The sequence below is a fragment of the Uloborus diversus genome, chromosome 2 (assembly GCF_026930045.1).
Source record: "Uloborus diversus isolate 005 chromosome 2, Udiv.v.3.1, whole genome shotgun sequence".
Taxonomy (NCBI): domain Eukaryota; kingdom Metazoa; phylum Arthropoda; class Arachnida; order Araneae; family Uloboridae; genus Uloborus; species Uloborus diversus.
Genome location: NC_072732.1, coordinates 152633945 through 152778123, shown reverse-complemented (window position 1 = coordinate 152778123; position 144179 = coordinate 152633945). Strand labels below are relative to the sequence as shown.

The 144179-nt window shown below is 32.9% G+C and overlaps 1 protein-coding gene across 1 annotated transcript; it reads left to right on the top strand.

Annotated features, from left to right (window-relative positions):
* Nucleotides 1-75622: 75622 nt before the first annotated feature.
* Nucleotides 75623-127764, top strand: LOC129217430 (uncharacterized). The gene is made up of 2 exons (XM_054851727.1): nucleotides 75623-75822; nucleotides 126596-127764. Exons 1-2 carry the CDS (start codon nucleotides 75817-75819, stop codon nucleotides 127100-127102), a joined length of 513 nt encoding a protein of 170 aa, XP_054707702.1. The 5' UTR covers nucleotides 75623-75816; the 3' UTR covers nucleotides 127103-127764.
* The last annotated feature ends 16415 nt before the right edge of the window (nucleotides 127765-144179 follow it).

Genomic DNA, 144179 nt, shown 5'->3' with positions numbered 1-144179 from the left:
CCATAACCTGACAACGCGGTTGACAGCAAAGCGTAAACATTTAGGGCGACAATGGAGTAGCGCGCCAAAGTACATCAATTGTGACGTCATAAGGACCACGCCTTGTTTCTAAAATCGGACATGAAAAAAAAATAAGAAAAAAAAATAATTGTTGGAAAAATAAAAGTATTTTCTGGCTCCATGTTTTTTTTTTTTTTGCTTATTCTATCAATTTCAACTACTAAAAGTAGTACTTTTGACTGAAGATAACAGCCGCATTGGAACTGTACACATTTCTGTTGAATATTTAAAAAAATTGTTTTGTGGAGTGATGCCTTTTGGAGCGTTTCAAACTAAGTAAATTTAGTTACTTTTTCTCTCGGTTTTTATGTGGTGTAAAATATACTGCGATTTTTCAAAACCGTTTTTGTTTCGTTTGCAGTGCATTAAGAAAAAATTGAGAAAAAAAAAAGCTTCTTTCATCAGTAACTTTTGCATATTAAGTTTGATATTTCTCTCTCTTTTGGTTTCATTAATTCTCTTTCATAGATGTTTTCTTTGAAAATACAACTAAAACTTTCGAATTAATGAAATCTAATCAAAAAAGAATAGTCTTAAGGCATTTTCAGTACAAATAACTGCCTTTTCTCCCGTTTTCTGATGGAAAATCGATCTACATTCCTTCCAAAAAGACAGGTATGGAAATAAATTATTAGGATGCGTAAATATCATTAAATTTAACATTATTGGGCATAAATTTTCAATCAAAGATGCATATACCGGTTTCGAAGTGTCAAGAAAATCCTTAAGTATGCTAGGAAACGAGTTGTGTTAGTCAATAAGAAAATGACTTTACTATTTTGCACAGAAAGTGTTCCTTTTAATTCCAAAAAATGTAGACTTATTTTTTTTTTATCGCAAATACCTAGAAATGTTTTCGCAAATGTTTGGCACAAAATAAAGGCTAAATCCTTTGTAAGTTTTAATTAGAATGTTTATAATTATAAATAAATCTAAATAACTAATTTCAAACAATATTACAAGAAAATAATTATGTACAATTATTTTGGAGTTTGACATTGTAAAAAGGGTAACGTAAAAAGAAAAGACAGACAAACCCTGTTTTAGAGAATAGTAACACAAATAATTTTTTGAAAATATTTCATCTCTGTACACTTGTTACCTAAGAGTCTGAATAACACCGAAAGAATGTGGATTACCTAGTGAAAACTTGATTGAAAGCAAGAAAATAATAATAGGGTTGTTTCAAAAAGTTTAAAAGTTTTTTTTTCTGAAAGAGCATGCTTAAAAACATAGGATCTGACCATTTTTAAAATAATTTGACAAAGTTTACTATTTTTTAAAAAATTACTTTAATCGGCGCGCTTTCATTGTTGACGCTTCTGCCGATGACGTCGCAAATGATGAAATGCCATTCAGTGCTGCCATTCGCAGAACGTAATATTTAATTCGCTTCTTTTCTCGCATGTACTGGCAACGATATGGTTGATAACAAGCGTCGAGTGTAATATTTCATTACGCTTCTTCGTTTTCATAACGTGGAATCGCGGCAGACAGATGCGCCAAAATGCATCATTTGTGACGTCATAAAGACCACGCCTTGTTTGAAAAATCGGACATTTAAAAAAAATAATTAAAAAAATAACTGTTGGGGAATTGAAAATATTTTCTGGGTCCATGTTATTTCTTTTTTTTTTTTTTTTTTGCTTATTCTATCAATTTCAGTGACTAAAAGTACTACTTTTGACTGAAGGAAACAACCCCATTGTGTAACTGATCTGAAATATTGGGATTTTATACAAGAGCTTGAATTAATTCAAAATAACAAATAGAAAGTTATTTTTGGCAGTAGAACACTTTTTACGCAACTACTATAATGCTGTCTTGTCAAGTTATCGCAGTCAAATTAATTGCAATTTTTAAAAATTACGCTTCTTTTTATTAAGTATTCTTCGTTCATTAAACACAATTTTTCTCGATGAAAATTCGCATTTTAAAATCATTATAATTAATTTTTTTAAACATTTTTTCACATCTGGCAGTTTAATTTTACCAATGCGTCGATTGCTGCACGAGACAGCTTACAGTCTCCAAATATGTTAAATTCTTGCTTCATTGTATGAATTTAATGAAGAATATAAATTCTACTTCAAAAAATACAATTAAGTTTTTAAAATTTCCAGAAACAATATTCAAGTAAGAATTTTTGGCCCAGTAATGGACGTATCTTCTGCGATGCTTCCGTTACTGAGGAAAACAAACTATGCTTAATATTGTTTCTGGAAATTTTTGAAATTTAATTGTATTTTTTGAAGTAGAGTTCATATTCTTCATTAAGTTCATGCGATGAAAACATGGATCTAACATTTTTCGAGTCTTCGTAGGCCGTTCCGTGTAACAAATGATACATCCGTACCGTGAAATTGCCAATCTATTGATTGTTACGAATCCCTTAAAAGTCGTAGAGAAAATTATACAAAAGCATTTCGATCTCAAAGTGTCTTACAAGAAATAATGAATCCTTACCAAAAATTTCATGATGAAAAGAATATGTTCTTTCACAAAAAAATATATTTTCAGCAGAAAATACAAACATTACATAAAATGTTCCCGGTCTTTATATAGCGTTTACCTAAACCTTGGTAAATTCATTTGATATTTAAATCAGGATGCAGGAAATAAAAAAAAACCCTTTGTTGACAAATACAGCGCAATCCTAAAACGCACTTTCGTACCAAGGTATATGAAGCATACAGCAATTCAAATTTTGGAGAGAAAGCTTTCTAGTACGTGTTCTATATGAATAACTAATTCAATTTCCCTGTAAAGGTTTGATCACATCACAGGACTTATGCAGCTGTAAGTGCGATAATGATCTAGATTTAAGACCACAGGAATTTTTAACCTTGGCTTCTGTTGCGAAGGAGCGAGTCTTTAATTGAAAAAGAAGCCATTCACATGTTTCTTGATGGTGTAGTGACCTTGTGGGAAATAAACAAGCTCGTGAGTTAATTATTAAATGTTTTTTGGAAGAAGTAAAATAAAGTATTTTACAGTGAATAAGTCGCTAATTTGCAAAGTCAAATGCCCACGGCATCGATACAACAATTGAATGTCACAATTATTGAAAAAAAAAAAAAAAAGATGCTAGTATAATAGTAGTCCCCTAAGGTGCTCTGCATGAAAAAAAAAAAAAAAAAAAAAACAGGAGTAAAACCTTAACATGGGATATGGTGTTAAAGAAAGTAGTTTCCAGAAAAAAGTTTCTCCCCGCAATGACTAGATGGAAATGTATATTTAAAGGTGATTTTATGCTCAATTTGTATAGATGTGACGTTTGCACTAATCTTAAACTTGGGCTATAATTTTTAAATAAATACAGTAAAACCTGTGAAGTTGACCACCCTTGTAAGTTGACTACCTGTCTGAGTTGACCGCTTTTTACAGGCACGGAATCAGCCCTTATCCAATAAATCAACCCCTGTAAGTTGACCACTAAAGTAGTGCACCGCAAGTGGTCAACTTACACAGGTTTCACTGTAGCATATCTTAAAATAAAGTATCAACTATCTAAAATAAAATTTGTCTTTTAAAAGTAATGATTTGCCCTCGTTTCGGGTTCCCTACAAATAGATTAAGCACTTAAATAACGTCAAGTTCAAGATCAAGTCCAATCGATTCTCATTTGTTCCGAAAAATACACATTTCCTTACCTTAACCATACAGTCTTTTTTTTTTTTTTAATTTTTTTTCTTTCTGAACAATCTAGAAGATTGGTTACTGATCTCACTCCGACCACATCAGGCGTCTATTTTTCGTGGTTAACAGATTCTCTGTTAATGTTAAAAAGTCGGTAATCCAACGTTATTAAGCACAAAACTTGCAAATGATTGCAGACACGTGTTTCGGTGTTACAAGGAACACCTTTTTCAATGCAAAGAAGTGTGAGCTTTTGGATGAAACATCCAAAAGCTCACACTTCTTTGCATTGAAAAAGGTGTTCCTTGTAACACCGAAACACGTGTCTGCAATCATTTGCAAGTTTTGTGCTTAATAACGTTGGATTACCGACTTTTTAATTTTTCAGCACAAAGGTATTTATTCTTTATCTCTGTTAATGGTCAGACAAGTCACATGACAATTTTTATCTTCCTTGAATAACTAATACGCGAATAGTCGCACAACCTTGATTTTCCTTCATCGGAAATTTAGCCCTATTTTTTGACATAGAAAGTTGAAAATTCTTTCAAAAACTCTAAGGTAAAAAAAAAAACTATGTTTCAAAATTTAACACAAGAAATTTCTTCATTTCCACTACGCCATTAAAACAAAGGTAAACGTATGTCAACAATATCTTTCCACCGTAAAGTCATCCAAGAATGCATGATAGGTCAAAAAATTTGTAAAAATTCTCTATATTGACTTATTCTGTTATAAGGAATTATCTGATAAGGGATTAGGTGGTAATGTTAATTGACATTGCTTTCTCTGTAGCTCGGTCAAACTGATGAAGTGCCGCAAGCAATGTTACTAAAAGCTCCAAAGAAATTAGTTTCACATTTTACTTATTTATTTACCAACCCATCTATCACATTAGATGTAATTTTTCACAATTTTATCTTGGCAATGCAAGGACGCTTCAACTGAATGATGCGTTTTAACTGAGGAGAATTTGAAAGAGAACAATTTTTAAGATAAATGAAAAAAAAAAAAAAAAAAAAAAACTTGCCACAACGAGGGAAAGAAAGAAAGAAAGAAATAAAAGGAAAAGGTGATAATCAAGTGAGCTCTAAACTGCATGGAAAATCTGCGAAATAGATAATTCTCACGCGGATAATCAAGATTTCAGTGCGTTCCTAGCACGGGGGTCACCAGAAGTGGCAATTTACGGTGACAGCCCCTCCCCCTCCATATCTGCAGAAAAAAAAACCTTCGGGTTATGTGTACACATGAAGTTTATACAATTTTTAGAAAAAACTCATGTTTATTTAAATGTGATATAGTGAAAGTTTAAGTCAGCTAATACACATTAAAAGACAAATATGAATTATGAACGCACTGTGTGATGAACTTACAGTTAAAGATAAAAAAAACATTGCGTTTGATTTAAAATACATTAGGGGAACATTTCAGAAAGGAAGTGCTTTTTTTTTTTTCAAACTCTTAAATCCGTTTGGGTGTCTTCCTTCGCCCTGTAATGACAATACGCGTTTTTTAAACTTTTTCAAAAAGATTTTTTTTTAAATATCATAGTTATAAAAATTGGTTCATTTTGCGCCAAAATGAACCAAGAATAAAAACTACAAGAAACAAAAAAAAAAAAAAAAAGTGAAATACGTATGACGAACCTTGATGAAATAGTTTCTTCATTACATGCAAGACAGGTCATAAGAAGAAAAAAAATGTTTTCCCAGTAAAAACGTAACACTTACAAATTTTTACTTCATTTTCAGAAATGATTTGAATAATAATCACATGTTCTTGTCTCAGCAAACAAGAATAGAATAATTTCATGACACTTTGTTTCATTTACATTTTTGAAAAATAGTGAGACTTTTAATTAATGATTTGTATTTGATGTGTATATCCTTTTCGCGTTCTTTCTTTTTTCTTTCGTTTTTTATAACTGGAAAGTAGTTTTTTTTATAATGCATGCAATTTATTTTATGACGACCTTTTATGTTGCTTTTTGACCATTGTTGCTTTTTAAAATGTGAAACTTGTTAGTCGCTTTTAACTACTCTACGTGGTGCTAGTTGAGGTAGTTGCAGAACATTTTGCACGCGTGCAACAAATATTTAAATCATAAAGAAGCCTTTGACATATGAGAAATCTAAGAAACGAGAAACAAAAATTCGTCTTAAAAGAAATTTACAAAAAAAAAGGGGGGGGGACGGGGAGGGAACGCTTTTAAATATTGTGATTTTTGTACCAGCGAAAAAAAAATAGCAGCTTCTGAAGATTAAAAACAGTTTTTTTTTCCGAAAAAAATTAAAGAAAAGAAAAAAAAGAACATTAATTCAGGAAACAACATTCATGAAATATTTAATAAGTTTTTAATGTTATATTGAATCATGGGGGAAAAAAACCTGACAATAAGTTGCAAAAGCTTTTTTTTTTTTTTCTTTTTTTGACGAGAGTAAGTTTTGTGTGGGAGGTATTTCTTTACGTCAAGAATATTCTGAAGTTCCAGTTGATATTTTGTTATTTAATAGAATAAATTGGGTAACGCCTATTTTGTTTTTAAATAAAATTATTTCAACCGATAGTGAAAAGCAGGAAAAGAAATTCTTTATGGAACTGATGTAAGTAAAAAATAGTTATGTGGTACCATCTTGTTCCATTTTAAATTGGAATAGCCTGCGAGGCGTTTTTTTCTTTTTTTCTTTTTTCCTTCCTTTTTTCTGTCTTTTTTCGGCCAATGAAAAAAGTCAATCAACTTTAACTCTGTATAATATCCATTCTGCAAAACTTTCAAAATTCAATGTTTATTTTAATATTTTTCTTTCGGAAAAAAGCCTGAGGGGGCGAGAGCAGAGAGGATAAACAAAGGGCCACCTTTGGGTTAGGTTCAGAAGTATTGAAATTTTTTCTATATTCATGATAACTTACAGTCAAATTATGTTACGGAATTGATTCGCAATGAGCATGAGTTTGCCAGAAACAAAAAGATAGTTCACTACTTCGACCTTGGAGAACAAAAAAAAAGTTCTCGACAGAAGTACTTTTCATAGACAAGTGCTGTTTTGCCATTTATCTCAAAAATTTGTTTAAAAACACGGAATTAAATCTTGCTCTAACGTTGTTTCAAACACTCTTTACTCAAAAGTTCCAGCACATTTTATTCCTTAACGTAAATTAAAAAAATATACAAAAATTACATTCTTAGAAAATATTGAATCCTAATAATAAACAAGTGTCAAGTGAAGAGAGATTGCAAAAACCGGTACGCCGGAATACCGAATACCAATATTTCGAGCTAGTTTTCAATTTCGTAATACCAGTATTGAGGTGCTGTTTCCCTCTCCTTATTCAGCTGTATACTTGGAAAGATAACACTTAGCAATTACATAGTACCTTAAAATTTTACATGGAGGAACGACATAATCAACTGGAGCATATTTTTGAATATTTACATAAGTAAAGAATTTTGAACAGAAAACAAAAAGAGAAATTAACAGAAAAGAAAAAAAAAAATCAAATTTAGTTAAATTAATTATAAATTTCAAACCAAATGGTTAATAAAACACAAACACAAGACTACCCTGATCAAGGGAAAATTGTTGAGGATGATGTTAATATTGGAAAAGAATTGTCTCTCGAAGAGAAATTACAATTGGCTATTTATATTTAAAAAAAAATGCATACAATTGAAAAGAAACACAAGCACACAAGGTGCGATTTCCAGCGAGAATTCAGAAAGAGTATTTTCAACTGCAGGAAATTGGTACACTAAAACGAGTTCCAGGCTTGGTGACAATTCCATACATGCATTATATTTATTATTATCATTGTTTTCTTATTACAAAATTGGTTCCCTCATTTTATCTTTGTTCAAAATTATTTTTCTTTAAATATTGCACTTTTTGCACAAAATTATGAAATATGGCAAGGAAACAAATTGTTTTTGAACATTTATTGAGAAATTTCTAATACCGGTATTGATACTGGTATTCCGGTATCACGTTTTAAAAATACCTAATACCGGTACTGCAATCCCTAGTGTTTGCTATTAAGGATAATTACAGTTCTTTTCCCGTCGGTTATAACTTTTTTAAGTGCTTGGAATTATTATTAAAAAAAATTCCGTCCAGAAATATGAAATCGAGCCAAACAACGCAATACTTCAGTTCTTTGCCAGAAATGTTAGAGCAAAAAACATGGCTTTGATGTTTAGTTCAAGGGCAAAGTAATAACGTAGGTTTTACGCTTATTCATATTCCATGGGTAGTCCAACTAGTTTCGCAAAAATGGCTAAGTTTAACTTTGATGAAAAACAAAATTGAATTTGTTTCTGAGAAATTTAAGCTTTTGCAATCAAGGATCGCTGTCAGGTGATTACTTCTTCTGCATAAATTCCGGTCTATCATTTTAGATTTTTCATTTGTACTAAATATCGAACAAAAAGAACACTCATGAATTTATATATGGTGTAAGAAAAGTATATGACAACATTTTAAAAATTCCTAGAAAAGCAACAAATTGTCGTGTCAATATGCAGTTTGCGCCATAATAAAGGGTCTCCCAAAATTAACGCAAGACTTGAATTTGCTGCCCTTTTTGCAGTAATTGTTGGCAACACTGAAAAAAGAACAATTTGACAGCTGAGAGTTTACGGTTAGTAAAAATAAAATATTATACGACTAAAATAGTGCTTTATCACGCGATCTAGGGGTCCAATTCTCATCGCTGAAACGAGAAAGTACACGACCAGCAAATGTCTCATGCAGAAAATGACTTGTTTCATTGGCTGTATGGCACGTCTTGTTCAATACATATATCACATATATGGACATACATATGTCACAATACGTATCACATATTGGATACACCAAAAGCATCCAAAATCGGCAGAAAGAACTGTTATCATGTCTCGATATGGAGCATTAGTAACAGTTACTGTTTGACCAGCCTTAACTTTCATCATTTTTGAAATAATTATTCAATAATGAAAACACGTTCTTGTATCGTATAACGCTCTATTTTTACTAACCCTAAAATCGCAATTTTTAAATTGTTCTTTTTTCAGGTTCGCCGACAATTTACTGCAAAAATAGAGGCAAATTCAAATCTTGTGTTAATTTTGGGACACTCTTACACTTTGGACTTTGGGACAACCCTGAACAATAATTATAGTAGCAATTCTTTTCCTTTTCTTTTTTCCTTTTTTTTTACGATGATATAACTAAATCTTGAACGTCTGAAGTATTATATGGCAAACCGCATATTGATACGATTTTTGCTTTTCTACGAATTTTCAAAATGTGCCAAGGAGTTTTCGGACACACTGTATATTTTAAATTATATTTAGTCACATCTTGATTCACGATTATACATTTCGATTATACATGAAGCAACAGTCAAAAAATTAACAACAAATGATTGCAATAAATTGTATTGTAACTATAACAAGAAATGTGAGCAATTGTAACATTCAATAAAAGATGCAATTGTGTTTTTTTGGAAGGCAAAAAAAAAAAAAAACTATTTATCTTAAAGCAGAAAAAAATAGAAATAAAAAACATCCTACTAACCGAATTCGTTGAATGTTTTTCTTCAGTTACAAGTTTTTACAATTTAAAAGTTTGAGGGCCTGTCATAATGCCCTTTTTTTTGGGGGGGGGGCTCTTTGTACATCCAGAACAAGGTAAAACATTAATTACATGCGATGCCTGCGGGCCCTTATGATCATGAGAGTCTCATGCAGTTGCGACGTTAGCGACATGGTAAATCTACCAGCAGTTAAAAAGGTGTTCTAAAAGCAGTTCTTAAGTTAGATATGTTTTAAGAATAAGTATTCATTCATATTTACTGTATCAAAAATTAAATGATAAAAAATAAAACACAATAATAACAATAATAATAATAATGCACAGTACAAAAGAAAAAAACCCAGCCACTATTTATATGCGTAAGATCCTGACTATATTTCCCGAGAATGAATTTCATTCGTCACGCCACAATGGATCACGAGGTGCATTATCTGCTTTACAACACACACATACATTTTTACGTCACATGGGTAACAACCTCAGTAATTGGCACTTTAAGAGTTTGTCCTTAACCTCTGTTTCCATTTTTTAGGAAAGAAATATTTACTTGTAAATATTTTTGTATCGAAGACTGCATATCTGTTCATATATTCAGTTACGAAAAGCAAACATATTTGAATAGACATTTTTATAAAAATATGTGTATAAAAAGTTACCAAAATCACCAGTAATTGGCACCTGATACTCCAGTGTATGACACCTTGTGATCCAGTGATTGGCACATGTTAACAGAACTTGAAAATCACTTTATTTTTCACTTTTAGATTACAGACAAATTTCATCATCATAAGAAACATAATTAACGTTAATTTAAAGTAGGTAATTTTGCATAAATTAATGTTAAATCACACATCTTGACGTTAAAAACGTATTTTAGATAAATAAAAATTTAGAATGTTACATGAAAAAAAATGTCAAAATTATTGCTGTTTCATCAGTCGGCATGCAGTTTTGATTTTAAGAATTATGGCTGTTTTCACATAAAAAGGAACATTAGACCGATGATTCAGAGGGACCACAAAAATGGAACAGTTCTCTACAGTCGCAATATCTGACTGTGATGGACAAACATAGTTGTTTTTTTATTTATTTTTTCTTAAATTTAATAGTAGATTCTAGAGGATTCAAATCAATAGTGAAACTCGTATAATATTTTTGCTGCAAAAGTATCAGAAATCAAACTAGTGAGACATTGTACAACAAATTAGGGACTATAAGCACACGTCAATTACAGGGCACTAGCAAAACTGAAGCACCACTAAATGGTATTCAAAAATCCAAAAAGAGACAAAAATGTACTTCTACCCACTCAAAGTAATATCTTTCAACTAAACAGAACTTCTGACAACCAAAGTTTAAAATAAATTTTAAGTCAGATTTTAATGGATTAATGTGCATGCTTCCCTTAAATCAGAGAAGAACCTTTTGCAACAAAAATGGCTGATTCGACACAAGCCGTAATTGTTTCTCATTCCTATGCACTGCTACCATTTAGTAACATGAATTGAAGTTATAATCTTTAAAGCAAATGTACATTCAGTTGGTATATAGCCTTCTACTTTTAAAAGTTTGGATATGAATCTTATTTTAGGACATTTTTGTTGGAAGTGCCAATCACTGGTGACCTGCCAAATACTGGAGGTGCTATTATAGGGTAACTTCCCTATAATATATTTGTTTTTCAGCATTTGTCAAATGTTTGATTATTAGCCGAGAAAATCCAAAACATTCTTCAAAAAAGTAAAATTAAATGAAATTACTTGTAGTTATCTGTTAGAAAATTTCCCATGATCACTCAGAGCTACTGTCCGTGTAGCGACGTTCCGACGCATTTCTGACTCTTTTCAGAGCTTTCTTCAAGATATAATGCTGGATGTCGTCCGTTTCAGACTTTTCATCTTCGGTTCGATTTTTTCCTTCGGAATGAGGCCTTTATTGGTTGAGGAAAAAAATACGTTACTACTTGTACTATAAAGATAAAAGTCAATTTTAATACGACAAATCGGGGGATGTGTTTTCTCTGATGCTGCTGCCAATTTAAGGCTACAATGGATCAGGGTCATTCTGGCGAAAAGAGTAAAAATGATATCCGCCATTCCATCAATCCATTCTTTTTTATTTAGTCTAATCAATTAATCATTTTGCTTTATTGATTCTCCATTTAGTTTTGTTTCTTTGACAGCGTTGGCAAGTTTTTGACACACGACGGTTTTAACGGGTTTATATCAAACTGTCATGCCGACAATCCCATTAAACTCAACCAAATTAAGTCATCTAATTAAACCATTATATTGGGAAATAATTCGTCAAAAGAGTAAACAAACCATGAAAGAGCATTAAAGCTAACTTAAATAATAAAATCTTTATCTTTACTAATAATTAAGCTGAAAGTCCCTCTATCTGTCAGGATCTCTTTGACGCGCATAGCGTCTAGACCGTTCGACCGATTTTTATGAAGTTTGGCACAAAACTAGTTTGTAACATGGGGGTGTGCACCTCGAAGCGGTTTTTTCGAAAATTCGATGTGGTTCTTCTTCTATTTCAATTTTAAGAACAAAACTATCATAAGATGGACGAGTAAATTACGAAATTATCATAACGTGGAACCGTAACATGGGCACAAGTCAATTGGCGAGATACGAAATTATCATAACGTGGAACCGTAACATGGGTACAAGCCGATTGGCGAGAAAATTCACCGTACATTATTTGTAAATATACAGGCGAACCAAAAGACCTTTTAATTTTCTATTACGGGCAAAGCCGTGCGAGTACCACTAGTAAATAATAAAATAGCCCTCTAGCAAAATTAAACAGTATCAGAAGCTCCATTTAATGTAAAATAGTTCTCCAAATAAGTACAGTCGAAGTCGCTTATAACGAGCGTAAAGGGACCGCGATATTTGCTCGTTATAACCGAATGCTCGTAAAAAGTTAACTCGCGAGTTTGAAAGAAATCATAAAAATTCACAATAGTTGCTTTTTTTCTTCTTCTTTTTAATCACTGTACACCAAATGAGTTTGTTACTTTGCTTTGAACTGTTTGAATGTCTCTTTCTTATGTCTTAGTTTTTGAGGAATACACATATGCACGCGTATATTCTTTTAAATGTTTCTTTCCTCCACAAATTACACAAAGTACTATCATCGCTTGTTCAAACGATTTATGACTTATCACTAATTTTGGTTGACTTCGAAATGCTAAAGGATCTTTTCCAAAAGAGGACGAGTTATGCTCCCATAGACTCAACATTGTACCAACCAAGTGTTTCTGATTTGCGTTAAATTTGCGGGTTCTCGTTAAATCGGGGTTCGTTATAAGCGAGTTCGACTGAACTTCATGTACTTAAACAACAATAAGAGTTCCATGGAAGAATAAGATGAGGACGAAACATAATGACGACAGAAATGATATTTTTCTGTTTTAGCTAAGCTAGAAAGTAAACAAACCGTCATGCATAAACGTACCTCTATTGTACTCTTGCAAACATTTCATATTTAACAGTGCATTATTTAAAGTGATTAAATCATCGACGATAATTCGGATAATACAGTAGTTTTTGGTATAAGAACTGCACTTTAGGAGCCTCTGATTGCAGTCAAAATGGAAGGTTCACTACTAAAGCATGTACAGATCCTATATTATATGCAAAACTTCAAACTTCTATAGCTAACCATTTTTGAGTTTTGTAAGTTAGGAACATATGTGCATATTCAGTAACAGACGTCACGAGAAACCTGGTTAGAATAAACTTAGGGATGGTCAAACTAGATTTTTTTAAAAGTTTTACATACATTCGTACGGAAATACCGGAGGGAAGAGAAAGAAAGGGAGGGGGGTGGGGGGGAGAGACTGAAAAATTTAGTTGAAATGAGAAGGAAAGCATTTTTGTGAATATAATATGTATTTTACTTCATGCGAGCAAGTACGAAGTAAAAGAAATAAGTTAAAAAAAATTATTAATTAACACAAAACTTTTTTAAAGAAAAGAAAATAAGCCTATGGCATTCAAAAATGCATATCTATCATTCGTTTTATCTACCTGCTGCCATCTCCTTCTAACTATTTTTAATGAAACTGATTTCAGTAGAACTTTTTTTTTTTTTTTTTTTCAGTTAGGAAGTTCTTGGCCAGTTTCCTATTCCATTTTTGAAAAATTTTGAACAGTTCAAAGAGAAAATCAATAAAAAACAAAAAAGGACTAAGAATCAAGGACCCAATTTCATCATTTATAACTTCAAACGGCACTGAAAGATGTAATTCGAATGAACTTCGTCAGAGTGACCACAAAGCTTAATTTGCTCATTAAACTTTAGTTTTTATTTTAAAAACTAGAAAATCGCCCGACAAGGTATGACGACTAATAATTGCTTTAACATTTGAACGAATAAATTGCCTGTTTGGTGATATTTTTATGGTTGAAATTTAACCCTAACTCCAGTGAATTAACCCTCAACTCCAGTAGGTAGCGTTCATTGTTGACTCCGTTTTCGTTTCTTCATTCTCCTACAATGACAGCCTTACCAGTAGAACAGTTAAGATACCGGATCCAGTTCAGGCTTGTCAAAATGAAGCATTTCCCTGCTTGTCAAACATTACCAAAACTTGTTATGAATTTATCATGCCGAGGAGCGAGTTTCATTGTTGATGACATCAGGAGCGTTACTCGATCATTCACTATCATATATATGAGGATGCTACATCTTGAAGTAATTTAAACATATTCCCTTATTTTCTGATATTTTAAATAATTAAATAAAAATTTAATACTGTTTTTTTCCTTTGCTAAAAATGATTTTTGGATATTATTTGTATTATACATATCTCACAATGCAAAAAAACAACTTTGTTAAGCTCAATTTGGAAGCAACAAAGCTAACAATATCAATCAGAGCATGTCTTGTCCAAACTATTTTTTTTTTTTTTTGTTATACAGCCTGACTTTGAGAAAATGTATTTCTTCACGAAGAGAACAAGTGAAAAGATGAGGAATTGTCATAGTTACAAAGAGTTGGTCAAATCTTCACCGAGGAAGAAAATTTATGACGAAGAAAATTTTTCCGCGAGTATTTTTTGTATTTTTGAATAGGGTATTTTTCCGGTTCACTTTGTCCACAAATGAAAAGTTATTCATTTTAAAGAAGGTAGGATACATTTAATTCGTTTTAAATGCTTTGCTTTTTGCTATTGACGGTTAATAGCTTTGTGCAAATAAACTAATTTCTCCTTCTTAACGCGAATGAGCTCGTCTAAGGTCAAGCATCTTGTTATCGGAACTATATAGTAGTCACCAAATGTGCAGTCCAACAATCCAAACATGTACATTTTCAAAACAGTTTTTCTACCCCCCAAATTTAAGTAATGGAATTGTTCAACCATCCGTTCATCGAAATGTACCTAAACTAATCATAAAATGCATAAAAAATAAAATGCAAGTTACCAGTGGATTATATCCCAGAACTCAAGAAATACAGTTCAACTCATCTTCGTTGAAATTTGACACTATTTTCTTTAAAAATTTTAGTTTTCTTTAACCTCAACTCAGAAATAGTCTGCAGCATTTCTCAAGAATTCGCGTTTTAAGTCGCTGCGTTGCGCTGCATCTGCTACCAGGATCGAAGCTGAACAATTTTCATTAATAATTTTTGAATTTCAACATTGTAAATTTTACTTACAGAAGTAACAATCGCATAGTTAGTCCAAGAAAAAAGAATAAAGAAGCGACAATTAAAATAATTATCCAAGACTCCATCCTCCAAAATGATCACATAGAAGGGCAGTGTCATTATAAGAACTGAAATCCGTAAATAAGCTCTAAAAGGCTAATTGGAATTACGATCAGCACAACAACATATTTATGCAATATCATTGCTCGAAAAGATATTTTCTAGGAAATGAGTAATGGTTTCGAACTATTTTTCGATGTCGATGAAAAGAGCAATGCAAATGATGATATTAAATTTTTTGATCGCAGCCAGTACCTCATTTTTTTTAAACGAGAATGCCATTACATTTTTCTTTTTTCTTTTTTTTTTGTCAGTTTCGATGAAATGTATTCTGTTATAAACAAACAAAATTGAAATTACTGTTCAAAAGCATGATTAGTTAATATCGCAATGCAAGAAAACTATTGCATAAGTAAGAAAAAATTTTATCTTTTTTTTTTTTAATTTCAAAAGGATTATAAAATAGAATTTTAACCGGTGGCACCGATTGAATAATCTACAAGTAGGACCCCACTTCATCACGCCACTTTTGACACAAATGACTTTTGTGTTAAATAATGCATTTTAAAATTTTGCTCCCATAGCTATTTATCTGCCATTTCTTATTGTGGGCCATAACATTTTGAAACATAAAATACAAATACCAATAAAACTGCAATAGATAAAAAAATACCTTAAATAGACGTAATAATATTTATTTTATCAAAAACATCTTTAAAAATGTAGCACCAGTGAGCATGAAATAAAAATGAGACATTTAAGAAGATTTATTCATATCATATTTTTCAGATTTCTACAGTTAACGTTACAGTTGACGTTAACTCAGAATTTACTTCAACAATAAAACAGCTTCTTTAACAGAAGATATTTTCAGTCCATTTCTTTCATGAATCAGTTCAGTATTCATCATTGAAAACACCTGTTAGATATTTTCGCATTAAATTTGGGTATATTGAAATGACATTTCTGATAATCAAGGGACGCCTCGATGGGAGGTCACTGTGACTTCCAAAAAATTCCTTTTCGGCAAATTTAGTCTAGGGATTCGGCAAATTTGGGGACATGGGACATAACCGTAATGTTTCATCCATACCCTAATGTCTATTTTCATTAGATTTACTTGTGTGTGCAAACGCGCATTTTATGATTCTGCAAAATTTCGAGTTCCATTCAGCAAATTGAGAATTTCTGCCCTCCCAAAAAATTTAAGTTCGGGCCGTCCCTACTGGTAATCATACTTTTACAGTGTACATAAACCTTTCGGTTTTTAAGAGGCAATTCGAGATATACTAGCAATTTTAATGGTTTCGGTCACCGGGAAGAATACTATTTTGCAACTGAAAGTGGGACAATCCCGTTTTCTCGGTTTTTGGGTTCTTAACTTCTATTATTGCTTTTGAAGTTACACTCTCTTTGCGTCAAAAGTATTAAAACTTCAAAAATATATTGAAGGCTTTGGTGGAAGAAAGAGCTTCATATAGTTTAATATGTTTTGTATTGAAATGTCTTAAGAAAAATATCATTTTTCATTGTGTACAAGAACGATGCATCTCCAACTAACGTTCCAAAAGTCATTTTTAAGAAGAAGCTATAACAGACTACGTTTCAGGAGGAAGGAAAAAAAGGTTTTTCCTTTTTATGTTGTATTATTTAAAAAAAAGTTTTCTTAATCTTTCAGAAGACATGTTTCACTGAGAAAGAGAGAATCTTCCTAATAGCTCCGAGAAATGATTTGTCTGATGAATAATATTATAGAATTTCTGCGTCGTTTTACATAGGTGAAATTGTATTTCACTAAAATATCGTTGAAATTGGTTTCATAGAGGCAACTCTGACATAATATTGAATATACAGACACAATCTTTAAAAATATGTGTTTTTAAACCTTTTTTGTGAAAGTTTTTATAAAGTGAAGCTGTCTCCTTGTACCAAGGTCTTCAACAAGTTTTTTTTTTACACTGAATTTTTTTTATTTTTTTTAAATTTTTTTTATTTTTTATTTATTATTATTATTATTATTATTTATTTTTTTTTTTTTTGCAGATTAAACATCAGGAAAATCACTTTCTTAGACCATCAACTGCTTGTGCAAATATGCAAAGAAACTCAAAAATATTGCCAAAGACAGGTTTTTCTTCATCGGCATCATGCCACCAGCACTAATAATCAAGAAATTTCGTTTCATCAACGCTTTTAGCGGTCTTCTCACTCGATAGATTTCTTCAGAATTGTAACTAAAAGTCAAATTTTCGTGAAATTTCTCAAAAATTGTCCGAATGTCTCTGCTTTCTTCAAACACTTTAGATCCCATAAAGATAATCACTATAGTAGTTAAAAAACAACTAAGTAGGGAAGCAATTTCGAACACTAGATTCAAACTAGATATATAATCCAATCGCTTCACAAGCTTAGAAGTATACAGCATGAAAGAGAACAATTGGGTGAAAATAAAAATAAGGAGAAAGTTGGAAATAGAATCCTGCAAAATGTCGACAGCCGAACATATATTTTGATATTGCTTCAGTTCTGACATCAGTGTGGCATGTCCACTGTTCTGTAGCTTATGAAACGTCTTCTTTTTCGAAAGCAATTTCTCAGAACAGCGCAAGAAGATGGCCGAAATTATTCCGCACAAAATTGTCAAAACAGACAAGCGCATGAAGAAATGAGTCATTAGGTATGTAGTTAGAATTAATTTTTCTTCAAGTTCGTACGCGTTGACGAGTACTAAAGAAAAAGTGATAATAAATGGGGATATTAGAGATGTGGTGATTACAGCTTTAAAGAATATATAATGCATCGAATTTCTTTTTATACCACCATCTGGTAAATTACCGAGTAGATATCTAAATTGTGACACATTTCTTTTTTCTCTGTGAAGACTGTACCAAGCTGAAGTTATTAAAACGTAAATTAGAAAGTCAATTAAACCGTTAATAAGCTCTATTGGAATGAAATTTTGAAATAACATGAAGACGCTCCAGGATATAGAAGCACATAATAAAAAAGGCATGCTACCAAGCAATATTTTCTGAAGCCCTTCTGAGAATTTTCTACTTCCATTTACTAAAGAAGTATCTATGCCCATTGTGTATAACACATTCCAAAATAATTCCAACTCATCGTCATATTTGTTCGACATTTTTTTTAACGTCAAATGAGCTGTAAATGCGTCTTATATCTAACTAAATTGAAAGCTTATTAAATGTTGATACATACAGCATCAAATATACACTAGCATTTTTTCTTTGAACACTTTTATGACATTTTCCCCACAAGCTGCTGCTGAATAAAATTTTCTACTATATCCATTTTTCTGATTAAATCATGTTTCTGTCAGTAATTTTCAAAATGAGAAATATTGACTTCAGTTAACATTCTCAGACGGACAGAAGACTTTATTGGAGGAAACTTTATTACATCGATTGGGTTTGATATTCATTCTTTGCTACATTTAATATTTGATTTAACACTTCCGATAATGCTTTTCATTATATTATGCAAATTGAAGTGGTTCGTTTCCTTGACTCAATTTCTTTAAGAGTTCTAGCTCGAATTTACTCATAAAAACAGGTATTAAATTAAATAAATAAACTGCTTATCAATCTGCGCTCTGCAAATAAAATGAAAGCCGAGAAATACTGACATGCAAAGATGTGAGTTACACGTCCTGTCAACTTGATAAGAGAATTATTGCATTAATAATCGATAATATAAAGCACAGTTTTATTTTCTACTGCAAATGGTACATCTTTACTGATAATAAAGCTGAAAGTCTGTTTTGATCTCTGTGATGCGCATACCACCTAGACCGTTCAGCCAATTTTCATGAAATTTGACACAAAGTTAGTTTGTAGCATGGGAATGTGCACCTCGAAGCGATTTTTCAAAAATTCGATTTTGTTCTTTTTCTATTCCAATTTTAAGAAAACTTTACCGAGCAAATTTCAGAGATAAATTATGAAATTATCATAACGTGGAACGGTAACATTGTCGAGCAAATGAATATAGCAAATTGGTGAGAAATTCGTCATCCTTTATTTGCAAATATACAGGCGAACCCAATGATCTTTTAATTTTCAACTACGGGCAAAGCCGTGCGGGTACCACTAGTTTCCAATAAAATGCTTTAAGGGTCACGCCCAAATGATGTCACTCTTAGAGGGGGAAAAGAGGATCGTGAAATTGCAACAGTTTGTGACAAGGGGGAGAAACATTGTTAAAACAAACCCCTAAAATTCTCAGGTAGTTTTCTGATTAAATTTAGCATAAAATTTCCGTACTGCTTAAAAAACTATGTTTTACTTCCAAAAATGGAAACATCACATGAACCAGCAAGTTGGAAATACGAAAACGTTGCAGAAACGTGTTTTTATTACGATTGAATTATTTTCTTTGAACTAATTTCATATGGGGCGTTTTGTGCACAGAAGGGAGGAGAGATTGTTCAATTTTAAAAATTCATTGTATGCAACAGTCGCCAGTACTACTGAATATTTTTACTTTCGCTTAACACTAACGATAATGTGCTAAAATCCTATTTTAAAAATAGTAGGGTAACACTCCCAGTAATTGGCAGGTCACCAGTGATTGGCACTTCCAATAAAAATGTCCTGAAATAATATTTATATCCAATCTTTTAAAAGTAGACTGCTGTATACCAACTGAATATACATTTACTTTAAAGATTATAACTTCAATTCATATTACTAAATGGTAGCAGTGCATAGGAAAAAGAAACAATTGTGGCTTTGGGTTTTTGAAGAAATGATGGATGCCATTCAGTGGTGCTTCAATTTTGCTAGTCTCCAGTAATTGACACTTATAGTCCCTAATGTGTTGGGCAATGTGTTACTAATTTGATTTCTGATACTTTTGCAGCACCAATATTATATGGGTTCTACTACTGATTTAAATCTTCAAGAATCTACTGTTCAATTTTTAAAAGAAACAATAGAAAACAAATATGCTTGGACATCACAGTCGGATATTGCGAATGTAGAGAACTATTCCATTTTTTATGGTCCCTTTGAATCATCGGCTTGATGTTCCTTTTTATGTGAAAATAGCTATAATTCGTAAAATCAAAACTGCTTGTCGAGTGTCGATTGATGAAACAGCAATAATCTCGATATTTTTCCATGCAAAACTCCAAATTTTTATTTCTCTAAAATATGTTTTTTACCCAAGATGTGTGATTTAACATTAATTTATGGAAAATTACCTACTTTAAATTAACATTAATTATGTTTCTTATGATGATAAAATTTGCATGTAATCTAAAAGTGAAAACTAAAGTGATTTTCCAGTTCTATTAACATGTGCCAATTACTGGATCACAAGGTGTCATACACTGGGGTATCAAGTGCTAATTACTGGTGATTTTAATAACTTTTTATACATAAATTTTTGTAAAAATATCTTTTCAAATATTTTTGTTTTTAGTGAACTAAATATATGCACACATGTGCATTCTTCGATACAAAAATATTTACAAGTAAATATTTCTTTTCTAAGAAATGAAAACAGAGGAAAGTTTAAGGACAAACCCTTAAAGTGCCAATTACCGGGGTTGTTACCCTACTATCGTCTTAAAATTTGAATTCTCAATCTTTCCTAATGTTTCACACTCTCAGTACAATGCAGTCATCTCGAACCATTTTTACTTTCTTATCTTCACATACTTATTCATCACCGCTCTAGAACTGTTAACATTTTCCAACATATTTGTTAATAATATTCTATGCTACTTGTTTTTTGGCTGATAACTAAATGTTTGTACTATCGACTTCCTATTCCACACTGTTTTAAATAACTTTCTCACGTTTTCTGTAGCTCTTAAACTATTTCTAAAAATGTCCTTTCATCTCATTTCTGGCAATCCTTTGGTTATCTACGATAGCCATCCGTATCATTTGGCTTCCGTTTTAACCGTTACTTGGCGACTTCTATGTCACAAATTTTACATACTGCAGACTGAAGTGTGGAATGAGAATAGCAGAAATTAAGAGTGTTTTAAGCAGGGATGTAAACAGAAATTTTGGGGCTCATCACAAATAACCTTTGCGGGCCCCTTCCATATTGTCTCTTTCGTCCTTACATATATTTCACCCCATTTGAAAAATCTCGGGCCCCCTTCAGGCTCGGACCCGGGTCAACAGGTGTCCCTAAGAAATAGCATAATGGGCCCCTTTTTTACCCTACATTTTCGATTTTGTGCATCGGAAGTTATTAAGATTTGATTTTAGTGGTTCTTCCTGTGGTATCTACCTTCAAGATACTTTTAGAAGCTGGAATCTCCCCCTAATATTTAGATAAATCTTTTTGTTCCAATTAAATTATCAAAAGGTGTCCATTATTTCAAATTCATTTTTATTACATTAGATGAATGTTTGGTAGGCTATATATTATTTTTCGTAATATTAGTGTGTTTAAGAGAAATGTTTAAATGTACTTCTATAAGTGTCTAACCAAATAAACCTCTTCATTTATATTTTATCTATTTATTACTTAGATCTATAAATCGTTTGTTTCATAATAAACAAAAAAAAAATTTTTTTTTCACTTACTGACTGTCCAACAAAACAAAAGTATCAATATTGCAGTTAGGAATTAAATAAAAGATTTGTAACTCCATGATCATTTTCATCAAGAATAAAACCGATCACTGCTCTTTCATTCTTTGAGTGAAAAATTATGTGTTTTAAATTTCTAGAATTTATTTACTGAATCAGATCGAGCTATCAATAAACAGCCTTCAATAATTGTTAAATGCGATTTTTTTTAAATCCGTTTTTACCGATAGAACAAAAAAAAAAAAAAAAAAGAGTATACTTAGAAACTTTGGGAGGCTTTTTATTTTTTGGCATAAACGGCAAACAGTTATTGCCGGTGTTACTGGTTCATTGGGAAAAACGTTTCAATTTCTCCAGTGGATACTGATGCTGAACACTTCTTATCTGATGAAAAGTAGCCTTAAAATATTTTAAACACTTTACTCAAAGTATCTCCAAAAGTTGTATTCAAAGCTATTTTCAATAAACTTCTCTCAAAAAATGAGCGAAATATTGTTAAAATCAAAAAGTGAAGCATGGAAAAGATGTTTCCTAGAAAAGATTCTTGAATCGGAATATTCTTTCAAATCTCACAAAGGGAAACACAGGCGAATATTTCCGACTGTCTCATCATTATACTTAAAAAAATACTTTATTTTATTTCTTCACTCATTTGTATTTTTAGCTATTATTTGTGAGATGTTAAAATTCAACGGGATCTTCCCTCATGTTCGTATTTTAACTTTTTCTGAAAAGCTTTTATGAGAAAACTGGCTAATAAAATCGATACGCATTGCCATAAATCTAAAACTATACTGATTTTGATTTTAAATAAATTTGGAGAATTATTGCAAAAAACAATACAATAATATAAGTTACTCGACCAATTTTAACCAATTTTTCTCTGAAACAAAGTTTTAACTAAATCACTTATTTTGCTCTTCTTTCTCTACGAGTCACTTGAGAAACTTTTCAGCAAAAATTACAGTAAATGCCCCTTTTTCAGGATTAATTAAAAATCTCTTTTGGCTCGTATTTCATTTCCTGAGATTCTAAATACTATGTCCGGGATTATTATGACAAATAATAGTAGTTAATATGCTTAATGTTGAAGCAAAACGAGCTGATGTGTGCCTCGCATGACTTCCTTTTACTCCAATGTAATGTCATTTTCCCATTATTGGCAATTTTAATGTGATTCAACAGTTTACTCTCTAAATATCACCAACAGTGGCCAAATTGAAACCAGATTTGAAAAAAAAAAAAAAAAAATCACCAAATTTGTCACCAAGTTGGCGACAAATCTTGGCGACCAAAAGACTGGCGATATATCGCCAAGTGTCCGCCAATGTAACACTACTTGCGTTTTCATCGAAATTAACAATGATTTCCCCCTCAAAAAGGGCAAAAGATCCCTTTAGAAACACCCGAATACAACCAAAAATGGAGGTGCACAACTAGACCCCACTAGGACTCTACGTACCAAATTTTAACTTTCTAGGACATTCCGTTCTTGAGTTTTGCGACGCACATACGCACATACATACATACGTACATGCAGACGTGACGAGAAAACTCGTTGTAATTAACACGGGAATCGTCAAAATGGATATTTCGCGTGTCTATACATTCTTAGGCACTTATCCACGTGTGGTCAAGTCGAAAAAAAAAAACTCAACATTCATTCGGGGGTGAGCAAAATGGAAATTAAGGTCGATTTTTGAGTGAAAATTATTTCGCTAATTCAATACTTCCTTTTTTGTAAAAGGAAGTACAAACTAACTCATGGGTTGTGCTTCGGTTTGTTCAAGATAAACGATTTATTTCTCTTTTATACGTGCAAAATAGATTTGTTAAAAGTTGGTAGAATATTTTCTCCATCATGTAAAAATTTTTTTCCTTTTAAATAATTTAACCGTGGCGCCCTTTGCAAGACTCGTGGCTCCCCTATTTTCATATGTTTTCCCTGTAGCTTCCTTGAAGCTAATTTATTTTTTCTGCAGTCCCCATTGTGAAATCCTAAACTACACAAGCGTTTCTAACATCTTTAATTAGTGGAACCTTTTTTAATGTCCACTTTTTTTAAACGGATTATTTATATTTTGAATGTAATACTTAAAAAAAATGCGCTTGCAAAAATAAATAAATAAATAAAATAAACAAATAAATTAGCTCAAATAATTATTGTTTCAAAAATTAGCACATAATGTTAATTATTTCTGCTAACAACATTTTAAAGTTTCAATTTGAAAAAGATGAATGGCATTTATTTTATGAAAGCTGAATTTTTCATATCATATTTCGCAAGTCTGTTGCAGAGTTTATGTTGTGTTGACACATAATTTGATGAGGATCCAGTTTTCTTACATGAAAGTAGTTGAAGAGTCACGGAGAAGAATGATCATAGTCCACCATGCACAAAGTTTCCTCTTTACGTTTTTAAGCTTGATGTCTCGTATCTTTTCCAAGTTTGCCTCATTCTTCCCTGTTAAAAGTCAGTCGCTATGATGTTTTTTGCCTGAATGATATTACTCTTAAATACTGTCTGTAATAATCTACGTGTTCCCATAGGTTAACAAAGTTTTTTTTAGAAAAATGAACTTTGATCGTTCTGCCCCGTAGCCCTTCAGTTGCAAATGGCGCTGCACTAGACATCAGATTACGGCATTAATTTAAAATTATGTTGCAAAGGTGCACCAGATGTCGTTTCGGTAAAGTAAGTACTCTTGTTCAGACATGTTTGAAGATCCATAAAATACACCACCATACATAAGTTATTCTATCCGAGGACTGCAATTTCGTGCTTTTTAGCACTCATCAGCCCGTAATACACTCTAAAAAAAATTCGGAAACGTTTCTGAGTATATCGTGCAGCTGCGGTTCATGAAATTTTCAAAAACGTTTCTGAGTATTTCGGAATTCTCTTTCTGTAATGTCCGGAAACGTGTCTGAGTATTTCGGAATCCTCTTTCTGTAATGTCCAGAAACGTGTCTGAGTATTTCGGAATCCTCTTTCTATAATTTCCAGAAATGTTTCTGAGTATTTTGGAATCCTCTTTCCGTAATTTTCAGAAACGTTTCTGAGTATTTCGGAATCCTCTTTCCGTAATTTCCAGAAATGTTTCTGAGTATTCTGTGCAGCTGTGGTTCATAAAAGTTTCGAAAACGTTTCCGAGTATTTCGGAATTCTCCAAGCAATTTTCAAAAACGTTTCTGAGAATTTCGGAATCCTTTTTCCGTGATTTTTTCTAAAAAATAATTCTTTACTATAGTATTGCATGCCATATCAGTTTCAATTCTTTCATATCTAAGAGCAATGAAACAAGCAATTTTAGAATCATTCGTGGATTTTTTTTTCTGAATTTCTAATGACAAATAGCATGGTTAACAGCATAACATATGCACAGTTATAAATTTTTGAAAATTAATGAAATAATATAGTAGTTTCATTCATAATCACAAAATCGTCGGGGGAGGGAAGGGGAGTACTTTCTCAAAAGTGGGATTGTTTGTTAAACAATATTAAACTTCAGTTTTTCTCTCAATATTTTCAAGACAAAATTATCAACATATTGTATTTTTAATGCAGAACTTAAAAACATATCTTGTATCAAACTTGATAACTTTTATTTTCGGATAAAATTTGACAGAACTTACCTACACTTTGCGTTCCGAAATTCGTTCACGTCAAGTCAATTTCTTTGATGAACAAAGTGTACCGAAAAGTACCAACAGAGAAATTGATGAATTTAAATAGTCCCCCTGCTGGAACCATTCGGGTTTATTCTTCTGCTCTTGCCCTTTTCCAGTTTATCACAAATATAGATACTTAATCAAAATAGGTTACTGATTTTATTTTTAGAGTGTGCGCAAAATGCATTATATATTTTATTTATTAAAACATTGAACTCTATTACATGATTATTCCATTTCATATATACGAGAGTCCCCCCCCCCCACACCATAAGAGTGATGGTGCACCCATAAAATGATATAAAGCGCCCCCCACCTTAAAAAAAGCAACCCTTTGAAAATGTCAATGGCACAGTCTCTCACCATACGTGCATTGCATATTAATAACATAGTATTTAAAAACTGATCACTTTTAAAACGATGACATGAAATAATATTACTTTTTATTTCAGCATGTAAATGCAGCTGTTCCATTTTTGCCACTGACTCATTCCTCCTGACTGTCCTACATTAAACTAGTATATCCACGAAAGAAATGTTATTTTCGGAACTAATGTCAAGGAATTTTTTTATTGTTAACCACATTTAACAAAATGAATAAGCAGATGAATTAATTTCATAACTATGTTCTTACTAATAGATAACATGGTCATTTTCTAATGGTATAAATATTTTTAAATGAATGAATAAATTATAATAAAAAAAGATAAATTATACCGGCACATTTTTTGTGAAGCATATTACAATACTAGAAAATATTTGCATTACCATATTTCTAATGAATTAAACAATTGATTTTTTCTTCTTTTTGAACCAAAATGTATGTACATCCAAGTATTTCGAAATAACTTTTCTGTGATTGCTTCTCAAATATAAATCTTACTTCTTTTGCATAATTAATCAGTTTCATTTGGTTACAACAAATAGTACACCGCGCACATAGGTATATGTAGGATAACTTTAAATTAATTTGATAAACAAAAAAACAGTTACAATTGGAGCCTCATCAAATGCAAATCAACAAAAATATAAATATATATAACAACATGTTTTAAAATATTCATTAATACTTACAAGTGAACATGAGCGGAAGAAAATCTAAGTACCACCATTACAACTGAATAAGTAATCCAAAGGGTTTCGTTTCATTAAGTATAAACACGGGTGTTGAAACTATTCACGCTTGAACACACAATATATATCTAATTATGGTCGCATTGGAAATTGTAAAGAAGCAAATGGTTATTAACTAACTTAATAGCTGCGTACATCGTCTAAAAAATCAAGGGCAGTCCAAAATGCAAAGGCGTAAAATTAGTTTCGACACATTTTACTACTCTCTAGTAATGAAATAACAAGCAATCCAATGCTAAACAGTTGCTGACTGCAGCAACCATAGATAAGAAAAAAAGAAGTTCTCGTTATTTCCGACTCATTGGCGCCTGGTTGGAAGGATGAAATAGGTTTCGAAGCGTTGCGTCATCACTTCCGCTTCTAGATATCTTGAAATAACAAAAAGCTTTCTGAATATTGAGGAGTTCGCTATTGGATGAAGGATTCCTACTATTTCGGAAACGTTTCCGATATATCCAGAAACGTTTCCGAAATTTGTTACAGTTTGCGGTTTGAATTTTAAAAGCGTTTTACTCAAAACTTTCAAATGGACCACTTACATTCCTTCGCTTCTCACTTTTTAAAAGGGGTACTGCTTCTAATCGAAGCTCATATCAGTTGTGTTACAGGAAACGTTTCCGAAATTTGTTACAGTGTAGGAATCACATGAGCTGGAGGCGAAAAACCTCTTAAGGGAGCCAAGAGAGCCAACAAACTGGTAGCTAATGTAGAAATAGCACACCAGATGAGTGACCGCAGCAATGGTGTGGTTCAACTCAAAGATTGACGGCAAAGCATGGTATTTTGTACTATTTTACCGCCCTAAAAGCACGGAAACTGCAGTCCGCGGATGGAATAACTGAACTGGTATTGTATTTTAAGTATTTCTGCCTTAGCCCTGGTTTAGGGCGGTAACTTACTACAAAATATGGTGGAATATCGTTCAGTGACAGTAAATAGTTTTTTTTTTTAATCCGCAATTCATTTTGGTATTTTCTCTGCTTCACATTCTCATTCGGAAAATACTAATTAAATGCTTCATTTAGACTTCATTTTTTAACGTTTTAAGTGACAATATAATTTTGAATGGGATGAAGGTTTCTGGGAACCCTTGAGCGATCGCTATGGAACCCTAAGGAGCCACGGAACAAAGTTTAAGAAACGCCGATTCTAAACCGAATCGACCTGCGTTTTATTGCGGCTCTAGTTCAGTGGTATACCCTTTTTTGTGCATCATTAATTATGCGTACCTAAACAAAGACTAGTTTCATTGAAATGAGTATATTATTTTATTTTTTACAATATGATGTATAAGAAAATGTAATGAAAGTTATAACGAGACATTTTATTTCAATGAACATTTTATTTCAAAAATATTATTAATAAGATAACAAATTGAAACAAATTCAAGATATAATACGTGGGAACGCTGCGCCTGATTTTGTTTGCGAAGTTCAATAGTTGTTGGCTCAAGCTTGGTCAAATACAGCTGCAGACCATCCTGACATTAAACTTGTTTCTTTGCTGCCCATCAGACCAGTTAAACTCGAAAAGTCTCCTTTCACACAAGTAAGTTGTAAACCTCGCAAAGCTCTTCACATCAATGTCATCTTACTCTTAACGTTCTTTTTTGATACCAGCCCAGAAGTTAATGGGGTGGTTTCCTTCAGCCAAAAATACTACTTTTAGTCATGTAAATGGATAGAATGAGCAAAAAAAAAAATTACATGGACCCAGAAAATACTTTCATTTTCCCAATAGGTTTTTTTTAAATGTCCGATTTTTCAAACAAAGTGTGGTCTTGATGACACATGATTTGTGGTCACAAATGATGCAATTTGGAGCATCTTTCTACTACGTTTCCCCGTTATAATAATCAAGCAGCAAATTTAACTGCGCTCTACGCTTGCTATCAACCTTATCGTTGCCAATACACGTGAGTAAAGATGCGAATTAAATATTTTGCACTGTGAATGGCAACAGGGAAGGGCATTTCGACATTTGTGATGCCATCGGCGAAAGCCGTAAACAATGAAAGCACACCGGTTTATGTAATTTTTTTAAATATTAAACTTAAACAAATTTTACAAAAAATGGTCAGATCCTATGTTTTTAAACATTCTCTTTCAGAATAAAATACTTTTAAAATTTTGGAAACGACCCCATTAAGAAAGTATAGCAATACGTTTTCTTCAATGATAGCAAACGTTTGCGCAATGATGCGATAATAATCCAATTTTTGTGAACAAGTTCATTTTAGCTTTACCAGTACAAATTGTATACGTTTGATAGCTAATTGCATACTCCTTATAAATTTTCGAATACCACGGATTGAGAACCATTGCTTAAGTCAAACTTCTGCATGCCTTATACGAAAAAAATGAGGTAATCAGCTAAAATCACAAGTGTAGCGTTGTAGTTGGTACTTCATGGTATGAACTGTGATCAGTGAGCAGTTTAATCTGCTGATGATTAAATTTATTTGCACAACAAAGCTCCATTTTTGGTAAATATTATTTGGGACACGCTCTATGACAACAGTATACTATAGTTTGAGTAAACCTAACCAGGCAGCATTGTGAAAGTTACACAGATCATATCATAATTACAGCAGTGCGACTCCACTAGATTAAGTTCGACCCAACTACAGAGTTACCTTTTTATTAAGTTTGTACAAAAGCGGATGATCAGCCATTTGCATTAAACTCTCTTAATAGAAACGTAAAAAAACTTAAAGCAATGACAAAACAAGCCCCTCTGTTAAACGGCAAGATACCAATAGCGGTAATAACCAATGCATTTCTCGCCAACAAGGCTTTCAATGGTTTCCGTATCAACTTCGACTGCTCAGTGTTGTAGTTAAAAGTTGAACTTTCATACACTTTCTGCAAGATCATGTTGATATCTCTATTCTCTTCAAAGATCTTAGACCCCATGAACACGAATATCATCATGGTCACAAAAAACATAAGCAGCAGTATGATTTCCAGCACAAGCTTTAACATATGTAATCTCTCTTGCTGTAGTAATATACTGGAGGAATATAGGAAACTAAAAAGCCAGGACACAATAAAAGCGAAATTTAATTCGGAAGTGACTGATTCCTGCAGAAAATCGATGCATTTGCTTATCTTCTGGTACCTTTGTAGCTCGTGCACCATACTTGCCCATTCCCGATCTCGAAACAGGTGTTTCATATTTATTTTTATCGAGTGTAATTCTTCCGAGAAACACAAAAATATGGCCGCAATTGCAACAGTTATATTCATTTGCAGTGTCAGAAGCATAAACGTCCTTGTCATTGTTTTCAGAATCAGCAATAACTTGTGGATAGATCCATAATTTAAGGTCCAGATAAAACTAAAACAGAAAGCTACAACACTTGAGACAAAATAATTAAATACAATAAGGAATCTGAAGAAAGTATGATATCTTGATTTACGTTTTTCTTCAGTACCAAATAGGCAGTCAGTATCCATTCTTAGTTTACATAGCTTGTTCCTATTTTTAAATACGAGGATCCAATCTAAAACTATTAAACAGTATACAAAGAGATCTCCCATGATTGCTGACTGGTCGATAGGAACAAAACTTTGTAGTGACAGGAACAAACTCCCGAAAACAGAAAAGCATATCAATAAACACGTAGAATAAGAGGATATTTTTATAACATATGTTAAGATGTGTAAATTTTCGTCTTTTGTGTAAGTATTTATTCCCAAGAGTGCTAATGCAATCCAAAAGAATTTTAGTTTTGAATAACTAACGTTCTGCCACATCGTTAGACTTTATATTTCGAAGATATCTCATACGTTTTACTTGCAGAATATGTTTTACTGCAAATTTATTATCTTCAGGGAAGCTCCAATGGGAGGTCGCTGTGACCTTCCAAAAATGTTCTTATTCTACAAATTTTGGCTGATGATTTTCGACAAAATTATCATCATTCGGAAAAACTTAACTATTGGGCAAAATTATCATCCATCGGCGAAATGTGGAGTTCCATTCGGCAAAATTTACAGCAAAATATTTTTACTAATTAATACGTAATCTGACTTGCATATCGCTTCAGACAAATCGCGTATTGAGACAAGACTATTTACTATAGATAAAAATAATTATTAATATACATAAATTCTCACAACATTTTCGTTTCACAACAATAATTATTATTTGAAATTCAATGATTTGCTATTTTCTTTTTGATCCGCTTTGACCGTTTTGCAGAAAAGGTGCTTCAGACAGATAGATCAAAAGCAAATTTTGATCTTTAACTTATGATAGGAGATCGTAGAGCTACTGAGTAACAAGATTGTAAACCAGCAATATCTTTGCTGGATTGAAATTACTTGAGAAAAGTATTTGTAGGTGAACCATTAAAGTAAACCTCATTGATTCAACTCGTCAAAAGGAAGAAACATCTTCAAAGATTTTTTTTCCAAAATATTTTGATTGATCGCTTTTTTCTTACGTTTCTTTTCGAATGCTTTGACCATTTTTTTAAAATTGGGCTCTAAACAAAATGTCACTTTAGGAAATTGAGTTTGGCAGAATAAATGCGCACCAATCCTTTTACTGCATTTCAATGGATTATAAATGTTATGCTCAAGTTTTAGATGAATATATTTTATTTAATTGACATACTGAGTGCAACTATAAGATTTAGATGAAGTGTTTCGTATTGACCGAATTTACATGCGTTAGTAAATTCTATAGAAGTAATTGAGTGCTCTATTAAGAATGCTTGTCAATACTGATTGTCGATTCTGCCTTGATTGATGACTTTTACAAAACTAGATTCAAATGTGATTTTTTTTTTCATGCTTGCAAAAGTTCTTGAATGTTATTTGAAAACAATTACTTGTCTAATTGAATCCACATCAGATGTGACTGGGTAATTACTTCAAAGCACATAAAAATTTTTCTTTTTTAATGTCAAATTTTAACACACAAGATTCGCTTCAACATTTCATTTGCTTTTTTTCCACAGTCTTATTCTTTTCTTTGATTTTATGTTTTGAAAATTCGGAAAATTTTTATCTAAGCAATAATTTTTGTTTTCTCTTTTATCGTTCACGATTCATTTTCTTTTATTAGTTCAGGGCTCTCCAACCTACAGCTCGTGGCCAAATACTTATATTGGCCTGCGAGGGACAATATATTATACAAATATTTATTATTTGGGGAAAGTAATTGTGACCTCTCTTTCCCTTAATTTGATTAGAATTGCCTGAAAATGCGACTTTTGATGTGAATTTTGAAAAATTTTCCTGGGGTACACAGGTGAGATGAAACTTATCATCCGATCCACCACCAAAAATTCACTAAAACTGAATTTTTCAGATTGCAATTGGTAAAAATTTCCGGATGATATGGCTCGATCCCCACATCACCCTCCGTCTTATTCAAAGACAGCATAAAACGTTTTGAGATCTTTGCTTCATAGCAATGTATATTTTATAAATTTATTTTATGACCTCAAAAACTGGCACTGGGCCGAAGGGGCAGCTAAAAACCATCATCTTTAGCCCAGTCAATAAAGGTTTCGTGTCGCAACTAATTTAGGGAAAGCTAAATTTTTGCAGGTTGTTAGTACATAAAGTATACACTAAAAAAATACAAAGTCCCGATCCTCACCCCTCTTGCTTTCTCCCCCACCCCCTCCGAAACATTGCGAGAGCAGTACTATGATTATACGCTTTTCGTGTCGCAACTAATTAGGGGAAAGCTGAATTTTGGCAGGATGTTAGGACATAAAGTACACATCAAAAAGCCACAAAGTCCCGACCCCACCCCTATTGCTTTCCCCCCATCCCCTCCGAAACATTACAATAGCGTTACTATGATTATACGCTTTTTGTGTCGCAACTAATTAGGGGAAATCTGAATTTTGGCTGGATGTTAGTATGTAATGTATTCTTTAAAAAGTACAAAGTCCCGACCCCCACCACTCTTTTTCCCCCCTCACCCCCTCCGAAATACAGCAAGAACAGTACTATGATTATACGCTTTTCGTGTCGCAACTATTTAAGAGAATGATGAATTTTGGCAGGATGCTAGTACGTAATGTATTCTGTAAAAAGTACAAAGCCCCGATCCCCACCCCTCTTGCTTTCCTCCCCACCCCCTCCGAAACACTGCAAGAGCAATACTATGATTATGCTCTTTCCGTGTCGCAACTAATTTGGGTAAAACGGATGTTTTTTAAGATGTTAGTACAAAAAGTATACACTAAAATAAGACAAAGTCCCGACCCCACCTCTCTTTCTCCCCCCTCCCCAGAAACATTGCAAGAGCAGTACTATGATTATACGCTTTTCGTGTCTCAACTAAATAGGGGAAAGCTGATTCTTTTTTTTTTTTCAAGATGTTGATATACTAAGTATACACTAAAAAAAAAAAACAAAGTCCCTACTGTCTGACCACGGATTTAATGGAAAGACAAACATCCGTCTTACAGCCGGAAATGGATGAATCTTATTTTTTAGCGATGCCAGCTTTTGCAGGAGCAGAGACTCATTCAAATAAGCGGAATAACAGCATCAAATTTTTACTTTTCCCCCTCTTTCAGATAGATTCGTCTTATCTGGACGTTTGAAAATTCCATACAATCCGTGGTTGGACAGTACCCCTATTGATTTCAACCCCCCCCCCCCCGCCCCGTCCGAAACAATGCAATAGCAGTATTATGATTATACGCTTACAGCTCGAAAACTAATGATGATACCGGAGTATTCCTTTTTCTATTTTACTTCTTAAAATATTATAAACCAGTGGTGCCCAACCTACTTCTCACAGGTCACATCCGGCCCATGAAACTGATCAGTGTGAACCGTTGTTTTGCGAAATGTTACAACTCGAGGACTATGTAGCAACTGGTTTCTGAAAAACAGGTTGCATTCAAAAAAAAAAAAAAAGGCATCAATTTATTATAACTACAATTTTTCTTTTATAAGGGGTCATTTAACAGTTTGTTGACTTGGTCTGAAGTATTGTTACAATGCATTGCACTACAGTGTCCACACATAGACGTACAATTGAACCCAGTTTTACGACAGCTACAGTTTGTAACACAATGTTCTACAGTTGCAAGATATTAGTAGGAGAATTTCACTTGGAGCAGAGAGGTAATTGTCATGATCTTAGGAATCAGTCTGTTGCTTGAAATATATTTCCAAACCCATTCTTCTGCTGGAAGTTTAAAACCTAACCAAGTTTGAATAAAAGTTTGTGAAAAGCAAGTAATCACAAAAATGTCCCTAAAGTCCACTTTTGATGTATCAAAACTTCCACCAACTTCAGACGTCACTCGTCAACATCTTTTTAAGGTTTCCTCCAGAGTTTTTAGGGTCAACACCAGATTCAAACTCGGTTAAGTTTTAAACTTCCCCCAAAATAGTGGGGTTGGCATTATACTTCATGCAACAGACTGATTCCTAAGTTCATGAAGATCACCTCTGCTTCAAGTGAACTTCTCCAATTAGTATCTTGCAATTGAAAAGATTATGTGTTTCAAACTGCATCTGTCGTAAAGCTAGGTTCGATTGCACGTCTATGTGTGGACACTGTAGTGGAATGCACTGTAACAATATTTCGGACCAAACCAACGAAATATTAGAAGATAGCCCCTTATTACATTGTTGATCCAGTTCAAGAAAATGACTATTATCATATTATTGTCTATAAATTTTATTCAAACATTTCATTCCAAGACGTAATGATAAAAAGCTATTAATTTGTTGATGTTACTTTTTGGTTTTTGTTGTGAGATTTCTGCATATGATTAAGTTAGTAAAATGGTGAAACTGAGCTATCTACAAAAAAAGTGTATGTTTCATAATTTGTGTATAACTGGTCCCCAACAATGTTTTCAGAAACCAATTTCTAAATATTTGGCTAACAGTTTGTAACATTGTCATTAATCGTGCTTTTCGAGTTGTAACATTTCACAAAACAACGGGCAACACGGATCAACTTCGCGGGCCGGATACGGCACCTGGGCCTTAGGTTCGGCACCACTGGTTTATAATATTGTTAGGAGTGAAATAAAAAAAAGGTACACCCCGGTAACATCATAAATTTTCAAGATGTACTCGTATAATCATAGTACTGAACTGATCAGTGTGCAATGTTTCGGATGGAGGGGGGGGGAGCAGCAAGAGGGGTTGGGGTCGGGACTGTGTAGGTTTTAGTGTACACTTTATGTACTAACACCGTGCAAAAGTCCAGCTTTCTCTTAATTAGCTGCGAAAAGAAAAGCGAATAGTCATAGTACTGCTGTTGATGGTTTAAGTGTATCGGAGAGAGTGGGGGGGGGGGGGTGAGCAGAAGGGTAGGGGTCGGGACTTTGCGTTTTTTTAGTGTTTTCTTTATTTACTAACGTCCTGCCAAAATTCAGCTTTCCCCTAATTAGTTGCGACACAAAAAGCGTATAATCATAGTACCGCTATTGCAATGTTTCGGAGGGGGTGGAGTTAATGTAAGAGGGGTGGGGTCGGGACTTTCTGGCTTTTTAGTGTATACTTTATGTACTAACATCCTGCCAAAATTCAGCTTTCCCCTAATCAGTTGCGACACGAAAAACGTATAATCATAGTACTGCTCTTGCAATGTTTCGGAGGGGGTGGGGGGAAAAAGCAAGAGGGGGGGTCGGAACTTTGTGGCTTTTTAGTGTGAACCTTATGTACAAACATCCTGCCAAAATTCAGCTTTCCCCTAATTAGTTGCGACACGAAAAATGTATAATCATAGTACTGCTCCTGCAATGTTTCGGAGGGGGGTGTGGGAGAAAGAAAGGGGGGTGGGGGTCGGGACTTTGTATTTTTTTAGTGTATACTTTATTTGCTAACATAATGCGAAAATTCAGCTTTCCCTAAATTAGTTGCGACAAAGCCTATTTTTTTACCTTCATTGACTGGGCTACTTGTTGTACCTTGGCTTGCCCGTTCCTAACGTGAATCCTGGCTTCATTCATGCAACTGAGCGCTCATTTAAAAAAAACACATGGGGGGGGGGCGACTAATGTAACCAAAATCCTCTGGTATGAAATATTGTTTGATTGCTGGGTCGCCTTGCCATCAAAAATTTACCATGTGCCCCCCATGAGCAAAAAAGTTTGGAGACCCATGCATTAATTCATTCAAAGATCTAGGGAGTGGGACGTGAAAGTCATTAAAACTGCATATTGGAGACAATGTCTAGAAATTAAAGGAGGAGTGTTCCAACCTACCCTATTCTTGCCCCACTATGTCACTAATGACGCCCTTCCGATTTATGTGCATTTCTTTCATTAATGAGTTCACTAGCTAAATAACTTAAGGAGTCTAATGACCTTTAACCATCAAAATTTTTGATTTTTAGGAAAAATTGTATGCTTAGCATAACTTAATTCTGAGCTATTTGATATCGTACTTCTTACTATATACTTAACACTTTTCTAGTTATCAACGCAAATTATCCACATCAAGATTACTATCTTAAGTAGCTGTTTGAAGCTCTTTTTCTGTAGTTTTTCACGCATGAAATATCAAAAAGTTTTCATATATCGTCGCCTCAGAGCAATACTAAAGACATCTTAGAGTTATTTCAGGGATTAGATACCTCACTGTTGCTCTAAGGCGACAATCTTCTTCTATACATATAATAAAATAAGATGTTTGTGTGTGTGTGTGTGTGGCGCGCTTCCCGGGAAAACGGCAAGGCCTAGAAAGATGAAATTTGGTATACAGGTGCTGTTTTTGCCGAAGATTTGCACCTCGGGCTTCGATTTTTGATATTTTAATTAGAAAAAAAGTTATTTAATGTTTTATGTGTTTTTTTGCACTTTTTACCTCACAGACCCCGAACCAATGGCACCACACAAATATTTTTTGCACTGTAGTGTAGGAAGTTTAATTTTAAACATGATGAATGAAAAAAATTTGAAAACAGAGCAATTTTTGTATTTTTTACGAATTTTTGAAAAAACCTTTAATTTGCAGTTTTTCCCGGGTTTTATGTTTTTTTAATATCATCCTGCGAGAAGTATCAAAGCCTCATGTCTAAAATTTAAGTTGGCAATAGTAAAAACATTTCGCCCTCTTCAAAAGAAAAAAGTTCTTAAGAATAAGCAATAGGTTTTTTTTTTACAATATTTTTAAGCTGAACACATCATGTCTTTCCACGCATCGGTCAAAAAAAAGGTTCTTCATTCCTTTATGCCTCTGACGTCACTACTTGGATTTCGATTCGATATTTACGATGTAATCTTAATCGCAAACAATGTTAATCTTTTTTTTTACTATATAGCTTACTTCTACATTTTATGACGTGATGACCACGTGTTTTTCCGGCAGCGCTTGCTTTTTTTTTCTTTCCTTTTTTGTTTTATTTAGGGATTGCATTTATTTCTTTTTCCATCCCCCACCCCCACCCCCAAGCTGGACGTTTTGTTGTATCTATAAAACGAAACATTTCATTGTTGTGCGCATTTAATTCAATAAAAACAGCGAGATTTTCTTTTCTTTGTCAAACGCTACTTTTTGCACACTACGGGGAATTTCGGAGATAACTTCTTTTTTGCTCAACTTAATAAAAAAATGCTTCAAATAAAAAAAGCTGTTTTTTGAGTGATCTTTGCTTCGATTATGAAATGGGCGGAGAGGTTAAAATAAATAGAGGTGGATCGTAAAGGTAGATAGCCGCCGAAGGCGGCAATCTTGGAATAAAAATGTGAATGGCACAAAAAAGATAGAGATGGATTGATTAATACTGCTGCCAAATTTATTTAAACAGCCGCCGAAGGCGGCGAACACTAAGTAAAAAGGTAAAGTTAGCCAAACAGCCGCCGTAGGCGGCTGCTTGCATAAAAGGCGAATGGCGTCAGAAGGCGAACCAGCTGGTCGCCGCAGGCGGCTAGTATTTTCATAAAACATTTCATGTGTGTGTGTATCTGGCTTCACCTGAAAATAAATTGTACTTAAAAATCAAACTTTCTTTGTTTTTAAATATTATTCTCAAAATTTTCGGTAAATTTTAAAATTATTCTTAAATTTTCAGAAAAAATAATCATGTATTTTTTTAAATTTAAATTTAGGTTTTAGGTTAGGTCTTGAGGGAAGAATATGGCAGTACTTTAAAGTGAACGTTATAATGCATTTACAATAAGAGAGAAAGCACGTGTTATTTTTCGAACTTGAGAAAAAATCAAATTTTATTGGTTTTTTTTCTTACTATAATATTGTAGGGTATACTGGGGCACGTTTACGCGGATTTCGTCAATGAAGTTTCTAATTTTTATGTTTTAATTTAGGAAATTTTAGAGATTGAGGTTTTATGAAGCAGTTAATGGAGTCCAAATTGGTATATTCAATTTTCAGCTTGTGTTTTTAACCGTTAAAAAATTATTTTTGCGTCCAAGTTGATTGCGTAAACTTGTCTCGGACACGAGGCGCGTTTACGCATATTTATTTTGACACCTAACGTGGTACTGTTAGTGTTTTGAACATAATGTTTTACCATCGCTCAAATGAAGAAAATTTATTACAGACTGAATAGTGTATAAAGTTTAAGCTGAAGGGGAATAAAGACAGTACTATATGATTGTAAGCTATAAGATACGAATGTGTAACTTAACTAAAAATTAAATGGCGATTTTCAAAACTAAATAGCCCGAAAAATATAAAAATGTTTGAGACAGTTTGGAGGAAAAAAAGTGTCAGGGGGACATATAAGTAAGGCACAGTGAGAACGATTTTAAAGGTGCCCGACGTACAACGCGTAAACTTGCCCCGTCTCCAAGTTTGGATTTATTTTTAACGTGCAAAAAATTTAATAACATTTCAGTTCATACAAATACAATTCTCAAAAAAGGATAAAATTTTGCTAATTCTTATATATTTGTTTCTTTTTAACTAAATATTATTTAATCAAAATAAGCTTCAAAACGTTCAACGCAAAATTTACTCAACTTCTTTCTACATGCTGGACCGAAGCTCGACTCGTGCTGAAAAACTTGAGAGAATATTTACTAGGGAGTAGCATCAAACTGTTATGAATGTTGGCTCTCCTGTTATAATTCGTTTTGATAAAAGGGCACTGCGTAAACGTGCCCCATGCGTAAATGTGCCCCGGTTTACTCTACTCATTAAATGTGTCATTTATTTTATTCTCAAATATTCAGCTTTCATTTCAAACTAAAATTTAACCATAGCTTGTATAGAAATTTAGTTACAAACTTTTAAAATACATAGATATTTGTCGTGTCGCGTTAACATTTTAAAAGTCCTGAGACCCCTTAATTATTCAAGCTTCATGTTATTTTCACAGATGACATTTTCAGTACTGAAAGAAATTGCTCCAGTTACATAATCAGGACTGAACCGCATCAATATTTTTTACTTTCTGGAGGGGGTTACTATTTATACGGGTTGAGGGAAAAACATGAATTTTTGAATTTCGTCACGCTTTCGGTCTAAAAATTGCTTTTATCATAAATAGATGATAAAACTTTAACATTAACATCAAATCTTAACATTAACATAAAACTTTAACAACTTAAAATATCTTTAAACCCTTAGGCTCATAGAACAATATCCTTAGGTTTTGAAACCGTCCCAAAACAGTCCAAAAGTGTAAAAGGTTGACATTTTTTGTATTTTTTTTTTACGGTGTATAGTTTTGAAAACGTTTGGAAGTGCAAATGTTAACTCTAGGTAACAAAGTTCAAATTGCTTGCTTAACCTATAGATGTAGTATTAACTAGATGCACAACGAGAAATCGGTTCCATGAGGGACCGGGCCCTCCTAGTTCACGGGCAAGCGTCCAAATACGCATGCGCGGAAACAGTGTTTTGCTGTAGCCAGATAGGATGCAAACAGCGTTGCATCCTTATTGGCTACACTCTTGCTCGTTTTCTTCAAGTTTCGTGCGTTTAATGGCAGTCAGTGGCTGTCGCCGCGCAGTTGTGCAACTAATACTACATCTGTGACTTAACCCTTTAGAACTCACGCCAAAATGACTTGCCAAAGAACTCGCTGTGTGAGAATTTTTCTCAAACCACCTATTTCCTTTAACACATGTTTAAAATGTTTTCAGTTGAAAATTTTGCATTTACTATTTATTCTAAACACCACATGCTATGCAAAATAACAATTCTTGTTGAAACAAATACAATATTTGACGAAACAAAATAAACCAAAAAGCTTTTTTCTTCTTGGTCTGAGTATTTTGCTCATAGCACGAGTTGTGGAATGGTTAATGAGTTAGTTGTCTGGTTTTATGTGCCAGTTTTTGCAATATTAGATGAAATAGAAGAATCATTTCGATAACATGGATTTTGTTTGTTTTTTACTAAATCAGCAACATCGAAATTGAAAACTATGTCCAGGAATTCTCTCAGGAATGATATAAAAGCAAACGTAACAATGAAAATGCCCTCCTTCGTCATCAGAAACATTTCACCAGCGGAAATAGGCACAATATTTCGTTCCATCACAGCTTTCAGTTGTTTCCTCAACAGAATTTCTTCTTTAGAAGAGAAAGTGAATGAAACTACCTCGTAAATCCTCTGCAAAACTTTCTTGATTTCTCTGTCCTTTCCAAAAATCATCCCTGCGTTTAGAGTAGTTAGGGAATAAATCAGTATATACGTCGCTACATAGAAGCTATCTCTGATGATTAAGAAAACGTCCAACGATGTAAGGTTTTCTATCAGGAGCAAGCTGTGATAGATTATATGAAATGCTATTGCAAGTAGGAAAATGAAGAAAGGAAATGAGGTGGTCTCTTGGAGGACTTCGGCAGCGTTCCTGGCTGTTTTGTACTGTTTTAACGCAAATAACAGCGGCAAGGTTTCGACATTTTCCGATATTTTTTGTAGTTTTTCTAAGAGAGACTGCAATGCTTCGGAGTAACAGCGAAAGAGGGTTGCCAGTATGGAACATACTAACATAAGGAATGTGAAATGTGCAAAATGTACTAGCGTCGTTTCTAACATCCAAAGAATAACTTCTGTGTCTATTTCTGTTGAAAAAATGGCTAGATTTCCGAGGAACCAAATGACAGGCATGGCAAGACTTAGAATTATCATTATCTTGAACGATTTGTAATTCTTTGTTCGACCCGTAACATTGCGATAAGTAGGTTTAGAAATAAATTTTCTAAGTTTAGAAAATCTTTTCCTGCTGCGAAATAAACTCCACCATGTTGCGAACGCTGAAGACGATGTAAGAAAATGAAATGCAAGTGTGGATTCTTCAGTAATTGTACCGCAAGCAACCAAGACGGTATGCAAAATGAAAGAAATTAGAATGAGAGATGGGAAAGCGAAGTTAGAAAACATTTTTAGTCTGACGGTTTTTTGTTTGTTCGGTTGCCAATCACGAATCCCCATGGCATTTAAGGTGCGCCATACGAAACTTAAATTATTGTCACTCTTAGATCTAGTATTCATTTTTTACGATTTAGTGTTTTTGCAAAACAAGAAACGTAGTGCATAAAATTGTCAAATAATTTTTTTAAAGTCAGTACTAAAGTAACTTCACGATCAGTATTAAGTATTGTAACGAATGTCGGCTGCTAAAAGCATTACGTTGATTTTTCAACCATTTCATCTGCATAATCTGCAAGTTCCTAAAGCTACACTCTATCTGTTTTTAAGCATTCAAATAGCACAATTTTTGCTGAAAAACTTTCGAATGTATCATTTACCAACACATTAAATGATAATATATATTTTACACTGTTTAATGTAATTTAGTTGAAAAAGCTTGATGCGATCATAAAATGCAAATATAAGTGTATGTATTTAATGAATGTCAGATATCACGTTAAATATAGCATTTCTTCTCGCACACATAAATATTTTATAAATTTCAGTCTTTGCAAATATTTTATCGTCAAAAACCATCGTCATACAAATAACATTTAAATCTGTATCAACAATTTTGAAGGCAAATTTTTAAGAAGTCATATTTTTTTTTTTTTTTTTTTTTGCACCATTAAAAAGCAAAAACGATTTATTCTGAGCATAATTCGGTTCAAGCAAAAAAAAAAAAAAAAGCGAGTTCTTGTAAGACTAATGAAGTGTTTTTTGTTCTTATCGAAAAAATCACAGTGCAGGAACTGTACAGTTTTTAAACCGTTGACAATTTTCTTAACATTCCATATGCATGCAAGATTAAAACAATTTCAAAAATGGAAATTGTTTCAAAAAAAAAAAAAAAAACACTTTAACATTCATTAATTACTGCACATTCCATTGGAAACAAAACAATACGCACATAAACACGTTCTTATCATTTCTTCTCAATTTTAAGGTGCAGCAATCTTAGAATCTTAATACAAATTTGACAGACGTTAATAGTGCATTCAATTGAAATTTTTTTGAAATTTTTTAAAGTTTTCGTATTATGTTAACTAAAGATTTTTAGAAATAATCTTCGTATATTTATCGGAAAAGTTCCACTTTATCTCATTCGAGTAACATTTTAAGTACTTTATATATCTACAGTTCACAGAACATGAAATCCTTTGTTCAGAAAATAAATCATCATGATTTTTCAAGTAGATTATGAATGATCTCCGTAAAACTCACGTAGCTTATGTAAACATTTCAGCAGTACAGATTCATTTCGTATTAAAATAACAAATTTAACATTAACATTAATTAAAACATGAACGAATTTTGTAGATTTTCAAGCATGTCTAAAGTCCTTCATTTTGATGACGATCGATAAACATCTTTCATACTTTTTACTAAGTTTTAGTTTTTTTTTTTTTTCTGAAGAACTTTATATGAAACTCAACAGCAACACCAATATGAATTTTTACTTTGAAATATTCTCAGCAAATAAATGAGACTCAAATCGTTCAAATGCAACTTACTTATATAACACACTACTCATAGTGCATAACCATGTACATTTTGTACATATTCGCAAAATCTATTTTTGAGCATGAGAAACAAGAGTTTTTCCAAAGGTTTTTTTTTTTTTTAAATAATTCTCATTTGTCAAACTTACGTCAGTTCAGAAAGAATTTCTTCTACGCAGGTTTACATATGTCAAGCAAATATATATATATATATTTCAATAAACATGTCATTCAGTATGAATTTTAATTTAAAATTCCTTCAGAGGAATATTACTAGTTACATTTTAGGAGCGTACAACCTTCTTTCATAGACAGTAAAAATTGTGGTATTTAAAATTGTTATTTTTCTACTTTTGAGAGCAAAAAAGCATTTAACAACTGAGAATCAGACTAGTTGCACATTTCTTTTCCATTTTGCCAAATTAAAGATGGATTTAATGACTGAGTTTTAATTTTATATAAAGTTTACTTGCACTCTACTATGGTATGCTTTCATACGGAAGAATTTACATTCAATTTTATTTGGCACAAAAAGCTTACAACAAAAATAGCAAACGAGATTCTCTTCCAATGCCGAACACATAAATAAAAAGCTTTGATGCTTGAGTTATTTATCACTTATTTTCCCTAAGAAACAAACTAGTTATGAGTCCAAACCAAATTTCATATCTCTCAACGAATCTCTTAATAAAACTCAATGCACTAAGATAATGCCACTCCTGAATGAAATTTCCCCGACAAATGTACAATTGAACTACATTTTTCAAAAATATTCACTTTAAGATTTTACACTTTGTGAAGTTAAATAATTCAAAGGCAGAAATTTGAAGTGCACAACGTAGTGCTTTTACATAATAATTTCTGTTTTTCTGGTTAGTCAATAGAGTGGTTTATAGTCAGTTATTTGTGACAGAAACGCAATCAATTTGTAAAGGCAAATATGAATGCATAAATCACTGTCATTTTTCATAAAAGAGAAATCAGAGTCAACACCAATTCTAATCTTTTTAAAAGACTTAACAATTGCAACTGCTCAACCCGAAGGTACAGTGGAAATGCAAAGAAAAAAATTGAAGTGTAATAATAAAATAACCTATATTTTAACTATTTATCAATATACTAATTACCTTTTGACACAAGAAGCTAAATGGCGCAACGTAATTAAAAGCACGATTGTGAAAAAAGTCAAAGACATTTTTTTTCATTTGTCTCTTAATAGTATTGTGGCACTTAGCTGCTCTTATCGTTCATCAGTGTCAACAATGTCAAATCCAAAAAAGATAAATAAATAAATAAGAATAAAAAGTTTTAAAAAAGCAGAATCGAAGAAAAATCAATGTTTTACAAAAGTAACCTTTTTTATGATACTTTTATACGAAAATTTCTATATTATATCACAATATTCGCAAAATTTGTTTACTCTGGTTTTTCTAGTCTTCGTCTGAATAAATATGTATAGTTCAAGAGGGAAATGTTTCCTCTAAATTGTGAAATTTTAATGATTTACCACTATTGTTAATATCGTTTATATGCTGCCACGCACAATTACAAACACTTACTTCATACCAGTACTATGACAACAACTGCATAGTAATTAATGCATAATAAATAATGCAAACAAGCATTAGATTCATATTTTAAAATCAATAACCATTTCGTTTAAAAAAAAATTTGAGATACACCACTTTGTCGGTCGGAATGATATGTTAATAAGCTTTCGGTGTTTTTACAACGATGTATCGTGGATACACCTAAGTTGGTAGAGAGCACATGTTTAGGAAATGAATGGTGCCAGCAATTAAATGATCCAAGCACTAAATATTTAAGCCACCAGTTTAGTTGACAGAAAACATTTAGTTATAACATTTGAACAGAAATGAGTTTTCTTTAAACTAAACAATGTTTTCTTGTTTCTTCGTCAAATATCAATTTATGCCAGTAAAATAAATAATTTGCTTTTCGATATGCTGTACCGTTGTAAAGCAAAAATGTTTGAGCGTACATCGCTGATGTAGTAAATGCTAAGACAGTTTTAAAAGGTATGATTTTGAAATTTCTATGTAGAGAGGAACTTATGCTTCAATTCTATACTGAGATGTGCTGAATTCCGGTTGGTTCACCTCTTCTCAATGGTTCACCTACTAATTAATTTTTTCTCAGCACATTTCCTGCATTATAGAACGGAAAATAAACGTTTAAAGTCATTTTTTTTAAATAGCAATTTTTAAGATGTCTCACTATTGAACTAGGGTAGAATGTTCGTTATACATAAAAATTGTGAAGTCGGGTTGGGTTCACTTCAAAATAAATTTTCCTCTTGCACGTACATTCATTTTGGACGAATATTCAACTGCGAGTTGAATATTTTTTGTCTTGTGGACGCACCTACTTATCTAGTACTTTCGAATGGATTTGTCCAGAGCTGCGGAGTCGGAGTTGGGCTGATTTGGTGGTTAATGAGTTGGAGTCGAAGGCTCAAAAATTCCCGGAGTTTTTCTCCGACTCTACAGCCCTTGCCCTGGATTTGTCAGTAATAATCACTTCACTTGATTCGAAAAATTATGAATAGTAGTTTTATTTACTTAAACTTTTATTTCACTATTTCAAATCAAATTCTTGTTCAGTCACCCCCTCTCTTTCAGTATTCAGAAATTATTTATTGACACTTCATTACCAACTAAAAAATCGCCCGTCATGGTATGAGAGGTGAAAATTTCTTCTACATCTTAACGAAGCAATTGCCTGTTTGGTGATATTTTGATAGTCGAAAAAAAAGACCCTATCTCCAGTGGATTAACTCTAAATTCCAGTAGGTAGCGTTAATTGATAACCACTTTTTTAGTTTTTCATTCTCTTAAAATTACTGTTTTAACAGTAAAACTGTTAAGTTACCGGATCTAGTTCAGCCTTGTTAAAATAAAACATTTCTCTGTATGTCAAAAATTAACAAAAAAATATCAAATTATCATGCCGTGGCGCGAGTTTCATTGTTGATGACGTGAGGAGCTTTACTTGGTCATTCGCGATTATATATATGAGGAAGATTATTTTAAGCAGGTGCTAGTCATTTTGTTCACAAAGCCATGATGCAATTGGGATTACATCTTCACTGTATGCCAATACTATCAATTTATGGAGTCTGCTGAAAGAATTCCGTGTCGTTTCTTTTCTTATTCTTTTTTTTAAACTCAAAAAAAAAAAAAAAAAAAAACTAAAAAATGTTAAAATTTGCTTTTCTGATCTAAATGAATCTTTTGAATGTTCATCTTTCAATGCAGCGGTTCCCAACCTTCTAAAGGTTATTTCTCATACAGTTGTTTATAGATAAGCAAGTAACCCCCCCCCCTCCCACTTCAACGATCTTTTACCCAAAAAACAAGTTATTTCGTAAACAAACAAATACTAATAATAGTCTTTAAATATTTAAACAGATGGCAGCAAATCTATTTTTCACTTTTGAAAATTGCGGCCATTGCTTTTTCGTCCAAAATCCACCACTGAAATTGGAAAACTCTAAAAACAACTACTGAACGCCTGAACTTGTGAAAATAAAATAAATTTCAACTTAAGTCATACATTTCTAACTTATATGATAGATGGCAGCACTAAATAACTTCCATGCAAATCAGTGGTGCCCTACCTTTTTTTGCCCGTAGGTCGCTATAAATAAAGTAGTAAATTCTGCTGGCTAAAACTCAAATAAAATTTTTTAAACATATCAATCTGTTCTATACAACATAAAACATTCTTAAAATAATATGGAACACAACTCAAAAACCAACTATTGTTGTAATCAACTACTTGATGTTTATTTTATTAAATGCATTAGTTTTTGGAAGTCAATTTCCAAGGGCGCCCATATAGGGAGGCAAGTAGGGGCTCAAGCCCCCTCCCCCTTAGAAATTAGAACTACTTTGCTTTTAGTACTTGTTTATTTGCATAAATGTAAAAACATTTCTTCTACAGCCATTAATGGATAAGTTATTAAACATGTCGAATTTTAATGACTCTAATCTGTCCTGAAATTGGTTTCCATGGGGAAAATATCCTGCTAAACCATGGGGAAAATATCTGAGCCTTCACATGGAAACTAAATGATAATTTTGATTTTTGGAGTTCAAGGTGACAAAAAAAAAAAAAAACCTGCACAATAAATTGTATGCAAGAATTTTGAAGTGACAAGGAACCTTTTTATCGAGGCAAAAGGTTTTTAACTTCACTCTGCAATTTTTTTTTCTACATTTGCCCATTATTTGTGCATCACAAATAAGCTGTTACTCTCCCATTCAACGATAGACAAAAAAAAAAAGAAAAGAAAGAAAGAAAGAAATAACAAAAGACTAGGGAAGTCAAAAGTATCTAAAAGGTAAAGTTATCATAAAGTATGTTGCCGCAAGCCAGACTACCGCAAGTCCCATTACCACTACTTCGCAGGACAGCGTAAAAACGTTTATCAGTTTAATGCAAAGGTTGGGTCTCACGTTCTTATAACACTGGTAAACAATAATAAAGGAAATTTTTTGTAGTAGAAAGGCGCTGTTATGGCTCAAAGTGAAATACGATGCAGCTTGCCATGCACCTTACCTAACATTAGTCTGGCAAATTTGTACAGAATTTATATTTCAAATACTAATAAAAGTTGTTTAATATTTTAATAGAATAAAAAATTGCAAGACCATTTAGCTCTTACAAATGAGGCATCTGGAAAATGGGGGGTTGTTGGATTCCTAGAGTAGTTTGAAGTTCTTATTTACCAGGTGGTTTTATTATGATTTTGATTGAAGTGAAAATTGAAGTATGTAACGTTTTTCTATAAAATTTTTTTATTTTACTTTTAAGGTTCTTCAAAAATATTTCTGTTTCGTGCAGTTTTTTTTAAAAAGAGATAAGATCTAAAAAATAATATTTTGACCATAAATAACCTAGGCCTTGGCAAAAGATTGTGTCAGTAAAATGTCTCTCTACTGGTATTTTCTATACCAAGACAGCACGACTAAAATGTAATGTAGTTGAAGTAAGTTCCTTCATTTTTCTCTTTTATCTCCTTATAAAAAACTTAGCATAAATTCAAAAAAAAAGTATTTTAATTTTTTATCTCTGTAGACAAAGAAAAAAATTATGATAGCGATATAAAAACGGAGGACAAAACCATTTCGAATACGTATTTAAAAAGCTTTTTCCGATGTGTTTTCTGATAAGATTTCAAAACACCAATTTCATGCACTACCAGAAAAAGCTTTTACATTAGAAATGAAAGATTTTAGAACAAAGAGATCTTTAAACTTTCTACATTATTTTTTCAAAGCATTTCATCAACAAATGTAAAAACCTCGACTCTTAATTTCTTATCAGCTAGTAAAGCGTTTGAAGTTTTTGCCAAATATTGCATTAATCTTCAAATGGCGCTAATGGATGTGATCGGTTATCTCATCAGCCAGGTGAAGGGACAAATCAATCAATGTTGAAATTTGTCTCCGAAGTTATTAGACCGATTCCGCTTGAAAACGACGTGAAAATATTTCGATCAAGAGACCATCTAAATTAACAAACTCAAGACTGATTTGTCATTGTAATCTTATTTCGTGTGATTAACAGTGACTGATGATGATTGTTAATTAGATTAAAGTGAATAATATTTTCTCGTGGATAAAATGTTTATTTCTGCTACAAGTAGTTTTGTGATTGACGATAGTGTTCTTTTGCTTGGAATACACCAGAATAAGTTGCGTAGTGAAAAAAAAATGGTGTATAAGTTATTCTTTTGTGAGTGAAAACGATTCAACGAGCTTGCAAAACTTTTCATTCTGCTATGATTCATCGAAAAGCTACAAGATTTTTTAAATGAGATATTTGAAGGAAGTTTAATTGTGTTTAATTATAAGATATTTTTCTTGGAGATACTGTAGCATTATGTGAACATAATGTTGTGACAGGTAAGACTGGTCCACGTTTTACTCATAATCAATGTCATTTGAGTTAATAGATGCAATAGAACGAACTTTCCAACTTATAACTGATGCTGAAAGAATTTAAAAAAATGCTATGATCCATCATTATAAATAATTGTGGCATATGCACAGAAGAAAAAACAGTAATTGATTTCAAATTCTAACGAACATTATTTTCTAAAAGATAGACTTTTGATTTCGTGAATGAATTTTAAGACAATCACGATTCAGCAGTCAGTTAACCAACCATCAATTAGAAATGATGACGAAATAACTCAGAACGTTAAGGAACTATGTCATCATCACGTAAAACATAAAAATTACTTAAATGCTGAAAATAATAGTGACATATGCACAGAAGAAAAAAAATAATGATTGGTTTTAATATCCAACGAAAATTATTTTCTAAAAGATAGACCTTTGATTTTCTATATGAATTTTAAGACAATTACGTTTCAGCAGTGAGTTAATCAACCATCAAATAGAAATGATGACGAAATAACTCTCAGTTATAACACTAAGGAACTGTGTCTTTATCACCTAATACATTAACATTTCTTAACTGCTGATACATTAATTAAGATGTCAGACATATATGAGGATATAATTTTCATTATTAAAAAGTTCGATTACGTGGGATTACCATTTTTCGATGAAACTCGGACATCACAATTAAATCTATGCTCGCGTTTGAAACGTGCTTTTTTAGTGCTGCTAGACTTGGCGTGGGTATGTTTTGGAATATATGCAACAATCACCTCCTTCTTTATGGATATGCCAAGTAGTCTTTTCCACAGAATGATGGTTGCTGCGATAAACGTATTAAATTTGATCCTGAGACTGTCCATTTGCTGCAAGCGACATCAAATATTGCGCCTAGCTTCGAAACTTCAGCATTTTATTAAGACGTATCAGACAAAGCCATATGTTTCATTGAAAAAGAAAATATCCACGTGCTTTTACGTGAGCGTAATAATCCCTTTGTATGCGTCTGCTTTCTTCAGCTATATGGTCTGGAGCACCTTCAATAGCGGATCGTTTGAATATAAAGCATTCTTTTTCAACTTCATCCCACAGAACGAAAACTTTGCCCTAGCTTGGGTAGTTCTGATGCAAGTAATCTACGTCATACACTATTTTGTGATACCGAGCTTTTGCGTGATTTTGTTCGGAACCATTTACACGATTTATAGCCGAGGTCTGAAGCATATGCTACAAGAAATGAAAAAGAACTTGTTTGCGGTCTTTGAGCCTGAGACGGTTGCGAGAAGCGTGGAAATCTTCAACCGGGCTACGAAACTTCATGAGGACATTGAGAATACAATCTCATTCAGTATCTTCATAACTTACGTGCTGGTCTTTTTGAACTTTTTGAACTTGTTCAACTTGGAAGAAGCTGCTGACTTTGATATCAGACGGGTGATTTACAGATCTCTTGTGTTCGGTTGGGGAATGGGGTGGTTCATCGCGCTGACTTTCACGGGAGCAAAATTGAGGACAGTCTGCGCCCTCAGCAAGTATCTGCAGCTGGAGATATTGCAGGACTTTATGAAAACGAAAAGAAAAAGAAAAATACCGTTGATTAATTTGCTGATCTATTTGAAATGCTGCAAGATTAATTTGTGCTTCTCGGGTTGGAATATTTTTGATTTGGATAAGAAGCTGCTGTTGCCCACTATTGGTGGCATCATATCATACGGAGTGCTAGTTGCAGCCATATAATTGAACCTACTCTTGTAAGTAGACTCTACAGATTGTGAGGGTGAAGCTCCTAATGCACAACGTGTAACAACATAAGAGAAATAAATATTCTAACTAATGATTAAATGAAAAACCCTAACGACTGATAGCAACATCCAATTGGAAAATTCTGGAAGCGGAAAATTCAGATGATTGAAGAAAAATTTTTGTTGACAAATTAAAATACGAATAACTAAGAAAAAAAAAAAACTTGGAAAACTAATATGACGAGGTAACCCACAATGACTTGCGGCGACTAAAATTCTAAGGGAATTTCATGACTGAAAAAATACAACACTGACTAAATAATTTCTGATGATTGAACAGAGAACAAAGGATAACATTCTAGAGACTAAAAGAAAATTTCTAAAACACTTAACGCTAACGAATTCCTAAGAAGAAAAATTCCTAAAGAGTAAGAAGATGCCAATGAAGGAAGGACTTACTACATGAAACACCCAAGAACTAAGAAGAAAATATTGATGATTGAAAAAAGAAGTTTAATTATTAAATTTAAAAAATCTAAGCATAAAAAAAACCTCTGATTATGAAAATTAAAAAAAATAAAATAAAAATAAAATCAGCACTAAAAAAGGTCTGATGAAGGCAGTAAAAAAATCTGACCACTACGAAAATTTTGATCAAGGAAATTTAAAAAATCTGAGCACAAAGAAAATTCTGATGACTTATGTAAAAATTTAATGACTAAAAGAGACATTCTAATGAATAATGAAATCCTTAAGAAATAAGGAAGAAATTCCGATATTTCAGCTAATAAGTAGAAAATGTTGCTGTTTCAACGAAAATTTAATTGACAAAAAAATATTGATTAAACAACCGATGCTACAATACAAAGGTCGAAAAAAAGAAAACTAACTTCACTATAAATACTTAATTTTGGATTTCTGAGATCATGAGATTCCTGTTTAATTGGAGTGGTAGTCCACGATACAAGGTTGTCAAATCCAGATACTTAGTACGAGTTTCACTCAAACATTTCAACTCAATTTTTAAAAGAAATTACTTTTGACGCAATGAAAAGTATTTTTGTGGAAAATTATCTTAAAATCTGATTGAAGATTAATGTCTACTGTAAAAGGACAATGCAGAAAACAACATTCATGACAAGAATTGTTTATGTGAGTATATATTTTTAAAAATCAGATTAAATCGGCTTTAATGTTAATCTTGTGAGCTCTAAAATCTATTTATTGTACATACAATTGAGACAGTGCAAAGGAATGTAAGAGGACTTTTTAAAGTTAAATCTCTTTTTTGTTTTAAAAAAAAAAGGCGTAAGCCAACGCTGTTGATTGATTGATTTACGCTCTTTCAACAAAACTGATTCAGTTTTCAGTAAAACACGCAAAAAGTTCAAACCGTTGGTAGTATTATAGACTTTCATTGAATAGATTTTTTAAATCAATGCTGTATTGCAGCACCTGCCAGGGCTACTACAGTCGACGCTCGATATAACGACCATCTCCGTGCCAGAGAAAAAGGTCTTTATAATGAGTGGTCATTATAAGAGATAGAATTTTTTTAAAATATGCCTCATGCATGTTCCGTTGTTCCAATACAATTAGCACTTTTTTTTTTAAAGATTCCAGTAAAACGCTCAATTATTTTTTATCATGGGATTTTTTTTAAAATTATTTATGCAAAACATTATGACAAAATATTTCTAAGTAGAAAATTGTATTACAATACTTACAAATCATTTATTTTCTGAAGATAAAATCAGAAACAGTTGCTTTCCTTTAACACATGTGATTTTTGCAAAACGTAATTTTCCATTTCAGTTACAGATGATAAATAGTGTTTTTCTTGCTTTTCAAAGAAACACTTAAAAGTCTCTCGAGCTTTTGAAACATTTCTCATACTGAGAACTTTGGTTTCAATTTTATCTTCATCTGATCATGATACATTAATTTGTTTTTGTGCACAATATCAAGAGGAACTTCATTTTTTGACAGACACATGTTTGACACATTCTAAATCATAATTAATTTTAGCATAACCCTCAAAGTTTAACACTTCTACCGATTTCATTTTTTTTTTAGACATGTTCTACAGCATTTCATTTTCTTCGTCGAAATTCTCATCTTGGATTATCTGACAAATCATTTAAGCATTTTTCCTTTGCTTTTTAATTTTTTAAATCAACATGGTGTCGGCAATTCTTGATGGTCTTTTCTGAATTCCATGCTGTTTTAGAAAGATGCAAAGCTGTAAAGATAACCACTTTGTAATTTTCACCTTCTTCCAGTCCGTAAACGGTAATAAAGGTCATTTCAAGTTAAATATTAGTATAATTGTAAAAAACACCAGGAATAGTGTTCGCTGAATTCGGTCGCTGTATTGGATTAGATGATGCAGAACGGTCGTTATTCCGGAGGAAAATTAACATAGAGTTCATTGGAACAAAGTTGGGACTTTTACCACTGGTCGTTATAAATGGATTGGTCTTTATAATGAGGGGTCGTTATAATGAGCGCCAACTGTATAATCATTTCTAACCACCAAAAAAAAAAAAAAAGTTTTTCCTACCGTTTGTAATAATTATCAATATTTTTTAAATTGTAGCACCTACAGACCTTTGCTTCTAGGTGCTTCAATCAAGCTCTTGCAGAAAAAAACACAGTAGAGTGCCGATTAACCGGATGCTGATGAACCCATCAGGTACCGAAGTAACTGGATCAATCAAGGACCATATGTTTTTTCCCTACCTTTTCCGAAACTTTTCTAAATTGGAATGTACAGTGCGATTCGGTCACGACCGGTTCGTATAACTGAAGAGCTACAGTATTTTTTAATTTGAAAATTTATTATAACTGTAATCTCAATTTTCGAACAATGTTTCACAGATATTTTACAGATAGTAGGTTAAGAACAATTGGATTTACAATGCACTATGTGTCTATTATTATAAATTTCAAATTATTCTGGCCTTCTCTTGCTATACTGTTAAAAATTGTCCTGAAAATTTACGGTAAAAGTTACTGGCATCCATGTTGCTAGTAGCTTTTACTGTAAAATTCTGTTATACTGTAAAATTTTACGGTAGAAAAAACGAGAACGCTGTGGATATTTGTACTGAGTAAAAAGGACCAATTGCACGCAGTTAAGTCCGAACCTGCACGTCGTCGTGATTCGGGACATTTCGTTATCCACCATACCAAGCGGGCACGGGAAGTGAACGAGGATGGAGAAATATAAGCCTTGCACTATAAGTCACGTGATGTACAAATTGGCGATGCTATCGCTTATTTTTTCCCCGTACAATACCATAAAGTTCTTCTGTACTGCAAATACTCCATTTTACCGTAATAGTTACCTGAAAAATTTTCCTGAATTTTTAACAGTGTATGATTATAAATTTTATAAAGTAATCGGATCAAGAACAATTTCATTTTTACATCAACAAAATAGCAATCAATCAATCAACATTTTCTAAGCGCGGATAAATGAGTAGTGCGGCGCGACTAGTGAAGCGCGGCTAGTGATGAAACAGTTAGATTTGACCTAGAATCTCAATAACAAATCAGTTTAGAGTGAGCTTTTAAGGTTTTAATAAGTAAAATTTAAAAAAAAAGTCAAATAGCGTAAATTGCAGATTACTGCAGACACGTGTTTCGGCATTACAAGGAACGCCTTTTTCAATGAAAAACAAATGAGCTTCGTGCTATTTGAATCGTGTGCTATTTGACGTTGTTTTTTTCTTATTTTACTTTCTATACACAAAGGTTTAACTTATCTTAAGAGTTTGCATTTGGAGTCATTTCCTTTATCAGAGTAAGACTTTTAAAGCGGAGTCACAATAACATAGCCGCTTGGCGAGATTTGCGATAAATAATGGAGTTGGAGGGATCATTTTACTTTTTAATGCATCTCGTAATGCTGCTTAATACCCTTTTCATTAGTTTCGAGGATTACTTAACATTTTTATGCTTTTTATGGCTACATTTATCTTTAAAATGGATTTATTGGAGTGACGGAATTGCTTAGCTTTCTGAAATTTTTCATGACCACGTTACAGTAACTCTGCAAAAGTTTTTAAGGTGCATATTAGTTAACTTGCTCTAAGCGTATCATACGATACAAGGCAAAGAAGATCGACAAATCCTAATATATGAAAAGTAACTTGCAGTTCAGTTGGCATTTTCTGACTTACAGTTTCAACCGCAAATTAAGACAATTCAGTCTTATTGTCTACATTGTTTCCAATTGTAGACAATAAGGCTGAAATCATAATTAATTAGTTACCCTTTAACTAACAAGACTTTTTATTTCATTAATCTATGAACTTTTGATGGGTTATTTGAACAGTTTTCATTTTGTCGATAAAACAATTTTTGTTTTGAATACTGGTTTTTCATCATAGATTTATATCACAGACAATACATGTAACGGCCAATGTACTGTTTCATACCATGTACTTTGTATGCATATTTATATACATATTTTTATTAACCGCTACGAAACATTTCTCTGTCATTTTTAGTAAGCATGTTGATATTTTTTAAACCTTGAACACGGAAATGCCATAAAACATATTCCAAAAGTTATAGTGATTCAAGAAGCTCATTCTGCTGTTTGTTAAATATCAAGGTGCAAGATAGTCGACCCGTCTGGGTTACAACCTCAGCACAAAATATTGCTTGCAAAACTTTATTAAAGGTTTTTGCACTTTCCCAGATTGACTGACAGTTACGTCATGGAATGGAGTTTTGTTAGACAAAGCCTTGCTTTATTCACATTGCTGCGAAACAAGTTTTACATGGAGCTGCAATTAAGCAGACTTTAGCTCCGATAAGTTGAACTACGGCGGACAGCTGATTAAGGATTCCATTCGTTAAAATAGGGGTTAAGAAATCCGGCGTTATGTCAACATCAGAATTCTTTAAATTTCTTCCTGAGCAGAAATAAATTAGTCCAAGATCGGACGTCTTGTTATTAGGGCTCGACCGATGGCATTTTTTGGCCGATGGGCCGATGCCGATTGTTGGCCGATTGTTCAAAGATGGCCGATGGCCGATGGCCGATTGTTTTCCTCCAAATGGCCGATTGCCGATGGCCGATGACCGATGCCGTTGGCCGATGGCAAAAAAAGAAAAAAATCAAACAGAAATAAATTAATAAGATTATCAGGGATTTAAAGGATCGTTTATTCATTTCACTTTACATCCTTTCTACGAATAAGGAATGGTATAATCGCAAAAAAAAAAAAAAAACTAGTATGTTGTGGCCATCACGAAACTTTCTTCTATATCTTTCTTATAATTCTGATCCCTCCCCATGCTTAACGAGGAAGCAATATTCCCAACAAAAACAAAATGACACATGCAAAAACTTGACCACCATCCCAATGTCTGAATTATTACAAAAGCAAAGCAAAGAGCGAAAATTGAAAGTTATTTTAAAAGCCTTGCTTGAATTAATTACAAATATTTTGTTTGTTAACAAACATAAGATGGCAACAGTTAAAAATTTTAAATCATTGAGATAATATTTCCGATCATTTCCATTCAATTAAAATCACGAGAAATACGCTGACCACAATCTATTACGATTTATCTTTCTTATTGTTGCATTAATAAAGCTATTTTTATTCGCTAAAAAAATAATGATAATGAAAATAAATCAGCACCTCTTGGCGCGATTGGCGCCAAAATTGAACCAAAGCCTGTTTACATATGGATTCACATATATTCCAAATTTCAACCAGAACGTAGCATTACTTCTTGAGATAGGGCACTCACAATGGAAAAAAAGAACGGGCGATTACGCTACCCCCTTTTTAGCTGTTGACACCAAAATAAAATCAGCTTTTATACCCACTAAGGGCTACTTGCCGATAAATTTTTCTTTCATTCCGTTCATTATTTCTTGAGATACAGCAGTCACAATTGACGACAAAAAACGTTCTATAGCTCAACCCCCGTTTGAGTTATTGACACCAAAATTGAATCAGCACCTGTTCCTGCTACTGGCAACATATGGACCAAATTGTGTTTGATTCCGCCAGTTACTTCCTGAGGAATAGCAATCACGCGTAACTTAAAAAACGTCCTATTGCTCCACCCCCCTTGGATGAATTCGCGCCAAAAACCAACGGGCACAAGTTCACATAGGGGCACATATGTGTACCAAATTTCGTTCGATTTCATGCGGTAGTTTTTGCTGTAGAGCGGCCACAAGAAACTGGTCACACACAGACGTGACACACACACACACACACACACACACACACACACACACACACACACACACACACACACACACACACACATACACACACACATACACACACACAGACAGACATTTTCCAAAAATAGTCGAAATGGACTCAGCACACCTCAAAACGTTCGAATCCGTCAAAATTCGAAATTCGAAAATTTGCACGAATCCAATACTTTCTTCTATATATTAGATATAGAAGAAAGTAAAAAACAGATTTCTTTTTCGAAACATAAATGCTAAAATATTTGTTCTATTAACTTTCAAATGATTCCTTTAAGCAAATTTTTTATTTGTCTTTTAAATTAATCATATGCTTTGTAATTTTATTTCGTGCATAAGTTGTAAATATTCCTGAAATTAGTCAAAATTCGGCCTTATGACCTTTTTTGATATGGGTAATTTTTTTATGCTCCCAGTTTTACCTTTTTTGCCATTAGTGTACTTTGTACAGATTTTTACTGGGAATGCGTTTATAGCTTATTATATTAACAGCCCAGAATTCACCGTGAATTCCACCCCTTCCTTATAATCGGAGAGCTAGTGGCACATTTTGAGAAGGTACTTTAGGCAAGTTAAAAATAAGAAAATTGTTACTGAATAACAATATAATAAGAAAATTGTCATAATAGGAATATTTTTGTACTTATTTAAAATTTATGAATAGAAAAGTTTGCATTTTTCATAAAAGCTATAATAGTGAAATACATTTTGCTGAAAAAAGAAATAGCCATGAAAAGAGCGAGGTTCTTAAAACGCATCTACAATAAAAAAAACTCAATATTTACACCAAGTTAATAACCGAAATAAATATACTACTTGATCTGATGTTTGCTAACATAATATTGAACAATTTGATTGTTTAATCTTTTATGAAGCTTTACAAACAAATTCAAATTAAATTTTTAAATTTAGCAATAATTTTCTGAAATTTAAAAAAAAATGCATAATAGAAAATCCTTGAAACTTTTCTATAAAAAACGAAAATAACTTATTCATTGATTTTATATAAATACATAAAAATTGTTACTTACAACAGAAAAAAAATCGATCGCTATTAATGATGCAAAAAATAAGGCGCATTGCGAAATATAGGTGAAACAAGTATGAGAAATACGCAAAATGACATTTCTTGACCAAAATAAATAATCGCAATAAATATTTAAGAAATGCTTGAAACGACGAGGGAGGGTTTTGGAGGGGGGGGGGGGGTCACCCTCTGATTTTGGAGTAACTCACACTTCGGCCTCATTTTTTTAGTACAGAACCACTACCACCAACGCCTCGGAAGAGTTTCTGAATCTACTTCAGCACTTCTGAAGAAAAAATTCAAAAGTCCCTTTGATTTTCTAATTATGTCACCATTCAAAACGTCTTTAATCAATTTCTTTTATTAATGCTCTAAATTCTTTCTAAACAATAGATAAAGTTTGAAAAAAAATCTAATTTTATGAATGGTGTTAATTTAAGGAACTCAGAAGTACAACTAGAGTTTAATTTCAGAAATTGAGGTAGTGGGAGGAGGGGCACGCAAGTAGTCTCGGAAATTCAAAAAATAGTCGTAAAAAATCGAGTTCAAAATAATCATAAAAATGGAGCAGAAAAAATCTTTTTAAACTTGCACCCGAGTTTGTTTTGACGTGCAGTGGCGGATTTAAAATATAGCAAATGTTGCAATTGCACGAGAGGTCCCATAACTATAGGGACACCGTAGGAGTTACAAAAATGCTTATGATAAATGTTTTACAACTTTTGTGATAGAGAAATGGGGCCCCAAAATGTATTTCGACGGGCCCCAAACTTGTAACTCCACCGAAGCGATACAGAAAAGAATGCATTACTGTGATTCATATTACAAATATTGAAAAATTAAAAATTACCGTCGGTTCAACGGAATCTAACAAAATGACACAAAAACCAAATCGCCATCTCATATTTGTTTCCATGGTTTCCAATGCGGCAATGTATCACCAAATGATCGTCAGTCTGAGACACTATATTAGTTTTACATTGAAATAAGTAATTAGTAGCTACAAAAAATGAGTAAACCGGCTTTTCAGAACACCCGATCGAAAACAAAAAGGGAAGTGCACAACTGGAACGTACGCACACCCCACATGCGAAAACTTAACCTTCTACAGCTTACCATCTTTGAGTTATGACTTATGAGAGATACAGTCGAACCCGCTTAATGAAATATCGTATAATAGAATACCCCGCTTAATGTAATAATCTTACAATGTACTACACCGTTGAGATGTGTTATTTTTATCCCGGATAATGGAATATAACGCCTATTAGAATAATTTTTCCTGGCAAATTGCCTATTCTATTAAGCGGACTCGACTGTATATACATACATCCAACTTCAAGAAACAACGCAATAATTAACTTGTTTGGTACCTGAATGTAGTATTAAAAACTCTTTCAGGGGTAACTAAAACAGAAATTCATACTGAAATTTAAGTAAACAATTTTAAACTCCCAAAAATCAAAAACTCCCTTTACTTTGTATTAAAAAGTAAAATAGCAAAGGTCCTTTAAAAAAAAAAACATCGGCCTATTCCATCGGCTTTTTGATGTATTTTAAGGCCGATGGGCCGATGTTTCCTGCAAGTTAGCATCGGCCGCCGATGCCGATGGCTAAATTGTTGAACCATCGGCGTCGATGCATCGGTCGAGTCCTACTTGTTATCAGTCATAGGTAGGTACCCATCAATAAAATTTCGAAAGCTGAAATCAACAGAACAATTACTATTGCTATTGTTGTTAAAAAATATTTTGTTTGAAATGATGTTACTTTTTTTATAATGCATTTTATTTTGAATGAAATAACTGAAATATTTCACACATATCAACAAGTTTAAAAAATGGGGGAAATCTTGATGGCTTCTTTTCTGAACCAAGTTTTCCTGTTATTATTTTAACAGAAGCAGGTATCATTTTGTAGTTGTAATAATTGCATTTAATAATCTCGTCGAACTGATTTCGTAGAAAGGTTTAATAGATAAACACCTGAACGGAAAATTTTGTTTTGAATCAACTGCTCGCTGAAGGACAAATTCCTGTTTTGACTTTTTCTTTTTCCATGGAAAAAAATAGTTTCTCATGCAATGCATTTATAAAACAAGCAATACTCAGACTAGGAGTTATATTTGTGTAAAATTTTTCAAATTATAAATTAAAACAATTTTAAAGAAATTAAAAAAAAAATTAAAGAAATACTACAAATTTTTCCTGCTGGCGGTAACTGAAATCAATCACTCCCGTCTTTTGCAATAACCTTGAAATCATAAACCACTATCACCTAATCACAACAAGCATCTGTTAATCATAAACTGATAAATGTTGTTGAAGCTGTCTCGGTCGAATTAATATTCAAGGCGAAAGACGACTACTTGTTTGTGTGAACCACAATTTACCGCAACCTTGCGCTCATGTTTCTCATTCCAAGGATAATTACGATTCCATTTCTGAGCCCCGAAGATTATTCGAATGTTTGATGAAGCAGTACATAATTCTGGTAAATGATTCGACCGGATCAGTGAAGAGAGAGAGAGAGAGATGCATCTATGTAAATGGGGCACTTAGTATTCACTTCAATATCGATTTGGGATTGTTTTTCCCTGAAATATGGAGATTTTGTGGGTTAAAACTCAATATTGTGCGAATGCTTTTAGATTTTAATAGCAGTAATCCGTAATTTTTCCTGGGAAAACGACGTTTGCTAGTTTTTCAGTCGAAGTTTTAGAAGCATACCTTTCTACATTATACATTAGGTGATGCAAATAAGTTGTAACAGTTTCTGAGCAAGCAAAATGTATGCTAATACGACAGCGATACCGGAAGAAAAGAACTTCTATTTAAACAAAATTAAGTATCCAAATAGAGTTAAATAATATCCATAACATTGAATACATATCTTTAAAAGAGTTAACTTTTTGGTAGCTCCTTTGTTGCTGTTGTAGTGGTGACTTAGTTTAATTATGATGTTAACACAAATATAGTAATTTCCAACTCCGTGTGCATTTTTAAAATCTAACATGTCTGATTAACGCCTACAAAATATATTAAATAATAGAAATGAAAAATAACTGATACCTTTTTGTAAAAATTTTCTCATTTTAGACAAGAGTTTTGCACTGTAACATATTGCTCACCGACGAAAATAGTGGTTCATTTAAAAAAAAATTGAAAATGAATAAATAAACGCAATGCCTAAAACTCTAGATCTGTCACCTGCAGGGTGCGCTGATATATATCATGATATATATCACGATATATATTCGATACTTATTCTTAAAATATCATGATATTTTGATATTTTCAGTTTTATTTTCTGAACTACACTATTTTTAGTATAAAAGGTACATAATTATTAAACTAATATTAATTTATTATAAAAAATTATCAAAATGCAATACATTATATTTATATGATATATATAATTAATATAAAGCAGTAACATAATATTCCGTTTTTTTACGTTATAATTATAAAAGTATTAGCAATGTGGCAATTTTAATATAGATTTAAAATGCCTAGTTGAAAATTAAAAGTTTGTCAGAAGAAAGGAAAATGTTTTGTGGCTGTACACTGACAAATGCACAGTTTTTATTTCTGAACTAGCCGCCTGCGGCGACCAGCTGGTTCGCCTTCTTACGCCATTCCCCTTTCTATGCAAGCACCTACGGCGGCTGTTTGACTTACTTGTCATTTACTTTTTTACTTAGCGTTTGCCGCTTTCGGTGACTGTTTAAATAAATTTGGCAGCAGTATTAATCAATTCATCTCTATCTTTTTTTTTTTTTTTTTTGTGACATTCACATTTTTACGCCAAGATTGCCGCCTTCTGCGGCTATCTACCTTTACGATCTATCTCTAAATGTTTTTTGATCCATCTCTATTTATTTAAACTTTCCCGTCCATTTCATAATAAAAACACAGATCACTCAAAAAACCGCTTTTTTTATTTAAGTAAAGAAAAAAAAAGTTATCTCCAAAATTCCCCGTAGTGCGCAAAAAGTAGCGCTTGACAAAGAAAAAAAAATCTCGCTGTTTTTATTGAATTAAATGCGCACAACTACGAAATGTAACGTAATATAGATACAGCACAACGCAACGTCCAGCTTGGGGGGGGGGGGGGGATAGGAAAAGAAATAATTGCAATGCCTAAATTTAAAAAAACGGAAAGAAAAAAAGCAAGCGCTGCCGGAAAAACACGTGGTAATCACGTAGTAAAATGTAGATGTAAACTATATGTAGTAAAAAAAAAAGATTAACATTGTTTGCGATTAAGATTCCATTGTAAATATGGAATCGAAATCCAAGTAGTGACGTCAGATACATAAAAGATTGAAGAACGCTTTTTTCGACCGATGCGTAGAAAGACATAAAGTGTTCAGCATTAAAAAAAAAAATTGTAAAAAAAAACTAATGCATATTTTTAAGAACTTTTTTCTTCCGAAGAGGGCGAAATGTTCTTACTATTACCAACTTAAATTTTAGAGATGTGGCTTTGATACTTCTAGCAGGATGACTTTAGAAAAAAATAAAACTCAGGAAAAAACGGAAATTAAAGGTTTTTTTTCAAAAATTCATAAAAAATACGAAAATTGCTCTCTCTTCTAAATTTTTTCATTAATCATATTTAAAATTAAATTTCCTACACTATAGTACAAGAAATATTTGTGTGGTGCAATTGGTTCGGGGTCTGTGAGGTTAAAAGTACTAAAAAGTGTTAAAAATCACATAAAACATAGAATAACTTTTTTTCTAATTAAAATATCAAAAATCGAAGCCCGAGGTGCACACCTTCAGCAAAAACTGCACCTGTATACCAAATTTCATTCTTCTAGGCCTTACCGTTTTACCGGGATGCGCGCCATACACACACAAACATCTTATTTTATTATATGTACTAGCCGCCTTGCGGCGACCAGCTGGTCCGCCTTTTTACGCAATTCGCCTTTTTGCGCCAGGGGTTGCCCGCCTTCGGCGGCTGCTTGGACAATTTAGCGACGGTATTAATCAACGTTTTTCTCTATATATCAATATTATCATTCGTCTTTTTACGCCAATGTTGACTTCTTCGGCGGCTGCTTAAAAACAATTGTCGATGGTATTAATCTTTTTCTCTATACATCAATATTACCATTCGCCTTTTTACGCCAAGTTTGCCGCCATCGGCGGCTGCTCAAATAAATTTTGTGTTGAATAAAGTATTTTCTAGATCTATCTCCCGTTATGTCCTTTGGAATATTTTTAAGAAGGGGTGAGGGGAGGCACAAATGGGGGCATTCTCTTCATGCAAATTTTGTCAGAAAATAACAAAAAGCATTTCCACTTTTATGTAAAAGCATTGTTTTTTCAAAGTCATAGTGTGTGTTTGTGTGTGTGAGGGGGGAGGGGGGGGCTTATTGATCCCCCGTCGAAGTTCCTCTATTTTTTACTATCTAATCTACTGTATCCACTTTCTATATTTGTCCACCTTTCTTTCTCTCTATCAATCTATCTATACGATCCATGCATATCTATCTCTTATAGTAATTAACAATCCTTTCTATGTAAAAAAAAACATTTTTTGCCCCACTTAATATCATCTCTCTATCTACCAAACATAACCACCAATCCCCACATAAATCATGCAAAAAACCGCGGGCTTCATTTATTTTACTTAAAATTACACGCAAAAAAGGCTCTATGTTCCATGTTAGTGTGCAAAAAGCAGCGCTTGCAAAAGATTTAAAAAAATCACCGCTTTTATTGAATTGAAATGCGCAAAAATATTTCACCAAAAATAAATATAGCAAACAGTCCAGAAAAAAAAAAAAAGGTTCGAAAAAAAAAAAAGATATGAAATCTCTGAACGTTAAAAAAAAAAAAAAAAGTTATTTTAAAAAGCCTTGCTTGAATTAATTACAAATATTTTATTTGTTAACAAACATAAGATGGCAACAGTTAAAAATTTTAAATCATCCATCCATCCACTATAATATTAAAATCTGTTCGCGTCCGTCTGTCCGTCTGTCTGTCTGTTCTGTCTGTCTGAAGATCGATCTCCTCGAGAACCGCTGCGAATCGAGAGTCGAACGAGATACCCGATCAATTCGAAATTTTCCAAAGAAAACAATAGAACCAATCTCGTAATTGTACGACTTTAATTAGCGGAGATATTAATTAAAACGTTAATTAACATAACGTTATTCAGGAATTTTTATTTCTTTCCTGTTGCCATTTTGCGTATGAGCAAATAAAATTCTAATAATTGTTTTTAAAAGTGATTTTTTTGGCTTCTGTCCAAATCTTAAAACAACGTTTCCATCCAGAATTTCATTTCAAATTAGTTTAAAATTGGTTGCTCTATTCGGATATAGCCTTTATTTTATCGTCTGTCCCTTTTTTTATTTTTTTACATTCAAACGTTCTTAACTCTTTTCCCTCATATAAAAGTTGTTTCTTTAGCTATGTTTATTGATTGTAGTGTAAGTTTATCATTCACCGGCCTCATATTTTGATACATTTAGGATGTGCGACTAATTATGTTTATTTTGTTGAACTTTTTTCCCGTTACATGGGTGAGTTTTCGAATTGCAATAACTTTCTTTTTCTTTCCTGTTTCTATTTTTGAAATATAGTTTGTATCGTTAAAAGAACATGTTAAATTAAGATTGTTTGGATTTCTTTAAGTGAAACAGAGTTGAACAAAAAAATTGTTTTTAAGGATTTTAACTAAAGCTATCTTGGAATCTGATGACTTGGTATTTAATTAATGCTTATTGGTATTTATTTAGTCTTGGTGCTTTAGTTTCACATAATCAATCAAAATGTGTGTGTCATTTTATGTAAAAAGATGATCGTAATTGTACATAAATATTTCAGATATAGTCTATCAGGTTTAATTCAGTTTAAAGTGACCAGAAATTATAGTTGATAATGCATATATTTTCATCTTTTGTGCTAATTGAAAATACTCATAACTTGTATCATTGATAACTATGATTAACGTTAAAGAGAATTTTGACAAAAATGTACTCTACTGGTGTTTTACAAACCTTGCATTACGCGTATTTATTTACTTCTTAGCGCTTTAGAAACTGATGTCAGAGTAATACAAAAACATCAATTGGACATCTCTTTCATTTTTTAAGTAGCCCGTGCAACGCCGGGCACGCAGGCTAGTTGAGATAATATTTCCGATCATTTCCCATACAATTAAAATCACGAGAAATACGCAAACGACAATCTATTACGATTTATCTTTCTTATTGTTGCATTAATAAAACTATTTTTATTCGCTAAGAAATAATGATAATAAAAATAAATCAGCACCTCTTGGCGCGATTGGCGCCAAAATTGAACCAAAGCCTGTTTACATATGGATTCACATATATTCCAATTTTTCAAACCAGAACGTAGCATTACTTCTTGAGATAGGGCACTCACAATGGAAAAAAAGAACGGGCGATTGCGCTACCCCCTTTTTAGCTGTTGACACCAAAATAAAATCAGGCTCTTATACCTACTGAGGGCTACTTGCCGATAAATTTTTCTTTCATTCCGTTCATTATTTCTTGAGATACAGCAGTCACAATTGACGACAAAAAAACGTTCTATAACTCAACCCCCGTTTGAGTTATTGACACCAAAATTGAATCAACACCTGTTCCTGTTAATGGGAACATATGGACCAAATTTTTGTTTGATTTTGCCAGTTACTTCCTGAGGAATAGCAATCACGCGTAACACAAAAAAACGTCCCATTGCTCCACCCCCCTTGGAAGAATTCGCGCCAAAAACCAATGGGCACAAGTTCACACAGGGGCACATATGTGTACCAAGTTTTGTTCGATTTCATGCGGTAGTTTTTGCTGTAGAGCGGCCACAAAAAACTGGTCACACACAGACGTGACACACACACACACACATACACACACACACACAGACAGACAGACAGACATTTTCCAAAAATAGTCGAAATGGACTCAGCACCACCCTCAAAACGTTCGATCCGTCAAAATTCGAAATTCAAAATTTGCACGAATCCAATACTTTCTTCTATATATTATATATAGAAGAAAGTAAAAATGAAGAGAAAACAAACGATTTTAGTTAGGTCACGTGATGAGGAAGTGCGGAACTCAGCCGGCAATGCTTACAGGTCGCGTCGTGTTTTGCATTTAAAAAATTGTAAAAAAAAACTTTTGCGTATTTTTATAAACTTTTTTCTTCTGAAGGAGGCGGAATGTTTTTACTATTACCAACTAAAATTTTGGAATTGAGGGCTCAATACTTTTTGCAGGATGGGTTTCGAAAAAAACTAAACCCAGAAAAAAATGCAAAATAAAGGTTTTTTCGAAAATTTATAAAAAATACAAAATTTGCTCTATCTTCAAAATTTTTTCATTCATCATATTTAAAATTAAATTTCATACACTATAGTACAAAAAATATTTGTGTAGTGCGATTGGTTCGGGGTCTGTGAGATAAAAAGTACTAAAAAGTGCAAAAAAACGCATAAAACATTAAATATTTTTTTTTTCTATTAAAAATATCAAAAATCGAAGCCCGAGGTGCACATCTTCAGCAAAAACTGTACCAGAATACCAAGTTTCATCTTTCTAGGCCTTACAGTTTTCCCGGGAAGCGCGCCACACACACACAAACATCTTATTTTATTATATGTATAGATAGATTATATAATTTTGTACAAGTAGCTAACAAAGGAAAAATGAGTGAAGCAGCTAATGCTTTCGTCAGTTAACTAAATAAATACCGTTTAAAGTACGTAAATATTTGCATAAATTTTATTTCTATGTAATGAAAGAAACATTAATTTTAAGTATATGTATTATAACAATGTAAGAAAATAACCAACAAGGATTTGAGGATGTAGTTACCATTATTTAAGGAGATTGAAAATATCGGATATTCATCAAAATATGTGATATAGTGACTCCCAAAAGTGTTCATACACTTTGAAATTTTTTAGTAAAACCAAAATAACGCGAAACTGAATTCGAATATGAAGTTCAATACTTTTTCACATCGTTCCTATGTCATTCTAAATACAACCAAGCAAGTAATTTTTTAAAAATATTGACGGATCTTTTTTTTGAAATGGGTCAAAAAGCGGAAAGACAGAGAAATAACGCGCCACAAAAATCATCGTACACTCAAATATTTTCAAATAAATTCATGATTAAAATTATCATATGCCGTTTTTTTATTATTTTTGCATTGTGTTGACCCTTAAAAGTCATTTGGCTTTAATTTTTCGTTTATTTATTCCTTAATACTGTGCTTATTACTTTAAAATGGCTGGTATTCGTAAAAACAACAAACACCATTCGAAAATTTGAATTTTTTCCTCACAGTAGCGGTAAATTGGTTTGAAATATCTCTAAATTAGTTAGTTTATTCCATTCTATAGTAAAATGCTTGACAAAATGCTTTAAAGATAAGAATCGGATCGAAAACAAGGTAAGAAAAGGTCAACTGGCAAAGTTGACAAAACCGTGATCGGAGATTTAAAGTTAAAAAAAATATTTAAAAAAATGCACATTTGAGTGCCGTAAAAGTTTCTGAAGAGTTAAATGAAAACTTTTACATATAATTTTCACCTAAAATTGTTCGCCAAGTTCTCTGATTAGCAGGATTAAATGGCACCCTCTTCCCACATTTTTTACACTTTTTCGTCGCAAAATCAATCATAAATAAGCTCAAAACGTTTTGGAATTACGTCTTACTTACAGATAAAAATAAATTCATCATTTTTGGTTAAATCGTTATATAATTGTAAATAGAAGAAAAAATTAGGAACTTAATCTTAAGAACTTAGTTGGATCAGTTGATCAGGACGATGAAGGTGTTTTTGTGTGAGGGTGCATATCAACATCAGGACATGGCAGTTTAAAATTTTTTGGAAAAATAATGAATCATGCTGTTTATTTAAATATTTTTAAAAACCAATTTTATACCCTTAGTCAAAAATTTGGTTATGCTAAACAACTTTGTTTTTTATCAAGATAACGAAAAGAAGCACACAGTTTTCAAGGTTTGCGTCTAGTGTCTCGAAAATTGTCCTAAAGTTTAGAAAATACCCCCTCAATCTCCAGATTTGAAACTTAATGTAACATATTTAGAGATATTTGGAGGTTAGATTACGTAAATACGGCTTTGAAACAAAAATAGAGCTAGAAACAGTAAGACTCGAAGTGTGGTTGAACACTTACTCCTAAATTACGCAAAAAGAAAGAAAAAAGAATGAAATCTATTCCCAGACGCTTAATAGGTGTTGTTGATACTGCATGATATTCTACTAAATAAAAACTTAATAAAAAGTTAGATTATTCAATAATGTATAGACATTTTTTAAAGTGTACGAAGACTTGAGTGAGATAAAATTTCCGGCACTTTTTGGTTTTTGATTTTTAAAAAATTAAGTTTTAATATATTTTTAAAAAATTTCATGTAGTTTTGTTAAAAATGGATCATAAGTCTTATAATTAAATATCTATCCCGAAATATTAATTCTAACCAATAGATAAGGGCCTATTTCATTGAAAGTCGTAGGTGTACGAACACTTTTAGGAGCTACTGTATATCAAAATATCGGATATTTTTGATATTTTAGAAAATATATTTTCGGAACCTGGTTACCAGTTGCCCACGGGCGACCATTTAATTGAAAATGATTACAAAAAAATCAAGTCTTAGTCGCCAAATGTGGCGGCCATGTGTTTTTTTTTTATTTGTAAAAAAATAATAATGTATATCTTGCAACGATAACGCGCTTTCAATACTGACTATGAGACGTTCAGCGCATCAGTCGACCTCTCCCTAGGCAATATTATTCGAGCAAACTTCCTTTAAAGTTATTCATTTTTTTACGCTGAATACATTTAAAAACGAGTTGATGTGTATACGTCACATGACTTCCTTTTACACCAATTTAATGTTATTTCCCCATTATTGGCAATTTTAATGTGAGTCAATAGTTAACTATCTAAATATCACCAACAGTGGTCAAATTAAAACTAGATTAAAAAAAAAAATTAAAAAAAAAACGTCAATATTGTCGCTAAGTTGGCGACAAAACTTGGCGACCAAAAGCGTGGTGATATATCGCCAAGTGTCCGCCAAATTATAACACCACTTGAGTTTGCATTGAAATTAACCATGATTTCCCCCAAGAAAGGTGCAAAAGACCCCTTTTGAAACATCCGAATACAACCAAAAAGGGAGGTGCACAACTAGACCCCACTAGAAGTCTATGTACCAAATTTGTACTTTCTAAGCCATACCGTTCTTGAGTTATGCGACAAACATACGCACATATACACATACGCAAATACATACGTACATACATACGTCACGAGAAAACTCGTTGTAATTAACTCGGGAATAGTCAAAATGATTATTTCGGACGTTCAAACGTTCTTAGGTATATCTGCACGTGTGGTCGGGTCGAAAAAAAACTCCTCAACATTCATTCGGGGGTGAGCAAAGTGGAAACTAAGGTCGATTTTTGAGTGAAAATTTTTTTGCGAATACAATACTTCCTTTTTTGTAAAAGGAAGTGGTGCGTGGTGTCATAAAAACGATACGATTAATAGGGACTCATAATTAAACGTTAATACTTAAGATTTTTTTTTTTTTTGAATGACTATACACCATTAATTTAAACTGTTAGATCCAACCTATATATCACAAATGTGTTGCGCGCATTGTAGTAATTAAGGATAAATCAGAAGTTAGTATTCTGCCGTGCTAAGCACAAAAGTCGTATCAACACCTTTTAACAAAATTGAGTTATTGTCACCAGATGGTTCTTTGTGATATATTTTACCTAAATACAATGCTTTATGATTATTTGAGAACTGGGAAACAGTTTTAAGAAATTTCTGAAAAAGTGACATCTGAATCAAAAATAAATAGAGGCGCAAAACTTTAAATAGCGATATCTCAGTTTGAGCTCGACTGCCGATACCACTTTTGTGCTAAGTACGACAGCATTGCGTAACACCTTGTCTGTCACAAATGCTAAGCGTGTGCTTTTTCACAATTTTTGTTTTAAAATATGCAGGGTTGTCCACTAACGGGGGGCGGGTGGGTCACGACGCAGTCTGCTCCATTGAAATTTGTAGAGGGTGTTTAAAGGGATATTTTTTCTTTTTTCGCTGGCTATCGCGCTTGGGGGGGGGGGAGGGTCTTCATGATATTTGTGGGGAGGGGGTTCTTGGGGGATTGGCACCAATGAGATATGCCACTTTTTGTCACCGGGGAGCGATACATTCAAAAAAGGTCTCAAAGACTTTGAGAGATGCAAATTACAGAGAAATTAGTGGAAATGCACTCTATTGTTAATGTTGCTGCATTATTAATATTTAAAATGCCACTGAACGTAGTATTCAAGCTTTCCTGCAATTACGTGTTCTCTACAGAATAAAACGACACGTTATCAGATAAGCGACAAATCATTTCAAGCACTGTTAAATTTCATGCATGTAAATCCTATTACAATAACGAAAAGTAGAGATTTACATAAAATTTCCTCGAAATTACCAAAAGGTAATGGTTCAGCAAATACTTATTTCGAAAAGTGTGAAACAGGAATCGTGATTTTTGTCAGAAACCATTTTTTGAATAACAATAAAATATCTTAAAACAAAACAAATGTAAATTAGTATTGTAATTATCTGTTTCAAGACGAAATTAATTCAAACCTGAAGTTTAACGCTAATGGGTAGAGGGTAGAGGTAGGAAGAGAAAATTAGTGCATGATTTTAAAACTACTTAAAAGCTTGACTTCTTAACGTAAGCTCTGCTTCAAAGTGAATTAAAGAACACTTAAAAGAAGTTTTCGTTCAGTAAATTCGGTGAATTATGGGAAGTAAAATAACAATCACGCATTAATGGATAAATAAATTAAACAATTGAATATAATAAATAAATTAATTAATTAATTAATTAATCTAAAAACTCAAAAAATTATACAATTTCAAGGGTTTAAGCTATTTTTTTAAAGTTACTCTAAAATACATTAACCCAGGAGTACATTGGTATCGGAGCGCCTCTAAGGCACTGCTCTAGAAAATATTTTCTTTTCGCGCAAAATTGTTTTATATCATGTATTGCAAATTGCATTTCCTTTCATTACCATTTACCTACTGCATTATTCTTCACTTATACATAAAAGCATATGTTGTGTTTGTACTATTTTATGTATCTCTTGTACAACATATTTTTACGGAATGGATTAATAAAGCCATGGTTTAATAAAGCCAAAGACTAAAATCAAAAGAAACAGTCGTCAACCTCCATGGTCACTTTCAAGGATTTCGGTGTTTTTTTTCATCGCTGCAAAAAATTAATAAATCAATAAAGAAAATAAATAAATGAAAGTCCACGCCAAAGAATAGTTTTTGTCAAAATAAAATCGTTTGCAGCCAACTCTTTCTTTTGGATAAGAAATAAAACACTCCGAATTTCCTGAAACTTGCCCGTTGCCATAAGAAAAAAAAAAAGTTAGAACTTTCGAATGAAAAATAAAAATTATTAATAACAATTTTTTCCTCAACAAAATTATTTTCACTTTGAATTTACATCATTTTGATGCAGTCAATCAGTTTCTGACATTCACCAATGCGAAGTAAACGAAAAACGGCATTTTAAATTTTTATTAATAACTTTATCCCGATTTATTGAAACCAAAAATTAAAAATGTATTCAACACATCTGAGGAAGTTTTCAATTTTCTGTTACTAAAATTAACTTCAGTATTGTTGATTTTCTTATGCAAAAAGGTATGAAATTTTTCCCGTAGGTGTTAATATCAAACATTTTCGATTTTTCCCAACAAATACCCTTAAATTAACCTGATTTAAAAGCTATTTTTGTACACTTTCTTCGACAAGAGTTTTTTTTCCAACAATTTGAGTCAACTGTCACCCGTGATTATACCGGTAATATTCAGTCTTTCGCCAATGTATTCTTTTGTGAGTATTCACATTCACCAGTGAATGTTGATATTTATTAGGTTTCAGTCTTTAACTGTAACACATTGTATTCCATGTTTGAGGTGCAAATATATCTTCAAATCACGGTCTTGGGAAGGTCAACCCCCATATCGCCCTATGTTTTTGCAAATCATATATTTAGCCTTAGAGTTTTTACAAATAATATTTAAATAGTAAAGTCAGACAAAACAACGTAAGTAGAAGCACAAATTTGTAAATTACAACAGACACGTGTTTCGGCGTTACAGGGAACGCCTTTTTCAATGCAAAAAATAATGAATATGTTATTACATGTTAACACTCAAATGTATGGCGTTGCCTTTTGGCAACATACAGTGGTGGTAAAAAAAATTGCAACACCCGCGCCGCAAAAGAAAGGAATATCATCCCGACTGCATTCAACTCACAGTCAAGCATCCCGTATCCCAGATGATTTGGGGATGTATTTCTGATCTTATCAAAAACAACCCTGTTTTAAAAATTTCCCCGCCAAGGAAACCTTTAACTTTTCCGCACAAAAAAGAAAACCTGCATCCTAAACCCAAAAACCCTCAGCCATAAAGAGTTATGATATCTAGTTTGCCCGCCAAGTATCTGCCAAACTATCATCCTCCCTCTTCTCCTTTTTCATCACAGCTACTTCCATAAGAACCTCCTCCCACCTTCAACTCCTCAGATATATGGATAGATCTTTTAAATTGTTTATCTTGTTTGGCGGGAAGCTTTTCAAAGTGAAGTGGTTGCTTGGCGAGCAAAAAGTTTCCCGCCAAACAAGATAAACAATTTAAAAGATCTATCCATATTTCTGAGGAGTGGAAGGTGGGAGGAGGTTCTAATGGAAGTAGCTGTGATGAAAAAGGAGAAGAGGGAGGATGATAGTTTGGCAGATACTTGGCGGGCAAACTAGATATCATAACTTTTTATGGCTGAGGGTTTTTGGGTTTAGGATGCAGGTTTTCTTTTTGTGTGTGGAAAAGTTAAAGGTTTCCTTGGCGGGGAAATTTTTACAACAGGGTTGTTTTTGATAAGATATCACATCTTTTTGCATTGATATTATTACTTTGTCTGTATTTATAGAATTGAGAACATCAAGTCAAAAAAATTTCAATTGAAACAACGTTGTTTTGTGTTTTTAAGGAACAATAATGGCTAGCCTAATTTTATGTCTAGTTATTTTCTGACGATTAATATTCTATGTTCATTTTGCTAGAATTGGGCGGTTTAAATTTTATTACAATTCTTGTATCCTCTCTCTGTTGCAAAGAAAATTTCTTGGATAATAAAGTACTATATTTTAAATTATATTGCTTTCGAGTATTTTACAACTTCGCAATAAATTCTATTACAGTTTCTTTATTTGACAGATTATTCAACATTTTCATGATGGTTTCTGTAAATGTTTTATAGCTTGAGGGCTATTTTAATCTAGCTTTTCACTTTTTGTTTAATTACATTTTTTCTTATATCGTTGATTATTTTACGTTTTATGGGATAATTTTAATTGTTTGGTGATTTATCTTTTTCTTGATAGAAGTCTTTGTCTTGTTTAATACCTAGTTTTGTTTAAAAGTTCCTTTAAAAAACGAAATAACGCATGTTATCACCAAGCAAAAAAAAAAAAACTAAGCCATTAAATATTTTAAATTTGAATTTGTCAGAAGATCTATACAACTTTACTCGATGTCAAATGGCGGATATCCCAAATTTGCCATAGCGAATGCGCATGTTGCGCGCTGACTAAGCTCATTAAAAGTCTTGCTTAAATTAATTGCAAAAAAATTTTCAGCTAACAAATTACTGCAAAGCACGGATATCCACACAAGTATTTCATATATTTTCAATTCATTATGTATTGTTTGTGAAAAATCCATTGATTTAGAAAATAAGCAAACCAATAAAAAAAGTGCTATTTTTCGCTTTCAATTAAAAAGTTATGTGTGCCGTATTCATATGCGTACAGTTTCATATAATTTATCACGTAAAATATTGTAATGGTTTAACCAAAGTTTCGCGCCGACATTTAAAATTTCTTCCCTTCATAAATATATCAAAAATGAAAAACAGGAAGAAAAGAAATTTTGTATCGGCGAAACTGAGGGAGGGGGGGGGGGGGAGAGGACAGCATTCTAATCTCATTCATTAATTTGTTTCTCTGCTTAAGTATAAACAAACAACATAGAATCTGAAAACAGAAAGCCCAATGGCTATGTCTGCATGCATGCACACACAGTCGCTGTGGCAAATTTGTGATATCCGCGATTTAACGTCTAGTTGCAACTGTTGGATATGTTTTAGTCTTGATTGAATTTCATTTCCTAAGACAACTTTGGAATAACTGCTAGATCTGTTCTAACCTTTCAATTGCAGTCTGAGATAAACAAACCCTATGAGCTGAGAGTAAGTACATAAAAATTTAGGGAAAATTATTGATTTTCAAACTTTAATTACTCCGGTCCATGATGTCCCTGGGAGTTGAATTTTTGTATATGTACTCAATGGCCCTCCAAGAATATGTATACAAAAAATCATTACCGTAGCCCCCCGGGGAGCTGTGATAGAACCCCGGGAAGGTACAATTTGGGGGATAAAACGAGGGGGGAAGGGGAGGGGGGTCAAATGGCACAAAAGGCACATCAGTAGGGCACAAGGAATGTGTGTGCAAAATTTCAGCTTGATTCCTTTTTTCGTCTGGGCTGTAGCCCTGTCAAAGAAAGCGAAAACGTTTTGGAACAGCGATTTTATAACTTTAATATCTCCTCCCTCTGATGGTCTAGGGGATTGTATTTTGTTTACGGCGTCAGGTACCACTAGAAATTGAGTGTACCAAAAAACAACTCCGGGGGTCTTCCTGGGGCTGAGATACAGAGGGGTGAAAAACCCAAAAAACCCCAATTCGTTATGTCGCGTAATCTTGTTCTTGGTCGCTTTATTTTCTTTCGTCTTTGGCGGTGGATTTGCTTCTGTTGGCTGCTGACGTTTGGTTTCCTTGGCGGGGCGGGACGCTCCCGCGTCCCGTGATCAAGGAGTTGGTGGGCTTCACTTTGTGCAAGGAACAGTAAACGCCCATGTGTATAATGGCATTTTGGAGGAGAAATTGCTTACTACTATCCGGGAATCACTTTACTTCAGTTCCAAACATCATTTTCCAGGATGATTCTGCTCCATGCCATAGGGCAAAACTGGTAAGTAACAATTAAAAAACATTTATCCTGCCATTAGACTTAAGTTGACATGGGGTTAAGTAATTCTTTTTTTCTCTAAACTCACACGCAGGCTCAGAAATGGAAAAATGAGCATGGGGTCAGCAATTTGCCTGGGCCCGGAAACAGCCTCGATCTACGTAAACAGTTATCGGATTCCTGCTGTTAAATGTTTATTTCATAAGTTTTGCAAATTTCACATATATTCATCGTTAATGGGTTGACCAAAACTTCTCACATAATCCCATTGTTGTGAAAATGCGAGGGTGTTTTTACCAGCACTGTACCTTATTTAGTCTCTTTAAATACTATAACGACAAATTGAAACTCTACAGTTGCCAAGAACCAAAAAAAAAGAAAATAAAACTCACTGAAGATGCTATTAAATAAATTTTAAACTTATAAATGCACCAATCTGATGGAAAAGAAAAATAGATTTCTTTTTCGGCATTCACAAATGTAGGACTTTTCTTATTGCTTACTGTGCTTAAAAATCCTGACTTCTTTTTATTCTACGACGAACAACGTTTTGCTACAACAAAAATAGTAAGGGATATTTACAATTTTCATTAATGTTTTGGGACATTTGATGACAAATTATTATTATTATTTTTTTTTTTTTTTTCAGTTAAAGCCCGATGTTGCCAAGTTGTTGTTTAACCCTAAACCATACCGAAATTAAAGTATGATTTTTCTCACGATTTGAACAGAAATCAAAAGCCAAAAAACACATTTCAAAAATGTTTAAAAAAAATATTTAAAAAAAAACATGCATTTTAGGGTTAATATGTTTTAGCATTCTCTCACTTTATTTTACATTCTATTGTTTTCCTGCATTTTTTCCCACATTTTATTTTATCAATCGATTTATTAATTAAATTTTTATCACGCCGAAACCATCCCTCTGATAAGAAATAAATTAACACCTTTGTACAGAGTAGCTAAAATAAATAAGCAACGTTTTGTAGCACAAAATTACTGATTACTGCAAACACGTGTTTCGGGGTTTTAAGGAACCCCTCTTTCAACTGCACCTCACTATTTTGCATTTAAAAAGGAGTTCGTTAAACCCCGAAAAAGTGTCAGTTGTATCTAATTTTGTGCTACGAAACGTTGCTTATTTCCTTTCACATCCTTCTGATATCTGTATCCAAATGCTGTTATATAAAGCCGGTACTCTCAGAACGCAAGGTCGTTAGCAGCTTGATTAGTTCTACTTCTGGAAAATCCCCTTGTATATTCGTCAGTTCGACCATCAGAAGTGTGTCAGCTTGGTAGCTACAAATGCCTGACGGCGGGGAACCCGAGGGTTAGTCTAGCTTTCTCTTTCCTGTCGATCACACAGGCGATCGCTCTCACACGTTCGAACAGCAGTTGTTGTTCCTCCGACCACTTTCGATTGATCTCGCTGATCTGGCGGATTACTCCGGAAGAAAAGAAGGATTATCCAATCAGAATGAAGGTAAGCCGGACACACCGGAGCTTTAACTGTGCGGTTATTAATAGTATAATAGTGGGAAGAGTGCCTCTTTTGAGGGTTACCCTAATTTTATGTACCACTTGACAGTAATTTTGTTGCACGAACTAAACAGACTTACAAAATTTGTAAAATCTTGGGAGTATGATTTTTTTTTAGGCTCCAGTAAGATTATTTCTCTGAGTTTGCAGGAAAATTCACTGTAACATGGCTTCTGAAAGAACTAACCCCCAAGGTATTTTTTTTTAATGCCCGGGCAACCTGGAGTCCGGGATTTTTCGAACTCTGTAAGCCAGGGATGACCGAAATTTTTAGGGAAGAGGACCACTATTTGTTAAAAAAAAAGTTTCGCGAGTCATTTTCCTTTTTCTCCAACATACTGAAAATTTTTTTTAAAAAGTGAAAAAAAGTTATTTATAAGCTGATTGTGTGGTTTTTATTCAAAAAAACAGCTTTTTTTTATCCATGAAAATCTGAACAGTAGTTTTAAAACACAATATAGTAATTTTTTTAAAAAAATATTGTATTGCTAATAACCATTTAAAAAGCTTCCAGTTACGTTATGTATCAAGTTAGGAAGAAAAAATGATGCAATTCTAAATAATTATTAAAAAGTGTACTTAATGTTTTGTATGAGTTTGTAGTTTTTTGACCAAGTTATCTATAGTTCTTAAAGATGCAAGCAAAATTTAGTGTATTTTCGATACATTTCGATTATTTTGAATGTTATTTTGTCTAGTAGAAAACATTTATACATTTGTTCTCAAACATATTATGTTGACACGAACCTATAACGATATCAGACAGCCAAATCATATATCTTTGAAAATTTGTTGGCAATTTTTTTCTAAATTAAATGCAGTTTGGATCACATGCAGTAGTTGCAATTATGTAGTCAGACAATTCGTCAGCTAACCTCTTCCTCCATGTTATGTCGAGTAACGATGTAAAGCTATTATATCAACCATATTCCGGACATCATTAGAAAAATCTTGCTGTTTATCGTTCAATGTAAATTAATCACAAGTAAGATTTTACTCAATTTTTTAAAAAAACTCCATGTGTCTCCACGTGCCAATGAAATATAGTGCCTAGAAAGATATGTGCCCACCACGCCGTGCCACACTGTAGATGGTGAGTTGAGGATGGACTGTTTACAACAGGTATGGCAGGTTGGGGATGGACTGTTTTCAACGAATGACTGTTTACAGCAGGCATGTCCAACTTGCCATCTCTGTTATAAACAGTCCTTCTTACTGAATTTGATCTACAACTTCTGTGGCCTTCTCATATTTTGATAGCGTTATACATACGTTTGTTATAAGTTTGAACTTTTTGCGTTTCAAGTAAAAAAGTAGTTCAATGAATGTCTCATTAGGTGACGAAGTTGAAAATAACGGAGATAAATGTGTTTTGTGTTAAGAATATGAAACAACTGTATACCAATTTTTCTCAGAACACTGGAAAGAAACAAAACAGAAATGTATCGACGATTTTTAATTTCTGAAACACGAACGTATATTTTTTGAAGATTCTAAATATTATTTAATAAAGATAATTTATGCGAAAAAAAATCCAGAGCGTGGTTTCAATGTTCACTTGTAATTGCAATTTCAAAATATCGAACGATACCAAAAATGTTTTAATGCTCCATAGTTTTAGAACAATTAAAATTTAATTGAACTCATACTTCACAAAGTTCTTGATACAACATTACATTAACACAAAATAGAACAAAACTAAGTAAAGTGTTTTATGCCAAACAATAAAACTATTCTACATACTAATGTAAAAATACGTTAGTTAATTGCTAACTGGTAACATATGATATATATATTTCTATGCTGTAAATTTTAAATTGTTGAAGAAAAAACACATGTTCTAAACAGTTTGCACAAAAAGGATTATATTAATTTTGTCCAGTGAAGTTTTCCCACTTCTTTAAATAACTAACTAAAAAACATTTTCTAGGGCGATAGATATAGCAATTACTGATTAAGGCTTAAACTTTCATAGTTACTTTATTTTTATAAGAAGAAGACAGTTTTTTTTTCATATTACTTTTTCATCCAAATATGTTTCATTGACATTGGAAAATTATCCCAAACGCAAAACACTGGAAAACACAAATACACACACACACAGAGTGAAACAAAATTGATGTTTTAAAACATCGTTGTAAAAACCACTGACAAATGAGATGTAATAACTCCACTGACTGTAGGACGGATGAAATTATTAAAAAAAAAATTTATTTTCAAATTGAGCAGTGCGAAAGTATAGATACTTAATGAATTTTACTTAATGAATTTCATTAAAATACAAACACTGAAATATTCATAAATATTAATTTTAATAATTTTTAACTTCTTCCATTCCTGCACCTTAACACTAAAAAAAAAAATCAAACTAGTTGAAACGAAATCAAAGTTATTGAAAAAAATGAGGGAATAAATAGGCATAAAACGTGTAATTTCAAACGAATTACACTTAAAATGCAGAACATATTCAAACAAAGCAGAAATACATTTATCGAGATTTCAAATATGAGGCAGTGAGAAGCAAAGGGATGTAAGTGGCAAAATTAAAAATTTAGAGATAACCAGTACAAATGCTAGGTAAACTTCTCCTGTATCTTGGGGCAAGAGATAGTACTAGTAGCCCTGGTAGGTGCTGCTGTACAGCATGATTTAGAAAAAAATTCAATGAAAGCCTACCTAGGATGTTATCTTTAAACGCGTTTTACTCAAAACTGGAAAATGTCCACTTACGTCTCTTTGCTTCTCACTATCTCATATGTATTATTAAGAGCATGCTATACTTAGAAATTTATCATTTTTCATTATTAAAATTAGATGCTTTAAATGTAAACCATATATGCATTATTTTGAAACAATTTTTGATTATTTTATTTTAAATCAATGACTTGTAGGTGAATAACCATAATTATTATAACGTCAAATATTTTCTATATAGAATTTGAAGGAAAATAGTTTTGCAAAATTTCCCTCGCGAGGAATCTAATTATTTTAATGATTTATAAAAAGTGACTGTCAAAACATAGTCAAAGAAGTGATAAGAACAGTTACGCATCGGGACCTTTCCAGGGGGAAAGCCTCCCTTATGCACGCCCCTGTTGGCCCGGGGCCTAGCCTGAAGGGGTCCCAAGTTTTTTAAATGAGGGGTGAAATACGTTTTAACCTGCAAGATCTTTATTTTAAAAAATAAAAAAACTCAAAAAATACAAAATGTAACTTTTTATACGAGCCCCAAGTACCTTAACGTATATTTAGGGAAATAATCTCCATTAAAAATCTATTTCAGCACAAAAAATTTGAAATTAGTACAACCAATATTCACCGAGATATGAATCGCAGCGCTTTGTGACTTACACCACTTTTCACTCTCCATTAACACCTTTTGGGGGAAAATATAGCGGTTAACAATTGTTTAAAATTATATGAGTGCATAGAGTGTGGTTTTCATATTGTTCGAGGTTTTGTTGTGTGTTTTTGAGTATCACTGCATAACATTTGCATTTATTTTTAAATTGCAATGAAAAATATAAATACTTTGTTTTTCTTCCTTTGACGACTTGTCATTCTTCCGAAAGGGCGATAAGTTCCAATCTCATCTTCTGTATAGTCCTTTAAAACTTTGAACTGGAATATCTCCTTGAGTTTTGGTCGCATAAATGTCAAGTTTTTTTGTGTCAGTAACAGTTTTCAATGGAGATTATTTCTCTAAATATTACTTAGGAGACCAAGGGCCGGTATAAAAAGTGAAATTTTATATTTTTTGGCTCATTTTTATTTTTGCTTCAAACTTTCAATATCTTAACTCTGCATCTGATTTTGCACACTTTTGTATGCATCTAGGACTAACGGTTGCGAAAATAAAGGTCTTGCAGGTTAAAACGGAACACCCTGTATAGGTGGAGATGTTGGATGTAGGGGTAAACAATATAGAGGAGGAGGTGCGTAAAAAATATTTATGACGAGCCCTAAAATTTCTGTGCACGCTCCCGGTTGCGCACTTATTTTTAAACTATCAAATTTCATTCTAGACTTCAAATTACACAAAAGTTATGCATTAACAAGAATAACTATTTTCTTAAACATCATTATCACAACTTTATTTGATATATTTCCTCCATACATAAAACCTTGGCGTCGGAAAAACATCGGAAGCAAGCACTATCAGAATCAAGTACATCGAAAGCGTATCAAAATAAAACTTAAAAAAAAAAAAAAAAAAAGGGAACCTAAAGCATCGATGATAAAAGTATCGATATTTTGCACTAAAACATCAATTCTTTTTAAATATCAACATCGATGTCGCATCCCTACTACAGAACGGTGCACTCAACAACCGAATTGCAGTATTTTCTTATTCTCTTCCCTAAATCAGAAGAAAATAGTTCCATTTTGTCCCTTTTCTTTCTTTAATTGAACTGAAAACAGCTTCTCAGCTCATTTTTTAAGAAATGGTTATCATATAAACCGCACGTGAGTCGTGACTATTGAGCTAAGCTAGAAAATTGATTTTATGCTTCAGTGCTAAAGCGATATTTATCTTTCAATAGAGCCATTTTCAGCTTTCCCATTTTATCTCTTTAATTCAATCTAATCTTTCAGACATTATTACATGTTGAAAAGTTTTTTTTTTTTTTATTGCGTAGTTATGTTAAATTTATTATACACTATTATCAAATACCAGGATGTGATTATTTTAAAACTTAATATAAAAGATTCCCAACTTTGTTTCAAATCACCGTAATTACGATTTTTAGAGTTTAATTAACATCATTTTTACAAGCCAGGTTGATTTTAGGGATCTTTTTTTCTTTTTCTAAAAAAAAAAAATACATTTTTCTCAGCCGCACATTTTGTATTGTTATTGCTTCTTTTTCGAAACTAAAATATTTAACTCTTTCTGAAACATTTGTAACTTATTATTACTGTTATTGTTGTTGTTATTGTAAATTTTGGTGTTACATTTTTCATGGGTTCTATGATTCGACACTTCATCTGATAATTTGCTTGATCGGCGTGGGGATAACATAATAGTTCTACTGATATCTTGGTTAAAGAATTCATTTCCTTATGCTGCATTTTTTTTTTTTTTCGTTTTCTTCCTCATAATTTCTCTAACTATTTTTTTTTTTTTTCAAATTGAAATACATCAGTTGCATGGCAAATTTATTTTCACTTTTTATTCTACGAAGAATAAGTAAAATACTTAGCAAATCTGATAAGTAAGTAATTGATGTCATTTAATCAATTACTGTAGTCAAAAAGTATTCCTGATGAAAATTTTACGCTGACAAGCTTAATTTACTTTGTCGATACATTTTAATTTGGAAATTAGATAAGTTGACTCTTATAATAGCATGTAAAGTATTAAACACATTGGATTGCGTCATGATTTCTGAAGAAACACTAAAGAAATTATTGCAAAAGTTTAACTGAACTCCCAAAAAAAGAAAACTAACATAAAATAACTTCTTTGAAAGTATTATAATTATTAATTGATATTAAAATTATGATTTACTTTAATTATTATTCCAATTATTTACTTTTATTATTTACATTATTATGATTCTAATAATTTACTTTGTTATTATTTACTTTATTCTTATTATTTTGTTTATTATTATTATTTACTTCATTATTATTTACTTTATTATTACTGTTGTTACTACATTTTTTTGTTTGATATTTCATTTCATTTACTTATTTTTAAGCTTAAAAATGTTTCTCCAAATTGCAAGTTAGCATAGCGTTTTTCCTCTACTCTTACGCCATGCTGACTTTGAGAAATGAATCTTAGAAGTAAAAACACGAAATATTTATTCTAGTTCATTTATAGCTTATTGAATTAATTCATTCATAAATTTTTCAATTACTTCATGGAAAACAAAAGTTTTTTTGGTGATGAGTTTCAGGAGACCGAACAGTTAATAATTGTATTTCTTTCAATAAACATACAAAACTTATACGTTTAGTGCAAATTTGCATTTGCCCTAAACATACAAAATAGCGACAAATCTCCTCCGTAAACTTAAAAAAAAAAGTAGCTTCTGTGATGTGTTTGAATTCTAGAGCACCTTAAACATTCAATCCTCATTTATATAATAGCCAATTCTCTGATTGAGTAACGCTCCTAACGTTACCAAAAATGAAACTCGCGCCACGGCATGATTATATGTTTTGGTAATGTTTGACATGCAAGGAAATGCCTTTTTTTTCCCTTTTTTTTTGACCAGACTGAACTGGATCTGGTAACTTAACTGCTTTTACTGGTTAAATTGTCATTTGAGGAGAATGAAGAAACGGAGAAGAGGTCAACAATTAACGCTATCTACTGGAATTTAGAATTAATCCTCTGGAGTTAGGGTTAAAGTTTCAATTATCAAAATATCACCAAACAAGCAATTGCTTCGCTCGAATGTAGAAGCAGTGTTCACCCGTCATACCTTGACCAGGGTTACCAGATTTTAGAAGAGTAAATACGGGATAGACTTCGAAGAGAGAAGGGGGGGGGGGTAATTTTTGAGGTTGAGAGCAATCACTGGTTATGTATTTTTAAGAAGTGATAAGCAAACATGTGTTAATAGCCTTCGGAAGATTTCTCTCAATATGTTTATGGGTGAGCACATTTTTAGAGGAACTCCAAGTCAAAGAATAAAGCAAGCAATAGAACGAAGTTCAGTAAAGAGATCGACGTTGATAGGAACAGGCGCTAATTAGTTTCTTACTTCCCTTCGCTATAAGTTAAACGGTGCTATTGAAAAAAAATTCTTGTTAAATGTGACTGCTTTATCTGAAATAGTAATGCAAAAAATCGTACAGCAAAACTTGTTTTTTAATGCCATACTAGCCAATGGAGAAATCTGAATGAGTAAAATAATTTTAATGCATCATTTGCAACTTATCGCCTACATTCATATCTTTTTGTGCAGCTAAGCTGTTAAGAACTTCCTTTATTGTTGAAAACTCATCCTATAGATCATCTACTAATACTTTATTTTCAATATGTAACTGTTCTACAATAAATGACAAGTCAGAAAACTACTTAATCCATTAAAGCCATTGGTCTTAAAAGAAGTAGTGAATTTTTATCTGTGAAATCAAACTACTTTCTCATGTAATTCACAGCTGTTTCAAAAATTTCTGGTATCCCTCAGTCAGGCATTGTATTTTTCCACCGTCTAGATGTTTTAAGGTTTTAGTACCGAACGATTCATAAAACTTATCTTCAAATCTGCTCTCTAGCTGTTTTACCAAATGTGTCATAATATCATAAAGTTATCAACTGCAGTTGTAGATTCATTTTGAAGTTTTTTACTGGCAACTTCAAAAACGGGGGACACATTACTAAGAAAATGGAAAATTAATGCAACCTTATTGGTTTCACATGTTTCAGCTGTACTTTCCTCACTTAAAAGCAATAATTTTCAGACAGGCTTAGGGATGGATTCTTCCTCGCTTATAAAATAATTCATGAGAGAAGGCTAAATTTAATGAGTCGATCTACAGCAGGAGCTAAACTTAGACATCGTGTCAGGATATGTTTTAGTAGCTCTTTAAACTAAGTTAGCAGCAAACTCAAAAAACTCCTTTAGGTCATTCCGCTTAGTTTTGACATCAATTTCTAAAGCATCAACAGCATAGAGAAATGCAGTGTTGCTATGCTAACACCCTAATTATATGAGCTAAACACCCTGACTTAAGTAAATTTTTGTTTTCCTCCCTAAATAGGGCATATACTGACCGCTCTGTCTCAAAATTAGCGTTGGTATTGTCGGTAAAAATGATGAAACTGACTGTAAATCCAAGTCTGATTCAATCAATGCTTTAATAAGAGTCAAGCGGTTTACTATAGAGTCAGCCGTCTAGGAACTTTTTGCTCTTTGATTTTCTTATTGCTCTTTATTTGACATTTTTTGGGGTTTTTTTTTTATATATGTTTTCCCCTTAAAATAATGTCTCGTTTTGTACAATATTGTTATTAGCTAGAATACGGGTCTTTAGCCGTCCCGTATGGAAGTTCCCCGGGACGCAGGACAATTTTTCAAAATACGGGACTGTCCCTTGAAATCCGGGACGTCTGGAAACCCAGACCTTGACGGACGACTTTCTAGTAGAAAAGACATAACGTTAACAATTTAGGGCAAAGAAATTTATATGAAGAAATTGACTATATAATTGATGATACATTATTTTCCAACGGTGAAAAATAAAACAATACACCATACATTTACCTTAATTATTTCTTGAAAACATTTTTCAAGGAATGAATTTAATGGGAAAAATTTAACATTTCCGACAAGATATTCATTCAAGCTTGTAAATTATTATGTGCTGTCTTCAAGGAAGAAGGAAATGTGAAAAAAAAAATGCAGTTCTTTGTTTCTAATTTTTGAATGAAAAGAATTTTCCCTTGTCTATAATTAATACTTCCAGACACAAATCGATCCCATTTGAAAAAAAAATGCAGTTAAGTTGAGACAAATCTTTGAATACTTAATAAAAATTTCGAATTCAACGTTCAGAAAGGAAGCTGTTTTGACAATGTCTGGTTAGTTCCATCAAAAATGAAATTCTAAGAGTGATTTTTTCTTTACTAATAATAAAGCTCAGTTTGTCTGGATCTCTGTCGGGATATATGTCCGGATCCTTGTCTGGATTTCTGTGACGCACATAGCGCCTCAACCGTTCGGCCGATTTTCAGGAAATTTGGTACATAATTAGTTTGTAACATGAGGGTGTGAATCTCGAAACAATTTTTAGAAAATTCGATTTTGTTCTTTTTCTATTCCAATTTCAATAACATTTTACTGAGCAAATTATCATAACATGAACGAGTAAATTACCATAACGTGGACGAGCAAATCACCATAACGTGGACGAGCAAATTATCATAACATGGGCGAGCAAATGAACATAGCAAATTGGCGAGAAATTCATCATCCATTATTTGTAAATATACAGGCGAACCAAATGAGCTTTTAATTTTCTACTACGGGCAAAGCCGTTCGGGTACCGCTAGTTTGAAGATAAATCTTAATCCAGTTTAACTTAATATACCTCGCAACGTATGTATGAAGCGATTTTTTGTGGCATCTATTTTCGGAAGTTAAGGAGTGTTGCAGGCGTGGCATGATTTTCAGTTATTAATCTAGTGGTTTTAGAGACAAATTGTCCCTGCAACGTATTTGAATAATTCAAACTGCTAAAGTACCTACGAATAGAATTATGTTTTTGTAACATAACCAGAATTTCTCGATAAATGTGCAACTTTACTTCCTCATTTTCTCCACGAAGTAGACTTAAGGCAGTCGTCTAGACAAGGAAAACGGTCAATCAAAAAAATTAATGATATGACGTATTAATAAAACCTGAACTCATTGATATGGATTCGATTTATTCTATCCTAGAAACATCCAAATGATAGCAATTTCTTTTGGCTGGATTTTATTTTTAGTTAGATTTTTATTTTTCTCTAACTTAACTCATCAGAATTGTATTACCGATCGTTATTTCATCCATTTTAGTACTTTACTCACTGATATTTGCTTCCATAATGAAAGTTTAAGCCATTACACATGCTGAAGCAGAAGTACCAACACATTTCAAGGCTGAATAAATTAAAAGCGAAGTATTCGATAACTGCCATGCAAAAAAAAAAAATGTGTCAAAGACAAAAAAATAGAAGTGCTTACCTTTTCTTTTCTTTTTTTTTACATTCATAACTGTCACTTCATCCGCACGTTTTCTTTCATTCCACGCTCTTGTTCTTTCTGTGCCTGACTTAGGCATATTCTACAACAAAATCGTATATTTTAATGAAGAAAATAGATTATGCACAACGATAAAAGAAAACAACATTTGAAATTCGGTTTTGAATTGCTGCAAAAAACAATGAAAAAATATAGTAATTATGAAATTGATTTTGTTAATAAAAGTTAACGAACTAATTACAAGGTTGAATTTGAGCAATGCATTACACTTTTAAACAGATGACTTGAATCAAAGAAACCTGTTTTATCTAAAAAGTTTAAATCCACAAATATATGGCTGCTTAAGTTCAGTCTTGAAATTAATTTTTTAAATTTATCAACAAAAGTAACTATTTAATTAATATTACTTTTCATTGATTTTGGCAACAGTTAAAAAACAACTACGTCACTTCCGTCCCACAAAAAGGTTAAGGATCAGAATTTCAAAAAACACTCGCATAACAATTTTTACTTCAACAACATATTTAGTTATTAATTCGTTTTATAAATACCAGTCAAGAGAGAGTCATTCTGCCTTGCTAAGCACAAAAATCGTATCTGCAGCTGAATTTAAAATAAGAAGTTGCTATTTGAAGTTTTGCGCCTCCATGTATTTGATTCAGATGAAACTTTTTTCAATATTTTAAAAAAATATTTCTTATTCACAAATGACCACAAAACATTGTATTTATGTAAAGCATGTGACTAAGAACCATTTGGTGACCGTAACTCAATTTTGATAAAAAGTGCGTATACGACTTTTGTTCTTAGCACGGCAGCATTGTTTAGTACACATTGATATAGGCCAGAGGTTCCCAACCGGTGGTTCGCGAACCCCCAGGGGTTCGCGAGGTGCAGGAAGGGGGTTCGCGAAAATTTCGGTGCAATGGCGGATTTTTCCTAGTTTGATAAAAAATTATAAAATATTCAATTTGCACACATAGTTACTAAATTTTTTTTTTACTTGAAAACGCGCCAAACTCTTGTATTAAGCTAAAAAAAAAAAAATCTTTCAGCGGTTTTATAATCTTGGTTAAAAAGAAATTTTCTCATTTTTTTTTTTCGATAGACAACAAAAAGAGATATCCCTCCTTCTTTATTGCGAGGCGCCATGCAGAAACGTTGTATTAAGCTGTGGCGGGGATCACGATGACCTTAAAAAGGCGCCATCGCGTGGAGTCAATCAAACAATATACATAATATACATATGTCGAAAAAAATAAAGAATTCTCAAACAATGCATCATAGGGGTATTATTTCTAATCTGGTTGAAATATAACTCAGTAATTTCCGTCGAATTCAGTCATCGAATAGCAGACATGACAGCAAAAGGCTCCAAACTTAAAATTTATTACTGGATTTTACCCATCTGTTCGTTTTCAAAAATATATAACATCAGCATGCTCATAGTTCTGGGGAAATAGTTGTTAACAGACGTATTTAGAGATACTTTAGAAATGCTTGTAAACAAGTGATTTTGTTTGAAATTGGTTTTGCTACGTGAACTTGCTACTCTGTTTGTGAAGTTATAATCGTGTTGGTAATTTTTATGATTTAATAACTTTCTGCTGTTATGGATCGATGGTTGAAAACTGGTAGTTTGGTTGAGCGACAAATGGACAAGCAGTCAATCGATCAACCCTCAACATCAGCAGTAACTTTCGAATCAACACAGGATATTGAAATAGATAGCTGTAATGAACTGCCGCCTCCCCCGACTAAACAGAAAAGTGAACTAGGGGAGAAAAAAGTGAAAATATGACAGTGACTATTTACAAATGGGCTTTTATTTTACTGGAGAGGAGTCTGAACCTAGACCGCTTTGTCTTCTCTGCAACGAAGTTCTAGCGAACAGTAGTTTGAAACCGTCACTTCTAAAACACCTCGAAACAAAGCATCCGACACACAAAGACAAACCTATCGAATATTTTAAAAGAAAATTGGAATATTATAAAAAGTGTAGCGTCTCTACGTTCCTGTTAGAATCCAACGAAGATAGTAAAATGGCCCTTGAAGCTTCATATCGAGTCAGTTATAGAATTGCAAGATCTGGACAACCACATACAATTGCAGAAAATTTAATTGGACCGTGTGCTAAAGATATTGCTAAGTGTATGCTGGGAGAAAAGTCAGCAAAAAAAATTGACCTGGTTCCGCTATCAAACAACACAGTATCACGCAGAATTACTGATTTGGCAAGTAATGTGGAGAAAGAACTTGTGAATAGAATAAAAGAGAATAATTTTGCGATCCAGCTTGATGAGTCGACTGATGTAGCAAACGCTGCAATATTACTTGTCTATGTTAGGTATATTTTTAACGATACAATTATAGAAGATGTAGTATTAGCAAAACCTTTGAAAACCAACACAACTGGAGAAGCAATTTTCGAACTGGTCAACAGTTACTTTGAAGAAAATGGAATAGATTGGTCTTTGTGTGTGGGTGTGTGCACGAATGGTGCAAAATCAATGACAGGAAAATTTGTTGGCTTTGTGGTGCGAGTAAAGAAGATCAACGAGAAAATTGAATGGACTCATTGCTGCATTCATAGACAAGCATTAGCATGTAAGCGTATTCCCGCAGAATTATCCGCTACTTTGAATGATGCGGTAAAAATTGTAAATTTCATAAAATCACGTGCCACAAACTGCCGTTTATTTCACGCGCTTTGTGAGGAATTGAGAAGCCTTCATGTTACTTTACTTCTTCACACAGAAGCTAGATGACTTTCCCGTGGCAAAATTTTGACACGCTTATTTGAATTGAAGTCAGAAGTCCAAGCATTTTTTGTTGATCATCCATTTCACTTGTCCACTTGCATATTCGATCCTCTTTGGATGCAAAGGCTTGCATATTTAGCTGACATCTTTTCAAAATTAAATGAATTAAATCTATCCTTGCAAGGTGCAGTTGTTAATATTTTCGTTGTATATGATAAAATTGAAGCTATGGTAAAAAAATTGAATTTCTGGATCCAATGCCTGGAAATGGGTGAGTTTTCTTGTTTCACTTCTCTTAGTAGTTTTTTATCAGAAAACTCAATGACACTTGATGAAAGCGTTAAAAGAAATGTATGTGAACATCTGCAACATCTTGAACTAACTTTTGACGAGTATTTTCCTAATAGGCGTAACGTCCCTCTCTCAAACAACTGGATACGCCTTTTGAAGGAAATCCATGCTTAGAGAACACCCTGACATTACCTGAAAAGGAAATGCTCATCGAGTTATCCTGTGATAATTCATTGAAAACTACATTTAAAGAGCTCTCGTTAATTGACTTCTGGCTCAGTGTAAGAAATGACTATACCGTTTTGTCCAAAAAAGCAATTCGAATTTTATTACCATTTTGTACAACATATCTGTGCGAAAAAGGATTTTCCTCCGATACTTATCTCAAAGATAAATACCGAAGCAGATTGAATGCAGAGCCTGATTTAAGACTCAAACTGTCAGACATTGAACCAAACTTTCAGTTTCTTTGTTCCGTCAAACAGCCACAAATATCGCATTAAGGATTTTTTCCCCAATTTAAAGTATGCTTAAAAAAATAGTTGGTTTATAAAACTTCTTGTTTATAATTTTTCTTGTAGATGTAGTTTTTAACTTTTTATTAATGTTTGCACTTAATGATATTTTACAATTATATTTTTGTTTATTGCAATCAAATGCTGAAAAAAATGGAATGCAAACATGCTGTTTTTTTATTGTTTCTTACATGTTACTAATTTCAACATCAGGGGGTTCGCGAACTTTTTTGCCTGTTCCAAGGGGTTCGCAAAGAGAAAAAGGTTGGGAACCGCTGATATAGGCGTTCACAAAAGTTGATGTATGATTCGGAAAAATCACTTGACACGAGACACTCGAAAAAGTAATTGACCCCGAGTTACAGCGATTGTGAACTCAGATCAATATTTTAAGATGTTGGAGGCATTTTGGCCATTGTGGGCATCCTCAAGGCCCAAATAATTAGCTCGACAGTATGGACAACATAAAGCAACATCCCACACTGCTTGTCATGCAATGAGGACTCAGCTTAGATGATCCGGTCGTCCGATCTCGAACGATCAAATGAATTGGTGTAGTTAAAGCAACATTTTATGCCCTTTTAGAAGACGGGGTATTGAATGGAGACATCTTTTTCTTTTACAAATTGAAAGATAACTTTTTTTCTTCAGATATTTCAACGTAAAACAAAACTGGCAAACTGGAGCGACCTGTTTCTAGCACCGACATCTTCAAGCATTGTTAATTTCGACACCAACTTTAAAACTACTGCTTATCTTCAACCTTTTTCAATGTCTTTACTACCTCATGGAAATTCTTCACACCTTTAAAACAAAAAATTTACAGTTTGGTTTCATCGGGAAGATGTTTTAGTCATCAAATAATAAAAAATTATTTCCCTTAAGAAGTTTTTAAATTTTCTAAACATACGAAACTTTTGAAATCAAATTAATTTCACCTCTCATTTAAAGGGGAAAAAATTAATGTAAGCTTTCAATTTCATAAGCATTAAATATGGACTATTATGTCATCTGACTTAGATTGATTCTGTATTCAATGGATCGTGTCATTTGACTTGAGGCGACGTGATTAACGACAGTGATATAAGTAGGTGTTTTATTTACATGATGAAAAGGATTATATGAGTAAAAAGGATTATATGAATTAAGCAACGGAACATAATATTAATTTCTTAAGACTGACTTAATTAGAGCAGATTTTGGAAATTGAATCTTGAAGTATGACGAAATGGCTTCATTCATTGCACAGGGTCATAAATTTTGCTTTTTAGGTTTCATCATTTTGTTTCAGTTGAAACGAACACAAATTTATCATTTTTGAAAATATTACAGGAATGATGAGCTACGATTTTGTAGCGCTATTTACCATGTTGGCGACCTTATCTGTTTCCCCTAGAAACTTTCATGTAATAGTAATATCTCTAATAAGCATAATGTGTTTTGAATTAGATTTTAATTTTGTGACGCCACATCTTGCGAGTACGACTACTAATCATTTTTTAAGAGACTGATGATCACGTCTTATTTTTAGAAGTCGGAAGAAGTGGTATCAATACGAAGTAAACTGTCTTCGAGAATTTCCTATTTAAGACACACTATCCTTTTATCTGTATTTTGAATCAAGAACAAACTATGGCAAAGTTTAACCAAATTTAGCGCAAGACAAAAATCTACTCACAAAGTAGTAAATTTTTTAGGTGCAACAGCAACCAATGTGATGCAGCACCTTCATATTGAATTAAAAAGTAATCGCTTTTGCTGTCCAACCACGGATTGTATGAAATTTTCAAACAGATATGACGAATCTATGAGAATAAGGTGGAAAAGTAAAAATTTGATGCGCGTATTCCGTTCATTCTAATGAGACTTTGCTTCTGCAAAAGCTAATCCGCAAAAAATAATAGATTCGTCCGTTTCCGGCTGTGAAACGGATGTTTGTCTTTCCATACAATCCGTGGTCAAACAGTACCCAAGTCCTATAATCTTTGTTTTTTCAACACTCAGTGCTTTATTTTGAGCGAAAATTATTAATTTCAGATGTAATGGAGTCGTTTCTAAAATTTTAAAAGTATGTATTTTTTTTCTGAAAGAGCATGCTTAAAAACATAGGATCTGACCATTTTTTAAATAATTTGTTTAAGTTTAATATTTAAAAAAAAATTCTTAAATCGGTATGCTTTCACTGTTTATACTTTTGACGATGACATCACAAATGATGAAATGCCATTCAGTGTTGCCATTCACAGAACAAAATATTTAATTCGCATCTTTACTCACGTGTATTGGCAACGAAATAGTTGATAGCAAGCGTAGAGCGCAATTTTAATTCGCTTCTTGATTACCATAACGTGGGAACGCGATAGAAAGATGCGGCAAAGTGCATCATTTGAGACGTCATCAAGACCACGCCTTGTTTGAAAAATCAGATATTTAAAGAAAATAATTTAAAAATAACTGTTGGGAAAGTAAAAATATTTTCTGGATCCATGTTTTTTTTTTTTTTTGCTTATTCCATCAATTTCAGTGACAAAAAGTACTAATTTTGACTGAAGGAACAACCCCATTTAAGTATAATTAAGATAACTTAAAAATATTTTTAGGTAAATGAGGTAAAGGGAAAAAGTGGGGCAAAGTGAAATAGTAGAATATTTTTACAGATTGGAACGTCATCTATTTGGCAAATATTTTAACTATGTTTCCAAACATATAGCTAAAGGGGGAAAACCAGTTTAGGAGGCCGAAACTTTAGTGTTTTTCGTGATTTTTTTCAGCAAGAAAGAAATAATTAGGATTTCTTTAATCTTGGGGGATACTTTATTCATCTTTTGAAGTATACCTTGTGATTTTTTGAAGTCGTTTCCACCAGAATTAGTGGAGTTAGAAGCTGCTGTCCATAGGCGGTTGCCATCAGAGCTTGTTGCTGGTGGGTATTACCGAAGCCACAATTTTTGTCTGATATCATTACAATTTTTTTTTTCCGTAAACAACATATTTCCCTAGAATATGAACCTAATTGTGACCAACAAAGTTGAAAATTGCACGTTTTGAAGGTGTTTGATTACAATGTTTTGTTTTTCTACCATTTTTTCACATTTCTTGTATTAAGAAAATGTTTTTATTAATAATATCATGAAAGAGTTCTCATGTTCATATAGAGTATAATTAAATAAAGAATACTCACACAAATTTTCAGAACGATTTCATAAAAACTCTTTGAGCTAGAATGCCCACCAGCTGAAAAGAAGTTGTTTCGAGAAAAACGCGTTTGAAAAGAAGTTCTGTGAATGTTTTCGAATCTTCACTGTCACTTTAAGTGCTCATAGCTTCGGAACTAATCCGAATTTTTCACTCAAATTTTAGCATCATATTCTTGAATAGTTCCTCTAACATTTTATGACATAAAATAAAGTGGTTTTTTTCACCGGTCTAAACTGGTTTCCCCCTCAAGTCCTAAAATGTAAAAAAGTTCCTTAGCATACAGTAAGTTCAACAAATAGAAAATGCCGTTGAAAGCTAAAGCCCATTTACTGCAAATTATTCCTTTTATTTTCATTCTTTGGCTTTTTCTCACCTATTGATCTTTAGCTTCATTGCACAAGCTTGCTTATTTGCTTTCCGCAAAAAATAAAACACGAAAAACGCGTCAAATTCCAACATCTCCCTACCAAAAGTACAGACTCCAAAACGTGTTTCTTCAAATACCTCAAAAACTCATTTCTGCTGCTTTACCTTCCCACGGCAGAACAGCAATAAAGATCCAAAATTTGATTCACGTACTGTAATTGATTGCAGTTTACTAAAAATATGCTTTGTAATAAAAAGAACAAAATTTTTGTAATTAACATATTAAATATTAATTAAGGTCTACTGTTAGGCATGATTTAATTTTAAATATTTAACACAATGTCTGGTGTACGCGGGACAAATTGATTGGGGCAGAGTGAAATAACTCATTTCGTTTACTTATTCATTAATTCATTTATTAAATCACTTACGTATTCATTCATCATTTATATTTCTTCATTTATAAATTCACTCAATTATACATTAATTCACTTGTTTTCTAATTAATTCCCTATTTTGTTCACTTATTTATTTTCTTTCATAAATCAATTTTATTAATTAATAAATCCGTTTATTGTTTTATTATTTATGCATTCATTCAATTATTCGTTTATTTATTGATTCATCTGTTAAAAAATATTTTTATTAATCAAATGAAAAATATTTCTTTGGAAAAGTGTTTAAAAAATTTCCTTTACTCCATGTCTGGGTAAAGTAAAAATTTTCCATTTTCTTTTTAGGTACAAATTTACATTAAAAAATGAAAAATAAATTTCGCTGCAAGTTTTATCATAAAATACATTGGTCTTTCTGAATGTTCGGTACTTTTCAAAACAAAGATTTGTCCATTTTGAAAAAAAGATTAGTAATCTTAGCTACTTTACTTCGCACTGCAGTGACTCTTTTTAAAGGTCTCACGGGACATGACTATTTTCGAGATCATCTCCGTGAAATCAGAGTGGTGGATTCCCCAAAATTATATTTATGTAATTCTAAACAATCTCAACTTTTGAGCATTTAGGAACTTGTATTGTGCTATCACAATGTGAAGACATTGTTAAAAAGTACTGGAGAGATCGTGAACTAATGGCTTAGGAGCTAATGTTCGATATTTGTGAAATAAGAGCTAGTTCACTTTATTCCACTCTCCTACATTTCTAATGTAACATGAGAATTTAATCTCATTTTAATGCCGAACTTTTCGCTGAGCTAGGGAGGGAGGGGGGGAGGGAGTTAGAGTCATAAAAAAATTAACGAACTTGGAGACCACTTATCTTAAAACTGATACTTTTGACATTGACTGTTCTTATTCCAAGGTACAGATAATAACACTAAGAGTTTCATTCCAGATTAAGTCAAACAATCAAGTACCTCCATGCATACTAATTTTTTAAACTTGAGACCTCAGTCATAGCTTTTTACTTCCATTAGGAAACAATGGAACCGTTTTGCAACGATCGGGCTGCTGTCCGAGTTGCCACAATTTCAGTCCCAAAAGGGCAGTAAAAACACAATTGCATTATTATCACCTACGAGTGAGATATATCTAGGCAACAAACTGCACGCGACTCATAGTTACCGCCTCCAAAATGTGCACTATTAGCTCTCAGGTTTTCTGTCAAGATACGATCGGAATTTGGCTTAATTACTGTGGTCGAAAACAGGACGACAGAAGGCTTTTTTTAATCGGTCGCCTGGATCATAAACGTACCGGCTATCACCAACCGCTCAACAGGTATACGCCCTATGATTCAACACGCACTAAATCGCCCGAAGGACCGAAGTTAAGCACCACGGAGAAAACAAGCAAAATAAAATATTCGTTGTTAGAAGGAATATTACCAACAAGGTTGCAGGAAGAACGAAGTTGAGGGAAAGTCGAAATCATGGATGGGAACTATTAAGAACGAGGGAATGCGAGTTATTTTTATATTATTGCGGTTTGTAGAACAATTGAACATAAAACGTTCTATTGTTATTCAAATCTTGAATATTTTTTGCGCATCAGTTTAGCATTTTCATGTCAGACAAATTGTTAAGATCAGGAAAGAGTTCATTATGGTTTCTTAAAGATAAATATATGGCAGAAATGGGAGTCAAGTCACATGCGCAAAAAAAATGGCAACTAGATCAATATGAAGAAGCATAAGAGCTCATTGCAGCTGCTGTACTTGTAATTACGTTCATAAGAGAAAAGGCGATTACCATCAGACTATAACTGGTGAAAATGTTCAAGCAAATTTTAAGTAATAAACTCACTTTTCCTTTGTTTTTAAATTTGGCCGAAATACGAGTTGAGGATATTATTAAAGTAATTGTCCTTTTTGTTTGCTCGTAATGAGATTTTATGGCTCATAGATACAATCTTTGAATAAAACAGCTAGTGCTATTTTAACTCAATGAAAAGTGATTTCAACAGCTTAATGTCATTAAAATGTAAAAACGCAAAGCGTAACCGATGTATGCAAAACAATAATCGAAGTAATGTCTTTCTTCAACGTCAAAACGACCAAATATTAGAATCCAAAATCCATATTTTATTCCTTTTTTCACCTAAATCAAGACCGCATTCACTGAAACTGATCTAAAAATTTGAAATTTACACTTATTATACTTATCTGTGTGGAAATCATATTCCTTAAAAAAAAAGAAAAATATTTTTTTTATCCCCTATTACTGCTGTACTATTTGCCAACCTCGGTATGAAAAAAAAAGTGGAATTTGTGATCTGACAATACGGAAAAGACAAATCTAAGGTTGTCAAGTAATAAGAAAAATTTTGCTGAAGAAAGCTCCAGACAAAAGTTCTTGGATAATTTTTTTGCCAAGACTATATACTATATCGGGTCCTAGTGTTCAATTATCCTTAACACAAAGAAAACACACGCCTCACTTCCACCCAACTCTTGCTACTAATGAGTGATGACGTAGTGCTTCCATTTTTCAATTTTTTTTTTTTTTTTTCAAAAAAGAAGGGTTTAAAAGAAGTGATCTCGTTTCAAGTATGTGTGCCATTTTATTTTACATATTAGAGCACTTATGAGCATAAGGTGAATTTTGAACTATCCGATGTCTTGTGCGCAAAAAAATACACATTAATGTAACAAAACCACTATGCACAATAATGTAATAAATCTGTATATACATTTTTTTTTTTTTGCTACTTGGTGTTTTTCTTCGATGCAAATGGTATTGAGCCAAGTCCGAATTTAGAAACGAATTCTAAACAACTGGAATAAATTTTGGTTTGGGTGCCTTAGTTTGGATACTGCATTTTTTTCGTCGCTTCAGAGCAACAGTAGGGTATACATAGTAGTCATTCCTGGGAATCGAAGTCTTAGTGTTGCTCTGAGGCGACGATATTGCCGATTGCAAAAAGGAGAAAAAAAAAGAAAGTTAAAAACACTGCATCATCTTTTTGAAGGAAAAAATTACTCTACATTATTTTCTTCATTTGTTGCAAAAGAATGTGTGAAGAAGAAATATCTCGATTCTTTTGAATTGGAACGAAGATTTTAGATTTATTATTGCTCTGAAACTAGGCTCTGCAGATAAATATCAAAGGGAACATTTCGATAACTGACATTCTTGACAAGTTTTTCAATTACCATCTTTTTGATGCCAAAAGATAGGTGCCAATGTATTTTGGCCGTGCTGACATTTTCAAAATACAGTGATTATTGCTTAAAATTTGGCCCTGACCGCAAGAAAATCTTCATTATCGAAGTAATCCCCAGACACGAAACTATCTATGTATGAATGAAAATGCATGAATTTCATTCATACATGTAAAAAGCATTAGAATCTAGAAAGTACGAACTGAAACTACTAAAATTGTTTAGTGACAGATGTAACACGATACCGCCAAGGACGGGTTCATTTAAAAATGGCCATGGCTCATTTATGGCTTTTCAAGTTTCGAAACGTGTTCTCCTTTACTTTATTTTTTAATCTATGGAGTAACACGTTTCGATCTCGGTAATTTCCTTTTCAAAGATCTACGAACTATTAGGAGGAAAAAAAGAAACGTCCGGCAGTTTCAATCATCTGGAAGAAAAAAAAGTAATCTGTCTTTTCTGTCTGCTCGTAATTACATAAGGCTTATTGTTTTGAGTTGAGCAAAAGCAAGGAGTCCCTCTTAATTGCAGTAATGGACGAAACAAAACTAAACAGTTCAATCATTTTTATTGTCCGATTCCGATTGCTTTAGGAGTCAATTATTGGTTTCTTTGTACCTTGCACAAGCAGGAAGCCGTGCGTTTAAGCTAACCGATTGAGGAAATTTTAGAAATATTTATTAGGAGGAAGTTTAATTTGAATAATGTGAAAACTATTCGATGATTAGAATTTTTGAAAACAGTTTAAATGGAACATCATATCGCTCCGTTGATTGAAAAGTGACACATATGCATTTCTTCGGTAACAGCAATTTAAAAGTTTTATAATGGAATACTGTACTAATCAGGACAGTGAATATGAATAAAATGCCTTTTTTTTCCCTGTTATACTTTCAATTATAATGTATTTTTTTAAAAATATACATTCTTTTCCTGATGCCGTTTCATTATCCGAACTTAAAAATGCCAATTTTTGAATTGTGTCACTTTTCTATCAACGGAGCGGCATTTGAAGAAAAGTTAAAAATTGTGACAGAGTAAATGCTTAAGTCATTTCTAAAACGGTTCAGCAATTAAAAATTAGGTGTTTTTTTTCTATAACTGTTTAGCAAAGCGAAACAAAAATTCTAATGATATCATCCCGTCGAAATAAAGAACGATAATAACGTTAAGATATAGTTTCTACGAAAAAATAGACGTTTGCTTACTGAAATAATCGCAGATAAAACGCTAAACATTAACTCAAGTTCAATGATACTGTGTAGAGTTTAAAAAATGCACCTTAGAAGTTTTAAGGATGGAAAAATTGCACGTTTGTTCCTCTGAATGCGTCGTAAGACTTTAATTTTATTTAAGTTTCAAAGCGAAATTAAGGAAAGAATTTTAGCCAAACAATCTCTAATTTATCACTTATTAGTCATTTCGACGCAGCTTTTTCATATATAGCGTGACAATCTTCCAAATTCTTTAAACAAAAACTTCTTTTTTTTTTGAATAATTTCAAATTTTACTTTTTCTTTAGGCGTTGAACAGTTATATTAAAATGTAACCGAAATATTTTAAGCTCTTATAGAGTCTTCAGCAGGGGTATTTGTAAACCGAAATTTTCGAAAATTTTGGGTTGCCGTTTCCAAAAACTTTGAGCTAACAACACATTCGAAAACTGGAAAATTATCAAAAAAAAAAAAACCTTTTAAATGTTTTTTCCAATGATTTCAATGATTTTTGCATGCATATTTGAAAAGTTTTTAAGAGGAGGGGGGGGGGGCAAACTTTCTTAACGTTTCCGAAAATTTCATACTGTCTTCAGAAAATTTTACATGAGTCCACTGTCAACCTTGGTCTTCAGATCAATATGTTTAATGAAAATTATGATGCAAACATTTCTTTAAATTTAGTTTTGATTCAACAGATTATGTACTTTTTAGGAATATAAAATTAGAAAACTATTACTTAACTTTGTCAAATACCTATCCTCACCTCCCGCTTTTCAGCAGTGAAATGTATTTTTTCCCCTCTTTAATCAGATAGTTTTATAAAAACAAGGATATTTTCAACTTTTATCTTTTCTGTTAATACTAAATAAATTATTTTAATAAAATGTCACATTACGTTTCACTACATTTATATTCGATAGCTGCAGTCTTCTATTCAACCACGAATAATAAATAAATATAAATATCAATTACAATATTACTCTTTTACGCTGTTACTTTTACTTGAGTAGGAAAAATTGATTAAGCAACATAATTCAGGAGTTATTCATTCACATATTTGACGTATTAAACTACGAAATCAACAAATAAGTAATTTGGTGCGTTTAAGCTCAATTGTGTAATTTCGGTACCTAGGAAGTGCACCCATTACCATTTCCCTTTCTTCTTTACTACAGATATTCCTTCGTATGCTCCATTTGGCACGATTAGAAATCCTAAAGTAGTGAAAACATTTCACTAAGTTCAAGCAATTTCATGGAGAGCTGTAAAATTTCGCTAAATCCAATGCAATTCATTTAAATGTCACAAAACAGGAAACAGTAAGACTGATGTAAACATGTCTACGTAATTGCTCTTTAGATATTGAGAGATGTCCTAAAATCTGAAATTGCGACATTTTGTATATGTTTATGCAAATTCAAAATTTTAGGCTTCGGAGCATAAACCTTCATAATTAGACAATTTTCTCAAAAAGTAGGTCACGTGGATTCTAATCTGAGGCTATTCTGGTACAGGAAAATAAGATTTTTTTTTTCTTTTTTCAAAATAGCTGAAACTTTCGCAATTATGATGTGTGTTCTTATCAATGAAAACAAAAGAAACGGCAATTAAGTTAATATTGAAAATGAATAATACACAATGTATAGTAACACGCGTCAGAGTTTAACCAAATAAAAAGTATTTTTATGCTTGACGAATGAACCCATTTAGAAAGTAACGCGCTATTCCTTCCCTTAAATTAAATTAAGTTACAAGAGCTTCTCTTCAATCTAAATTATAAGAGCCCAAAAGATAAAGTACAACAAATGAACAAATTTTTCATAGTATAAACTCATAAAATCCTTAGTTAGTCCTATTACTGCATTGCTCTTTTTTCGCACTACCCCCCCCCCCCCCCCTCTAATTCTAAGAAGAAATTTTTGTCACTCTCGTAATTTATAAAGCAATAATTTTATCAACAAATGCTAAACTATGTGAACAAAACACGAAAAAAAAAAGTTTCGAGTTAAAATATTAAAAATAATAAATTTAAAAAATATCTTGATGACATGGGGTTTTTTTTTTCTAAAAACCTTTGTTTATGTTTTTATTTCGCGTGTTTAACAACACAATTGAAATTTAGTTCATGATCTTATTTTCCCTGCTTTTTATGATTACGGGGACAAGTTTTATGTTTATGCTTAGAACTTTCTATTTTACACTACAAAAATTGAAGTCTTCGTTAAGAAATTTGGCGATTTCATACATTATTGTACTTAAGTTTTTTCTTCTGATTTTGAATTTTTGATAAAAATTATCTCGCGGGAGCCACGTTAAGTATGTTTGATTACTTACTACGCATTATCTTTTTGATAAAAATAAAATAAGTAAATGCAAGAACGTCGAGAAAAAGGTAAAAAAAAAAAACATAATAGCATATTTAAATCTGGGTAAAAGTGTCATTGAATGCAGTAATCTATAGAGAGAAATCAATTTATTAATTGTTGTCGTTTTCTTTCCCCTTTTTTTTTTTTTTTTTTTGAAAGAGCATGCTTAAAGACAGAGGATTTAACCATTTTTTAAATAATTGGACAAAGTTCAATTTTTTAGCTATTATTTTAAACGGTGCAATTTCATTGTTTACGCTCACAAATGATGAACTGCCATTCCCTGTTGCCATTAGCAGAGCGCAATATTTAATTCGATTCTTGATTATCATAACGTGGAAACGCGGTAGACAGCTGCGTCAAAGTACATCATTCGTGACGTCATAAAGACCACGTCTTGTTTTCATAATCGGTCATTGTAAAAAATTAATCAAAAATTAAGCGTTGGGAAAAATAAAAGTATTTTCTCGCTCCATGTTATTATTATTATTATTTTATTTATTTAGTTATTTATTTATTTATTTTGCTTATTCTATCAATTTCAGTGACTAAAAGTAGAGGGGAGCATGGGGCAAAGTGAAATGGTGAAATATTTACTCTGCTTTTAGCTCCACCTATCTGGTGTTATTTTAACTATGTAGTATTATATGTAGTCTATTCCAGTCAGGAAAAAATACCACCGAAGATTAAAGCATTTGGTAATATAAGCAATTTTAAAAAATTGGTACTTATATTGTCATATTTTGTTGTGAGTCGAAAATTATTTAAATATTAATTGAGACCTCCTAATATGCAATACAGTATTAATTTAGTTAATATTAAGCTTATTTGCATTTTTAATAAATTGTACAATTTGTCAAGTACAAGCGGGGCAAAGTGAAAGAGTTTGTTTCATTTACTCACTCAATCATCACTAGTAAGTATTTTATCATCTAGGGAACCAAACCCCTATTTCAACACTAGTATTAGGTCTCAATTTACGCGGTTTCGATTTACGCGGCATTTCCGTGGAACGTAACCCCCGCGTAAAACGAGGGTTTACTATAGAGCAAAATTCTTTATTTTTGTTCCATAGAGGAAATTTCGACAAACATTTTACGTTCCTTAGTTACATCATTTGACTTGTGATCATGTAATTTGCTTGGGAAAATGATACCAAGATGTGTCAATAATTTAGAGGAGTGAAAAAGCGAGTTTATGTCTAACTTCTTTAAGTACTACGTTTTGTCGCATTCTAATAGTCAGATGGACGCGGACGGCGCCAAATTTCGGGGTGTTTTGAATTCCTGAATATCAAAATACGTCAACTTACATCAACCAATTCTAGCCACCTGCCATTCACAAATCTCACACGTGTATGTAGTAATGGTCAGTGGTGAAACAAGGGGAAGGTCATGGGGGTCATTCCCCTCCCCCCCCCCTAAACCGTTGACAACAGTATTCGTCCACATTGTGTTCCAACACTTTATACATAAAATATAAACGATTTCATTATCTTTTCAATACATTAGTTATTTTTGAAAGTAAATATTTGAACTACTACTTCGTTTCATTGCTTATGAAAATAATTTGCAACGTGTATCCCCTATAAGGTGCCTTATTCTTGGCCGATTTGGTGCTTTTAGTTGACCCCAAGTAGTTTCAGAAATTTTTCGTACCCAAAACCGTAGGTTCGTTCATGGGGGGGGGCATTCTTCAGTGTGACCCCCCCCCCCCTTCTAAAATGGTTTTCTGTATCCGCCCAAGGTAATGGTGCCAATTTTCGTAGCTCTTTTAGTAAGAATTTTCTCTGTTTCTTATTTTTCTCTCCGTGCAGGCGCAGCAAAAGCAGGTATGTATTATTAAAAATCATCATTTAATTGGGTTAGAGGAACTATACTCATTTGTGCAAGGTACCGCGAGATTTTTCTCTGAAAGCAGAAATATTCCTTGTTATTTCTTGCTTGTAATCAAAGGTAAGTTAAGTGGTTTGCTGCGATGGGAAAAAGCCATCTTTTATCTGAAAACTAGTTCTTGTGACTAACATGCTTTTCCCGTTCTAAATCGGAAACAAACGTAAGAAATTGATTCTGTGTGAAAAATCTGCGTAAATGGAGTATAAATGTTTTTGTGTTTGAAACCGTTTTCAATTACTTAGAGAAAATTAGGTTCATTTCCTGCACGATTGCGTGTAAAAATTCGGTTAAATTGAAATATTTGTTCGATTTCACGTTCCATTTCGAGGTATCAACTCATTTTTCTAAACGAATCACGAATCTATGTTAATTTCTTGACTTTGGGTGGGATCTTTTGTTAATGAAGGATTACGCATAGATTAGACTTGAGGAATTAAGCTTTCAATTAGTTATTAAGGACATACATTTTAATCTAAAAAGCACCCAAGTTCCCTTTGCAACGGTACATTTTATAGAAAGCTCATCGTTTGAAATCAAAATGCATCAATATATACATGTATATGTTGCCGTTCAAGTATGAAATCCGTTATTTTATAGAATACCTAGTTATTTCATGGAATAACTGATCATGTCCGTTAAAGCGTAAAACTCTCTTGTATTTCATGGTTTAACTAATTATTTCATAGAATAACGATCTGCAGCCCGTTAAAGTGCAAAATAATCTATATCATATATCTTGCACGACAAATACATTTACCTTCCACCCTTGTGTTACCCCCAAAATGTTCGTGCAAAACCCAGTGTGTCAACAAAAAATGTTTTAGAAATAATGTTCTTTGTAACTCCAAGTGTTATTTTAGTAACCCTTGTTGCAACAAATGATTTTATGGTACGTTTCCATAAATACCATTTATGCGCTGCATAAATTAGATAAATTGCTTCTTTTTCATTTTGTCTATCATTAGTTTATAGAATACGTAGTTATTTCATAGAATAACCAGTTAAAGTGTCAAATTAATAACATATTACGCACTTGAACGGACACGATCAGGAATTTCATGGAATAACTAAGTATAAAATAACTGCATTATATACTTTAACGGTAACATATACACTAAAATTTCGCAAACCACGGGGACCATCAAGGTTCAAATTCAACCACTGAAATTTTATTCTTGAGCGCAAATTTATTGGGATGAAACATATGATTAAAACAATTTTTGTATTACATTACAATAAATATTAAAAAGTAAGCTGTTGCCGTTTTTGATAGATACTACGTTAAAAAGACGTATCAAAAGCTCCAGTTTCAATTTATGACATTATTCCAAACAGATGCGTGTTGAAATGTTGAAATTACTTTCTCGTTCCGCCGAAAGAAGTATGTAATTGATTTCCATTTGAAATCATACATTGCTCTTTCTACGTGAAAAACTCATTGTAGTGCTTCAATCTTGAAAAAAGCCCGTAAAAGGTCCCCTAAGACATTTTCCCCGCATACGTTTGGAAACTCGAAGGGCCTCAATTAGATAGAAAAAGAGCTAGAAACAATTTCAAGTGAGTGAAAATTTATTTCTATTTACACTTTCATTGGATATAGTTAGCGTGAAGCAATTTATAAGTATAATATTATGACTTGCCATTTCTCGCTTGAGTGTTAAGAAAAAAGTTCTTGAATTGAATTTTACTATAGAGGCTTTGCAGGTAATTATGGGCATTTAAAATACTTCTCTTTTGATTATGTTTTCAGGACTTTAATTATGTACAACTAGCAAAAATACCCGGCGTTGCCTGGGTCAATAACAATTGTGAGAAACAATCGCTACTTTCATTCATTTTTTATTTTTAACTAAAAGAACTCAAAACACAACGCTTTGACGTGGTTAAAATTGAGGTTCTTTACCCATAAAAGTAAAATAGCAATAAGTATAAAGGACGAGATAGTATTCCGTTAGAAACGAAAGCACGACATTTAAGCATATAAAAATTTGAAACATTTCCAAAATATGAACTAACAAAAACAAAGATCACTAAAAAAACCGTGCGCTTTATCTTTAAAAAAAATTAGTATACACAAACACACGCACACACAAAAAGAAGGTCTCTACTATGTTTCCCTAAGTGTTCAAAAAGTAGTTTCCGAATATTTAAATGACTTTAAATTCATGTTTGCTCCTGAGAAGCCTTGATTCAAAATTTTCATTACAATTACTATTAATATTGCTGTTGTAAGGCAACGAATTTTTGTAACAATTGGTTTAATATTTCATCATTTAATAGGGAAATTACATGAAATTTACTATTTTCCATCATAACTTTCTTGAACTAAATTTTTTAGGAATAAATTATAGCCTAAGTTGCTTCCCGATAATGTAGCTATCTATGGTGAAAAAATGGTTAAAATCCGTCCAGTAGTTTTGAAAATTACCCCGGACATTCTTACATACAGAAGTAGCCATTTATGTATATAGATGAGGATGCAATTCCTAAGAAAGTAATAAATGTCATGCTTGCTCCAGAGAAGCTTTGATTCAAAATTTTCATTATGATTACTTTTAATATTGTTGTTGTAAGGCAACGAATTTTCGTAACAATGGGTTTCATATTTAATCATTTAATGGGGAGATTACATGGCATTTACTGTTTTCCAAGTTTTTTAGGAATAAATTATAGCCTAAGTTGCTCCCTGATAATGTAGGTCTTAATGTAGGTGATAATCTATGGCGAAAAAATGGTTGAAATCGGTCCAGTAGTTTTGAAGAGTACCCCGGACATACATACATACAGAAGTAGCCATTTATGTATAAAGATTATTCTTTTCTGTTTTTTTTCCCCCTACATTGGAGGTTTATACGAAAATATATCGAATTGCGGCAGCCGGGAAACCACTTGCCGAACCCAGTGCTTGTACAATGTCTATGCGGAATGGAAATATGGGCTGGGACAATGATTATACAGATATACTGTTCGACTATAGAACCTTTATAACGTTAAAACTTAAACGTATTTAATAAAACTATGTTAAAATTTCGAGTGCTGGGCGACCACTAGTTATTATTATAGCAATAATGAATTATTTAAAAGACCTTATTTTAAATTAAGTAAAAACAAAGGAATAAGTAGCTGATGAATGCATTTGAAATGCAAAACATTGAAATATGAAGAAATATTAATAGGAATCATTTCGTAACACGTTTTGTTTTTTCCTATGAATAATATAAAAACTATAATGATATATTTAATGCTGAAAGTTAACTGATGAGAGGCCGAACCGTACGACTCGTGAGAAGTAAAAGACCAACGCAAATTTGTTTTTCCCTCTCTAAACGCACTCTTAAAAATCCTATAAAAAGGTGAGATTTGGTGGAGCAACGCTCAAATGACGCATATTGAAATGATTAAGGTTTCAAATGCGAAGTGTCTTTGGAATTGTTAAAATCATTGGTCTTCTGTGGATTTGTCAGGATTATAGATCTATTATAGATCCAGCCGATTTGTATAATTTTTTGATGAATGAATAGAACTTAGTGTTTAAATATATATATATTTTTTTTAAATAAAATAATAACGATTGAAAAAACGTCCGAATGTTAGAACTTTCCGAATTTCGGATGCCTGAATCAGGGACTTTCTACTGCAATGCAATGTTTTATCCCACGACAAATACAAGAGTTTTGGAAAAAAAAAATAAAAAAGGTCGTTTTCCGGCCAATATAATAAACAGAGACCTCGATGGATTGAAGAAACGAATAGAAACAAAAGCACCAGGAAGCGCTCAGTGACAAATGAATATAGAACGGATACCTACCGTGTGAAAAAGAAGGTGATGCTGCATTAAAAACTGAAGTCTCCAAAAGAATAGTTTACAGCTTATTTATCTTTGTAACACTTTTATGTTATTCTTTGCACAGAAAAAGAGGCGAAAATATGGAATGCAAAAACGTATGTGCGGTTGAATCGACTTTTTTTTTTATTTTGTTTGTTCTATGTTTAAACCTATGACACTGTTTTTTTGTAGTTACGATGACTTTAAATCGTAAACCGACAATGTCTGGAAACGTTGTTTCTGTCAGGTGCCATTACTCTCTGAAATCTCTCAGATGTTTTTTATTTCTAGTGTAGATTGACATCTCCGCGATGTCAGTCACACAAATGTCTTCACATCGGGACGTCATTGTTACTGCTGTTTCTAAATTTATCATCTACTGGTGTTATTCGTTCAATACCTATCAATTTATTATCGTCTGAAATGTTTTATATTTCTCTGCATTACTTAATTCGCAACCCCAGCGCTCGAATACGCTACCTTGCGGTAATTTACATAACTGCCGAAAAAACTAAAACATTGCGTTCCACGTATGTCTGTTGAGTAAACATAGGCAGTTTGTTATGAGTATTTATTAACGCATTCGATGTGTCTTGGATTGCTTTCAGCAATAGAAAGTGTTTTTTCCCTTAATGCTATTCTCGAGCTCCTCAAAATAATGATAGTCTTTATTATTTCCCTCTAAAAAGTGAGTTGACTGTCATAAATGGCGTGAAATCCTAAACAAAGAAAAACTCTGCATTAACAAACTTCGCATTTGCAAGTCTATTCGACCTTTTTTTTTTTTTGGAAGAGGATAACTTTATACAAGGTAAATTTTTTTATTGTTTTGTGTGAATTTGTAAGAATATGTTTTATTTTTTATCCTAAGCTCAAAAGAAGGATTGTATGCAGTATTATCGTAGAATGGAATGAAAAATGTTTAACGCTGAGAATTTTCTTCGCCAAAATAGTGCGATTATATTTTAGGGTTATAGTTTTAGTATTGTGCGAGCAAAGAAAACTTGCTTGGCGAGATTTTGCATGTAAGTTGTAAACCATTTTTATTTTTTATCATGTGTGGATTAAAATGGTAGAAAGATAACAGAATTCGATAAGTTTAAAGAAATAATGGAAGATCAATTAAAAAGAAAACTGATGATGCATGACAGAATTAAATCATAATTCAGAAATTAGAAACATACGAAACCGAATGTAAAACAATTAGCGCTAGCCAAACAAAACAAAGATCTTTCATCTTCCTCTTTTGATAACACTGATAAACAAAGGTTTATTTACATGAAATATTTATAGTGTTCATATGGCTACAATAAAAATATAGTTTTATCAAGAATTGATAAATTTTGAAATTGACATCGTGGAAATGGCTGCTTACAACTACGAACTAGGAAATTTGTATTAATTTCTAATGTTTAGTAATGCTTCTTGAATTCTCATTTCTTTTTACATGGGCCAGAATATCCATAAGACTTTGAAAATTGATTTAAAAAGAATAAAACAAAAAACTCTTGCATACAAACAAAAATTACTAGGCTTATTAGCATTTTCTACGCTACGGCGTGCGTTTGTTTTAGTTTTTTCGTCCGCCATTAGACAGTGACTGCAGTGCCCCCTATAGTGCGTTGGAGTTGCGAATTTAATTAGCGCCGCGCTACTTCTTGTTTCTTTTGGAATGGCAACGCTTGAGTTTAACTTAAATAATGCAAACAAATATAAAACATCGCAGACGATAATAAATTGATAAATATTAAATGTAAAGTACAGCAGACGAAAAATTTACAAATAACATTAGCCCTTATAGACTGTGGGACGAAAGCATAAAAGATGCTTAAAAACATGGTTTCGTTTGCCAACTTCGGGGACTACGAAAAGGGATATTTTTCTGAATCCTTAGTGTCTACAGATGAAAAAAAACCTAATGTTCACAAAAAAATAGTGTCTCATAATTTTTTTACAGACCATTAAAGATACATGAAAAGGAGTGAAACTGGCAAGCAAGAGGCAGACAAATTTTAAATACATAAAAAATATTATACATGTACATTTAAAATATTATGCATGTACGTTAAAAACATTATGTATATACATCAAAAAATAATTTTTTTCCAAGAAGCAAACTCTTCATTCTGAAGTATCATCGTCAGAATCACTGAATTCATTTATCCTGTTTTTGCGTATGGAGTTATTTTCCTCCTGAGAGTTTATACAGCTACAGTCACTAGAGGAAAATAATGTGCATGAACAATTTTACGTCTTGCATGTACTACATCTCTACGAAGAACACCGAGTTTTTCGGGCATGTACAGGAGACTAGTTTTTGAACATTATCTGATGCAATAGAAATAGTGCTAAATTGTATTTCAATACGGCCCGCATTTATAGTCCATCCAATGTTCTGATGCATTGATTAAATCAGTGGTGCTCAACCTACAGCCCGTGGATCAAATGATGACCCATGTGCCCGTCGTTGTATTCAGTGTTAAAAAACGAAAAATATATTCTAAAACCTTCCAAAAATACTAGTAATCTTCTTTCGGTGTTATGAATTTTGGAGTCAAGTAGTCATAAATTGATTTCTGAAACACAGATGCAATAAAATAAGCATGTAGTAATTAAGACAGCAATTTTGGTTTGTAATTGTCTTTTGTTTCCCTTGATTTCCCATGCTATCTAGAAAAACTTAAATCATATAAATAAATTTGATATTTGTTCTGGTCCACGAGATTCCTATTAATGTGAGTTGTCGCCCGCAGGTAAAAAAAAAAAGGATATTCACCACTGGATTAAATTATTCAAGCATCAGCAATGAATATTTGCTTGATAGTTAGTGCACAAACGAGGGGATAGGGTAAGAGTCACAGTTCGGAATTGGTTCTTTTTCACTCCAGCTCCGCAGCCCTGGTAAAAACATTTGCGCTTTAAATTCATTTCATTTTGATTCAGTCATATTAATCTCTGACTTTCATCAATGTTAAGTCTATGAGATATGATCTTTCTACATTTATTAATAACTTTCATTTTTATTTCTTGTCACCAAAAATTTAAGAATGTATTCAGAATCTACTCCATTTTGTCAATTTTTGGTGACATAAAATATTTTTTCGCGTTGTCGTTAATGTTAAAAAAAATTTAATTGTTGAAAAATTGCCCTTAAATGGCTAATTAAAAAATTTTTTGTAAAAATATTCTCATCAAGAGCTTTTTCCAACTAAGTTTTTCTTAAACAAATCCGTCTTTAAGTTCGCATTTTATATTTGCCTTAAATTTTTCCCGCAAGCGCTAATATAAAATGCTTTGAACTGTTCAAAATTGAACGAAAAAATATTCAAATCAAAAAATGAAATACCGGAATGAGGTGTCATCGGGAAGATCTTTAAAAAAAAAAAAAAAAAAAAAAAAAAAAAAAAAAAAAAAAAAAAAAAAACACGACTTCCTTTTACTCCAATTTAATGTAATTTTTCCATTATTGGCAATTTTAATGTGATTCAATAGTTTACTCTCTGAATATCACCAACAGTGGCGAAAGAAACCAGATTTTAAAAAAAATCGCCAAATTTGTAGACTTGGCGACCAAAAGACTGGCGATATATTGCCAAGTGTCCTCCAAATTATAACACCACTTGAGTTTACACCGAAATCAACAATGATTTCCTCCAAAAAAGTGGCAAAAGACTCCTTTAGAAACACCAGAATGCAACCAAAAGGGAAGGTGCGCAACTAGACCCCACTAGGAGTCTACGTACCAAAGTTCAACTTTCTAGAACATACCGCTCTTGAGTTATGCGACATACATACGCACATCCGCACATGCGCACATACATACGTACGTACGGACGTCACGAGAAAACTCGCTGTAATTATCTCGGGAATCGTCAAAATGGATATTTCGTGTGTCTAGGCACTTATCCACGTGAGGTTGAGTCGAAAAAAAAAACTCAACATTCATTCGGGGCTGAGCAAAATGGAAATTGAGGTAATTTTTGAGTGAAATTTTTTTTCGCGAATACAATACTTCCTTTTTTGTAAAAGGAAGTAAAAAAGTTTGTTTGAATCGAACGATTTGTTATTTTTTTTTGGGGGGGGGGAGCACATAGGTTGACCGACAGACACATATTTTCCCCATCTCAAACCCCTACTTTTGAATTTGATATTTATTTAAATATTTTATCTATTTTTTTGACTTATTTTTTGTACTAAGCAATATTTTTACGATACATTAACCTTAGCACAGTAAACCACCTTTTACGTCCTTTTTTATCTTATATTACTTTGACGAGAAAGTAGGCTAAAAATGAGCTCAAAATATCGTCTGTAATCAAAAAGCAATATTATTAAAAAAGGAAAAGATAAAACATCGTGATATGAAATATACTTTTTAGTTTTTAATTTATCGTCTGTTAATGTTTAATTTTATAATATTTTTTAAAACATCGATGGCATCTTGTTAGAGTTGTTTATGTTCTTAAGATTTTGTAGGTCAATTATTGCTATTCGGTGATTCATCAATATCTTTTTTGTGAAGTAAAGTGCCTTCTAATTTTTTGTACTTAACAATGTCTATGTGCGCTGGCTATAGTGTAATAAACGAAATCTTGAGATGAAGATCATTCAGAGCTGCGGATTGATACAATTTTTGATTTCCTTTTAGTTACAAAATTACTAAGCGAAAGTAAGTAATTTAAAACGTATTAATATATTTCGCAACGAAAAATTGAGCAAAACAGTCAAATTTCGGTTGGAAAACTGTTTATTAAATTTTTAGATTATAAATATTGTGTTTAATAGCCGCATCTAGAGACAAATTTTTTTGTGTAAGTGCTAACAGTCCACGGAACATAGTTCCTATTTCAATTACTAATTAAAACTTAATGAGACAATTCCAGCGTGTGAACATTGAATTTTCTATTGAGTTCATCATCTTTATTACTAACTAGTGATACCCGCACGACTTTGCCCGTAATAGAAAAATCAAAAGGTCTTTTGGTTCGCCTGTATATTTACAAATAATGTATGGTGAATTTTCTCGCCAGTTGGTTTGTACCTATCTTACGGTTCCACGTTATGATAATTTCGTATCTCGCCAATAGGCTTGTGCCCATGTTACGGTTCCACGTTATGATAATTTCGTAATTTACTCGTCCATTTTATTTTTTTTTTTCTTAAAATTGGAATAGAAAAAAAACCACATCGAATTTTCGAAAAATCGCTTCGAGGTGCACACCCCCATGCTACATACTAACTTTGTGCCAAATTTCATGAAAATCGGCAGAACGGTTTAGGCGCTATGCGCGTCACAGACATCCTACAGACATCCAGACATCCTCCAGACAGAGAGACTTTCAGCTTTATTATTAGTAAAGATAAAGATAATAAAGCAGAAAGTCTCTCTGTCCGGAGGATGTCTGATGTCTGTAGGATGTCTGTGACGCGCATAGCGCCTAAACCGTTCGGCCGATTTTCATGAAATTTGGCACAAAGTTAGTATGTAGCATGGGGGTGCGCACCTCGAAGCGATTTTGCGAAAATTCGATGTGGTTCTTTTTTTATTCCAATTTTGAGAAAAAAACTATCATAAATTACGAAATTATCATAACGTGGAACCGTAACATGGGCAGAAGCCAATTGGCGAGATACGAAATTATCATAACGTGGAACTGTAACGTCGGTACAAGCCAATTGGCGAGAACATTCACCATACATTATTTGTAAAAATGCAAGCGAACCAAAAGACCTTTAATTTTTCTATTACGGGCGAAGCCGTGCGGGTGCCACTAGTTTATAATAGATTTCAAGCAAGTTCACGTAGTCCCTAAGATTGGTAAACGAACTTGAACGATATTTGCACTCGGCCCATAGACTATTAAAGTAAATGTATAAAAATGGGGTTGTTTCCTTCAGCCAAAAATAGTACTTTTTGTCACTGAAATTGGTGGAATAAGCAAAAAAAAAAAACATGGACTCAGAAAATACTTTTATTTTCCCAACAGTTATTTCTTAATTAATTTTTTAAAATGTCTGATTCTTCAAACAAGGCGTGGTGTGGTCTTTATTGACCGCACAAATTATGAACTGTGGTGCATCTTTCTACCACATTTCCACGTTATGATAATTAAGAAGCAAATTACAATTGCGCTCTACGCTTGCTATCAACCATATCGTTGCCAATACATGTGAGTAAAGATGCGAATTAAATATTTTAGACCGTGAATGGCAACACTGAATGACATTTCATCATTTGTGATGTTATTGGCAGAAGCGTTAAACGATGAAAGAGCACCGATTTAAGTAATTTTTTTAAGATATTAAACTTAAAGAAATTATTTAATAAATGGGCAGATTATATGTTTTTAAGCATGCTCTTTCAGAAAAAAATACTTTTAAAATTTTGGAAACGACCCCATTCTCAACAGTCTCTAGTGTCCGTTAATTCGCAACTCCAATGAACTATAGAGGGCACTGCAGTCACTGTCTAATGGCGGACGAAAAAACTAAAACAAACGCACGTGGTAACGAAGAAAATACTAATAAGTCTAGTAAATTGTGTTCGTATGCATGATTTTTTCTCTTTATTCTTTTTAAATTAATTTTCAAAGTCTTGTGGATATTCTGGCTCACGTAGAAAGAAATGAAAATTGAAGAAGCATTACTAAACGTCAAACATTAATGCAAACTACGTAGTTCGTAGTTCTAAGCAGCCATTTCAACAATGTTGAATTCGATATTTATTAATTCTTGATAAAACTAAATAATAATTGTGGCCTGACAAGAATAACAATTAATACTAGAAAATTTAATATGACATTACAAATTATTATCCAAAGAAGATGATACTTCTTTCCCTTGCTTGGCTAGCGCTTATTGTTTTGCATTTGGAGCTGAGTTATTTCTCTCAAATTCCCGAATCGGTTAATTTAAAATTTTTCTGTTTCGATGTTTCTAATTTCTGAGTTACGATTTAATTATGTCATGTTATGCAAATCATCAACAAAATTCTCACGGAAATATGGTAGTAGTTTTCTTTTCAGTTGAATGACCATTATTTCTTTTAACTTATCGAATTCTGTAATCTTACTACCATTTTATTCCACTCATGATAAAAATTAAAAATGGTTTAACTAAAAACGCGAAATCTCGCCAAGGTTACTTTGCTCGCACAATATTAAAACTATAACCCTAAACAAATTTGGCGAAACCTTTCAGCTGAGAATAAAAGGAATAAAGTAAATTCTTTCTCGGACATTTTTCATTTTGTTCTACGATAATATATTCAAGAAAATATTTTGCATACTGTCCATTCCAACTGAATGCTGCTGTAAAATATGGTTAGTTAAATTCATTTAAGATTTAAAAAAAACCCATATTCTTACAAATTCATACAAAACAATAAAATTTTTCACCTTGCATAACGTTATCCAAGTTTTTTAATCCAGAGTTTTCGCTTTAACCATTTCTCAATCAACTCACATTTTAGAAGGAAATAAGGAAAACTAACATTATTCTGAGAAGTTTGAGAATACTACTAAGAGACGATACAATTTCTGTATCTGAAAGCTACAGAAATCGAACTAAGACACATCGATTGCGTTAATAAATACTCAGAACAAACTGCCTGTGTTTACGTCAACAGACACACATGGAACCAGGGCTGTGGAGTCGGAGTCGGAGTCGAAGAGTCGGAGTCGGACTGATTTTGGGATAAAGGAGTCGGAGTCGTTAGAAAACATGCCGACTCCGACTCCGAGCTTCTTTTTTTCTTTCCTTTTCACTGACTCTCCTTGCATTTTTTAAAAACTGATTACCAATTGGTTCGATTACATGTATAAAAAGATACTAATGAGAAAATAACTGCCATCATGGCAATCAGCTAGCTTGAATGCTTACCGAACTTTCTGTAGCCGTCCCCTAATTTGCTTGCTTAACTAATAGCAACTGTCAGCAAATGGTTTTGTTGCCTAACATTTTCAAGTAATCACTTTCAAATAAAAACGAAATATAGTGTTTTGTTCGATCTCACTTATAAAATAGTAAAAGAAACGTAACAAATTAGTAAGTCGACACCCGTAGCTAAGGTTGAAACGTTTAAATGTGATCGGCAAATTCAAAGAAGTTCTGGCGCGAAAGCACGAATCCAAAAGATTCGATGAAATAATCTAATGTTTTTTTCTTTATTAAGACTATTTCTGTAAGCTTGGTTCTCACTAAAAAGTATGGAACAAAATCCATCCACTATAATAGTAAAATCTGTTCGCGTCCGTCTGTCTGTCTGTCTGTCTGAAGATCGATCTTCTCGAGAACCACTGCGAATCGAGAGTCAAACGAGATACCGATCAATTCGAAATTTTCCAAAGAAAACAATAGGACCAATCTCATAATTGTACGACTTTAATTAGTGGAGATATTAATTAAAACGTTAATTAACATAACGCTATTCAGGAATTTTTATTTCTTTCCTGTTGCCATTTTGCATATGGGTGAGCAAATAAAATTCTAATAATTGTGTCAAAAAAGATTTTTTTGGCTGCTGTCCAAATCTTAAAACAACGTTTCCATCTAGAATTTCATTTTTAATTAGTTTAAAATTGGTTGCTCTATTCGGACATTTATCGTCTGTCCTTTCTTATTTTTTCACATTCAACGTTCTTAACTCTTTTCAGCATATGAAAAATGTTTCTTTAGTAATGTTTATTGATTGAAGTGTAAGTTTATCATTCATCGGCCTCATATTTGGGTACATTTAGGATGTGCGACTAATTATGTTTATTTTGTTGGACTTTTTTCCGTCACATGGGTGAGTTTTCGAATTGTAATAAATCTCTTTTTCCTTCCTGTTTCGATTTTTGCAATACAGTTTGTATCGTTAAAAGAACACGTTAAATTAAGATTGTTTGGGTTTCTTTAAGTGAAACAGAGTTGAACAAAAAAGATTGTTTTTCAGGATTTTAACTAAAGCTTAATTGGAATCTGATGGCTTGATATTAAAATAATGCTTATTGGTATTTAATAAGTCTTGGTGCTTTAGTTTCACGTAATCAACAAAAAAGTGTGTGTCATTTTATGTAAAAAGCTGATTGTAATTGTACATAAATATTTCAGATATATTCTATCAGATTTAATTCAGTTTAAAGTGAGCACATATTATAGTTGAGAATGCATATATTTTCATCTTTTGTGCTAATTGAAAATACTCATAACTTGTATTATTGATAAATATGATTAACGTTAAAGAGGTTTTTGCCAAAAATATGCTCTACTGGTGTTTTGCAAACCTTGCATTACGCGTAATTATTTACTCCTTAGCGCTTTAGAAACTGATGTCAGAATAATACAAAAACATCAATTGAACAGCTCCTTCATTTTTTAAGTAGCCCGTGCAACGCCGGGCACGCAGGCTAGTAAGTAAATGATTTCTTGATTACAACACTCAAGAATTGCAGTTAATCTTAAAATCTTCATATTTAGGTTAATTCTAAAGCAGCCAATAAAATTTAAATTAAAAATTTAACGAAGAAGAAATAGAGGTATAGTAAAAGCTATTCGTACAAATTTGTATACCGCCGCGTTTTATGTAAAATTAGCTCCTGACGTATATGTGCCCTATTTTCGTTGAAATTTTATTGATGAAATATAATTTAAAATATATTCGTGAAAATTTTCAGAATTAAAGTATTTATATTTTTTTATAAACTCTGAAATTAACTTTGGGTGTCATCTACCAGATGGGTGTCACCCGGGGCAAACCACCCCCTCTCAAGAACTTAGATTTAGAAAAAAAGGTTTTTTTTCTCTCAAGTTACAGCTTTCAAAAATTGAAAGCACACTATTTGATCAATATCTATTTGTTAAACATTAAAGGGGGGAAAATTACAGATAATCCTTTTTAAAATTTTTAAAAGGGATTTTTAAGTCATCTCACTTTTTAACTCGTAACTATTGGAAAGTTTGATTTTTAAATTGAATTTCTAACGTTGTATGGCACCTTGGATTTACAATAAAACATAAAATGCGAAATTTTCATAAAAAGGAATTAATATTTCAATCTGTGTTAAGAGGTTTTCCCCCTTCCCTTGAATAGAGAGAGGGAATTGAAAAAATAATTAAAAAAATTAAAAAAAAATTGGAGTCGGAGTCGGAGTTGGAGTCGGAGTCGGGCGTTTCAAAATCCAGGAGTCGGAGTCGGCCATTTTCTTTCCGACTCCGCAGCCCTGCATGGAACGCAACGTGGCAAAGTTTTAGTTTTTCCGGCAGTTTTGTAAATCACAGCAAGGTAGCGTATTCGAGCGCTGGAGTTGCGAATTACGAAACATATTTCGTTTCTTTGTAAAATAAACATTTTACAAAGACGAAATTAAAATTTTGAATTCATTAACCTGAAATAAAAGGGTAGTTTAACAGTTTGAAGAAGAGAAAAAAATGCTTGTCTTTTTTTTAAAAAAAAAAAGAAAAAAAAACTCCTTTTAGAACTAAAATTCACACACAAAAAAAAGATGAAGGAAGAAAAGAATGTACTTTACAGCTATTTTTTTAAAGGATTAAATCAATAAACTTTTTTTTTTTTTTCTTTCTTAACATATTCATTCTTTTGCATTTGCGTAAAAATATCCAAATCTTCTGCTGACCCCTTAACAAGCTTATTATTTTCAAGAAAATTGTCATTAAAAGTGACTTCTTATTTTTCCAAGAAAATTATATAAATCAAGATGTTTGTACAATACACGCATTTATTTTTGATTTTTGGATTGAACTTTGCACCTTGAACTTAACCCGGAATTATCACGGTTACTAAAAATGGGAGACGAAAGTTTAGTCCGTTGTTTTGGCGGCAAGGGGTTAAAAATACAAACAACCTCTATCTAACAAAACGCCTAAACAAAATTTTGCTTTTCTCTAGCACTCTTTAACGCTTGAGGGGAAAAAACTAAGGTTTCCAAATGCAAATTACCATAATACAATTGACTGTTGTAAACAAATTCGGCATAGAATAGGTAACCTTCAAAAAATGTAAAGCAAATATGCAAAAAATTATCTTATTTTTCCCCGAATATTTATTCCGTAATTTCTCGAAGAAATAAAAGTTGAATTAATAACACAATTTTCTGAGGAAAAATTCTCAAGAAATGTAGATGTTGAAAGAATCTAATTCATTCAAATCTTCATGATCAAATCGAACGTACAACATTTGTAGGCAGATTTCAAAAGTTGTTTTTGTGAATAACAAAATTCTTTGTTCATGAAAATCAACGGTTTCGCGGAAATTTAAGCCGATGCACAAAAACTGCTTTGCATACTTCAGTAACAGTTCCTTGAGTAGTTTTGTTAATTTGAACGGAATCTAGAAGCAAAATATTTGCCTTCGGGTGTGACAAATATTACATAAACGAATCAAACAACAACAAACAGGAAAGGAGATTATGCTCCAGCTTATAGGACGCTGACAAAAACATACGTCCTTCTTAATCCTGATTATTGAGAATTAACTGCGAAAAAAATGGTGTAAACTCGGAGAAGCTGCTTAAGTGTGGTCAATTACGTGTGACGAGGTAACCACTTAGAAAAGTGTTACAAAGAGATTCTTTCATAGAACTGTACGTTTGAATGCGTACTTCGAGGTCAGCTGTTTAGTTGATCTAAACTTGGCTAAGCATGAATTGAAATCGACCCTTGCGTAAGATGTTGTTCCAAATGTGTAGGTTCTCTTCACTGATTGTGTGTGTGTGTTTTTTTTTTTTTTTTTTTTTCGGGAATTCCTTCCGGTGTCGAAGAAAGATTTAAAATGCTTTGAATCCTCAATTGAAACAATGTTTCTCGGTGGTTTATTCTCCCTAACTAATGTTGTATTCATGCTGCGTAGTACTTAGTTTAAGTAATTCTTTTGAAGATATACGCCGTTAGCGTGAAGAAGCAATTGCACATTTTGCTAATTCGGGGCAGTGTGTGGCTGCTATCAGCTCTCACGAACCCTGCAAACCCTGAGAGATTTTGTTTTTATTTTATTTATTTATTTTTGTGTGTTGATTACCGTCTTATACGCAACTAGTTGAATTGACAGTCGTTGCACGGTCTACCTCAAAAATATACGTATATTCAGCGTTCCAAGCATTTTATATAATGCTATAAATTTTCCCGTTTTCATTACATTTCTTATTGTTGCTCCACTCCTATTAGTCAAAGCGCGACGTTATATAGCCTATAGCCTTCCTCAATAAATGGACTATTCAACACAAAAAGAATTTTTCAATTCGAACCAGTAGTTCCTGAGATTCGCGCGTTCAAACAAACTCTTCAGGTTTTTATTATTAGTATAGAGTTGAATTGTAAATATGACTCGCTTTTTTGACCCGCGGACCGGCAAAGCTTTTGAAAAAAAAAAGTCGCGACTAGTGGTGCTTTTTTTTTTTTTCACACACACACAAAAAAAAAAAGACAAGTACAAAAATAAATTACAAAATGCATTTAAGAGATGCCGTACAGAATACTATTTTTATTATTATGGAGTTTTTTGTTTTTGAGTAAGGAACATTTTTCAACGTGGACGAGCAAAATCACTGAGGACCGTTAAAACTTTTCTGCGGACCGGCTACGGTTCGCAGAACCACTGGTTGAGAATAGCTGCTCTACACTATTAAATTGGAAAAAAAGAGACTAGCTTGTTATGAAATTTCTTGAACAAACTACCAATGACGAATTGCACTCAAAGCTATTGAGGATTGATACTTTTAATGATACAATATGTTTTCTTGTACATACAGATAACAAGAGGCAAACATATAAATTTAAGACATTAATATTGTTTTTTACTAAGGGCACATTGTTTGATCAATCAAAGCGTAAGTGATTCAGGATAGCTAAAAAACCGCTGGATAGATCAGACGAATGACAGTCCTGGTGCATCCCTAGAAAGAGTGGCATATTAAGATTATTAAAATCTTAAAAGTCACGAACAGAAATTCCATTACTGTGAATTTACTTCCAGAGAGGTCAACTTTCGTTACATAACTTGCGATTTCAACAGAAGGGCGCGGCGGGCAACAATGGAAATCCAATTTCAATAAGTTTCGGTATCTATAATAAAGAGATAGCTTCGCGTGAATGGACGGCCAGTTTCCTTTGAGACAAGTTGCTAATGCTGCTTTCCGTTAAATTGCATGATAAGCGGTATTGTTCCGATGTAAGGTGTGTATGGGGGAGGAGAAGAAAAAAAAAGTTGGAATACGAGTTTTTCTTCTTGTTTGAGTTTGGTCTTTCCTCTCGCATTGGGCGTTGTCGTTGTACTTCCTGTTATTGAGAGGAAATTCATTGTCTTCGGAATCACCAAGATTTTATTCTTATTTGTAGATTTGTGGCATCTATTTGTATGATATGTAAAAGGTTTCTAAGTAGGTTTCAGCTAGAGTTTTATTTGCTTTTTGTAAAATTTTAACGCATTAATCGCATCATTAATAGGGCGGTGTTCGTTGTAGGGAAATTTACTTATATAATTCATGGAGCAGGCTCAAATTATTCAGTGTTTTTAAAAGTTTGGGAGTCCTACTGAATGAAGAAATTTAAGTTAACGAACATAGCAAACCTAAACATTGAAGAAACATGACATGAAACTTAAGAATAATTCCATCTCTCTGGAACTATAACTTCATTAGCGGTGAACGGTGAGGCTATAGTTCCATGATAAAGTAAATATTAAAACAGTAAATAAATTTTTGTAGAAAGGAGGCAAAAACATTACAAAAAAATTTGAGGCATAAGGTCAACACATTAATAGTGGTATGGTCACTTCAGGGCTTACATTTCAAAAAATAGGATTCTAGGTCTCCCAATGGATTCAAAAGTACATCAAACTTGCAGGAGGACTTACCTACTGCACGTTTGAATTCATTGAGAAACCTGGAATCCTATTTTTTCAAATGTAAACATTAATGTTGCCACTACTGAAGCACTATTAAACAGGGTCACTACTGGTATGTTTACTTTATATAAAATATTAAAATTTGAGATCACTTTTATTTGAATAACATGAAACTAAAATGTGGAAAAATTTATATGTTACCGTTAAAGTATGAAATCCGTTATTTTATAGAATACCCAGTTATTTCATGGAATAACTGATCATGTCCGTTAAAGTGTAATCATTCTTGTATTTCATGGTTTAACTAGTTATTTCATAGAATAACGATCTGCAACCGGTTAAAGTGTAAAATAATCGATATCATATATCTTGCACGACAAAGACATTTACCTTCCACCCCAAACCACTTCCAAAAATGTTCGTGTAAAACCCAGTGTGTTAAAAAAAAAAAATGTTTTTGTTTTAGAAACAATGTTCTTTGTAATTCTAAGTGTTATTTTATTAATCCTTGTTGTAACAAATGATTTTATGGTACGTTTCCATAAATATCATTTATACGCTGCATATAAGTTGCTTCTTTTTCATTTTATTTGTTAACCGACTTCAAAAAGGAGGCGGTTATCAGTTCATACCGTATGTATGTTTTTTTTTTTTTTTTTTTTTTGTCCACTCATAGCGTCTCACCTAGTGAACCGATTTTGATGATTCTTTTTTTAATGGATAGAGGATGGCTCAACTTAGGTCCCATTACTTTGTTTGACCATATTTGTTCTTTAGAAAAAAAGTTATGGGCAAAAAACAGTAAATTTCCCTATTAAATGATTAAAATGATATTGTAGCGAAGTTCGCACTTTTCATCCGTGGATAACGGTGGCTCAGTGGTAGAATTCTCGTCTCCCGCACAAGCGACCCGGGTTCAAATCCCGTCTAGGACAAAGTGAATTTTACTAAAATTTCGTTTGTACTGTTTCCCGTATTTTCTCGAATGTTCTATTAATTCCTGTATCTTTTCAAGTCTGAAAAGTTCCAGCAGTTTTTCAAGTTGTATATAAGGAGATGTAACGTTCATTCGTGGTTCTGAATAAAGATCTCGAGTTGAGACTAGCGAGTAGTCGCTTCATTTGGCTTTCACATTGTCTTCGCTATCTTCATCTACGCGACAATATAAAACTCATTGTTATAAAAAAGTTTGGTGCCATATAACTGTAACATTAATAGTAATTGTAATGATAATTTTGAATAAAGGCTTTTCTAAAGCAATACAGTGATATAGAGCCGCACTTCTTACTAGTTAACTTTTTACTTTTACTGAAATATCTACATTTACACTAAAAAGAATGAAATAAAAAAATTTTGAAAAAAAAAGTAGAACCGACTTCAAAATTGCTCTAAAAAGTGAAAAATAATTTTATTCTTTAAACACCATCGATAATACTTTTAAACATAATTTTTGAAGTTAGCGCAAAAACAAAAAGTAAAATTCATTGTAACCATGCTTCGTTCATATTTTTATCAAAAAATCATCCAAACTTAGGAACGAAACATTTATATCGTTACTCAAATATGCTGCCATCAATGCGTAATGCATGTGGTAGTGAAGAAACTGGACGTGTTTAAATTTATACTTGTAGTTGAGTTATGGATGTGAATGATTTTATCGATCGTTTTTGCGCCAACTTCAAAAATTATGTTTAAAAGTATTATCGATGGTGTTTAAAGAATAAAATTATTTTTCACTTTTTAGAGCAATTTCGAAGTCGGTTCTATTTTTTTTTTCAAAATTTTTTTATCTATCATTAGTTTATTTATAGAATACCTAGTTATTTCATTTTAGATAAATTGTTTATTTTAAACTTTAACTGTCTCTCATTAGTTAATTTATAGAATAACTAGTTAAAGTGTCAAATTAATAACATATTACACACTTTAACGGATGCGATCAGTTATTTCATGGAATAACTAGGTATTCTATAAAATAACTGCTTTATATACTTTAACGGTAACATATACACTATTATACTTGCAAACAAATATTTATCATTCAACCTGATGCTCAACGTTTTAATACAGATGGAAATTCAGTCTAAAATTTAAAAAGGAGAAAAATTCAGATTTTTATGAAGATACGCAACTTGGAACATTTTTATTCTTCTACTGCTACCATTGAAGACCAAAAACATTCAAAATCAAAAACATACACCTCAGTGGAGACTACTTCTCCCTTATGAAGCGGAAATTTTATTTTATACCCACCCTAAGAGCAAATTTTATAATTATGCATGAAGAGATTTCTTTTTTCCGTACTCTCTTTCCTCCTACTTGAAAAATGCAACAAGAGCAACTGCATGAACAAAACCTCCAAAGTCTTTGTAATAACTTGTAACGCAGAAATATATATTATTCATTATATTCAAATAACTCAAGATCTATTGGCAGTGAAGCAAAACTGTCTCGATGTTTTTAATTTTTTTTGTTCATCCACTTTCTGTACGTTCAAGCTGAAATAGGTCATGATTGTAAAATTATGAATCTTTAAGGAATTAACTAGAAGCAGAAATTCAGCAACAGTTATAACATGAAATTAATTCCTTATTTCACTCTATTTCTCAATTCAGATTAGTCAGATCTAGGTCATTCATTTATTATGTAGCATAGCTACACTGAGAAAAGGAAATAAAAGTTCCCATTTACACTTTCTTATTGTGTATATTTCCGCAATTGCACGCAGTAACGAACTAAAAACTTTCAAATAAGCACGAATTCAACAGGTCAAAGTTTTCTCCTTCGTAGACAGTTACTGATTATGTTAACAGGTGAAATTGACCTTGAACCATCCGTTCCCAAGAGAGGTGGACGGATGTTAGAGAAACGCCCAACTTAAACCCTAAGCAGAATATATACTGCTTGAGCTCTCTTAAGCTGTAAATAATATACTCATGTCCAAAATTAAGGTCACAAACATAAACTATGCGAAAACTGAAAAAACTATTCACTGTGTTGGCTCGAAATTTGGCACAGATATTTTTACAATGGAAGAAAGAACATAGAAACCTAACAAAATTGAAAAGATTTAATTGGGAATTAAGAAATGGAATGTGTCAAAAAGTGTTAAAATATGAATCAGTGATAAAGCATTAGCATTTATTTCGGGATTGCTTGTCAAATATAGAGCGTGACCACCGTTCACTGCTATACAAGCTTCACAACGAGCTTTCATACTGTTTATGAAGGTGTCAATAAATGTGCTTGGGACAACAAGGCCCATTCTTCCAAAAGCTCATCTTTTATCTCTTGGGGGGTATTAAGAGGAGGGTTACGCTGTGCGATGCCTCCTCCCGGACCATTCCAAAGATATTCCACTTCAGTTGCTCCATCAACTTTTAGCACAGCAACACCACCGGATAATTTCGCTAAACCAATAGGAATGAGATCCGGAGACTTCGAGGGCCAGTCCATACGTCGAATATTCGCATCCTCAACATGTTTGTTGCCTTAATTTTGGACTTGAGTGTATTTGCCCGTAATTTATAGGTCCCATCTTGAATCTCCTTGAATGGAAAAATTACATTTCATCCTCTCAATTTAAAAGTGTTTTTAGCGTATTTCTTATCATGGTCCTTCGTCTAAATTTTACATATGATCTTAATACTGGTCAATGGAAAGAAGCATTACAAAATTTCAAATTTTTAGCTCATAACCTAATTAAATGTCTAAAACATCGATGTTTCAAGCATATTTGCTCATTTTAAACTTTATTGGGAAATCCAAAAATAAGGTTCGAATTGAACCGACGTGCCAAACCTCCATTTTTAAGCATGAAAGTACTTAAGACCCGAGTATGTGAAGCCTGTTCACTGTCATTTAATTTTTTGTTTGAATGATGCATTAATAAAATAATAAGGACATTAATTTTTGGATTCGATGTAAACAATAAAAATTTTAAGAGACTTTTAGATCAAACAACTTTCTACGGAACTAATTCCATAGGCGTCGGAGCCGGGGGAGCTGGGGGAGCTTGAGCTCCCCCTGGAATATTTCAGACCGGCTCAGCTCCCCCGGAAAAATTATCGCACAGCAGCTTTCTGTCGTACATTGTTTACCTCAAACCTGATTTCAAAAATGTGATCTGCCTTTTCTAAGAATTTCCACCTAATACGCAACAAAAGCAGGGGACAGACGAAGTGGTCAGTGCACTTGGGTCCACCTTCACCCTTTTTCTCTACACACCTCTTGATTCCCGGAAGAAAGATAAAAGAATTTTAGACAAGCTATCCTACCGGCTGCGGAAATGTGGGCTTTGCCCCGCGGCCAGCAAAAATCAGTACCAGTACCGAAAGGGGTTTGCTCCCCACCTTGAGCTCGTGTTTCGGGAGCGGCATCGCAGTTTAGTTCACATTCTAATTAGTTTTGCCTCGCATGCCGTTTTTTTGTCACGTTATCACAAAAAGGATAGTCAGTCAGTTTGGCATTTAAATATGAATAATATGGAAGGTGCTACAGACATAACTATAAAAAAAGGTTACTACGGTAAGCAACTTGTTCAAATCAAATGATTTCAACTTTCCAGAAACTTATCTTATTTTAAGATATCTGACTTCTTAAGACACAATGTAAAGAATTTCCAGCGGAGTCCTTTGAAACTGGTTGATTGAAATAACTTGCAAAATATAACGTGAAAGTTAAACTAAAAGACCAAGTGGTCGTGTTCTTTATTCATTGCAATTACCTACATAAAAAAAAAAAAAAAAAAAAAAAAAAATCGGGGAGGGGAAGGGGAGCATCCCCATTTACAAACAAATTTATTTATTTATTTTTTTTTTACTCCGTCGTTTATTTCTCTCTTTTATCATTTTTCACTCTTTCATAAAAAGTTAAGCCCCGAACAAAGAAAAATCTTTAAAAACTTCCCAAAAGTCTATGTAGTTTCAAAACAAGAAACAGTCCTAAACTAATTCTCGAGGGATCGTGAACGTACATATATTTCGGGTTTAAATTCTATGTTTCGATCAAAAGGTACCATCAGATCGCAAACATGTCATTGTTCGATGATCTATCGAAACCGAAAGTAATCTGTTGCCAGGTAGAGACCCTATAGCGCCCGAAATAGATATTATTCAAACAAATTTTTTATTTATTTTTGATGGGAAATATTATCAAAAAAACAACATAAATCAGTGGCGTACTCAAAAGTTACTTTTGTAGGCGCAAATCATTGCTGTGATAAAAAACGCAATTTTTAGAACTATCCCACTGTAAAAAATTAAAAAAAAAATGTACCCGTTACTTTGTTTCATTTTAAACAGTCAGGGATAGATTTTTTCATGAAGTTATAAAACTGCAAAGATAAATATCATTCAAAGAATACTAAAGGCACAGGAACACGACAGGAACAAAAATTCCCATAAATTAAAATTGGTGAAAAATCTTCACTATTATAATATTCCTAAAATCTTTCAATGATTATAACAACAATTACTACGTAAAAATCAGTTTAAAAAATGCGAATTCATTGAAATGAAAAATTTTAAATATAATACTTTACGAAGTTAGAGTCATTCAATTTTTTTGCTTTCCTAATTTACGATTTTTTTGTCACATACGGGAGATATTTTCATGCCATATTGGAGATATTTTCATGCCAAAATTGTAACTTTTCATTTATTATTTTTCATATATTAAAAAAACACCAACAATATTTTTTAGATTCTCTCAAAGACTTTTACTAAAATTTATCTGAACAATAAAATATATAACGAACACTTCATTTTTACACATTTCCAACGTTCTGGTTCTCAGAAAATAAGAGAGTCTTCTAAATGCTACGCTGCCGAAGTCCTCCCTTTCCTTCAAAATTATTACAGAGCGCCTAAAATTTTGTTTTCAGGACTGAGTTCCCTGTAAATATCCGAAAGAGAGTCTCTGAATACCTTGTTCTCCAACAACATGGGAAATTAAATAATATTCCCTTTTTGGGAATTCAATTTCAAAAAATTGCTCGGCGCCTAACCAGGGCCTGATTACCTCACAGGCCAATTAGACCTCGGCCTAATTGGCCTGGCCTGAGGGGCCCTATCTTTCTAAGGGGCCCCAAATTACTGAAAGAATTATGCATAACATTACAACTATACGAAAAAATTCCATGTATTTTTAAAAGTAATAATAAAAAAATAATGACATTTTATTTAGAAAAGAACTTCCTTAAAGGAGAATTTTTATTAATTCTGCCACTAGCGAATTTACCATGCCACAATTTCGAGTGCCCCGAAGGGGATTCGTGAATGCACATGATAAATAATTTACACAGTTCAGGACCCCGAAAATACATTCCGACAGGGCTAATAGAGTCTTCAGGGAGCCCTGAAATTATTGCAGGCTTAGGGACTCACATTTTGTTATTCGGGACCTGCCCCTAACGCTGACAAATATCACCCGCAGTCGCGTTTTTTAGACATTATAATTTCGAAAAAAAAAATAAGGAGAAGGAATCTCTGAACCTTTTCTGATAACATCATTGAAGAACGCTCCCTAGGACAACTTTGAAAAATTACCAGAGTAGAGCCCTAGTACAGCCTTTTTCCAGCGATTTTGAATCTTCAAATTCGAAATATTGAGAGGGAAATGTAAATCGATTTGAAAATTCGATCGAGGACAATCCCTTGAGTCATGTTACTAGTTTCACTAACGTCAACAAATATGGTATATAATCCGTTTTTAAGACATTAATTTCGAAAATTTTTCAGGGAAGTTTATTCGAACCTTTTCTCCCCTTAACATTCCAAAAATCGCCTAAAAACTCGTTTTTAGAACAAGAATTTTGAAATTTTCCCTTATACGCGCTCATCTTTGAGTACTGACCGATCCCCTTTCAAAACCAGTTTTATCACCTCATTATCTCCATATACAATGTATTTATTAAATACGATTGAAAATTTTGCTGGGTAAGAGAGAGAGAGAGATGGAGAGAGAAGCTTTGAGAAGCTAATTTCTTATGGGGAAAAATTTAAGTGCCTCCCCCCCCCCTTAAATTATTTTCTGGTTATGGCATAATGTGTCTCAGCTCCCCCTACTTCCACGAAGTTCCTACGCCTCTGACTAATTCCATGTTTTATTGTCCTTTCAGGTTCTACTTCTATTTCTTTCTGTACTCGTTTCCATATACGGACAAGGAAACGAATACCAGAGCTATGACTGGAGGCCTCTGCAACGCATTCGAAGTTATCCCAGCTACCCTTCTGAACCAGGCTACGCATCACAACCCGCTATTCCATCCCAACGTGAAAATCCTCGACTGTCATCCTATCAAGTAGACCAATATCCAGTGGGATACCAGAACAGCTACGGTTATGGAGATAACAGCGCCTTTTACGAAGATCTCTACAACTATAACCCCATACCAAAAAAAGAAAACTTCAACATTACTGTAGAAAAATACGGCGGCTTTGGTGGCACTGGAGATACCAGAGGATTTGGTGCGTATGAATCACCTAAAGACAATCAGTATGAGGAAGAATCGCCAAAGCCAGCAGTACCCGATGTCTACTCCGAATTGCTGAATTTAGGATCCAGTCGCAGCCGGTTCCATAGACACCGACCGCTACTTCGTCGCCCTCTGCCACCACCTCTATGAAACAATGGATACCAGATCGATTTTGCCAAAACCTAGCCAAGAATTTCGAAATTGTATACCAAAAACTCATTTGTGATGATGGTTTTCATAGGATTTGGGATGATATGAAGATTTTTTGGGTTTCTTAGATGGGTTTTGAGGAAAACTTATTAGTCGCATATGTTTATATGACACACGTGTGCACTAACAGATTCCGTCAATATTATTTATTTTAGTATCGATTACTGACATAAACTTTAAATACGGGTTGAAGTCTAAATCTCATCAGCTTTTTTTGTCAAGACTAATTTGTCTATTGTAAGAGAGGCAATTCGAAAAAACTCAAAAGAACATTTTTTGCTTTTATATTAGACTATTATAAATAAGCTAATCATAATTCTTTAATGTATGAGATGCGGTAATTTAAGAACAATCAAACGAAGGACGGTCAGATCCAGTAATAGCTCAGCATTTTAAATGTTTTGCTATAAACATTACCATTGTGTATTTGTCATAAAACAGTAACAATAAATCAAAAAGGTAGACATCAAAAATTTATGGAAATATATGTATCAATTTTTAAAACATTTTTATGTAAAGAAGCAATGTATGTGTTCATTTCTCAAGTACAATTTCAGCACATAAAGTGTATATTTTCCAGATATAAATTACAGTCATTTGTCTCTCTGAATAAAGATTCTTTTCAGAGTCTCATAATAAGTTTTATTTTATACAATTTTCTAAATTTGCAAGCGGCAGCACCATACTGCTTCACGCAGGTAACAAATATGTTCATCCAAAACCAAAACAACGTTTTTTGATTTTCAATAAACAGAAAACTCTGAAATACAATAAGGAACGAGCTGATGTGTGCATCACATGACTTCCTTTTTACTCCAATTTAATGTCAATTTCGCATTATTGGCAGTTTTAATGTGATTCAACAGTCTACTATCTAAATATCACCAACATTGGCCAAATTAAAACCAGATTTTAAAACAAAATTTAAAAATCGCCAAATTTATCGCCAAATTGGCACAAAACTTGGCGACCAAAAAACTGGCGATATATCGCCAAGTGTCCGCCAAATTATAACTCCACTTGAGTTTACATCCCCCCAAAAAGGGGCAAAAGACCCCTTTGGAGCATCCGAATGCAACCTAAAAGGGAGGTTCACCCCGGGTTGAAGCGGAAGGTGGATAAAAGGGGGATTGCAGCCGGGTTGATCGGAAGACCCGTTTTTGTCAAATCGTGGATTCTCCTTTACGTTCCCATCAGTCCATGTGCTTACGTTCCCATCATTGTACAACATAATTTTTTGTGTGTGTGTGTGTCTTTTTTATAGTTAAATTGAGCATTAAAAAGCATATTGCAGAACTTTTCTGAAAATAATTTGTAGCATAATGGGTTAATTACTTATCACAACTACACTGTGAATAATATTATACTTCAATATGAATCCTATTATTTCGTCTTTTTAATTTATTACTTGAATTTCATAAATTTAATCAAAAATAGCTTCTGACAAATGCAATAGCTTTTACTAATTTGGACTGGGGATCAGCATTGTGAGAACTATCATTAATCAGTAAATTGTGTAAAAATGTCTGGATCTTCTAAATCCATTTCTAAATTGAAATTTTTGCCTTTCGTGATTGTCAATATCATGGCCGCACTTAAGGGGTGGGTTTTTAGGGTTCCAACCCCCTCCAAAATTTTCACAACTGTTCCGAAATATGCTTTTATTATACTTTATTTCTGAAAAAATTGTTTCAAATCGATTTATGTTTATTAATTTATTTTATTTTGGTTTTCAATTTCATTTAAAAATAAAATTTTTATTGACGAAACGCATATACAGAACTTTATCCCCACTAATTACTTTTAATGGTACTTCTTGTGGGAAAAATCCGCCAATAATCCTTCAATGTAGGTGGAGGGAATTCCCTCCTGTATTGAATGCGGCTTGAAGCCGGGTTGGATGCATAAAACGGCCTTATTCCGCGAATCCGGCTTGACGCCGGGTTGAATCCAGCTGCATAAACAGCGCCTAGGAGTCTAAGTTTCAACTTTCTAGAACATTCCGTTCTTGAGTTATGCGACATACATACGCACATACATACGTACATACAGACGTCACGAGAAAACTCGTTTGAATTAACTCGGTTATCGTCAAAATGGATATTTCGGGTGTCTGCACGTTCCTAGGCATATATCCACAGGACCATCTCCCGAAACAGGTTGTGGGGGAATGAAATTGGTGACGTAGTAACGGAAGCACTCGCGGAGCACCTTTAAGACGATTTCAATAGGAAATGGCATTGCTTCGCTCCTATTTTTGGACATAAAAGCATAATTTGGAGAAAAAAAATTAAGTCTTCGTGTCTTAATTTACCTTCTTTGATACTAGTGTCTCACCCATATTTTACGAGAATTATTTTGAATTCGAATAAAATGGAAGAACAAAACTTGATCATGAGTGATTTCAAACGATAATTATTATGAAACTAAACCAAGTTTGACTACAACTTAAAATAATTTTATTAAATGAAAATGGTAATCGATTTGAGTCATTAAATTCGTAAACTTCTACAAAAAACCTTTTCCTGATTTGGAAGAGAAAGTACTGTTATTCATTTACTTTAAAGTTTATCTTCAAAAAATTGTAGAAGAGAGAAAGAATCATTATTAATATTAATAATATAATAAATTAATATTAATTCAAAGAAGTAAAAAACGAGTTTTTCAATGAATAATGATTGAATTTAATAATATATAGCAACTATATTAGTTCAAAATAGTTATATATTTACATTTATAAAATATATACAACAACATAGAGGGAAAAATACAAATACTCAGAAACTGATTACCACATGGTAATACTTCATTTATACGTTTTTTATGAAAGTAATTAAGTATCTCATGAAGCATTTTTAAAGCAATTACTGTTATTACAAGCAGATATTTCCCAAGTACTGTTACTCGTGTATAATGGAAAGATTTTGTAACTACTATGTTGATTCAAAATGCAAATAGCTGTGTACATAAATGACTACAATAAATACATATATTAAAATATTATTTTTGCAGAATATTAAAATAACTATAGAGGAATAAGTACGGAATATCAGAAGCTGGTTGGTACATAATATTTCTTTAATAAACCCTCAAAAAAATTATCCTATGAAATATTTTTAAGATCAAATCTTTACTTTAAACTGATATTTCCAAGAACTATTGGCTGTGACTTTTCAAATGGATACCACTGATGAACATTCAAAGTATGATCAACTGTAATTACTGATGTTTATGATTCAAATAAATGAAATAAGCTATAATAAATACATATACTGAAATAATTGCATTTGTAGAATATATGCGCAACTCTAGATGGAAAAATATGCGTTATACGAAACTGAACATCAAAGAGATGCACCGCCAACCCTTTCATGTTTTCGACTTGATGCTCAATTGAAGAAATTTCGAACTTATGTTAAGCAATTTTTGTTAAATATTTTGCTTCTTGTGTACAGGTAAGTATGTTTCATAAGAAGATTTTAAACTCGAAAAAAAAAATAAAGAATAACCACTCAGGTACACAACTATAAAACGGAAATAATTATGAAGCGATACGAATTAATACGAATTGAAATGAAAAGATGCACAAGTCATCAAATATATGCATATTTTTTATTAATCTCCAATTAATTTACATTCTTAAATAATTTCATTCAATAAACATCATTGATTATGAAATAACAAAAAAAGTGCATAACATTTCAAATTTATAGGTAATTTTTAAAAAACCACTCTGAAATCCATAACTATTCAGGGGCGGACAGGATTCCCCAAGACCTTGACTCCCAAAGGTTTCAAAAAAAAAAAAAAAAACCCTTGAAAGCCCACAGGTGTAAGAGGGAGGGGACACCCCTAAAGCGCACAGGTTTTAGTCCGTAAAAAATTAAGTAAAATAAAATAAATAAACCGAAGGTACACAGGTTCAAGGGATGAAAGAAAAACTGAGCTTAGGTTTGAGGAAGCAAAAAAGAAAAAGAGGCTCAGGATTGAAGGGGTAAAAAAAAAAGAAAAAAGAAAAAGAAAGAATGAATGAAAAAAAAACGAAGTCACACAAATTTGAGGCTGCAAAAAAGAAAATAATAATAACGAAGGTGCACTGAGGGCGCATCGGTTGGCGGGCCCGTCCGCCCCTATCACTGTCTGACCCATTTTTTTTCCCACTTATACCAAAACTTATGTTGCAGCTGCTCTTAATTTTCATCATTATTTTATTTTTGCTTCTGTGTTTTAAATTCATTATAAACTACACCCCCCCCTCACCGAACGAAAAGGGGAAAACAATATAGGAAGGAATACTAAGAATTAAAGAATTCATTTCAAAGCACGGGGATAGTTTTTGAAAAATAATGTAAATGAAGTATGAAAAATTCTCCTGTTTTTTGGAAATGTCATGCCCAGGGCACGGGCATAGGGAGCCCGTGCAATAAACAGTGCGAGCAGAAAAATTAAAATTGAAGATGCAAACCAGTATTGAGGTATGGAAATACGCAAGTCACTGCTTCCAGGATGACGTCAGAGACGGCCGTTTCCCCCCTCCTTTAGCCACGAAGCGGCGAAACTGGAAGATCAAAGACACGGTCCCACCCTCCTTTTCCAACACCCTGTATCCACATGTGGTCCGGTGGAAAAATAAATTCAACATTCATTCGGGGGTGAGTAAAATTGAAATTAAGGCCGAATTTTTAAGAGAAAATTTTTTCGCGAATACAATACTTCCTTTTTACTTTCTTCTATATCTAATATATAGAAGAAAGTATTGGATTCGTGCAAATTTTCGAATTTCGAATTTTGACGGATTCGAACATTTTGAGGTGTGCTGAGTCCATTTCGACTATTTTTGGAAAATGTCTGTCTGTCTGTGTGTATGTGTGTGTATGTGTGTATCACGTCTGTGTGTGACCAGTTTCTTGTGGCCGCTCTACAGCAAAAACTACCGCATGAAATCGAACGAAATTTGGTACACATATGTGCCCCTATGTGAACTTGTGCCCATTGGTTTTTGGCGCGAATTCCTCCAAGGGGGGTGTAGCAATGGGACTTTTTTGAGTTTTGCGTGACTGCTATTCCCCAGGAAGTAATTGGCGGAATCAGACAAAATTTGGTCCATATGTTGTCCCTAACAGGTACAGATCCTGATTCAATTTTGGTGTCAATAGCTCAAACGGGGGTTGAGCTGTAGAACGTTTTTTGCCGTCAATTGTGACTGCTGTATCTCAATAAATAATGAACGTAATCAAACAAAAATTTATCGACAAGTAGCCCTTAGAGGGTATAAGAAATGATTCTATTTTAGTGTCAACAGCTAAAAAGGGGGTGGCGCAATCGAACGTTCTTTTTTTTCCATTGTGAGTGCCATATCTCAAGAAGTAATGCTACGTTCTGGATGAAATTTGGAATAAATATGAATCCATATGTAAACAGGCGTTGGTTTAATTTTGGCGCCAATCGCTCCATGGGGGGCTGATTTTTTTTTTTTTTTTTTTTTTTTTTTAATTTGTGTGAATAAAAATAGCTTTTTAATTGCAACAATAAGAAAGATAAATCGTAACAGACTGTCGTCTGCGTTCAGCTCGTGCTTTTAATTGCATGGAAATGATCCGAAATATTATCTCAATGATTTAAAATTTTTAACTGTTGCCATCTTGTGTCTGTTAACAGATAAATGTTTGTAATTATTTTAAGCAAGGCTTTTAAAATAATTTTCAATTTTCATTCTTTGCTTTGCTTTTGAGATAAATCAGGAATTGGGATGGTCATCAAGTTTTGGCATGTGTAATTTTGTTTTCGTTGGGAATGTTGCTTCCTCGTTAAGCATGGAGATCGATCAGAATTATAAGAAAGATATAGAAGAAAGTTTCGTGATGGCCACAACATACTAGTTTGTAAAAGGAAGTAAAAACACGAAAGAACTTCATAGAATATTCAGGTACAACAGATAAACGAGTGCCATGGGAAAATTCTTCAAAGGTGTACAGTAAATGGAAAAAGTTTGAAAACCCATGGAAAGGCTCCAGTATATAGTTGATTTCTAAACATTATTTTTATCAACAAACTCGGAATAACATAAGATATAATGAAGGCGAATCAAACACGATTTACAACAGCTCTTAAACAAGTATTTGTAAATGTGTCATGTATTTATTTGACTTATGAAGCCAATAATTTAATTTTTAAAAACTTTAAACTCAGAATCTTATTTATTTATTGTTTAAAATAAAGGAAAATAGAGTTTACTGTACAAAATTGTTGTGAAGTTTTAAAACATCTCTTAGGAACAGGAGACGGTAGTGACATTTCACATCAACGTTATAATATTCAAATAACTGAATTTAAATGTGATTAAAATGTATTTTTATTGCTCCTTGAAAGTCTTTCGACTTGTTCATAAAATAATGGAAATATCAAATACTTTAATGAAAAATATAGCACTAGGTTACAGTCAAAAATAAATAAATATATATAATAATAATAACTGGTGTTTAATAAGAAATTCTCTCATGGGTTTAAAATTGAATTTTTTTAATGTTTAAAAACAGTGTTTTGTTTAAAATAAATTTTGAAATATTTATGTGTCCGAGTAGAAATAATTGATTATTTATAAAACCGGAACCGCATGGTAAAAAGAAAAGAACCCTGAAAATTTTCAAGAACTTTGAAAAAAGAAAAATTGAAGTTTCTTGGCTGCAATAATCAAAAGTATGTACTTCAAAAAAGAAAAAGATTACAAAAGAAACAAAAAGTTTCAGACTAAATTATATCACACCAGGCAGAGATATTTACTTTTTTATCTAAAAATCATTGTTTGTTAATAGGCAAGCCCACATTTGATTTAAATTGTGAGCAAAACATGAAAAAAAAAAAAGCTTTAAGTGACACATATAACGTTAAATAAAATTTTACAAAAGAGGGCTCACGCCATAAGCTGCGTGGGGGCGCAGTATACCTTAGTTACGACACTAATCTTTTCCTCTCATATCTTCTGGGGTCTGTCCCATGAGCTTAAGTTGTCAGATTCTTCTCACCCTTTTTTCGCTAATTGAAAGTACAGCTAATAAGGTGTTGAAACATATCTCTTTTCGATCAGTACCCACCATTACATGGTACTTGAAAGATGCAGTCTTTGGTTTTCTGTTGTCTAAATTGACTCTTGGTCTTCTCTGACGGACGTCGACTACATCAATAAGCCCTTGTATGTACAGATGCTGTTCATTTTTCGAATTGATCGTGTAAAATCTTGTAAAAGTTTCAAGGCAAATATCTTTCCTATCGATTGTAGACATTTCTTGGAACACCTAAAAAGAATAAGAGCCCTAGCAAAAATAACCTTTTCTAAAAGAATCTTTTTTTTTTTATTTTAAGGTGGATAAAAGAAAATGGGGGCCTGTTAGTTGAAACCTTCAGTTTTCCTGAAACTTTAAGGATTTTTTTACAGTATTGTAATAAGAAAAATTGTAGATTCTTTCATCAAAAATTTGACTCGTTGTCCCTTGAGTAGAGGGACAGGAGGAGAGGGAGTTAAAGTTGAAGATCGAGAGTATATGGTGCAAAAAAAAAAAAAAAAAAAAGATCGATTTGCCTTTCAAAAGCAATGAGTGACCCAGGCCAATTTTTTTAAACGTGGTACACTTTATAGCAGGTACATGCTATCATAAATTACTTGGTGGCTCACTCATGTATTTGTGGGCAAAGGTCAATTGAAAATGCTGTGTTCGTTCTTTCTGTGCCTTTGTTGTATCCAAATATTTTCTAAAACCTAGAGTGACCCTCGGAAATAAATGTAGGATTATCTACTCACCATTGTTTAGTACTCAGGAAAACATGGAATAGCATGGGTTACTCTTGGCTTTAGCAGTTAAACAGTCCCGAAGTCGATGGTTTTCAAAATGCTGTACCTTTGAAAGAAAAGGTCAAGTTTCAAACGGGTCAATAACTTTGTGGCACAGCTGTAGTTCTAGTCCATGTAGTGTAGCTTTAGGTGCAGGTTAGAAACGGTCTCAAATTTGATAACTCTTTAAGAGGGGAAAAAAGGGTTAAAATTATAATTCAATTACTCTAAAAGCCAAGAGTCGGTAACTTTGAGTAACAGCTGTAATTATACTCCTCATGGTGTATTTCTAGACTCTGGTCAGAAACTAATGGGATCTAATCGACTTGCTCCATTAAATGGAAAACCCAAAATACGATAGTTTCAAATACAAAAAGTTAAGTTTCAAGATCAACTATTCTGGGAGTCACGAGTCTAAAACTTTGAGACACGCCTTAATAAAGGGAACGTGGAACGACTGCTGCCAATATCCTCCTTTGTTAGTAGCGAGCCAGCTATGAAACTGGATTACAAGCAGCGAAGACGACAAAACAAAGAGTCTTCCGTTTGGAACCATCCCAAAAGTTTGATATTCATATTTTTATCAAAATAAGTTTTAAATTATGATACTAATTTATTATTCTTTCAAATAATGTTTTGCCTAACACATATTTGATGACAGGAAAGAGAAATCGTCATTAAAATTGTTTATTGTGAATGCACGGTATTTCCATGGAATGTAACGCCTGCGTAAAACGAGGGTTTGCTGTATTTCAATCATAAAGTAGAACATAACGTTAGAAGTAGATGAAATGTACGAAAAACTACATTATGTAAAGCACATCAAGGGCGAAAAAGAAAACCCCTCTGTATTTAATTTAAAAGCCTTACAAGTGTTATTAATATGAAATCTGGGCCTAAAACATCACTTGGAGTATAATTACAGCTGTGTCTCAAAATTTTTGAATTATGACATACAGAATAGTTGATCTTGAAACTTATCTTCTATATTGAAATCGTCATTTCTGTGACCATTTAACTAAGGAAGTTTATTAGATTACATGGGTTTTTGACCCGAGTCTAAAATTACACCATGTGGAGTACAGTCGACTCCCGCTACAACGCGATCCGACTTACGCGAAATGGCTATAACGCGATTTCTTTTACCAGTAAAGAATTTTAGACCTAACGCGAATTTCTCGCCCGCAACACGAAAATTTTCGAAAGGGAATCACGATGTGTAAGTATCGCCTTTGTTATTGGCTACTAAAAATGTATTTTTGGTGAATGGACCTTCATCCCTTTAACATCACTGGGCGGAAGTTCCAGCACCGTACTAGTATGAACATCGATTATACACAAACAACTACTTATTTTCCATTTATTTTTTTCATTCTAAATGCTATGAAAGTTCATGAAATATAATTACTCCTACAAGGGCTGGTTCATCTAAAGTTTGTGAAGGTAGAAAAGAAAAAAGAGAAAAATTCCAACAATTAAAGAAAAGCGAAAGATTTTATGTGCTTGAACAACTTTAAAATGCGTCGAAGATAGCACGACAATTAGGTATGAGTGAATCTTCCATATTATACAATTAAAAGTCAAAAAAAGGAAATCCGTAAAAGTTCACCGAGTAGTATCTAAGCAAAATTCAAAAATTATGAAAATGGAAACTGCTCTTGTATTGTGAATTTAAGAAACCTGGAAGAGGGATGTTGCCACAGATGGAAACTTCATAAAATAACAAGTGAAGCAATTGTGCATTGTGTGTTTAACTATAAGAATAACGTTTTGATCAAACACAGCATAAACATCATCATCTTCACTTTTTTAAGTTACAAATATCATTACTGGATCTACTGTACATTACAACTATAGTGAATACTGTAAGTACTCTACTGGTTTAATTTATGTCTTTCTTTCCTACTGATCATTGATTTTGAGCATCGTAGCAGTATTTTTTGTGAAATAAAACGCTTTTTTTCAAATACAAATAAAAATTCAGTATTTTATGTAAGAAACAGTAATTTGTAGTTAAGAAATGGTTTTTGACAATTTGAAGTGCTGTTTACAACTGTCGAAAATAATTGAGTATGTTTATAAAAGTTATTACACATACCTTGTTCCACAACGCGAAATTTCAACTTACGCATCCCTCGCGTAAGTCGAGACTCGATTATACTTACAGCTGTTACTCAAAGTTACTGACTCATGGCTTTAAGAGTGACTTTTCACCTATAATTTTGACCCTTTTTTTTCCCTTCAAGTTATCAACTTTGATACCATGTAATTAAAAGAGTTTATTATATATGGTAATAATATAAAGCTGAAGAGTTTGTTTGTTTGTTTGAACGCACTAATCTCAAGAACTATCTGTTCGAATTGAAAAATTCTTTTTGTGTTGAATAGTCAATTTTTTGAGGAAGGCTATAGGTAATAATTTACATTGATATTTTAATTAGAAAAAAAGTTATTCAATGTTTTATATGATTTTTAGCAGTTTTTAGTACTTTTTAACCCACAGATCCCGAACTCTAATTGCGACAGAAAAATATTCTTTGGTATTATATTGGTATAGGAAATTTATTTTTAAGGATGATGAAAAAAGTTTTGGCAGATAGAGGAATTTTTGTAATTTTTATGAATTTTTGAAAGAAACTTTTGTTTCGCATTTTTTCCTGGGTTTAATATTTTATGTAATAGTAAAGCCGTTTCACCTTCTTCAGAAAAAAAAAAAGTTTTCAAAAATACGCAATAGTTATTTTTTTTTACAATTTTTTTAATGCGGAAGTACGCACGACTTCCAAGCATAGCCGATGTTTTGTCTATCTTCAATTTAGGATGGTAATTACGTTATGGAAATGACATCATGGCCACGTGATGAGCGCGTGCTTTTGTGTTTTTTTTTTTTAAATTTCCATTTAGGAATTTTATTCATTTCTTCCTCCCCCCCCCCCGCCGACGGTTTACTGTTGTTATTTAACGTTACATATTTGTGTGCATTTGATTCAATAAAAGAAGTGAGATTTTTTAAAATCTTTTAAACACTACGGAGCTTAGGGAGTTTTTTTTTTTTTTTTTTTTTTTTTTTTGGAGCTTTTTAAATTAAATATATAAAGCGCTTTGTTTTTTGAATGATCTTTGTTTTACATACACTGCTCGACATTGAAAATGCAACAGCAAGAAGGAGTGTTTGGAAATTTATGCAAATTTTAGGGTAGATGTACATCACTGAGTTATGTAAATGATGTGAAATGCGCAGCTCTCCGACGCATGTAAAGTAAGATATAAGGGAAGATGTGCAGCTCTCCGACGCACGTGAAGTAAGATATAAGGGAAGGAACTTGCAGAATGGGCAATATTCGTGTCGTTATTTCCGACTGGAAAATTATCGAAGAAATTTTGTTATTGTTTTGGAGGATACGTGTAGCACGAGAGAATGCCAGGCCGCCGTCAACGAAGGCACTTCCAGCAGATAGACGATTTTACGAGAGGTATGGTGATCGGACTGAGAAGGGGAGGTTGGTCCGTACGTCAAATCGTAGCTGATACCCACATGGATGCGAGCACGGTGCATTGGCTGTGCCGAAGATGATTGGAACAACGAAATGTGGTAAGATTGAGGGGTGCAGTGGCAGCCAGAGTGACGTCAGAACGCGTGGATCGACGCATCCACCGACAAGCTGTATCAGACCACTGCCGTCTCGAGTCAAGGCCGCACGGCTGGTCTGTGACGTCATCACCAAGGGGCGAACGTTAGTAAACTCGCGAGAAGTATTGAGCGCTAGATGTAACTTTTCTACATAACTTCACTGTTTTGTTTTCTTTCTTAAATTATATAAAACTATTCTTAAATTAATTTTGGAAATATTTCAATGTTAAATGTTTTCAAAAAAAAAAATCTATTGTGGTAGAAGTAAAAATAATTCAAACATTTTGATGCTTATTAGTTGTACAAGTATTTCCCTTTAACTCTTTAAATAATGTTATAAAATATTTTAAATGATACAACATCAAACTTTTGTTTTCATGAATCTTTCTTAATAATTAGAAGACAGTGGAATGAAAGATTCAAAGCTTCTTGATTTAAAGTGCAAAATCATTCTGATTTTTCTTCGTGTGAATATGCTAGACACTTTTTGCAGGTTAAAATAAAAACAAAAATTCAAGACTACATTTTTATTTCGTACAGAACATCAGTAATACATAACCATTTGTGAAAAAAAAAGAATTATTTGACACATTGTTTTTAAAAATATTTACATAGCTCACAATAGAATTCAGCATGCAAGTAGAACAAAAACATTAGTATATCTTTTCAGACAAAGTCAATAGTTCATATTAACACAATTTTTATTTCTTATTTAAATTAGAATTTACTAAAAAATTCACTACACTCTTTTGGTTCTCATACGTCACACATCGGTTTCACAATTTTAAAAATCACTGTTGAAAATTGCATCTTATTTTGAAATATTACAGGAAAAAAAATATGTTTTGGAAATTTACTAATAGTTTGTCCTTTAATTACATAAGGTGCTTGTTTTAAGCGAAATAACTGCAATATGAAAAGACATGTTAATGCTAGAGAAAACCACCGAAATATTATTTTTTGTAATGCATGAAGTAATACATGTCTTAGTCAAGTCGATTAAACAGTTAATCAAATACCTATATAAGTAAATAAAATAATACTGCAAAACTCTAAAAAATAAAAGAATTCCAGTATATTTATGACAGAGGCTTTATACTTTTCCTTGAGAAAGAATTAAAAAAAGGTGAAAAAGAAAATTTTAAAATATAAAGTACTTTTAGCACAAAGGAAAGTGAAAAAAAAATTCTAAATTTTTTTGATATTAAATTTAATTCTAAAGTTATTTTCCCTGCTCACTGTTTAATGCCGCTAATTTCCTTTTGCTTTGCTTTTTACTCACACTATCATTTTGTTTTTTGCAATAGTTTTTCAATAAAATGTTTGTTGATGTTTATTTTTCACGCTGTAAAGCAAAACATTTGCAAAGTCATACAAACTATTTTTACACGATGCAAAGATAATGATACAATATATTCCTGAAATTTTACTAGCAGTAACTAAACAAAATGTATTCTCAAAGAAGTATAGTACTTTAAAAACATAGCGTTGCTATCGTTTAAATACATACAGACGTTACGATTCGCGTTAGGGTTAGCTGTTACGGCATTTGGCTCGGGAAAACATGCCTATAAATCAAATTCAGAACATTCCCTTCACATTTCTTTTACTATCTTTTAAATTTGCAATAAGAATACAGAAAGATATGTTGATTCTTACCTATTGAGTTCCTTTACTATCACAGCATCGAGTTGGTTAACATTGCCGGTCCAACAACCATTCCTTTACAAAACAACGTGCACTGGAAGATATTTGCTTCGCGTCGTGAACCGCGAATGGAAAAAAACTCGCCCCCTCCTGATGACGTAGTAGCCCCTTCCGCTTTCAGAAGCGTGGCCTTGAGTCGAGACGGCGGTGATCAGACCCGCAGGTCACTTGTTCCGCGATTCTGCAGCAGGTGCCCTGATGCAGGTGCACATACCCTGAATGTTCCCGCGTCAACCAGAAACCATTTCCCGTCGTTTGGTCGCGCGTGGTCTGCAATCACGGTGTCCGCTAAGAAAATTGCCATTGACCCTACAACATAGACAGCAATGTTTAGTATGGTGCCAGATTAGAGCGACGTGGATGACAGAATGGCGAAATGTCGTGTTCTCAGATGAACCCCGCTTCTGTTTATCCAGTTAGTCGCCGCATACGTGTGTGGCTTCGACGTGGAGACAGATCTAATCCGGTCCGGCAGTAACTGAGGAACGTCCCACCGCACGAAAACGTGGCATAATAGTTTGGGGCGCAATTGCGTACAATTCCACATCACTTCTAGTTCATATTCAGGGCACTATGACAGCCCAACGATACTTGGATAATGTGCTGCGGCCGGTGGCAATCCCTTACCTTCAAGGGCGACCTAATGCAATTTTTCAGCAGGATAACACCCGACCACACAGTGCTCGCATCTGCCAACATGCTCTCCAAGGCTCACATATGCTTCCCTGGTCAACATACTCTCCTGACCTGTCACCAATCGAACATGTGTGGGATGTGATTGGACGCCGTTTGCAGACTCTGTCCCTGCCTCGTTCAGAAGACGAACTGTGGCAAATGGTTGAAAGGGAATGGAGAGTCATCCCTCTGGACACCATCCGCACCCTTATTGACTCTACGCCTAGACGTGTTTCTTCGTGTATCGCTGTCCGCGGTGGTCCTACATCGTACTGAGCCGACGCGAGACCCACGTGATAACAGGCCCAGACAACTTCTCTCCCCCCCCCCCCGCTTCGTTACGCCACCAGTCGTCGATCTATGAACTTGGCGCGAAACTTTGAAAGCCGTGCGTTTTACCAGTAAACAGTAGTGCTCTGGCTGAAATAGATGAAATAGGAAATATGTAGTTTCGGATGCATATTTTTGAATACAATACTGTTGGATTTATCTCATCCTTTCCACGTACTGGAGTGTAGAAGCAATTGAAATATATATATATATAATATAAGTTTTGTAAATGTTTGAGTGAAAGTGAGAAAGTGAGTCAGCGAGATTTCCGCTTCCGAACAATCTGCATGCGAAAAAAAAATTGGGCTCCTCATGGAATATATTTTAAAGTTCGGAGGTAAGTACTTTTCTCAGATAAACAAATTTACATTTTTTGCTTTCGAGTTCATGCAGTTAAGGTTACTTAATTTTTCCTTCATTACACAAACAATTGTCAGTTTCCTTTCTAATATCTTTGCCTGTAATTTGTAATTTCAGCGTACTGCTTCAATATTTGAAATAGTTAACTTGCAACTTTTTATTTCTTTATTTTTTCAACCTTGTACACGCATTTATTCGAAATGGATTTTCCAAGCTGACAATATACATATGTAAAAATTTTCTGCAAATATACTTGTTGCTATCAGAAGCAACGTAACTTGGTGTTGATATTCAGTTAATATGTATGTAAACAAGTTTATTAAAACAGGCTTTTAACTGAACTAATCTTATATTTTCGGTTTCGATTAAATTATTTCATACGCTAGCATGTGTTATTTTGATCTAAAAACATTCCTTGATGGGCTTCCGTAGTTCCGAGGTAGAAGATTAGCTTTGAACGCCGGAGGTCGTGGGTTCGATACTCAAACATTTCCCCCCAACTACGCCCCTGCAATGTTATTCAAACAAGCTGGTTCTGTGCGTAAATTAAAAAATATATATATGTTTTTTTTTTTCCACCATTGTCTTTAAGTTTTATGATATTTATGCACAAAATGTGGTTGAGTTAAAGGTATTCATAATTTCTGGGCTTACGAAATATTACTTTTGAGCAGTGGATACGCAACGTGTTTTTGCCAAATGCTCCATGCTTGTTTGTTTATGCTTAAAAAGGGCAAAATGTCTTGAACTACATATTTTTTGAACTCCTTGGATTTTCTGTTAATAAGCTTTCAGGAACTCTGAAACTGTAACATAAATTGAATTAAGGGGCTGCCCATAAAGTATGTTGCAAAATTTCGAACAAATCCCTCCGCCCCCCCTCCTTGTTACATGTAACGCTGTTCAACATGAGCATATTGTTATAAACAACGCGTGATGTCACACTTCTTGTTATACCCTCCCTTCCCCCTGTCACAAAACTGTCACACTGAATTCCTAAAAGAGCATACTCAGCAAAATGTTGATCTAAATTTAACATATATGAGGTTTTAAGTATTGAAGAAAGTTGCTAAAATGGTCATTCTATGAAAAGTTTTTTGAAAACGGTTACTTTGTCATCAATTAGTGCTTTTTAAAATAATTTTTCAAAAGCCTAAAATGATGAACTACTGAAGCTCCCCCACAAGAATCATTAGCAGCAGAAAAAGCTGAAAATGGAAAAGTAGCCAAATTCAAAAAAAAAAAAGGCTGCTTAGATATTGAATACATTTTTTTGATACAACATACAGTATTCAGATGTTGTATTATTTTTTCTTTAATTAACGTTTTTCAAGTTGAATTCCTGTGTAATTTTTAGAGAGTGGCCACCGAAGGGGGGGGGGATCTGAATCATAGTCTCATAGTAATGATAGCTTTTCAACGGCTGTAGTTAAATGACTGTGCCCTTGAAATTTTAAGGGAGATGGGGGAGATGTTTTTTGGGGTATTTTTCTTGAAGTTTTCATAATTGAAAGAGGTAGAGCAGCGTTTACTTTGGGGGATGGCACCCAAGCATTCATGTGTTTTTAAAAGCATAAATTTGTTCAGCTAAGTTAACATTAATAATCTGGTATTATGTACTTTAATTTGATGTTATGTTTTTGAAACATATTGCAGTCATGTTTTCCACTTACTTAAGTAAAAATGTTTATTTATTTTTTTAAAATTTCATTTAATTCTTCTTCAAATACAATGGTAAAATTATTTTTTGTTTTGATGTAATTGTAAAATGAAAGTTCATTTATTTATTTGAATACTTCTTAAGAGTTAATGTTTCAATACAATATACAAGTAGTTAAAATGCGATTAGTTTGAAAAATAAAACTGTGTTTATTTATCACTTCGTTTTAACATGATTGTAAAATAAAATCGTGTTTAGTTATTTGAATACTTTGTAAGACTTATAAATGTTTTTATGTAAAATACTATGAATTAAGCTCAGTGTATTTTTTAATGTATGATTATCGGTTCCTTTTTATGTTTTCAAATGAAAAAGTAGAACTTTTAATGCTACTAAAATAATAGAAGACAATAATAAATAAACCAAATAGTTTAATTAAACCAAAATACTAATCGAAGTGCTCATTTCCCAATAACATTGTGGATCGACGAACGATGACGTCATTTGCTAGTTGGATGGCCTTCCCTATCTCGAAGGCCTCGGCCGACGCCGTTCTCGCTCTGTATTCTGCCTATCATTTTGAAATTAAGATAATTTTTTATTCCTTGCTATCTCTGTCTTTTTTCCAAATTTTATCACTTTCTGACTACTTCTTGGTGTTGCATTTTCAATGTCGAGCAGTGTACATAGAAAAGTATTGTTAATTACCTTCAGAAGTAGATACGCATATTGCATAGGTCGTATAAATAGATCGATAGATAAATAGAGGTTGATATAGGTAGATGGTCTGTAAGAGATAGATAGACTCGTATTTACAGAACATCAACGA